Here is a 144,179-nt window from a genome sequence, read left to right on the forward strand (position 1 = left end):
TTGATATTATCTTCTTTGCCATAGGCACATGATGAGAATGCAACCAAAGGGAAGTCGTCTTGACGTTTTCTTTGGCATCTGTGACTGAGATGGAATATTGTAAAGTCGGTTGAATCGGATCGTGAGCTGAATCGGGTCATTTTTAGAAACTTCTTCCTGAGCGTTACATACAAATCGGTAAGGGAAGCGTTACCATATGACGATTTCCGTTGGAAGTGCATGTTTACTTTGAAAAGTAGAAGACATTCACAGGTGTGTTCTTTGCTGTGTGAATGTTTGCGGACGATAGTGCTGTTTGACCTAAGTTCTAAAAATATTTTTCTCTGTAATACAGTTAAGTACTGGCATAAATACCAGCAGTTGTGGAACGCTATGTGTTGCTTTGAATAGACTGCAGTGCTTTTCATTATTTGCGAATAGTGTCTGTTTAATACTATTTTTAAAAATATCGTGCTTCTTTAGTTTTCATTCGTTGTGTGCCTTCCGTGATTTGAAGTTAACGTACAGTGGATTGTGTGTACTGCTTATGTTCTTGTGTTTTTATGTCCGTCTGTCACCAAGAATTTAGCTGCACGACACGGCGAAAAATAAATTTTCATTAATTATTACTCTGTTACAGTTCAGTAGTGTACTAGAACTTTTTAGTTTATTGTAAGTGTAGCCTGATAGAAGACAAATCTTGATGTTGTTATAAAGCAACTAGTATGGTAAACTGAGTAATACAAGCCTTAAGTAATAGAATTTCGTCAGTTGGAGGTTTTGTGGTTTTCCCACGGCATTTTTTTTTATGTAGATCATGTTCCACTCCTGGAAAACTCAGGTTTTAAAGAATCGATGGCCCTATGCACAACCGGTTTGGATCATGCTTAAGAAACACAACGCAAAAGTTGTGGTGAATAATTCAGACAACGTTGAAAGGGTAAAATAGTTTACTTACTTTGGATAAACTACGAAGGGGGCCCAATAGAGTTCAATTTTGAGTCCACTCCTATTCCTTATATATGTGAATGATTTTCTAATTTAACACTCAACAAGCGGAATCACTACTTTTTGCTGATGATACTACTGTTATAATAAATTCCATTAGAGAAAAGCTACAGAAGAGACTGAAAGTGCTGTTATTGAAAGTATTATTAAATGTATATCTGAAAATTAATTTTCCTTAAATTTTATCAAAACACACTATATTGAGACCTGCATAACAAATATTCATCCGAGCAGTTGATGAACCACACGAATAGGAGACAATAAATAGGATCTAAAGCTCCAAATTTTTGCGTGTACATACTGACGAAATCTTGAGTTGGAAGAAGCATATTACTGAACTTCTCATACAATTAAGTGCGGCTGCTTTTGGCTTTTGCTCTTCGTACGATTGCGAGTCTTAGAAACAAACCAATCAACCTCCTCACATGTTCTGCACATTTCCACTCAATGTCTAATGGAACAATTTTTGTGAGATAACTCACTACTTACGACAGTATTGACTGTAGAAAAGTTAGCAGTAATAATAATATGTTGTGTTCACCTGCAGTAGCCATGTATGTACCTCTTCCAAGGGTTAGAGTTTTTCACTGCACCTCCAAAGCATAGGAAGTCGCTGATGAAATTCGCATGACTAATCCATTACGATTTGCGAGTAATGACAGTGTACATAACTACAACGCCAGAGGGAAAAAATGACACTTATTATTCCGATGTCAGTGGCTCCGATAGGATTTTAATATGCAGCAACAAAAATTCTTAATCCTTTGTCCAATAGCATAAAATGTCTGAGAATTGCAGATCAAGTTTCAAATCCAACCTAAAATCTTTTCTCATGGAGAACTCATTCTATTTCATGAACAAATTTGTGTTTAACAACTGTTAACCTGAAGCAAAATAAACTTTATTTCGAAGACCTGCTTGAGTAGGACCAAAAACTAATGTGTTCATGAGCATTAACACCAACGATGTAAACATATCCTGTAAACTGAATCGTTCCGTATCATCTTGGTAAAGGGATCGTTCAAATGATTCGTGGAACATGTCACTCACTAATTAAAATCAGTGGAGGAAGTGGCAGCTTCACTTTGCTGTGTAGAATGTATGAAGCTCGCGATATACTATTAGACATTCGGAAGAACATCATATACAAAATTCAGGAGATCGCAAGAGCCGACAAATGCGAGAATTATCACACAATAAACTTAAAACCCAAGCATCCAGATTGCTGACAAGAATAACATACAGATGAATGGAAAAGAAAACTATTAGATGACAACCAGTTTGGCTTTAGGAAAGGTAAAGGCACTAGAGAGGCTCTTCTGACGCTGTGGTTGATAATGGAAGCAAAATTGAAGAAAAATCAAGACAAATTCATAAGATTCGTGCGGCGCGTGATTAGCCGAGCGGTCTAAGGCGCTGCAGTCGTGGACTGTGCGGCCGGTCCCGTCGGAGGTTCGAGTCCTCCCTCGGGCATAGGTGGTGTTTGTCTTTAGGATAATTTAGGTTATGTAGTGTGTAAGCTTAGGGACTGATGACTTTAGCAGTTAAGTCCCATAAGATTTCACACACATTTTTTTCATAAGATTTGTCGACCTGAAAAAAGGGTTCGACAATGTAAAATAGTGAAGATGTTCGAAATTTTGAGAAAAATAGTGGTAAGGTATAGAAATAGAAGGGTAATATACAATATGTACTAGACGACGAGTGAATAATAAGACTGGATGACCAAGAACGATGTGCACTGATAAAAAAGGGTGTAAGACAGGAATGTACCCTTTCACCCGTACATTTCAATCCATACATGGAAGAAGCAGTGGCAGAAATAAAAGTTCAGCAGTGGAATTAAAATTGAAGGAGTTAAGATATTAATGTTAAGATTCCCTGATGATATTACTACCCTCACAGAAAGCGAAGTGATAAAGGATCTGTTGAATGGAATAAACTGTCTACTGAGTACAGAATATGGCTAGAGTAAATCGAAGAAAGAAGAAAAAAGTAATGGGAAGTGTCAGTATGAGAACTGAGAGCAACTTAGCATCGGATTCGGGGATCACGAGGTAGATGAAGCTAAGTAATTCTGCTACCGTGTCAGTAAAATAGCCTATGATGGATGGAGCAAGAGATAGAAAGCAGAGTAGCATTGGATAAAAGGGAAACTCCTTGTCAAGTGAAGAGAACTAGTGTCAAACATAGGAACCAGAACAGAACAGAATTGCTGCATTTGAGGTGTGCTGCCGCAGAAGGATGTTGAAAAATAGGTGGACTGATAAGTTAAGGAATGAGGAGGTCTCCAGAGAATCAGAAAGGAATATATGGAAAACACTGAGAAGAAGGGACAGGATCATAGGTCATCTGCTAAGACATCAGGAAATAACTTTCATGGTAGCAGAGGGAGCTATATATGATTGAAAGTGTAAAGAAAGACATCCAGCAAATAATTCAGGATATAGCTTGCAATTGTCACTCTGAGAAGGAAAGTTTTGCACAGGGGAGAAATTCATGCGGCCGGAACAAACCACTCAGAAGGCTGACGATACAAAAAAAAAAGTTATGGTATGGTTTCACCGTTGCTTCGTAGTTTGCACGGGGCTTCCAACACTTTTGGCGATTTGGTTCAGTGGAATTCGAGTGAAAAAGGAAAATATTTTTATGCCAATTATGTGAAATTATTATTTTATTTGGCTTTGTCTTGCAGGTGGCAGAATATAAAAGAGAACTTCTTCTTTATGAACCATAAATGTTATGCAATTGCGGCTTACCGTGAGGGCAAATCTCAATTGCGCAGGGGAGAAATGTATGAAGTGTAGCGTTCCTGTCTTCATAGATGACTGCAAATTGGAAGAGATTCTTCAGCAGAGTTAAAAGGTTGTCATAATAAGGAACAAGAGACGCGAAGGGACAAGGAGGTCAACAAATATTAGAAACATCAGAAGCATCTGCGGAATTACATGGGGGATGGTGACAAAACCAGCGACTGCAGACAATGGACTGTGTTCAACAGACGTTTTCTCATTTAATGAAAACGCAGTAGCTGAGAATGAGTATGCAGCTGTTTTGCTGTATTTTCACAGAATATATTTTTCCTCAGCGTTATCAAAAATGTCTCAATAGTTTTGGAGGATACTTCGAGTGTTTTACACAGCAAACGAAGATGTAGAGGGCCTAGTGTCACTAAGACCAGACAAGAATACTGTGATACGTGGAAAAAGTGAGAGATGAATTCAAATACAAATTTTTTAAGCTCTAAAATATGTAAAGTATAATACTTAATGTTTATTGCTAAATAGGATTAAATGTTCCATTTTATGCAAAGAAAATGAACACTAAATTTTATACTATTTGAACGATTCAAGGATTTAAAGTGTTAACGTAAAGAAGTAGCTTGTAAAGTTATGAACGAGAGCATTGTTTGGTTGGAGTAGCGAGTGGTGGAAGGGAAGGGAGAGAGGGCCCTTCGTGGAACAGAAGCAGGCAGGAGGTTGCCGCAGCAGATTCTGGGTACAGTTTGTGGGCTTAACACGGGACGGCCATTGCAGCCAATGATATCGGGAAGCAAAGCTTGCGTTGCTGTTTTGGAAACTCCATCCAGAACTACGGACTACCTCACCGCATAACGCCTAGGCTACCTGGATTAGATAGGTTCTAGTCTCGAAAGTACAGATTACTGTCATTTGCTGAGCAAAATAAAGGTAGGGACTGCCACCATTCTGTGAAACGACACCTGTAACTTCAAACACTTGCTAGGAGAACATTTAATTGATCTCAAAGTTGCAGCGATAGTCTAGAACTGCTTTTGCACAAAGTACTAAGTTTTCTGGGAATACGCCATTCAAAATAGATGTTTAAAGCTCTGTATTTTTTATATCCCTAAGTCAATGTAAAGTACTGTCTCTGATTATTAAGAACTTTGTTCCGCAATATTTTGTGAGGAATAATATCAGAGTATGTAAGTGGTCGCGTGGCGTCATCTCTCTAAATCAGTGCTCTGAAGACGTCGCATATAAGTGAACTTTCGATTACCTAGAACCGTGACTAATAAACTGCAAACAACAGAATTATCAGCCTCGTGTACCTTTTACTTGAACATTGTGCCACTGTTACGGCTTGGTGCTTGAACAGTAATTAATAATTTATTTCTACATCTACATCAATACTCCACAAGCCGGCTGACGCAGAGTGACGGAACATACTTCTGGTACCACTAACTGATCCTACCCTCCCTGTTCCATTCACAACTGACGCGTGGGAAAAATGATTGTCGGAAAACCGTATCTGCTCGAAGTTCTTGAATTTTCTCGTTGTGGTCATTTAGCGAGCAAGTAATAGGCTGTCTGATTCTTCCCGAAACGTTGTTGTTGTCTTCAGTCCTGAGACTGGTTTGATGCAGCTCTCCATGCTACTCTATCCTGTGCAAGCTTCTTCATCTCCCAGTACTTACTGCAACCTACATCCATCTGAATCTGTTCAGTGTATTCATCTCTTGGTCTCCCTCTACGATTTTTACCCTCCACCCTGCCCTCCAATACTAAATTGGTGATCCCTTAATGCCTCTTAACATGTCCTACCAACCGATCCCTTCTTCTAGTTAAGTTGTACCACAAACTTCTCTTCTCCCCAATCCTATTCAATACCTCCTCATTAGTTATATCATCTACCCATCTAATTCTCTTGTAGCACCACATTTCGAAAGCTTCTATTCTCTTCTTGTCCAAACTAGTTATCGCCCATGTTTCACTTCCATACATGGCTACACTCCATACAAATTCTTTCAGAATCGACTTCCTGACACCTAAATCTATACTCGATGTTAACAAATTTCTCTTGTTCAGAAACGCTTTCCTTCCCATTGCCAGTCTACATTTTATATCATCTCTACTTCGAGCATCATCAGTTATTTTGCTCCCCAAATAGCAAAACTCCTTGACTACTTTAAGTGTCTCATTTCCTAATCTAATTCACTCAGCATCACCCAACTTAATTTGAATACATTCCATTATCCTCGTTTTGCTTTTGTTGATGTTCATCTTACATCCTCCTTTCAACACACTGTCCATTCCGTTCAACAGCTCTTCCAAGTCCTTTGCTGTCTCTGATAGAATTACAATGTCATCGGCGAACCTCAACGTTTTTACTTCGTCTCCATGGACTTTAATACCTACTCAGAATTTTTCTTTTGTTTCCTTTACTGCTTGTTCAATGTACAGATTGAATAACATCGGAGACAGGCTACAACCCTGTCTCACTCCCTTCCCAACCGCTGCTTCCCTTTCATGCCCCTCGACTCTTATAACTGCCATCTGGTTTCTGTACAAATTGTAAATAGCCTGTCGCTCCCTGTATTTTACCCCTGCCACCTTTAGAATTTGAAAGAGAGTGTTCCAGTTAACATTGCCAAAAGCGTTCTCTAAGTCTAGAACTGCTAGATATGTAGGTTTGCCTTTTCTTAATCTATTTTCTAAGATAAGTCGTAGGGTCAGTATTGCCTCACGTGTTCCATTATTTCTATTGAATCCAAACTGATCTTCCCCGAGGTAGGCTTCTACCAGTTTTTCCATTCGTCTGTAAAGAATTCACGTTAGTATTTTGCAGCTGTGACTTATTAAACTGATAGTTCAGTAATTTTCACATCTGTCAACACCTGCTTTCTTTGGGATTGGAATTATTATATTCTTCTTGAAGTCTGTGGGTATTTCGCCTGTCTCATACATCTTGCTCACCAGATGGTAGAGTTTTGTCAGGACTAGCTCTCCGAAGGCTGTCAGTAGTTCTAATGGAATGTTGTCTACTCCCAGGACCTTATTTCGACTCAGGTCTTTCAGTGCTCTGTCGAACTCTTCACGCAGTATCATATCCCCCATTTCATCTTCATCTACATCTTCTTCCATTTCCATAATATTGTCCTCAAGTACATCGCCCTTGTATAGACCCCTCTATATACTCCTTCCACCTTTCTGCTTTCCCTTCTTTGCTTAGAACTGGGTTTCCATCTGAGCTCTTGATATTCATACAAGTGGCTTTCTTTTCTCCAAAGGTCTACATCCTTACATTTGTCCTCTAGCCATCCCTGCTTAGTCATTTTGCACTTCCTGTCGATCTCATTTTTGAGACGTTTTTATTTCTTTTTGCCTACTTCATTTACTGCGTTTTTATATTTTCTCCTTACATCAATTAAATTCAATATTTCTTCTGTTACCCAAGGATTTCCACTAGCCTTCGTCTTTTTACCTACTTAATCCTCTGCTGCCTTCACTACTTCATCCCTCAGAGCTACCCATTCGTCTTCTACTGTATTTCTTTCCCCCATTCCTGTCAATTGTTCCCTTATGCTCTCCCTGAAACTCTGTACAACGTCTAGTTCTTTCAGTTTATCCAGAGCTAGTTGGCATATACTTGTAATACTGTAGTAGGCATGGGCTTCGTGTCTCTCTTGGCCACAATCTTGCGTTCACTATGCTGTTGGTAGTAGCTTACCCGCACTCCTATTTTTTATTCATTATTAAACCTACTCCTGCATTACCCCTATTTGATTTTGTATTCACCTGACCAAAGTCATGTTCCTCCTGCCACCGAACTTCTCTAATTCCCACTATATCTAACTTCAACCTATCCATTTCCCTTTTTAAATTTTCTAACCTACCTGCCCGATTAAGGGATCTGACATTCCACGCTCGCGAAACGTACTTTCTTCAAATTTCAGTAGGAAAAATCTCGGTCACGCACAACGCTTCTCACCAGGCGACTGCCACTGGCGTTTTCTGAGTATCTGTGTAAAGCTCTCGTGCGGAATAAAGGACCCTGTTAGTAAAAATCAACATATTATTAACGAACTGTTTTTCGATTTTAAAGTAAATCAGAATGCAAATAACTTAATTACAGATCACTGACGATGCTTTACCTCAATAAAGCGAAACGTTTCAGGTTAAAAAACCACGCAGTTTTTTAATTGCAACGACAGAGCAAAAACACCCTCAAGAAAAATAAGTGACGATGCGCATCCTTCTTCGTTGGATCTTCCCTATCGCATTTATTAGTGCTACCTGGTAATGGTCCCGGAGCGATGAGCAATACTGGAACATCGGATGAACAAGCATTTTGTAAGCAACTTATTTCGTGAATCTCTGGCGTCAGCTTTCCCTGCTATTTCTTTTATGTGGTCATCCTACTTAAGGTCACCCCGGATGGTTAGTACAGTAGTTTACGGTAGGTACTGTTTCCACAAATTTTTCATCAATGATGTAATTGTAGAGCAGTGGATTTCTTCTCTTATGTATGCGAAGAACGTTACATTTATTTACGTACACGGTCAACCGCCAGTTCATGCACTATTCATCAGTCCTCTGCAGATCATTTTGCAAATCGTTACACTCGTCTGCCGTTGTCACTTTCTGTAACGGTCCTATCACACTTCCTTGGGGTACTCCTAAAATTACCTATACATCTCATGGAGGAGCCGAGCAAGCTGACTGTATCACTATCTCTGTTTGTGAAATCCATGTTGATATTTATATAAGAGATTTTCTTCTCCATCAACCTATGATAAGTTACCGCTAGGAGCGGAACAAGTTCTTTCGCATAATTTCTGTCTCTTTACAGGTATCTGATCTGGTCCTGATATCTTTCTACTTCTAAGCTATTTTAATTGCTTTGCTAATCCGCGATCACTTGTCTCAAAATCTGTCATCTATACTTTCGTACGATGGTTGAAAGAAAGGAACGTACTACGACCTTTCGCAGTGAAACAATTTTTTAAGACCGAATGCAGTATTTCAGCCTTCTCGCTATCATCCTGCTGTTTCGATTCCAGTATGTTCATCGAGTGACAGAGTACATTATTCGCTTCCGCTTACCGACTTTACACAAGACCAAACCTCTTAGGGTTTTTAGTCAGATCGATTCGCACAATTTTAATTACAAAATCATTGAACGTTTCTCTCATTCCTCTCCTTACGCTTATTTTCGATTCGTTCACCTTTTGACTTCTCTTGAATATTTGATGAAGTTCTCTTTGCTTACGTGGCAGATTTTTAATACGAATATTATACCCTGGCGGATCTCTCCCATGGCATAAGACGTTGCCCATGACATGTCTAAGGCATATTCTGCGATGCTTTGGAATTTTTTCCATTTGTGCTCCACATGATCGTGCTTAGAACTAAATATTTGACGTCCACTACTTATACACTCAGCAATTTGTGCCTTGTAACTCGTGCTAAGGGAAAACATTTTCCTACTTTTCTTAAGCATTCCTTGTTGTACCCGTGCTCATAAACGCTGTCATAGCCTTATAATCACCGACAGCTTTCTCTAACTTCACTGATTCGAGAAGTTCGGGTCTGTTTGTTGCTGGCAGGTCTAAGACGATACCTTTATGAGTTGGTTCACTGTCTGCTCTAAGTAATTTTCGAAGAAAACATTCAGCATAATTTTATGCGAATTCCTGTCTCTCGAACTGGCTTTTTTCGCATGACTCTCCCATTCTGTACCTCGTTTGCTGATGTAGCCCTCTGTCACAACAGCATAATGAGGAAACTCATTCGTGTAATTCCACAAGTTCCTTCATAAATGCTCTGCCGTTATATCTCTGAAGGCCGTCTATATCATTTTTTACCTATCTTAGATGCTTTACCTCATCCAGATAAATTCACATTTGTAATCGGCGATTACATCATTAGATACTATCGATTTAACTGCAGTAAATACGAGGGTTGGAACTTAAATATTTGTAACCATTTATTCACAACCGATACGAAAGAGTTCCATGTTTGCACCTATTACTGTCCTTCAAAGTAGTCGCCAGCGTTGTGTAGAACCCGTTGCCAGCGATGTGTAAGGCTGTCTTCGATTTCGGAAGGTAATTCATCTCTGACCCCTTCCTAAAATATCCTCAAGAAACAATGCCACACTCACACATGTGCACGTCACTAGTACTCCACTAGCCGCCAGTAGCTGCTTCCTGCGTGTACCGCGAACCTGACCTATGTGGATGAATCCAGGTGCTAGTGGCGTACGAGAAATACGCATCCGATGCCACTGATGAATCGTCTCAGCTACTGGTTTAGGCCTCCCTATCTGATCAAAACCTGTGGAAAGCGATCGACTCTGGTTACGGTGCTACAGAAAGCAGTCAAGTTTGAGAAAGACCTGACCCTTTGCCGTTGCGTACTTGCAACAGATATATTTCCCTCCAGTATTCAGCCATTCATGCAGAGGTGCACAGAATATGTGCATCTGGTGGAACTGTTAAATATAAAAGCAGACGCAAAACCAGAAATATTTATACGATTAAATTATACGGGAAAGCTTGTGGAAGATACTCTTCAGTTTTGAAATTTAATATCTCGTCTGAGCTGAATAGCAGACCAAACAGCATTGCAAATTTCATTATTGAGCTACTCAACGAATAACAGAAAGGAAGCAGCTCATACCAGACAACAAAGTGACGTAATGGAAAGAGTGAATACCTTGAAATGGCGGGGGGCTGGTCATGTTCGAAGAGAAGAAGGCAGGTGGTCAAAACAAGTACTGGACTCGAACCCAGTTTCCCAAAAACGACCAAGGGGGAGACCACCGGACAGATGGAATGGATACTTAAGAAAGACAGCCGGACTGAAGTGAAAATGGGAAGTCGAAGATCGGCAGAGGTGAAAGAGCCTGCAGCGGTCCCATTTTTGCACTCCGACGCTAAGAGGTCACGTCACCAAGTGATCGAATTGGCTGATAAGGATGGTGAGTGAAAAGAGATGTATGAACATTTATGAAATCCCTTGGCTAGGAGGACAGGGAGGATGAGGTTATATTTGCGGAAAGGGGCAGAAATAAGTTACTGTCAGTTGCATTCAACATATAAACTTTCTATCTTAAAACAGACAGTCACACAAGCAAGAATCAAAAGTATCAAAGTTTTAACGAAAGACCTCCTTTGATTAAATTTTGATCGGCTGAAAGCCACATCGAAAATCCAAGGCACAAGGCTAAGCAAGGAACTGAGGTACAAGAATTAATCTGGAGGTTTCAATTCCTTAGAAAAATTGTTTTATCTTCAATATAAATAGGCTGAAAGGCTTAGCTTAAATTATTTGCATACAACTCGGCTAAAGGTCTCACATTAATCAAGAAAATACGAAACCCAAACAATCTCACGGCTTAAAGCAGAGACAAAGATATTTCAAATTTTTAATTTAAGCGGGAAAACTGGGCTGAAGGCATCATACAAACTAGAAAATATTTCTTACGGCTTATGGCCTAGACAAAATTTTTCAACTTTTGATTTGAAAAGGCTGAAAACTCGGGTGAATGCAACATACCAACTTGAAACAAATTTATGGCTGAAGGCCGAAACACAAGGAATTTTCAGTTTTAATTTTGAAAGGCTGAAACTCTACTGAAGGCCACATACCAAACAAGAAACAATTTCTTTACAGCTTAAGACCTAAGATGAAAAGCCTTGGAATTTTAATAAGCTAAAACTCGCCTGAAGGCCACACAGAGTACTTAAGCTAAAAAGGAAATAGCTATGTAAAACATAGGGAGCGGCGCTCAGAAGGTTCCAAGGATCGGCCTGGGTAGGTAACACCTAACGCACGTTTAGGTGAGACAGGCAGCCAGACCGACAACCTCTTAATCAGAAAGTAACCCAACCGGAAGCCAGCCGACGAACCAACCAACAAGATCAGTTCTGCTCCACCTGACCAGCAAAACGACTACAAGATGTCAATAGCACAACGTTCTCGATACTGGTGCCCAATCCAGCCAACTCAGAATAAACGCCCAAAACTACCAACAATACCTCAGCTGTCCAACTACACGCCGTGCTGGATTGCATCAACAGGACAAGGAAAATGCACTGCTGAAAATTACGTCAACGACCAGGGCAGATAACCGGAATATCAACGGCCACAGGGCAGACGATACCGCTGGTAAACTTCATTAATGAAGGAATGAATTAAATTAAATTAAACACCACACACCGACTTCAATGCACACACATTGGTGCTTGCAGGAATCTCCCAGAAAGCGACAACCGGGATCAAACAGAGAGATGTGATAGCAGTTAAGGCTTGATAGTAGTTTAAGTGAGCACTCAACTTTAGTGTCCAGGATAGCTGGGCGACGAACTTCGTAACCCTCGCAACAAGCGCCTCACAACTCAAACCGCATGTGCACGCCGCCAGTGGCTCCAGCCTGACTACGCGCCACGGAGACTTCCTCCCTGCTATGCCGCAACCGACCAACTGCAACACACAGCACACCCGGAAAATATATCCGCCACACCGAAGATAGTACAGCAGTACAGCAGTACTAGTACCGATACACACTTCTGCTGCCGCTCACGAAGAGAAGACAGCAACGTTGTGGCAGTAACCTAAGAAGAAATAGGACACCATTGGACTGCAACCAATGACAAAAAAAAAAAAAAAAAAAAAAAAAAAAAAAAAAAAAAAAAAAGTATGACGCGAGCCAGCAACGGCTCTATTTACTTTCTACTAGAAGCTCTGCTCATACCGTAGGTTGTTGTTGTTGTTGTGGTCTTCAGTCCTGAGACTGGTTTGATGCAGCTCTCCATGCTACTCTATCCTGTGCAAGCTTCATCTCCCAGTACCTACCGCAACCTACATCCTTCTGAATCTGCTTAGTTTTTTCATCTCTTCGTCTCGCTCTACGATTTTTACCCTCCACGCTGCCCTCCAATACTAAATTGGTGATCCCTTGATGCCTCAGAACATGTCCTACCAACCGATCCCTTCTTCTAGTCAAGTTGTGCCACAAACTTCTCTTCTCCCCAATCCTATTCAATACCTCCTCATTAGTTACGTGATCTACCCACCTTATCTTCAGCATTCTTCTGTAGCACCACATTTCGAAAGCTTCTATTCTCTTCTTGTCCAAACTAGTTATCGTCCATGTTTCACTTCCATACATGGCTACACTCCATACAAATACTTTCAGAAACGACTTCCTGACACTTAAATCTATACTAGATGTTAACAAACTTCTCTTCTTCAGAAACGATTTCCTTGCCATTGCCAGTCTACATTTTATATCCTCTCTACTTCGACCATCATCAGTTATTTTACTCCCTAAATAACAAAACTCCTTTACTACTTTAAGTGTCTCATTTCCTGATCTAATTCCCTCAGCATCACCCGATTTAATTTGACTACATTCAATTATCCTCGTTTTGCTTTTGTTGATGTTCATCTTATATCCTCCTTTCATGACACTGTCCATTACCGTAGGTAATGCAAGAAATAAATACGCAAGCTCTAAAGGTAAACAAACACTAGACAATGAGTTAAAAACACAGACATATTTCAGTGTTCGTCAGATGCTCGTGAAAAAATTTACTGAGGTGAAAATAAACGATGTGTACTAACACCAAATTACTGCCACTGCCACTATTGAACGTCCCTCCTACTTGGGTAGTTGGGGCTAGATGGATTTCAGTAATGTTTAAGTAGTAAAATTAATAATTTGATGTATACGTGGACTCGCGTTCTTCCATGAAGTCAAGAGACGCTTTACAGCGCTGTTGGCCTATGCGTTGTATTCAGAGCTCAGGTTGTTGTGGAGTAATGGCTCTAATGTATCAAGTCCACTGTGATGAATCTGACGAGATCAAACGCGACGAAAAGCGGCACAGGCTGGAGAGACGGAAAGTCGATGAGGTTGCAGCCACGCCTGCTGGCCTGCTGTCTGAGGCAGTGAGGCTTTTGTGCGGATTTTACAACCCCATTGTAGTGAAACACGTCTCCAGCTCATTCTACAAAAATATATCTTTGTAGTGAAGCCGGCCGGGGTGACCGAGCGGTTCTAGGCTCTACAATTTGGAACCGCGCGACCGCTACGGTCGCAGGTTCGAATCCTGCCTCGGGCATGGATGTGTGTGATGTCCGTAGGTTAGTTAGGTTTAAGTAGTTCTAAGTTCTAGGGGACTGATGACCTTAGAAGTTAAGTCCCATAGTGCTCAGAGCCATTTGAACCATTCTTTTTTTGTATTCAATAAATTTTTGCTTTAAATCACCTGAAATCGTCGCACGAAGCTAACAATGACAGATATCGAAGTAAGTTAGTTCAAATGGCTCTGAGCACTATGGGACTTAACATCTGAGGTCATCCGTCCCCTAGAACTTAGAACTACTTAAAACTAACTGACCTAAGGACATCAGACACATCCGTGACCGAGGCAGGATTCGAACCTGCGACCGAAGCGGTCGCGCTTTTCCGGGCTGAAGCGCCTAGAACCTCTCGGTCACTCCAGCCGGCTTGCTTTAAATACTCGATGTTATAATACAGAATTAGAATGAATACTGTAACTTAAACCATGTCCGATAGCTGAAAAATTGTTGCGACCTGAAGGTAGTTCTTGCGACAACTAGGGCTTCGTATTTTATAGGTAGCGGTTTAAATATCCCTAGTATTATCGAACATTACAAGTTCTTGCTGATATTGTCGAATCATCGGAACACACCAACGGAAAACGAGCTTGGGCTTGTGCCATCCCATCTAGTGCATGTAATGTAACAAGGACATGTCAAAATATTGTGTTCCATTCAAAGACTTGCCGTCCTCTAGGAAGTGTACACTAAAATCTTCAAACGGCAAACCGAAAGCACTGGTTATTGTATCTCCATGAAATAAAAAAAAGAAAATAATTGGGGAACGGACGAGTAAAAGTGTCATCTCAGACAGCCTGTTCGAAGAAACTTCAGGATGAATCACCGGATCCAGGTACATCAGAATCCTCTGAAGAAACAGATGAAGTTAATGACACATCCAGAGAACTCTGCAAGTTCAAAACGTCGATCCAATATCACCGTAAAAACTTGATGACTGAGTGAGTGACACGACAACGGCAGGAAATGGTACCACCAGAAATGTGTGGTTTCAGTGGGAAGGAAGAGTTCTGTTGCTGGAAAACGGGTTGTTATTTTAATGTGAGGCATATACGTATTTGTACTGACCCTATTCACGGGACTTAGTATCCGATCGGCATACTTGAAGTAACTGAATAGGATCATATAGCGCATTCCTCAGATTTTGTGGAACTAAGTACAACATTTATGTTGTGTTCTGTATTAGAATTTGTGGACAAAAGGACATTGTTCCCAAGTTTTGAGATATCTTGTCCCATGGTACACTCTAAGAGAAAGCGAGAGAGAAAAAAAGAAAGGAACGACGCACCACGAAACATTCAGAACGAGACGGAAATCGGTAGATGTGATTTACATGTAAAACAAACAAATGATTAAAATTTCAGAAAAAACGCCTGATTTATTCAAGAGAGAGAGCTCTATAAATTGAAAAAGTTAATAGCTTGTTGGTACACCTCTGGCCCCTAAGCATGTCCGTCATTGAACTTGTCACAGATTGATAAATTGCTGGATGTCCTCCTAAGGGATAATGTGCCACTTTCTGTCCAATTGATCGTCCACTTAGATAGTCAAAATCCTGATCTGCTAGGAGAGCCCTGCCTATGATGTTCCAAACGTTGCAACTAGAGAGAGATCCGCCCAGCTCGCTGGCCAAGGTAGGGTTTAAAAAGCCATATGGGGGCGCGCATTCTCTTTCTTTAATGGTAGCCTTGGATGGCACACCATGAAGGGCAACGAAACGGCTCGTAGAATGCAGCCGACGTACCGTTGTGATGTAAGGGTGCCACGAGGGAAAACCAAATGGGCCTTGTTACGGAAAGAAATGGCATCACATCCTGGTTACCGTGCCGTAGGGTGGGTGACAGTTACGCTCGTATCCCGCCGCTGTGTTTGGCGTCTCCAGACACGTCTTCGACCTCGACTGGGATAGAATGGTCTTCAGTGACGAGTCCCGCTTCGAACTGAACCGCGATCACCTGAGATGACGTGTCTGGAGATGATATGCCTCAGACAGCAATGACCTTCAGGGCAAGACATCCTTCGCTTACAAATCCAAATCTACAAGCTAATTGCCCCCCCACCAGCGTAGGGCGATAATTACTACTGCGTGTCTTTGTGCTTGCCAAATCCTACCTTAGTCAAGAAGCACGCTGATTCTCTCCCCAATTGCTAACGTTTGGAGCATTATGGGCAGGGTCCTTCAAGTAGCTCCGGATTTTGACGATCTAACGCATGAATTGGACAGAACGTGGCTCGATATCCTTCAGGAGGACATCCAACAACTCAATCAATAATTTCCAAGCCGAACAGCTGCTTCCATAAGGGCCAGAGGTGGACCAATGCGTTATTTACTTTCTCAATTTGTGAACTGCTTTCTCTTCAATAAGTCATACAATTTTTCTGAAATAGTATTCATTTGTTTGTCTGTACATGTACGGTACATCTACTAATTACCGTCAAATTCGGGTAAGTCTTGCGTTTGTTTTAAGTGCATTTGGGAGACTCTTGAAATTTTCTGTCTCACATATATATGTTTTCATCTGTTGCTGCTGCACCGCCGGTCGAAGTGGCCGTGCGGTTAAAGGCGCTGCAGTCTGGAACCGCAAGACCGCTACGGTCGCAGGTTCGAATCCTGCCTCGGGCATGGATGTTTGTGATGTCCTTAGGTTAGTTAGGTTTAACTAGTTCTAAGTTCTAGGGGACTAATGACCTCAGCAGTTGAGTCCCATAGTGCTCAGAGCCATTTGAACCATTTTTTTTGCTGCTGCACCTTCCTTTAAACCGGCTAAATAGGTACACTCGCTAGGTTGTCAGCTGTTTCGTTTGTATGAATACTGTAGTCGCCTTTCATCCGTCACAAGGACTCGTCCGTGTTTCCTAGCTGAGATAATTAATAACAAGTTTATGATGTCGTATTCTACTGGTAACTGATTTGACAACTATAGAGATATCTCAGCAGTTTAAGCTGATCTGAAATCAGAGAGAACGGTATGACCTTGCAGGTGCTTCTTGGCGCATAAAATGCACATTGTGTAGCCATAATCTCGTCGATCATTATAGTTACACAGTTAGCCAGCAGGTAATCCTCGCTGTTACTGCTACTACAGCGTTAAGCGCCACCACATTCATCTTCATTACATGAAGTGCTGATGGGTATGAACTTTACATTTCTGTGGTTGTTGCGATACTCACTCAAAACACAGTCGTTAGAATATCCGCTGCCGAGGATTGTGTGCAATACAATTTCTGGTTCCAGTATTCTGCTGCAGTAATCAGAATCATAGTGGAGTGGTATTTGGGCAGATATAATTTTGATAAACTGATTAGTTTCCATACGTTTCACAGCCAAGGGGCCAGGGCATTTGTTGAGCCAGAATCCGGACGAGGCGGTGTTTTGGGACGTAGGTGCACTGGCGTTTCATTCCCCACAGTTCAGAGCGTGTAAGTTGGTGTAGATTTCATTACCTCTAAAAACCTTCTAAAAATTTATACTGGCCAGTGTCTAGTAAGCTTACTTGTGTCCGCAGATGCTCCGGAACAAAGACTTGGATACTCAGTTAAGACAAGGTACAACCTTAGTCTCTTCTCTCAAATTGTTCGCCGGCTCCGACCCATGACAGCCCGAAATACATTCTTGGTACATATGCAGTGTGTAACACCTGTTCTATGCTCCTTCTGCGATAGATGTTTTAATGGGTAGTTTGCAGGGCCCGGACTTCAACCTCTTCTCCAAGTAGACCGTATACAGCATAACGGAAGAACTTCTACGTGATGCACCGAAACACTTTGAAGAAGCCTATTTATATGTTTGTATGTTGACAGCGCATTAGACTGCACTAATATCACTGACAGCTCTAAGCGCCCTCTGCAAGAGACTCTGTGGCTGGTCGGACTCGCAGTAGGAAGTTAATAGTTACTCAGCTGTGATGGAGGTTAGAGGTCGGAAGTGTTAGCTCGAGCGGACGGCCTGCACGTGTGTCCATCATGGAGATTTAATATTGGTTGGACATGGATTGTAAAATTTGGGTAATGGAATTATTGACGATTATATAATATTTTGAACAGGATGTCACATGATTAAGGTAAAATCTACTAAATACATTGGCTACGAAGTCTTTCGCGATGTATTTCCTGAGTAAAAATTTCTCGGTGTACATGCCGCGTCAAATCAGGATAAATCTCCAAGCTTTCGACCACTACCTCCATGGTCGTCGTCAGGGCTAAGACTGACTGTCGTGAGCTAGCGAGGTTCACACTTTTATATGCATAGGTCGGCTTCTCATTGGCTGGAATACGTCAGCGATATGGCGCGTAGCGAAGTGGTGCCCTCTACTTCCATAGATGTAGTTGCTATCCCGCGTTGCTTGCAGCGCCATCCCTTAAATCAGGAGGTAAAGTGCGAGAAGTTTTTCTCTGCGATTTTTCTTTATCCAGTGCACTCTTCCAAGTGTGATCCGGGAAGCAGTCGAAATTAGACTTAGCGATAATAACTTCAATAGAGACAACGGCTATGCACTTAGCAACACTCTTCCAAGTGTGATCCGGGAAGCAGTCGAAATTAGACTTAGCGATAATAACTTCAATAGAGACAACGGCTATGCACTTAGCAACACTTGGAAGAGTGCACTGGATAAAGAAAAATCGCAGAGAAAAACTTCTCGCACTTTACCTCCTGATTTAAGGGATGGTGCTGCAAGCAACGCGGGATAGCAACTACATCTATGGAAGTAGAGGGCACCACTTCGCTACGCGCCATATCGCTGACGTATTCCAGCCAATAAGAAGCCGACCTTTGCATATAAAAGTGTGAACCTCACTAGCTCACGACAGTCAGTTTTAGCCCTGACGACGACCATGGAGATAGTGGTCGAAAGCTTGGAGATTTATCCTGATTTGACGCGGCATGTACACCGAGAAATTTTTACTCTGCTAAATACATTGTTTGCTCTGCAGCAAAATATTTCCTTTGCTGAGCACATGCCTATTAGTAGTTAGAGCCTACAGTAGTTAGAATCCTTTGATTTAGCTGGCTGTATAGCTGCTGTATTTACAATAGTTCGTGTCATGAAATTTTTCTGTTAGGTTGAAAGGGAACAGTACCGCCCGACATTGAAAACAGGTACAACATTCTTTGTTATTCTTATCATAACAACATATTTTTTGTAATAATAACTCAATATCAATTAATACAGCGAAGCCGAATACCAGTGTAGCAGAGAATGACAATTTATTTATTTCATTGATTACATGTGCACTCCCACAAAATAAATCCCTACATCCAATTTGGTGAGATCGGCGAAATGAATTAATGTATGGTCGTCTGCTAACCACAGATAGTAAATGTGCAATATATGATCATCTTTGAAACAGTCCTTTGGTCACCTTTGGTGGAACCAAAGAGATGAAATTTACCTGAGCTTTGAGCGCCTGAAATGTGGCTGACCAACGGGTAGCATGGTCTTCCCCCACCTCGACAGAGGTGCGAGATGACCTGAAGAACGGCCATGTTTTCAGCACTCTGGTGCTGGATCTTGTGTTGGTAAGACCTGTCTTAGGTGTGCTCCGTAAAGACAAAAAAGTGGATTGAATGGTATGCAAGTGGAATACTTAAGAGTAGTTGGGGATAATAATTTCTCTATTTGAGGAACTTTTGTGGGGAGAATTAAATGTCAGGCAGGTAATATTAATGGGATCGTAGTAATCTTCGGAAGTGACCAACAGTGACAATGAAACCACGTGTAGCAATAAGTTGAAATACTTCCGAGTGCTAAAGTTAAGCTGGCGTGTGTACTATAAGTTGGAAATATTTAAGAAATGGCGTGTGGAGGACTTGAAATTAGAGACGAGTACTTCCACGAGGTGAGTACTGTGTGAGTCTCAAACTGTGTGTGAGACTAAGGATAAAGAGAAGAACTCGTCCATGGTATCAGTTGAAGACTCGCGTGTGTGACGAATATGTTCTTAATATTACTTTGCGTGTTATGTTTCCGTGTGACGCTTGATTCAAACTATAAAACTCTGAGAGTGAAGGAAGGTGAGTCAACTGTCTATCCAACAACGCCACTTGGCTTGCATTGCACAGGAAGACGTGCATATATCCTCCAGAGTTCATAGTAGGAATGAAAAGCTACGAAGTGGGGCAGTGTCGTGTGAAACTGGGATGAATACTAATTGAAGTGGGAAAGCTGAAAGTGATGTAATTATAACGTTGTGACTATTCCTTGTGTTGTATTCCATGTTGCCAGTGTGGTGTATTTCATGTAATTCAAGTATGTGTGGTTTGCATTGGAGAGTAGCAAGATAGGTTCAGAGGTAGTGGGTTATGCATGTTCCTTTTGTACCGCTCAGTCCGAGGGAAATTTTGTGATGATGGGTGTGAGAGTCGAAGTGTGAGATATAGCAAAAGATCCACCAACCTATTCAGAAAGTGCACTGTAGTGTTAGATAATTACGAGACGATAAGATAGAGAATCACCAATGTAAAGCCATGCCCTCTGGGCGGAGTTTCTCATGTGCAATTGTTGTAGAAAATGTAATCGTGTGTTTAGGTTACAGAACTTATCGGAATAAAAAAGGTAGTGTAAAGAAAAAGATTGGTGGGCTTTTCCTTCGAATTGTATGTTGTCATGATATCCAGAATTTATAATGTGTGCGCCATTCATATGCAGTGCGATGGCCACGTGTTGATCAAAGCCGTTAAATAACAAAGAAAATGTGGTATTGCCAGTGTGTAGTGAACAGTCAGAGTTGTGTAAATTACTAATAGTCAGAGTTGCGTTTCCGTATCCGTTGCGTAACATTCAAACAGGAGAATAATTTGTAACTTAATTGTGAGTACTAGAGCTCATGTTACTTGATATATAAGAATGAAGCCACTCGCTTGGCAGACCACTCATCTTGCAGGCCTGACTGCTTGAAGCCACAGTATGAGCAAGGCATGTGGGTGCCTCTCGAGGTAAGTTAGTTATGAAATGTGTGGGTTATTGTTAGGATTTCTTCTAATTCAGGGACTTTCTCTTGTGTTAATTAAGAGTCAGACTGCGTTGCGTTTGTATATCGAGGGTCACAAATGAGTATAATAAGTTTGAGGTGTATTTATCAGAAAAATTCTGTAGGTCAGTGTTGAAACGTTAAAGACAAGCAAAGCGACAGTACGTCAGTTTCACTCAGCAGTTTAAGAAGGTTCACTTACGTTCAATCTCACTCAGCAGTTTCAGAAATAAATGAAGAAGTTTCACATTACCTCATATGGTGCAGAGTTCATTTGGGTGATTGTTTGATGGTACATTAGGCCCTCGACGCCACACACTGCGCACGTTTCCTCTGCTGGACATTCTCGTAGTCTGGACACTCTGTATAATTAGACGGATGCCCTTGTGTGCAGTGAACGCAAACAGGCCGGTCTGTTTGTCATATTAGTTAATGAGCTGTAGACGGCAACGTGTACCCAGGGTTTCTGGCGACGGCATGACCTACTAGGACGACTGTATCGTGCGAAATTGCAACACAACAGAAAAATGGTCTCACAGAACAGTACACACCCTAAATGCAAACAACGCCATTCTGCGTCTTAATTGGACGCTGCATTTCTGTTAGCGGTAAGTTTTCTTCCCGTTTTGTAACAAACCACATGTCTTACACCCTCGATCTTCACACTACATGAGAGTCTTGATGTCTTTTTTACGTTAATTCTGTCATTAAATATTTTGACATTCAATAATTGAAACTTCTTGGTAGTCAGGGGAAGGCAGGGTGGGAAGGCAGGATTCGGTTGGTTGCATTTTACAATTACACACAATTTATTTTAAACCGGTAATTCCAGACTCAACAAGAAATAAAAAATACCACACGTTATTAATGAAGGAATAAACAACAGTGTAAATAATAGCGTTTTCAGCGAGTTAAAACTTAGCAAATCACCATTAAATACAGATACAACAGATAATGTATTAAAAGCAAGCGACTGTGATCTGGACAGAATGCCTTACACGCCAGAAATAGCAAAAATATAAAAGATTTTGATACCTGCTGTGGGGTGGCGGGTGGAATTAATTGGTATAAAATGTTTTCCATTTATGCTGTTGTTTGCCGTTCTCAACACTGGTTCTCTAACTACAATACTGGCAACCAGAAAGTGATTAGCAAAACGTGAAGCATGTAATTAGAATTCCTAGTGCCCACTTCATCTGAGAAATACATTTATAACTACAGCTTATAGCTCTGAGGAATTAGGAGATTGTCTGGGATTCATAATCAAAAACCGTTTTCTCTAAATTGTTCACTATATTCTGAAAGTCACATACCAAAAAGAATCCATACAATCCAACTACCACAGCAATTCAGAGTCTAATGCACTGATGCAACTATAACTGTTCAAATTAAATGTTTAAGTGAATGCTTGCAATAATTTGATGATAATGTTCATCAAACGCCATACTAAATAATGGTAGAATGTCTGTCCCACGGCGGCACGTGAAAATACGACGTACGCAAACTGAAGATAGATCTTTAAAGTCATCCCAGAATCAACACTTCACTCGAAAACGATTTCATGGTTACGCGTATCCCGAGTAACTTATTACGGCATCTGAGGCTGTTTGTAGCAACGATACCGACGCGACGCGACTCCCAGCAGAGGGGTGCGCTAATCAGCGTCTGGAGAGAACTGGGGCCTTCCTCTCTCACGCAGCGTGCTTATATATAAAGCCGCGGTGCGGACGGCTAAGGGAACGCTTGATCAAATCCGCTCTCCCGACTAGCCGCTGGGCTAGTAATGCACCACTTTCAGTTATTGAATAAACCATTGCTTCCTTTGCTGATAGCCAATGAAGCTCTCAATTTAAATGTGCAATCAGCACACAGGTAAGTAATCATAATAAAAGTCTGACGTGGGTAAGTCAAATATTTTGGGCGAGAGAATTAATTTAATTACACTACACGCAGTAGACGAGCTCTGAACTTGCCCTTTGGAGATACGCTATCGCTATAGTTTTATAATTATTCAGTTGAAACTTCTCACATCTTTATGATCATAGCGGATCTCCCTTCTACTTAAATTTATACATACTAGCTTTATTTATTCGCCTACTTAATCTATCTTGCTTCCTTCATTTCTAAGACAAAAACCAGAAAATCATGAATTTCAACTAAAATTTTAATTTGTGAGATCCAGAATACTGTTTCTACTAAATTATTATGAAAAAGGAATCTAAATACAAATTTTTAAGTTTATAGCTCTTTTCTGTAGCGCCAATGATTTTTACAGAAAAACATCCAAATTTAGAAAATGGTTAAAGTTATTGAACTGATATTCAACACATATTGATTTAGCATTACTCCTGACATGCTAGAAACGTTTCAGGTTATTTACTTGATTATTAAAGTATTGTGCAACATTTATGACGTCAGAGCTAGTTACAGCGGACTGGCTGGCACACAATGGAAAGGCTGATGTGAATTTTATAGGGCAGGGGTAGGCTGCTTCCCTACATCACCCTCTACTTATTTTTTTTAATGTAAATGGAGAAAAAAATTAATTACAAAAAGGGAAGCAAGAGTACAGCTTAACTCCGTATGAAAATTAAGATTTAAATGTAAACATATAGAAATACAAAAAGAAAACTTATTGGCTACTTCAATTGTTTAAATTGCTGGCATGTTCACTGCCTCTTAAGCAACACTATCACTCAAAATTTAAGCAAAATCAATGAAACACTTTGGCATACATATTGCCTTAGACAGACAAACATATAAAACATGTAAAATTATGAAAATCTTAAATCCATTAAATACATTTTTACATACACAAATTCAAAGAAAATAACACAGTTTTTCATGATACATAAACAGATAATTATATCTTAGCAGTCTTATCTAAACCTGAAAGAGAATTTCACAAATCTTTACAATTTCCATTTTGTACACGTGGTTGTTGCCGCTTCGGCTGGCGTTCTACACTTCCATACACAAGGGTAGAGTAGGGGAAGTTGCTATGGTGTGCGTCCTTCACGTTCACTCTAAATTACATGGGGAAAGGGGGGGGGTCACTTGAGCTGTGTCCAAGTCACTCCAAGCTTTCATGCAGCCACCAGGCTGCCATTACCTGGTTTGTCCTGTAGAACAAACATAAAGAGTGCCCCAGACTCTGTTCACTTAATATCTAAGGGTGGATCACAATGAAATTGGGATATATACATATTATCTTTCAATATGTTACTGGGACAAAGTTAACAGAACTTTTTCAATTTTACTCTCGCGGTTACTTAACTGTCATAAAATCGGTAAACAAATGGCTCAAAACGCCGTTAGTCACTTACTAGAGAAAATTTATGCTCAAGGCATACAATCATAAATCCTATTTAATCTCAATTTATTATTTCTGGGCCAGAACACTGAACCAATGCTCGGTACATTCCTGACAAATCTGTATTTTATGTGCTTAGCTGACTCATCTTCAATTACTTTATTCTTAGAGATAGTATGAGTATATTTGATTAGTAGTTCTCAGCTTCTTTGTACATATGAGTAACTTGTGGTAACAGTACAGTTCTGAGTGTTCAAAATACACTACGTTTAGTTGAATACTAAATCCACTTATTGGTCCTCTGCTGCTGTGTCAGTTCCACATCTGCAGTTATGTACTTACCTCATCGAAGTGTATTTATCCTGAACTATAAATAACGTTTCACGTCTGCCATTATGTTACTCAATTATGTTGCTAGTGTATGTACTTATTTAACACTCACTCTGTTAACATTTAACGCATAGGATAGCACATTTATTTCATATCTATAGTGTATTGCAGCTGATCAGTTTTCTCACGTGGCAATCCATTTCCACTCAATCGGACGCTGAAACCACAGTTGGTCTCTCTCAACCTACCACTAAAGTGCATTAAGTAATTATGGACGAGCGTAATGCTAAATTCCTCAAACCTATAGGACACCATGAGCTGCTCTATCTCATCTAGCGTAAGGGTACCTATGGTCGCATTGACGGCTCCAACTCATAACCTCAATAACAGTAGGTGTGTCCTGTCACACACTACACCAAATAACGGCCAGCTCCAACCTTATAAATATTTCAAGGACGAGTCCCTCACGTCTCAACCACAAACACTGTTCAATTCTATTAAACTGCCATTCCTTGCTACACAAGGTGAGTTCATTGTTACAACTTATCTGTCTATTTTTCATAACACTAAGCAATCTCTTTTACTATTAATTAGTTAGCTCTACCGCATACAATAGGTTTCACTGCCACTTCAGATCCTGCTTGTACACGAATTTGTATATCTTTTTTAAAAATTATTGTGGGACCATTTCCAATAAAACAACTCTTTGTACTTACAATATTACCAGGGTTCTATATATACTTGTTACTCAAATACATTTGTATCTTAATTACGTCATACTTCTCTATTGTTTATGTCACTGTTAGGTTTGTCACATTAGGTATTTTCTTCACTAATCGGTGGATAGAATGGTTACAGAACTCATGGCTTGATAGCCATGACGGAAAATTTTTGTATTGCAAGGAAGGAGTCGAAACTTTGGTGGATAGGAAAGATGAAGAATGAGTGAGACCTGAAAAGGAAAGAAGATCTCACACAGCTGGGACTGCACAGCTGCCACACTGTGTAGAGGTTACAGAACAACCTCCTCCCTACAGAAATCATTAGCTTAATGCTGGCTTGATAGTCATACCGGAAGATTTTTGTATTTGAGAGTAAGAGCCAAAATTTTGGCGGATAGGAAAGGTGAAGAATGAGTGAGACCTGAAGAGGAAAGGAGATCTTACACAGCTGGGACTGCACAGCTGCCACACTGTGTAGAGGTTACAGAACAACCTCCTCCCTACAGAATTCATTCACTACCTATGAACTTCTTTAGGTCCATCACGATCCTGAGACCCAACAGCTTTTTAACCTTAGGGTACTCTAGCCTACATGCATTGACATGTGGTTTTCCTATGATCCTGAAAGGTCCTTGGTATTTACCTTCGTCCGAATATCTCCTATTTTTCAGAACTCGTATAGGCAGCTCCCAAGTTTCATCATTAGCTACTACATGTTTATCAATAAAAGGTACTGTAATTACTCCGGTTATTGGCAAGACCATTTTTAACTGGCTTCTTTCAAAGTCAACAACACTCTGATATTTTGACAAGAAATCTATGCCAATTAAAACCTCAATACTGAGATTGTTTACAATTAAGCATGGATGATAAATTAAATTACCATTAATATCAAAGGGCAGCAAAGCTTCTTGCTTAACTGTTTTTGACACCTTGCCAGTAGCACCAATTATTCTTAGTCCTGATACCCTGATTACTGTAAGCTTGTCTTTACCAGGTAATGCACCAAGGAAGGACTGAGATATCGCACTCACCTCACTTCCACTGTCTAAGAGACAACGTACATTGATACCCAACATATTCACTATTATTATAGGGTGGCTTATTCTAGGTTGTGCAGGTGGTTCCTCAAACTCATCCAATAGTTCCTTTTGGATTTGTCTCCAACTAAAGCGATCGACATCTGTCTTCATTACATTTAAGTCAAAGTGTGTAGGAGTTTCCTGAATTACATTTTCAGCTGCCTTTTTCCGTCGGTCTATTAATTTCAAATCGAAACACTGCACGACTTCATTACATTTAGTTTGCTGAACATGACCCAAATTACTGTAGTCAGAGTGATTCTGCGCCTCCAGACCAGGCGTAACACCAGTTACAGCTAAACCACTTTCACTATTATGGTCGGGTTCCTTCTCAAGTGACAACTGGTCACAACTACTGGGTTCATCGACCCCCAACAGGCTATCCTCTACATTCTCACTTACCTCCTGTCCTAAATCTATTAGTACAATATCAACATCCTGCACAGGCACTTTAGATAAGAGCACATCATCCTCAACGTAAATATAAGCATGAATTTCTTCTGCTTCTTCACCTGACAATTCAGTATTTTGTAGTTCTTCCCTACCGTTACACTGCTGCGCCTTCTCTTTCTCTTCCCACTTAGAAAGCGTCTCTAACACGGTATCTATCAAATACTGTGAGTGATCTAACATTTCTGCTGTATCCTTAGATGCTACCGACTCCTCATCCACGTGTTCAGTCTGAGTATTCTGATCCATCTTACCAATTACTGTAATTACTGGCTTAGGAAATGTAACCGCCTGGCGAGCGCCAGTATCCTCATAGACGGGAACTAGTTTTCCTGCGTCGGCCTACTACTGTTTCCTTTATTTCCATTATAGTTAACTGGCACAGCATTGCTTTCCGCACTGTTGTTTACCTGCATAATTTTGTTCAGAACAAAATTACTATCATTTGGATGCCATTGTTGGTTCTGATAATTATTTCTCCAATTCCTACCTCTCTTAGGATGGCGAACACCTACTGTTCTGATGTTTACATTGCCATTCTGCTCGTTCTTCAAATTGCTACTAGTGTTATCAGCGTTTCTGTTGTTACGTGCTTGCTCCTCATTGGCAGCAACACGTTCTACACGTTCCAAATACTCAATGAAACGATCCAGATTGTCTCTAGGGGCAGATATAATTCTAGTTTGCCAATACCATGGCAGTTTGGCTTCAAGACCTAGTATTATCATTTCAGGTTTTAGCTTTTCGGCCAAATGTGACAAACGTGAGATCCATGACCTAACAAACTCTTTAATACACTCCTGGAAATGGAAAAAAGAACACATTGACACCGGTGTGTCAGACCCACCATACTTGCTCAGGACACTGCGAGAGGGCTGTACAAGCAATGATCACACGCACGGCACAGCGGACACACCAGGAACCGCGGTGTTGGCCGTCGAATGGCGCTAGCTGCGCAGCATTTGTGCACCGCCGCCGTCAGTGTCAGCCAGTTTGCCGTGGCATACGGAGCTCCATCGCAGTCTTTAACACTGGTAGCATGCCGCGACAGCGTGGACGTGTACCGTATGTGCAGTTGACAGACTTTGAGCGAGGGCGTATAGTGGGCATGCGGGAGGCCGGGTGGACGTACCGCCGAATTGCTCAACACGTGGGGCGTGAGGTCTCCACAGTACATCGATGTTGTCGCCAGTGGTCGCCGGAAGGTGCACGTGCCCGTCGATCTGGGACCGGACCGCAGCGACGCACGGATGCACGCCAAGACCGTAGGATCCTACGCAGTGCCGTAGGGGATCGCACCGCCACTTCCCAGCAAATTAGGGACACTGTTGCTCCTGGGGTATCGGCGAGGACCATTCGCAACCGTCTCCATGAAGCTGGGCTACGGTCCCGCACACCGTTAGGCCGTCTCCCGCTCACGCCCCAACATCGTGCAGCCCGCCTCCAGTGGTGTCGCGACAGGCGTGAATGGAGGGACGAATGGAGACGTGTCGTCTTCAGCGATGAGAGTCGCTTCTGCCTTGGAACCAATGATGGTCGTATGCGTGTTTGGCGCCGTGCAGGTGAGCGCCACAATCAGGACTGCATACGACCGAGGCACACAGGGCCAACACCCGGCATCATGGTGTGGGGAGCGATCTCCTACACTGGCCGTACACCACTGGTGATCGTCGAGGGGACACTGAATAGTGCACGGTACATCCAAACCGTCATCGAACCCATCGTTCTACCATTCCTAGACCGGCAAGGGAACTTGCTGTTCCAACAGGACAATGCACGTCCGCATGTATCCCGTGCCACCCAACGTGCTCTAGAAGGTGTAAGTCAACTACCCTGGCCAGCAAGATCTCCGGATCTGTCCCCCATTGAGCATGTTTGGGACTGGATGAAGCGTCGTCTCACGCGGTCTGCACGTCCAGCACGAACGCTGGTCCAACTGAGGCGCCAGGTGGAAATGGCATGGCAAGCCGTTCCACAGGACTACATCCAGCATCTCTACGATCGTCTCCATGGGAGAATACCAGCCTGCATTGCTGCGAAAGGTGGATATACACTGTACTAGTGCCGACATTGTGCATGCTCTGTTGCCTGTGTCTATGTGCCTGTGGTTCTGTCAGTGTGATCATGTGATGTATCTGACCCCAGGAATGTGTCAATAAAGTTTCCCCTTCCTGGGACAATAAATTCACGGTGTTCTTATTTCAATTTCCAGGAGTGTAGATTCCTTGCCTGCATTAAAGCGTTTTTCACTCCAAAATTCTCTCAACACTTCATTTTGCTTATTGCTAGACCAATACTCATTAATGAAATCTGTTTTAAATTCCGCTAATGTTTTACACTTCAGCAAACATCAGCTGACCAACGCATGGCGTCATCTGCTAAATGGCTTCTAATAAATGAGATTTTCTCTCGTTCAGACCAAGTTGGTGGAATCACATCTTCAAAATCGTTCCAGAAATCTAGGGGGTGGATATTTTTATCTGGATCGAACCGCAAGAACTGCTGACACCCGATAAAAGCGGCGATTGCAGCTACAACTTGTTGCATACTACCATTACCAGAAGTTACTGAAGCTACTTTACTCTCAATGTTAGCAATGTTAGTACTAATATTTTCTACTCTCATTTCAACATTATCTACTCTTTGCACAATATGAGTAGTATCAGTTTTGATTGCATCTACTTCTGCTTGACATATGTTTACATTTATATTAACATCTTTAAACCTATCAGAGCACAGTTCAGATTCCGCCTCGATCTTTTCTGTTAACTTGTACTCCAGCTTCGCATCTTCTATTTGGAAGTCTTTTCGAACTTCAGCAACTTCGGATTTTACTGTTTTATACATTTCAGAAAATTGTTGAGCAACCTTTTTCTTGATATCCTCATGATTGTAATCAACATTATAATTTAAACTGTCCAGATCCTCTTTCAACTTATTGCAGCCAGTCTAGAAGTAAGTTTCTAATTCAGATTTTTTGGATTCTAATTTATTGTCCACTGCCTACTCTCATTTCAACATTATCTACTCTTTGCACAATATGCGTAGTATCAGATTTGATTGCATCTACTTCTGCTTGACATATGTTTACTTCTGTATTAACATCTTTAAACCTATCAGAGCACAGTTCAGATTCCGCCTCGATCTTTTCTGTTAACTTGTACTCCAGCTTCGCATCTTCTATTTGGAAGCCTTTTCGAACTTCAGCAACTTCGGATTTTACTGCTTTATACATTTCGGAAAATTGTTGAGCAACCTTTTTCTTAATATCCTCATGATTGTAATCAACTTTATAATTTAAACTGTCCAGATCCTCTTTCAACTTATTGCACCCAGTCTAGAAGTAATTTTCTAATTCAGATTTATTGGATTCTAATTTATTGTCCATTGCCACAAACCGTTTATTAAAATTGGTTTGGCTGGCCACAATCATGTTATTTACTTCAATTATATCAGATTTTAACTCAGCTGTCATTCTAGCATTACTGCCTGTCATTTTTGCATTTCTGCTTTTGACCTCAGTTATTTAAGACTTTAATTCAGCATTACTGGTAGCTATTGCTTCTAATATAACATTTACATCAATAGCCCCAGTATCTTTGGGTTGCTCACTAGCTGGTTTTTTATCACACTCTGGTGACGAAAAACTAGCTCCAACACCAGAATCATCAAAATAAATGAAACATCTGATTGATCAGTCTTATCTAACTTATCCATTTTAAACTCTACCACCTCTGATGACTGTTTCGTTTTTAACTCATCAGATAAACTATCATCCAATAAACTAACAATTTCTGATTTCTGCTTTACTGCTGGGGTCTCTATTATTGAATCATTGCCCCTTTTCACACTACTGTCAGGAGATAATACTTCATATTTCACTTTAACATTACAATTTTCATGCATATTTACACTTGAACTGTTGTCTGGATTTACAGTTCCCTCAACAGACATAGGTTCTGATTTAAGTTTAACCTTAGTTTCTTCTGGCAGATCCATCGCCGACAGTATTTTAGTGCAGGTTAGTAAAAATTTTAACAGCTTTTCACTTAACTTAGTTCCTTCTGCACGACGTATGGCGTTGCCGGCGCGGCGTACCAGGATTACTGATGCGACGTGGCGCATTGAACTGCAGACGGCACTTTGATGGCTGCTGTGTGTTTGCGTGGCCCGCAACTGCAGGCGCAGCTCCGGTTGCTCCGGCGGACGACTGCAGTGAGGCGAAACTGGCTTCTCGCGATGCCGTAAGCGCCGCTAGACCCAGTGCCAGCTCCGTCAATCCAGATGCGTTGTTAATCCAATTGCGTCGTCCACATGCACACGTAACACTATCACTGTTCTATTACTCAGTTGCATGTCGTATTTCACTCCCGAATCCGAATATTTAAAAATCACTTTCACTTTTACTCAGTTTTTTTCCCGGCCAATGCACCATATGTGGGGCGACAGGTGGAATTAATTGGTATAAAATGTTTTGCATTTATGCTGTTGTTTGCCGTTCTCAACATTGGCTCTCTAATTACAATATTGGCAACCAGAAAGTGATTAGCAAAACGTGAAGCCTGCAATTAGAATTCCTAGTGCCCACTTCATCTTAGAAATATATTTATAGCTACAGCTTACAGCTCTGAGGAATTAGGAGATTGTCTGGGATTCATAATCAAAAACCATTTTCTCTAAAATGTTCACTATATTCTGAAAGTCACAGACCAAAAAGAATCCATACAATCCAACTACCAGAGAAGTTCAGAGTCTCCTGTGCACCACGACCAGATAATGGATATACTTGGAAGGTGAAATAGCATTGGTCGTATTTTTTTTTATTTTATTATCCGTAAAATCGATTTTCGGTCACTTAGTGACCATCCTCAGAGCTGTAATATACAAGTTAAATTGGTAGGCACTGGTGTCAACAAGCTTAGAGCGATCACATAAACTCATGTGATCGCTGTAAGCTTGTTGACACCAGTGCCTACCAATTTAAATTGTATATTACAGCACTGAGGATGGTCGCTAAGTGACCAAAAATCGATTTTACGGATCACACTCGCGCAGTGATACATGAACGCGCGAGGTATTATAACGAGTGTACAGACATCCGATTAGTCAGTCTGCATTAGTCTGTAGTCAAGTTTCAGTCTCTGCCTCATAAGATTAACATATTTCCGTACATAGCCATGATGATAAATGATTACACACTTTGTCAAGTATCAGAGATATGTGAGAACAAGGTTAACGTATCAAGACCAAAGGAACTTCAGATTGTCAATTGTAAACAGCATCCAGAAGTAAGTTACGTAATGTCTGATTTTTATTATTTTAATAAATGTGTGAAAATTAATCAAGTTCTGTTTAAAGTTGGTCACCGTCAATCTGCTACTCTCAGCGTGCAAGTGGCATTTCTATCGTCTGACCTAATCGCAGAAGATAAACACGCCACGATAAGACCACGAGACATATTGCTGACACTCGCCTACGTCGTTAGACCGACAAGTCAAATAATCTGACGGTGTGTGTACCGAAGGTCTTACAGTACGCACACCACAACTACTTTTCTACATAGCTTCTGAAATTTTTTAGGCTCTTGTCATAGATTGACACAAGTTTTTATATGCCTTCTTCATAGAAGGTTGCCGCCTGTGTATTCAACCATGTGGTAACATGTTCCTTCAGCTCGTAGCTATCGTTGAAGTGTTGACCACCAAGGACAGATTTTAGGTGTAAGATGAGATGAAAGTCGCGACGAGTGACGTCCGGGTTGTACGGAAGATATTTGTGTGAACCAGTTCATCAGCAACCACAGACGGCCGTCCACTTCGTTCTTCATCGTGATCACGTCCTTCATTGAACAGTCTGACCCATCTTCTAACCATTGAATCACTGTAATGTAGTAAAATAAAAATTATTTGTGACTCTTTTTCTTTGCTATTAGTGTAATGTAATAGAATGAATATGAGCCGCGAATTGTATAAAAAAGAAACACGCATTCCCAACACTACAGATATTATTCCAGGCTCGTGAGAAGTCGTGTGCTTATTGCACCAGAGAATATTTGCCAAGTCTGTTCGATGTACACTACTGTAGTACGTAACTTATCGTGGTTTCGTCTCGATTCCCCAATATAAGATAACAAGAGTAGCATCTACAAATAAAATCCTATAATGGAACTGGAATCCTGTGATCAGACCTTTTCTAACTGGGATGTTATCTCGCTATATAAAGGAAATCTGTACGTAAAATTGTTAAATTATTGGTAGGTGCCTCCGGTCTCGTGGGATCTGAAATAAGGTTAATTGTCCTAAGAGACGGCACGTCTCGTAGATGAGCTAAAAGAAAAAAGTTAAAGATTTTTCTATGATGGCGCCTAACAAGGAAATTTCTTTGTTAAAGCCCATATCTACTCAAGACAATCCAGCTGTCAGACTACCAATTGATTGACCACATACACAAATTATTTTGGCAAAATAACCATTACATTTTTGGGGTTTCAAGTACAACTTACATTATCAGCAGGTACAGCAAGGTGAGCTTTACACAGGAACGTCCTCTTAGGTCCGAATCCAAGCACATAAGATAAGTGAAAGTCAAAGGAAAGATAGTTCATGCATATAAATGCAAGAGTCCATGGAATAGCGTGTCCATTGTAGTTCTATCTCTTCTTCTTTGGCGTACTTGTCGATTATTTACAAAACTTATTGTAATATTTAGTTTACATTTTCAAAATTCAAGTCCACCCAGGAGAAACAGTACATCACTCATAGCATTTTGTCCGTAAACTTCGCAGATTTGCCGAAGAATTTCCTTTGGTTTAACTTTCTCAGCATTTAGAAAACGAATCACAGATCTGATTTCACACGCGACGGCATTTTCAGTTACGGCTGAAATTATAAAGAAGCACTACAAAGCACACGTCGGCAGCAGCGATCTGAAAATGTCGTACATGTCTTCTCCTTGAGTCAGAGTAACTGCCGCGCATGCTCGGAACTGCGATCGTAGCGCGGCTGCGGATATAAATAGAAACGGAACTTACCTTGTGGACGACCCTCGTATTTCAATACTTGAAACTGTATATAGTCATCAAACATAAAATTCATATTAATGTATTCGATCACGACGGACAGCAAAGTATTCACTTCATTGCGCTCCCATGCTGGCCACAAGTTTGGTAGTGAATTCTTGTGGTAGGGCGTTACCCACCTCGTCTCTGCGGTTAATAACTGTTGGATGGTCGTTGGTGCATGTGGACATGTTGCAGTACGTCCCAACAACGCGGTCCACACGTGTCACTTGGGAATTAAGATGGGAGACGACCAGGTCAGTACATTCGGCGGATACCCTCTCATTCCAACAGCTCCTCCACCTGTGGTTGCGCAATATCATCCATAAAAATAAAGTCAGAGTCAAATCCACCCTTGAAAAGACGCACATAGGGAAGGAGTACAATGTCACAATAGCATTGACCATTGAGTCATACTGATTGCGGAGTTAGTGTGTCCACGTAACATTATGCCTCACCACACCATAACACCTGGACCACCAAAACGATAATCTTCAATAATAGCCCTGATTGCACTACGTGTTCGCACCTGTCGGCCACGTTTCTTCATTACTCACGCACAGCAGTGTTGGAACCGACATAATTATATACTGTTTAAAGTAAGTTTCTGAACCTGCTTCATTTTAGAGAGATCTTCTAATGATACCGTCTTTTTGGCCTAGATCTCCTGTGTAAGTTAGCGTAGTTCCTAAACATTTAAATCTATTTTCTTCCTCCTTGACATTCTTACCTGTTACAGTTTTTGTCTGTAGTGTTTTTTTTCCCCTGAAAGGTAAGAATTTTTATTTATATTGATGTTGTTGTTGTGGTCTTCAGTCCTGAGACTGGTTTGATGCAGCTCTCCATGCTACTCTATCCTGTGCAAGCTTTTTCATCTCCCAGTACCTACTGCAACCTACATCCTTCTGAATCTGCTTAGTGTATTCATCTCTTGGTCTCCCTCTACGATTTTTACCCTCCACGCTGCCCTCCAATACTAAATTGGTCATCCCTTGATGCCTCAGAACATGTCCTACCAACCGATCCCTTCTTCTGGTCAAGTTGTGCCACAAACTTCTCTTCTCCCCAATCCTATTCAATACTTCCTCATTAGTTATGTGATCTACCCATCTAATCTTCAGCATTCTTCTGTAGCACCACATTTCGAAAGCTTCTATTCTCTTCTTGTCCAAACTATTTATCGTCTATGTTTCACTTCCATACATGGCTACACTCCATACAAATACTTTCAGAAATGACTTCCTGACACTTAAATCAATACTGGATGTTAACAAATTTCTCTTCTTCAGAAACGCTTTCCTTGCCATTGCCAGCCTACATTTTATATCCTCTCTACTTCGACCATCATCAGTTATTTTGCTCCCCAAATAGCAAAACTCCTTTACTACTTTAAGTGCCTCATTTCCTAATCTAATTCCCTCAGCATCACCCGACTTAATTAGACTACATTCCATTATCCTCGTTTTGCTTTTGTTGATGTTCATCTTATATCCTCCTTTCAAGACACTGTCCATTCCATTCAACTGCTCTTCCAAGTCCTTTGCTGTCTCTGACAGAATTACAATGTCATCGGCGAACCTCAAAGTTTTTATTTCTTCTCCATGAATTTTGATACCTACTCCGAATTTTTCTTTTGTTTCCTTTACTGCTTGCTCAATATACAGATTGAACAACATAGGGGAGAGGCTACAACCCTGTCTCACTCCTTTCCCAACCACTGCTTCCCTTTCATGCCCCTCGACTCTTATAACTGCCATCCGATTTCTGTACAAATTGTAAATAGCCTTTCGCTCCCTGTATTTTACCCCTGCCACCTTTAGAATTTGAAAGAGAGTATTGCAGTCAACATTGTCAAAAGCTTTCTCTAAGTCTACAAATGCTAGAAACGTAGGTTTGCCTTTCCTTAATCTTTCTTCTAAGATAAGTCGTAAGGTCAGTATTGCCTCACGCGTTCCAGTGTTTCTACGGAATCCAAACTGATCTTCCCCGAGCTTGGCTTCTACTACTTTTTCCATTCGTCTGTAAAGAATTCGTGTTAGTATTTTGCAGCTGTGACTTATTAAGCTGATAGTTCGGTAATTTTCACATCTGTCAACACCTGCTTTCTTTGGGATTGGAATTATTATATTCTTCTTGAAGTCTGAGGGTATTTCGCCTGTTTCATACATCTTGCTCACCAGATGGTAGAGTTTTGTCAGGACTGGCTCTCCCACGGCCGTCAGTAGTTCCAGTGGAATATTGTCTACCCCGGGGGCCTTGTTTCGACTCAGGTCTTTCAGTGCTCTGTCAAACTCTTCACGCAGTATCATATCTCCCATTTCATCTTCATCTACATCCTCTTCCATTTCCATAATATTGTCCTCAAGTACATCGCCCTTGTATAGACCCTCTATATACTCCTTCCACCTTTCTGCTTTCCCTTCTTTGCTTAGAACTGGGTTTCCATCTGAGCTCTTGATATTCATACAAGTTGTTCTCTTATCTCCAAAGGTCTCTTTAATTTTCCTGTAGGCGGTATCTATCTTACCACTAGTGAGATAGGCCTTTACATCCTTACATTTGTCCTCTAGCCATCCCTGCTTAGCCATTTTGCACTTCCTGTCGATCTCATTTTTGAGACGTTTGTATTCCTTTTTGCCTGTTTCACTTACTGCATTTTTATATTTTCTCCTTTAATCAATTAAATTCAATATTCCTTCTGTTACCCAAGGATTTCTACTAGCCCTCTTCTTTTTACCTACTTGATCCTCTGCTGCCTTCACTACTTCATCCCTCAAAGCTACCCATTCTTCTTCTACTGTATTTATTTCCCCCATTCCTGTCAATTGCTCCCTTATGCTCTCCCTGAATCTCTGTACAACCTCTGGTTCTTTTAGTTTATCCAGGTCCCATCTCCTTAAATTCCCACCTTTTTGCAGTTTCTTCAGTTTTAATCTACAGGTCATAACCAATAGATTGTGGTCAGAGTCCACATCTGCCCCTGGAAATGTCTTACAATTTAAAACCTGGTTCCTAAATCTCTGTCTTATATAATCTATCTGATACCTTTTAGTATCTCCAGGGTTCTTCCATGTATACAACCTTCTTTCATGATTCTTAAACCAAGTGTTAGTTATGATTATGTTGTGCTCTGTGCAAAATTCGACCAGGCGGCTTCCTCTTTCATTTCTGTCCCCCAATCCATATTCACCTACTATGTTTCCTTCTCTCCCTTTTCCTACACTCGAATTCCAGTCACCCATGACTATTAAATTTTCGTCTCCCTTCACAATCTGAATAATTTCTTTTATTTCATCATACATTTCTTCAATTTCTTCGTCGTCTGCAGAGCTAGTTGGCATATAAACTTGTACTACTGTAGTAGGTGTGGGCTTCGTATCTATCTTGGCCACAATAATGCGTTCACTATGCTGTTTGTAGTAGCTTACCCGCATTCCTATTTTCCTATTCATTATTAAACCTACTCCTGCATTACCCCTATTTGATTTTGTGTTTATAACCCTGTAGTCACCTGACCAGAAGTCTTGTTCCTCCTGCCACCGAACTTCACTAATTCCCACTATATCTAACTTCAACCTATCCATTTCCCTTTTTAAATTTTCTAACCTACCTGCCCGATTAAGGGATCGGACATTCCACGCTCCGATCCGTAGAACGCCAGTTTTCTTTCTCCTGATAACGACATCCTCTTGAGTAGTCCCCGCCCGGAGATCCGAATGGGGGACTATTTTACCTCCGGAATATTTTACCCAAGAGGACGCCATCATCATGTAATCATACAGTAAAGCTGCATGCCCTCGGGAAAAATTACGGCTGTAGTTTCCCCTTGCTTTCAGCCGTTCGCAGTACCAGCACAGCAAGGCCGTTTTGGTTATTGTTACAAATCCAGATCAGTCAATCATCCAGACTGTTGCCCTTGCAACTACTGAAAAGGCTGCTGCCCCTCTTCAGGAACCACACGTTTGTCTGGCCTCTCAACAGATACCCCTCCGTTGTGGTTGCACCTACGGTACGGCTATCTGTATCGCTGAGGCACGCAAGCCTCCCCACCAACGGCAAGGTCCATGGTTCATGGGGGGGATTCATATTGATATGTAACGTATTTTAGATACTTTGTGTAGTTCAGTCAGTTCTTTATAGACCATCTTCACTGTTCGAGATAAAAACTTAAATCATCTGTTAATAGCGTCGCGATTATATAATTTTCTTGGTTGAAATCGTGTGTCTAATTCCGTAATCATATTCCAGTGCCGTATAATTTCATCAGTGTATATATTAAGGAGAGGTGGCGAAGAGCTGCATCCTTCTTGAACTTCTAACATAATATCCTCTTTTCTCACTATCCCCAGTTATTTGGATTCTTACCTTAATGTAACCCTTGTGAATTACCCGTTCAAGATATACTGAAATGTCTCTTTTTTTTCAGATTCTCCCGTAATAATAGTCTGTGTACTTTATATTATCCTTGAAAACGATAGGTGTTTCTTTTTTTATTCTTTGTGTTTCTCTATAGCTTATCGTTATACAAATATATTGGCTGAAACTATTTTATTCCTTTGATTAATGCACCCCATTCCGGGCTTCAGTTTTCATGTAATTATTCAAACACACATTTTATGCACCGAATCTGGTTACGCCGGCTGGTGTGGCCAAGCGGTTCTAGGCGCTTCAGTCTGGAACCGCGTGACCGCCACGGTCGCTGGTTCGAATCCTGCCTCGGGCATGGATGTGTCTGATGTCCTTAGGTTAGTTAGGTTTAAGTAGCTCTAAGTTCAAGGGGACTCATGACCTCAGATGTTAAGTCCCATAGTGCTCAGAGCCATTTGAACCTTTTTTTTTAATCTGGTTACAATAACCTCCTCCATCCCCCTCCAACCCCCAATGATTTTTGGGATATGATGTGCCCCTTCTTGAATAAAATTTTTATAAATGATGTCTTTCATCCTTTCCTTGTGTATACAGCAAAAGTTTAGAAATCGTAACGAAGAGTATCCCTCTTAGTTCCTGGTGTATATGAGGGCATACTCTAATTCAAGGTATTCAGTGTTTTCTTTCTTATGTCGTATGGTTAGCGTGGAATGTTGCACATAGACAACGAGGCCCTCGTATGACAATATAACGTTTTTAACTAGACGTTACTAACGTATTTATTTTTGGTTTCCGATCAGAAGGTGTACTTCGTGTTATCTAGATAGTGAGATGCTGACTACTCTCTCACACCGTGAGAGAGATGAGGCAGGCTACACCCATCATTTCCAGAATTAATTACAGTGGAAAACGTTGTAATTTTCTGACGCACGCAAAAGTTTATAAAATTCATAGCTGCCAAATTATGACACCGATCTTTTATTTTAAATAGAGCTATGTACTTTTTATGTGGCGTTGGAAAGAGCTTTCGAAGAGGACTTTACAGATATAACACGTGTGAAATTTGGTCATATTAAGGATCACTATCCGGCAGTCATTGTAAGTTGTCTAAGAATTTGGACCTGCTGAATCAGATGTAATTTAAGTGCAGGTTGTACGTTTACCTGAGAGACTGAATTCCACTAGTGAGTATCTTGCTACTGTAGTCATCAGAAAATATGCTGCTGAACCTTTTCAGTTTCATAACATGGACGAGAGTCGAAAAATAGAATTTGAGTTTTGTTTACGGCGAAGTTCTCTAAATTGTTAAAGCACCGGTACAGCTGTAGGCTGAAAGGCATCCTGTTCGTACCAAGTCCTCACGATGTGTCTTTGCAAATATGAAAAAAAAAAGAAAAACAGAAACCTGTGGGTGCAGTTAAAGCCTGTGGTGCAGATTTTGTATGAAAGCGTCGGGATAAAATCAGTCAGTGGTGAGTAATAATATATATGATGTGTTGCTAGAGGAGGCCGAAATGCACGCGTTTAATTACACGCAGACAGGCGTGAGGTCTGGAACATTACAAGGAAATGAGAACATAGAAAAACGGGCGTAACTGGTAGAATACTTAACTTTAATCCACAATTGGTGAACATAGCTCTTGACAGTACATGCTTCAAGATAACTATCAAATGCTATGGCGCCTTCCTAGGTCGTAGCAAATGACGTAGCTGAAGGCTATGCTAACTATCGTCTCGGCAAATGAGAGCGTATTTGTCAGGGTTGCATTGCTAGCAAAGTCGGCTGTACAACTGGGGCGAGTGCTAGTAAGTCTCCCTATACCTGCTGTGTGGTGGCGCTCGGTCTGCAATCACTGACAGTGGCGACACGCGGGTCCGACGTATACTAACGGACCGCGGCCGATTTAAAGGCTACCACCTAGCAAGTGTGGTGTCTGGCGGTGACACCACAATATAATTTAAGGCAACGGCCTTAGCGCAGGGGCTACAACGGTTTCCGTTAGATTACCGAAGTTAAGCGTTCTCGAGCGTGGCCGGCACTTAGATGGGTGCCCATGCGCTGTTGCCATTTTGCTGTGTGCAATAAGCCTCGTGATGCCAATGGAGGAGCTACTCGACCGAAAAGTAGCGGCTCCGGTCAAAGAAACCCATCATAACGACCGGGAGAGCGGTGTGCTAACCACACGCCCCTCCTATTCGCATCTTCAGCTGAGGATGACACGGTGGTCGGATGGTCCCGGTTGGCCACATGTGTCCTGATGACGGAATGCTTTTATTAATACGTAATGTAATTATAAATCTCTTTAATATAATTCAAATGGTTCAGACCATTATGCGACTCAACTGCTGAGGTCATCAGTCGCCTAGAACTTAGAACTAATTAAACCTAACTAACCTAAGGACAGCACACAACACCCAGCCATCACGAGGCAGAGAAAATCCCTGACCCCGCCGGGAATCGAACCCGGGAACCCGGGCGTGGGAAGCGAGAACGCTACCGCACGACCACGAGATGCGGGCTTTAATATAATTGTTTCATGTTATTTTTAGTTCTTTTTCGGCGCTGCCATTGCTTTCGCATTCACTTGTCACTGAACTTCTTAGATTTTCGGACTTCTTTCGTCGAGAGCCTTCCTCTGCGTTGTATTGTGTGTATTTAAGATCTTATTTACGAGTGGTACGAGACAACGTGTTTCATATTTTGTAATTCTTAGTTTGATACCGATTTTCCCATATGTTTCGGCGAATGTTTTTATTATCTCACTTTGGGTCCCGGTAGTCATCCGAAATGTGCTCAAAATGACACCCGAATCAATGTCCTAGCTGAGCGTGTTTCCACGTTACAGCAATTTGTAACTTTACGCAAGGCTAATTCCTGGCCATCACGCGCAAACGACTACTCTGGTATGATGATGTGGCAGGAAAAACATACACGTACAGCCCGCATCTCGTGGTCGTGCGGTAGCGTTCTCGCTTCCCACGCCCGGGTTCCCGGGTTCGATTCCCGGCGGGGTCAGGGGTTTTCTCTGCCTCGTGATGGCTGGGTGTTGTGTGCTGTCCTTAGGTTAGTTAGGTTTAAGTAGTTCTAAGTTTTAGGGGACTGATGACCATAGATGTTAAGTCCCATAGTGCTCAGAGCCATTTTGAAATACGTACAGACATGATCTATTCACTGCTTACGCGTTGTTAATCTCGTATTTATTAGCGACAAATTATTGTCACAGAAGAAAGCTCGACGGAAGAACTAATAGATTTTTTCACGTGAAAAAGAAAGAAAGAAAATATCACACATCCTGAAGTGTGAAAAATAAAGTATGCAAACGAAACAGAACTACAACTTATGAAAGAAATGCAAATAACATTTTAGGACCGCTAAAACACTATCCACATGTCACTACGAGCCAGCTTGAATGTGGGAACGGGCTCAACCAAAGGCGTCTTCCGATATTCTGCATTTCACTCCATCGACTGTTACAGTGACTTGCAGTTTCCCTGCAAGATAGTTTTGGCGCATGAACTGTCGTTTACAATCAACGGGCTACTTAATATTTGCAATAGGTACTAATGGTCGGCTGAAAGTCCACGCTGCCCAAGGAACGCATAAACAACTATCTTACGATAAACAATGATCTTGGTCTCTTAATGAGTGGTGCACGCGATTTTCACGATTCGCTTCACTGTCCTCTCTGTTAACGAGACTATAAATAGTTAAAAGTATCTAGTTTTCCTAACAGTTATGCTGCCATTACTGGCAGACGTTCCACAGGCCATAAGAAGATCCACTTGATAACAACACTGCGAATGTCCCACCCATTCCGCACAGATAACTACAGTTCGTGGTAATAAAACATCTGTAAATCGTTAAATCGGTAGTTCTGGAAACGCAAAATGGTCTGCACGCTCGACAAATGCCTGTGGTCGTTTACCTTCGGGGAAGAACAAAACGAGATAGCTGCAAGAAAACGCCGACGACTCCCGAGTAAATGAAATAACTCAGACCGATGCTGCGACAAGTCTAGATGAAATTCACCGTTCAGCATTAACTGTCCGGAATAAGTGTATAACGCGTACAACTGCTCAATGTGAATATTTCGACCTGTTTATGTAATAACCTCTCGGACCACACCTAAGTTACGTGTTTGCTTAGAAATGGCACAGATGGGCATAAGAATGTAGGATAGTGGGAGACTGGTTTGCGGTATTACCATCTTATCAGTATATGATTGAGTTCCACATACGCGAAGTCGTTGAAGCCCACTCGAAGGCTTCTTCCAAAGTCACACAGTTATGTGAAAAAGAGTCTTTCATAATTCGACAGCCATAAACGTAAAGTATGTGTACATCAAAGAATACATAACTTAGTCAAAACTTCAACTGCGCTGATTCTGCTAGCACATGTCGAGTTCGTGTGTTCATTTCGGAAAGCGGAAACCACAATACATAGAAAACGAAAACAACATATCTTTAGTGCATACCGTAGAAGCCATCACAAGAGCCTGAAATGTTGGGTTTGGTATTTTAATACCTTAAGTGATTTAAGCTAAGATACATCAGTATACACAGAAGGATTATAGTGAAAACCAATAAAGATGGCGACTGTAATGTTGAAATTAATCAACATATTAGTACTACCATCGTATTTGTTTCACAGGAACCTCTCAAATCAAAATAAGGCAGTGATAGGCGCTATATTCTCCTAGTAACTCATCCAGATTAAATATATAAGACCTCTAAAATTATCAAATATAAGCTGAAATGATTTTTTGTCCTCAGTGTTCTGATTGCTTTGATGTGGTCCTCCAAGAATATTCAGACACTCCGAAGGGATATTATCTATAGCCATTCGTTTTATTTCAATATCAGATATTGGCAAGTCTTGCAACACTGACTCCAATAATGGGCCGATCGACTTCCATTTCTTTGTCAGTCAATTCATCAACCAAGCCCTCCACCTCGTAGAGGCCTTCAGTGTAATCTTTCCCTCTATCCACTCTCTCGTCTTCGTTTAGCAGTGGAATTACCAATGCACTCTAAAATGTCGACCCCTTTGCTTTCTACCGCAAGCTGTTCTACGTTTCCTTATGATGATTCAGTTCTTCCAACGACAGTTTCTTCCTCGATTTCTTCACCTTTCTGCAGAACTTCATATTTATTTCTGAGCCGTGCTGCGGCTCGCATTGGTGCTGTTTGTAGGTTTCCGCCCTCTGTTGGGGGCCAGACGCTATCGTTTAGTAGGCATGGTTGCGGTTGTTTGTCTTCTCGTGTTAACTGGCGCCACTCGGTTTCGCAAGCGTTTCCTGTCCGCTAGTGGCAGCAGCGGCGTAGTAACTGTTGCCCTATCTTTGGGGCGACGTCATTGTTTTTCCAGGTCGTGTCAGTGGGCAGTTCGGTTGGGGACTCAGGAGGAGCCAGGTCCGCGCAGTGCCAGAATAAGCCGGGACCGCTGGCGGCACACATGCACTGCCGGATGGAAGGGCTGTGCTCACGAGGGTGCACGACCTCGTCGTAAACCGGATCCAGCGAGCTTTAAGATGAGTGCATTTCAGTCCAAGTAGTGAAACCTCCACCACTGGGATATCTCGCAGTTCTCCAGTGATTTTTGTTCGTGTTGCTGCTCGTAATGTCGCCGAGGCGAAGAGCAGCCAGTGTTTGGGGAAGTCGGGTCTGATTAGCTTTCCTCGACTTCTTATTACTATTTACTGCGTTCAGCTTGTTACAATTTAAGTTCTACCAGTGGTAATTTTTTCTTGTCTGGTAGCTGCTAACGCCCCAGTTACCTGCCCTGCGGCCGGTTGGTGATTCTTCTACCCTGATGGTAGTGATTCCTTTCTCGTTCCGGGCGCTCGAAACACAGTATTCTGGGGACATAGTGCAGACTGCCGGTTCCGGCTTGGCGTATTGTTCCATCGTTGCATTTGGTCTATCGGACATCAAGTGGCTTCACCAAGATTATCAGTAGTCATTCGTTAGACTGCTACTACGCTCCTGGAAATGGAAAAAAGAACACAGTGACACCGGTGTGTCAGACCCACCATACCTGCTCCGGACACTGCGAGAGGGCTGTACAAGCAATGATCACACGCACGGCACAGCGGACACACCAGGAACCGCGGTGTTGGCCGTCGAATGGCGCTAGCTGCGCAGCATTTGTGCACCGCCGCCGTCAGTGTCAGCCAGTTTGCCGTGGCATACGGAGCTCCATCGCAGTCTTTAACACTGGTAGCATGCCGCGACAGCGTGGACGTGTACCGTATGTGCAGTTGACGGACTTTGAGCGAGGGCGTATAGTGGGCATGCGGGAGGCCGGGTGGACGTACCGCCGAATTGCTCAACACGTGGGGCGTGAGGTCTCCACAGTACATCGATGTTGTCGCCAGTGGTCGGCGGAAGGTGCACGTGCCCGTCGACCTGGGACCGGACCGCAGCGACGCACGGATGCACGCCAAGACCGTAGGATCCTACGCAGTGCCGTACGGGACCGCACCGCCACTTCCCAGCAAATTAGGGACACTGTTGCTCCTGGGGTATCGGCGAGGACCATTCGCAACCGTCTCCATGAAGCTGGGCTACGGTCCCGCACACCGTTAGGCCGTCTTCCGCTCACGCCCCAACATCGTGCAGCCCGCCTCCAGTGGTGTCGCGACAGGCGTAAATGGAGGAACGAATGGAGACGTGTCGTCTTCAGCGATGAGAGTCGCTTCTGCCTTGGTGCCAATGATGGTCGTATGCGTGTTTGGCGCCGTGCAGGTGAGCGCCACAATCAGGACTGCATACGACCGAGGCACACAGGGCCAACACCCGGCATCATGGTGTGGGGAGCGATCTCCTACACTGGCCGTACACCACTGGTGATCGTCGAGGGGACACTGAATAGTGCACGGTACATCCAAACCGTCATCGAACCCATCGTTCTACCATTCCTAGACCGGCAAGGGAACTTGCTGTTCCAACAGGACAATGCATGTCCGCATGTATCCCGTGCCACCCAACGTGCTCTAGAAGGTGTAAGTCAACTACCCTGGCCAGCAAGATCTCCGGATCTGTCCCCCATTGAGCATGTTTGGGACAGGATGAAGCGTCGTCTCACGCGGTCTGCACGTCCAGTACGAACGCTGGTCCAACTGAGGCGCCAGGTGGAAATGGCATGGCAAGCCGTTCCACAGGACTACATCCAGCCTCTCTATTATCGTCTCCATGGGAGAATAGCAGCCTGCATTGCTGCGAAAGGTGGATATACACTGTACTAGTGCCGACATTGTGCATGCTCTGTTGCCTGTGTCTATGTGCCTGTGGTTCTGTCAGTGTGATCATGTGATGTATCTGACCCCAGGAATGTGTCAATAAAGTTTCCCCTTCCTGGGACAATGAATTCACGGTGTTCTTATTTCAATTTCCAGGAGTGTAATCTGGGTTACCATCTTGTGAAGTGAATTCCACTCTTGGCTGCCTCTCTCAACGCTCGCGAAAGTGTTTGTTGTCGGACCTTTTCAGAGTAGGATTCCTGGAGCAACGTCTGTGGCCCCTTCTTTCTTTTAAGACACATGTGTTCTAAAAGGAGGTCTGATGGCTAGTAGTTCAATGTAACGCTCCTTCAGTCCACGGCTTCTGCGGGTATAATCTGCCTCAGTACCCTTTAAGGAACTTATGTACTGATCCTTGCGTTTTATTGTTATATTACTTATTACAATACCCTGTAATGCCTACATTAAAGGTTATATATGTCTAGTTAATAGTTCTGGTCGCCTTCTGTAATAAATCTAGCAGTTTCGTGTCCAGTGGATGTTAAGAGCTGTGTCACAAAGTTTACCACATCTTATTTCACCCGTTTGGTGATCAGTTGCTTGTTTTTCTAATTGACCTTTGCTATTGTATTTGCTGTTTTACAGCAGGTTTCAATTTCTTTTTATATTATTACGGTTCCTGGTATGAAAGGCCTTCAGCCGTGATTGTGGTCATTTGCCTTAAAATTCTAATTTGGTGTTTGTATTTTAGCAGTAAGCCTTAAAACCTTATTTACTGCCATTCCTGGCGTCTGATGCCTTCTGCTGTATTTATGGCGACTTACATTTAACATTTCAATACCTGTAATCTATATGTTGCAGCGAGTCTTAAAGAATTCTTATTGCCATTCCTGGAATGTAACGCCTTCTGCCCAAATCACAGTGGCTTGCGTTTAATACATTATCTACTGTATCAGTATTTAATGATGATTTGCTGAACTGTAACTCACTGAAAACACTATTATTTACACTGTTGTTTATTCGTTCATTAATAACATGTGGTTTATTTATTTATTGTTAAGTCTGGAATTACTGGTTTAAAATAAATTGTGTGTAACTGTAAAACGAAACCAATAGTAACTGACTACGCCCCCGTCCACAATCGTAACCGAACCCTGCCTTACCTTCACTACCAGGTTTCAATGTCGTTGCTGAATCGTTTGCATTCCGTATTCCTAAATTTCCATGAATGTTTTTGTACTTTCGATTTTCGTCCATGAACTGAAGTATTTCTTTTGTTACTCAGTATTTCTTTACAGTTACCATTTCTTAACCTATGTTTGTCTAAAAAAACTTTCGTGACTGCTCTTTTGAGAAATGTTCATTTCTCTTAAGCTAAACGGCCTATTGTGGAATTCACTATTGCAATATCCACAGTGTCATAGAACTCTAAATACGTCTCATCATTCTACAGTGTTTCCCTACCGACTTCAATGCACATTGATTCTTTCGGACGGTGCTCGTAAACTTCAGCCTGTTCTTCATCGTCATTAAATTAAACTCCGAGTCTATCTGCTCCTGAGTACGCCATGCAATGCACTGTCTGATGTTGGAATCTGTCTCCAACCATGATGTAATCGAGCTGGTATCTTTCCGGACGTCTAGGCCCTTTAGAAGTATATCTGCTCCCCATGTGATTCCTGAACAGTGTATTCTCTATTACCACTTGAGCTTTGTTGCGAAACTCAGTCTTTCTCCCCTCTCATTCCTACAACAAAGTTCATATTACCCCGTACCTCTGTCTTCTTTGCTTTGCTCACTACCACGTTACATTCATCCAGGATTATTAGATTATCATCTCGATTATTAGATTATCATCTTCCTTTACATACTGAGTTACAATTTTAATATCCTCATCTACTTTCTCCAACTCTTCATTTTCTACTTGTGACGTCGGCATGTATACTTGCTTTATTGTTATATCTGTTGGATAATTCATTAATGCGTTAGACTCCATTGCCTTCTTTCACGGGAAAGACAAGAGCTGGCCGTGAAACTGTCTGCTATTCCACCCCATCGTAAAGCCGTTATTACAACGAGGGAGACTCCTTGCACCGGGAATCTTCGACCGCAATTACAGATGATTTTTATTCAAAATTGAAGCAGTACCTGGGTTCGGACCCAGGACAGAACCTTTTGATTACTAGTTATAAGCGTAACCCCAAGAAGCTTTATGATTTTTCTTTCTTTTTCCTTTTTTTTTTTTTTTAACCAGTGGTCCTTCACTCTGAAACAAAAGTTTTAAAATAAGTCAGTTTAATTTTCATGGACCCATTGTTTGTAATAAATTATGTTATGACTGTAAATCGTATCTACGACTTCAGTTTTTCAATTACGTCATTGTTAATTGGAAGATACTTTAAAAACAGTTTTACCTCAGTCGACACCATTTTTCCAACGTCTCTTCAACGTTTTTCCTGTATTATTGTGTGTAGTTTAATCGTGTTTCGATACAGCACTCACGGAATCTTGATGAGTTAGCAAGCCTTCACAAATTCTGAAATTCACAGATACAGTAATTTTGCAAGAGTATATAATTTAGTGAATATTACTGTACATATCAATTTATTCAAATCGTTACGACAGATGAAAATTTAACTATGGTGACTGAAATTCGTAGTAGGAAAAGTGCTACAAGGAAGAGTAGTGGGAGAACGTGGAGTGGGGAAGAGGAATGAGATGGGACGTCACCTGGTAGAATTCTGAACTAAACTCAATATAATTATCGTTAAGATTCGGTTTAAAAATCATGAAGAACGGTTATATACATGGAAGACATGTAGAGGGATGGGAAGGTTGAAATATGTTTCGAAATCGGATTACAAAATTTTTGCAGGGGCAGATTTGGACTCTTGCATTAATGTACTGGCTAGTAACTGCACAGTGAAACTGAGTAAATAGGAAAAAGATGGAAATTGACCCTGTATGAGGGCATTACGTACACTCCAGGAAATTGAAATAAGAACACCGTGAATTCATTGTCCCAGGAAGGGGAAACTTTATTGACACATTTCTGGGGTCAGATACATCACATGATCACACTGACAGAACCACAGGCACATAGACACAGGCAACAGAGCATGCACAATGTCGGCACTAGTACAGTGTATATCCACCCTTCGCAGCAATGCAGGCTGCTATTCTCCCATGGAGACGATCGTAGAGTTGCTGGATGTAGTCCTGTGGAACGGCTTGCCATGCCATTTCCACCTGGCGCCTCAGTTGGACCAGCGTTCGTACTGGACGTGCAGACCGCGTGAGACGACGCTTCATCCTGTCCCAAACATGCTCAATGGGGGACAGATCCGGAGATCTTGCTGGCCAGGGTAGTTGACTTACACCTTCTAGAGCACGTTGGGTGGCACGGGATACATGCGGACGTGCATTGCCCTGTTGGAACAGCAAGTTCCCTTGCCGGTCTAGGAATGGTAGAACGATGGGTTCGATGACGGTTTGGATGTACCGTGCACTATTCAGTGTCCCCTCGACGATCACCAGTGGTGTACGGCCAGTGTAGGAGATCGCTCCCCACACCATGATGCCGGGTGTTGGCCCTGTGTGCCTCGGTCGTATGCAGTCCTGATTGTGGCGCTCACCTGCACGGCGCCAAACACGCATACGACCATCATTGGCACCAAGGCAGAAGCGACTCTCATCGCTGAAGACGACACGTCTCCATTCGTCCCTCCATTCGCGCCTGTCGCGACACCACTGGAGGCGGGCTGCACGATGTTGGGGCGTGAGCGGAAGACGGCCTAACGGTGTGCGGGACCGTAGCCCAGCTTCATGGAGACGGTTGCGAATGGTCCTCGCCGATACCCCAGGAGCAACAGTGTCCCTAATTTGCTGGGAAGTGGCGGTGCGGTCCCGTACGGCACTGCGTAGGATCCTACGGTCTTGGCGTGCATCCGTGCGTCGCTGCGGTCCGGTCCCAGGTCGACGGGCACGTGCACCTTCCGCCGACCACTGGCGACAACATCGATGTACTGTGGAGACCTCACGCCCCACGTGTTGAGCAATTCGGCGGTACGTCCACCCGGCCTCCCGCATGCCCACTATACGCCCTCGCTCAAAGTCCGTCAACTGCACATACGGTTCACGTCCACGCTGTCGCGGCATGCTACCAGTGTTAAAGACTGCGATGGAGCTCCGTATGCCACGGCAAACTGGCTGACACTGACGGCGGCGGTGCACAAATGCTGCGCAGCTAGCGCCATTCGACGGCCAACACCGCGGTTCCTGGTGTGTCTGCTGTGCCGTGCGTGTGATCATTGCTTGTACAGCCCTCTCGCAGTGTCCGGAGCAAGTATGGTGGGTCTGACACACCGGTGTCACTGTGTTCTTTTTTCCATTTCCAGGAGTGTATTTATCCATGTGTTGCCCGCTCCTTCTCCTTGAGTCCACAAATCACAGTTTGCAGGCCGGCAGCTGTATTTATACTGTAAAGTAATGCTTTGTCCACTAGATGGTGCCTCTCGTCAGTCAAGGCAATGTATTATCGGCCAATTACAATATACAACGTTTATCATTGTGTGTAATGGTTGGGAGACAAAGCTCCAATTATCTTGAAGGTTGCCTATGACTGTCTCTGAAAGGGGTGTGCCATTCACCTCGAGAACTGATACAATAGTACAGATTTGATTAATGAGTAAGAACGCAGAAGCTGTCTGCACAGTTTGGTGAAACAGAGAGGAGTTGACAGAGTTAATGAGAAACGGGTAGCTGAATAAAGGCCAATACGTAGCGACATACAGAAACAAGCAAACGCTGGCGAAATGTAAGAACAAAAGTGACGTCTTGATGGTCAGCACGCGCTATAGTGACACATTTCAAGATGCAGATTAAAAGAACGGCAACGAGTGATATTCAGCTTTTCCTCGTAATTACAACAATAATATTGGAGGGATAAGAGCTCTCACTGCAACGAAGCGCCACCTACCAACTCACTGTTCTTTAACTTTGCACATTAATGAGTGTTCATCATTTGAGCTATCCGAGGAATTATCAGATATAACACTGGCTGGGGAACGAGTTCCACTCCTTACTTTCCGGAGCAACAAGGCAAAAGAGATTTAATGCTCACTTATGGATACTGCATGTCCTAGAAACTCCCATCGGATGGGCACTACAAAAAAGGAGGGTGCTCGTAATTATTCGTTTTACCAAATTAAGAAGACACGAAATGTCCAGGAGGAGAACGAAAAAATCTTATTATATTATTACAGTATTTTTAAGCATGCCGCGCGGCATTAGCCGAGCGGTCTCAGGCGCTGCAGTCATGGACTATGCGGCAGGTCCCGGCGGAGGTTCGAGTCCTCCCTCGGGCATGGGTGTGTGTGTTTGTCCTTAGCATAATTTAGGTTAAGTAGTGTGTAAGCCTAGGGACTGATGACCCCGTGCGGTTCTAGGCGCTTCCGTCTGGAACCGCGTGACCGCTACGGTCGCAGGTTCGTATCCTGCCTCGGGCATGGATGTGTGTGATGTCCTTAGGTTAGTTAGGTTTAAGTAGTTCTAAGTTCTAGGGGACTGATGACCACAGATGTTAAGTTCCATAGTGCTCAGAGCCATATGAACTAATCTGACTGAAGACCTTAGCAGTTAAGTCCCATAAGATTTAACACACATTTGAACAATTTTTTTAAAGCATGTACTGGACGTCACTGCTTAAATGCCAAAGCAGTGCATAAAAAACAGGGTTGGAAAAAATAAAGCAGAACAATAATTAGTCTCGGGGAACACTTGACTGTATCTTCCCCACAACAAAGGTCATTAGTTATACGCCCACCTCGAACACGAAAATTGACGTGATGTATAGTCAAGAATGATCCAGAATTTTTGCCATGAAACACAAAGAAAAGATCAACAAGGAATTGTTGAGTGTACGCGAGACGTCTAAAATTGATATTGATAGGCAAAGTGGTAAAGAATGAATGGTTGGAGGAGAAACGCAAGGCTGTAAAATCATACATAACTAGGAGAAAGACAGATGCAGTGTAAAAGAAAAGTAAATAAAGCTTTGGGGGAAGGAGAAGCTTCTGTATAAATATCAATAGTTCTGACGGCAAGCCCGTGCTAAGCAGAGAATGGAAGACTGAAAGATGGAAAGAATGTATAATGAATAATAGCAGACAATATTGCAGAAAAATAACACGATGTAAATAAAGAAGGGAAGGGAGAAGTATTTGTCAGAGCTCTAAAAGACATAAATCGTAACAAGTCTCTAGGAGTAGGCGGCATTCCTTCAGAATTACTGAGATTCTTGGGAAAGCGTGGTATGATAAAACTATTCTCCCTTGCACGAAAGCGAAATACTCTCAGACTTCAAGCAGAATGTAATAATTAGTATACCAATGACGGCAGGTGCTGGCTGGTGTGAATGTTACAAACCATCAGTTTAATAAATCACGGTTGTAGAATACCGGGAGAAATTACTTATAACAGAATGAAAAAAATAAAATTGTAACTGCCAACCTCGGGGAAGATCATTTGGGGCTCAGAAGAAATTTCGGAACATGGTAACCAGTACTAAGCTTAAGACTCATGATTCAGAAAGGTACACATATATTTACATGATTTTTATATTTAGAGACAACTTTTGACTGATTGAAAACACTCATAGAAATTATGAAGGTAGCAGATACGGTTCAGGGCACGAAAAGTTTTCTACAACTTGTGCAAAAACTAGACTGCAGTTACAGATATCGAAAAGCCTGAAACGGGTAGCTGTAGCTGAGAAGAGAGTGAAACAGGGTTGTAGCCTATCCCCGAAGACGTTATTCAGTCTTTACTTCGAGCAGACGGTAATGGAGACCAAGGAGAACTTAGGAAAGGGAATTAAAATTCAGTGTGAAGAAGCAAATTCGTTGACAAAATTACAATGGTATCGGCAAACCCCAGAGACGGAAACAGAGTTCCACCCGGAATTTATAGAGCCCTGGAAACCGATTCGATGAATATCAAAAAAAGTAAAACGAAGGCAATGGAATGTATCAAATCAGGGTAGGATGACAGAATTAGGTTACGAAAAGAGACACTAAAAGTAGTAGATGGGTTTTGCTATTCGCCAGAAAAGTAGGTGATAGAGGAAGTAGACATAAAATGTAGTCTGGCATGTGTAAGAAAAGCATTTCTGAAAATTACAAATTTGTAAACGTCGAATATAAGTGTAAGAGTTGGTAAGTCTTTTCTCACAGTGTTTTTCTTAAGTGTAACCTTGCATGGAAGTGAAATCTGTACGATCAGCAGTTCAGGCAAGAAGAGGAAGGAAACTTTTGAAATATTTTGCTTCTAAAGCATGGTGAGAGTTAGGTGTGTAAATCGAATAACCAATGAATCGAATTGGAGAAAAAGAAATAAGTGGCACATCTTAGTTATAGGAATGTATTCAGTGGTAGAACACATCCATTTGGTGATGGAAGGAAAAGCAGGGAGGGGAGAGAAGGGTTTAAAGTTATAGAGACACCGAGAGTTGTATAAGGTAGCCATTTTCAAACGGGTGTAGATGGTAATAGTTAGGCAGAGGTGGAAAAGTGTAGGATAGAATAGCGTAGACAACTGCATAAAACGACTCATTACAATGAAGATCACAACAACAACTGTTTGGAGAGTTGGGAAAATTAAATGATTATTTAACTTAATTACATCCTTTTAGTTATTTTCATATTGTGCAGTATAGTCATGCTATAGTGATACGCACATATGCAAATGGCGCTAGTATTGCGTACACAAAATATAAATGTCCGGAACACTCGCGGAGCTATTATTTGTAATCAGGTGATACATGTGAAAATGTTTCCGACGTGATTATTGCCGCCCGACGGCAATTAAAAGACATTGAATGTGGGATGGTAGTTGGAGCTAGACGCATGGAACATTCCACTTTGTAAATCGTTAATGAATTCAATATTCTGATATCCACAGTGTCAAGAGTATGGAAGAGTACCAAATTTCAGGCATTACCTCTCACCATGGGTAACGTAATGGCGGAAGGCTTTCACTTAACGACCGAGCGCAGCGGCGTTTGCTTACAGTTGCCAGTGCCAACAGATAAACACCACTGCGTGGAAAAAGGGCAGAGATCAATGTGAGACGTACGACGAACGTATCCGTTAGGACACTGGTGCAAAATATTGTGTTAGTGGCTGGTAAGAGCACAGCCTCGCCTACAGCGCTTCTCCTGGTCTGGTAAACCATGTCGGTTGGGCCCTAGAAGACTGGAAAACCTTAACCCAGGTAGATGAGTGTCAATTTCAGTTGGTAAGAGGTGATGATAGCGTTGGAGTGTGTCGCAGACCCCACGAAGCTATGGACCCAAGTTGTCAACAAGGCACTATACAAGCTGTTGGTGGCTCCGGAATGGTGTGGACTTCTGTATACATGGCATGGATAGGCTCTTCTGGCCAACTGAACCGATAATTGACCGGAAATGGTGAAGTTCGGCTATTTGCTGCCCATCTGCAGCCATTCATAGGCTCATGTTCACAAACAACGATTGACTTTTTATGGATGACACTGCACCGTTTCATCCGACCACAGTTGTTCGAGATTCATTTGAAGAACGTTGTGAACAGTTCGAGACAATGGTTTGGCCACCCGGATCATCTGGCATGAATTCCATCGAACTTTTGTGGGACATAATCGTGAGGTCATTTCGTGCAAAAAATTGTGCACTGGCTACACTTTCGCAATTACGGATGGCTGTGGAGGTTGCATGGTTCAGTATTTCTACAGAGGTCTGTCAACTACATGTTGAGTCCTTGCCAAGTCGAGCTGCTGCTCTACTCTGGGAAAAAGGAGATCCGACACCTGATTAGGACTTATCGCATGACTTTCGTCGCCTCAGTGTACAGTCATGAAATTTAATTTGGAAATTTGTAGTAAGGTCTTATGGGACCAAACTTCTGAGGTCATCGGTCCCTAAGCTTACCCACTATTTAATGTAACTTAAACTAACTTACGCTATGGACGAGACACACAACCATGCCCGAAGGAGGACTCGAACCTCCGCCGGGGAGAGCCGCGCGGAACGTGACGAGACGCCCTAGACCACGTGACTACCCCGCTCTGCTTGAAATTTAAGTTACACTTTGATCTGACGTAGAAGGTCGAACGCGTAATAGCAAACTATATGAAAATCATAGAAAAGCCTCAGAAGGCCCACAGTTCTTGGTGCCTCATTTAGATGATTCGAAAATGCTTCAATCAATTAAATTATTGATAATGGCTCAATGCGAAAGACAAGAAGGTTATCATAGTTATTATTAGTAATGACTAATAGTCTATTTTACAGTTAAATCATAGACACTATTGTTACAGAAAGCATTATTTTATTCACATATTAACTGCGTGATAGTAAAACGGCCCGTGTGGCTACTCTGCGGTTTAGTGAAGGTGACTGTAAGTATAGTTCGATGTAGCATCATGTTTGGTTGTTGATGATGACAGAGTGTACATAAGTGCTGGCATGTAATCTACTCAAGTCGTAAAGAATACAGGAGTCAGTCACAAATGATGTATATTGCTGATCTAGATATCTGTCACTGTGTGGCAGTCTTCACTACAGTAAATGTAAGTTAAAACATTAAAAACAGTTATATATGACAGAATCGATTAGGACTATGTGCGTATACATATGTTTTTAATGTTTTAACTTCTTTACTGCACTGAAGATCTGGATCAGGAATAAACATCATTTGTGACTAATTGCTGTACCATTTACTACTTGAAATGAAGACTGTCGCTGGGCACAACTGTTCCCGTATGGAAATAAATCTGGTAATGCGTTGTCCGCTTCTCTCGAACATTCCCAAGGGTTCACCGAATTCAATGCTTACGTGATGCGGATGGCTCACCATTGTCGCGTTCCCTCTCTCTAAGTTGGACCGTGCTGAGAGATTTCCAGTTTAATACTGTTGTGAATAGACTTGTGGTCGTTGCCTTTACCATGATCTGTTGTCACCGTACCAACGAAATACCGCATTTTTGACCAATCTTTTTTTTTCTGCGTTCAGATTTCAATGTATACATTTAGGTCGAGTAGCATCAGCGCCATAAGCTCTATTAGGAAAAAATTTTTTGTGGTCAACTTTGCAAGACACCTATTCTCCACAGAACGAAATCACATGGTTAGCATTAAAATAAAACGAAAGATAACCCTGGCGAGCATTAAGGGACGATCGAATCTCTACCGAATAACGTCAGCGCAACTAGCTGAAAATTCAAACCCAGCGAATCAAGTTTAGTAAGTCAGCGAACCTACCAAGTCTGAGGACAAATGAAGGCTGTTCGAAGGGTCAAAGAACTGTAACATGAACGAAAACATTGTTTATTTATTTGAAATAACATACTTAAGAGTTCAATCCGTTGCTCCAACTACTGTCGCTTTGTTTTCATGAAGTTTATTTTTCGTCAAGAACTTTTCCCCCTTCTTGCAGCGGTGTACTGTGGGTCTCTAGAAGAGCGTAGCGTTCCATGAGATTGGAAAGGGGCTCAGGTCATGCCCTTTTTCAAGAAGGGACGTCGAACAGTTGTAGAATTTAGGAACACGTATTACGTTCGACTATGACTTTTCTGGAGACTAGAAATCTACTCTTTAGGAATCAGCATGGGTTTCGAAAAAGACGATGCTGTGAAACCCAGCTCGTGCTATTCGTCCACGAGACTCAGAGGGCCACGGATTCCCAGGTAGATGCCGTGTTTCTTGACTTCCGCAAGGCGTTTGATACAGTTCCCCACAGTCGTTTAATGAACGAAGTATGAGCATATGGACTATCAGACCAATTGTGTGACTGGATTGCAGAGTTCCTAGATAACAGAACGCAGGATGTCATTCTCAATGGAGAGAAGTTTTCCGAGGTAAGAGTGATTTCAGGTGTGCCACAGGGGAGTGTCGTTGGACCGTTGCTATTCACAATATATATAAATGACATTGTGGATAACATCGGAAGTTCACTGAAAATCTTTGCGGATGATGTTGTAGTATATCGACAGCTTGTAACAACGGAAAATTGTACTGAAACGCAGGAGGATCTGCAGCGAATTGACGCGTGGTGCAGGAAATGGCAATTGAATCTCGATGTAGACAAGGGTAGTGTGCTGCGAATACATAGAAAGAAAGATCCTTTATCATTTAGCTACAATATAGCAGGTCAGCAACTGGAAGCAGTTAATTCCATAAATTATCTGGGAGTAGGCATTAGAAGTGATTTAAAAGAAATGACCATAAAAAGTAATCGTCAGTAAAGCAGATGCCAGACAGATTCATTGGAAGAATCCTAAGGAAATGCAGCCCGAAAACAAAGGAAGTAGGTTACAGTACACGTGTTCGCCCACTGCTTGAATACTGCTCACAGGTGTGGGATCCGTACCAGATAGGGTTTGATAGTAGAGATAGAGAAGATCCAACGGGGAGCAGCGCGCTTCTTTACAGGATCATTTAGTAATCGCGAAAGCATTACGTAGATGATAGATAAACTCCAGTGGAAGACTCTGCAAGAGAGACGCTCAGTAGCTCGGTACTGGCTTTTGTTGAAGTTTCGAGAACATACCTTCACCGAAGAGTCAAGCAGTATATTGCTCCCTCCTACGTATCTCTCGCGAAGAGACCATCAGGATAAATTCAGAGAGATTAGAGCCCACACAGAGGCATACCCACAATCTTTCTTTCCACGAACAATACGAGACTGTAGTAGAAGGGAGAAACGGTAGAGGTACTCAAAGTACCCTCCGCCACACACTGTCAGGTGGATAGCGGAGTATGGATGCAGATGTAGATGTAGAAGGAACGATGAAAGCTGTCACAATGTAGCTCCACCTGTAGGAGCAAAATTTTTAGCGTTTTTTCCCTAAATATCACTTTGATTATAAACGGTTTGACTCTGTTCAATAAATAACCGTATGGTACACCGACACATCAATATCTTGCAACAGGTATACCCTTTGGTTTAGACCTGTCAGTTCAGTAACAAAAAAGCCATAAAATCAGCGACAAGGTAACCTTATCTTACGATACTTGGGTGTGTGGAACTACAGATGCTGCTGTGCAGAAGAACGTGGGGGAAGTATTTTTCTTGGAATGGGTGAATAACTACTGATGAAACAGCTGGTGTTGATAAAACCTTGCGCCACCAACATTTGTGGAAGCCTGAACAAAAATAAGTACCTCCATCATGAAAACTGGAATCAACTACAAGAAAATAAGTTGAATACCTAAGTTTAGCCTTGTTTGTAAAGGAATACGTCTACCGTGCATGCACACATATGGTGTTCAGCTGTAGTCGGTGACAAGAGTCAGCACTAGGGAGGGAGTCTAGTGTGCGCATGCGCAGAGCCTTCACAGCACTCCGGGCGACAACCGAGCGGAGCCCTTGCGCCTGTCGCGGCAATTATGCCGTAATTGGATTCCACGTGGTTCCTGCTGCCACAGGGACGTAAATTTTGTTACATCACTGGCAATTACTGCGGCAGGAAGCGTGCTCGGAGCAGACGGATTAATTTATGCACGTCGTAGAGGCTGCATTGACAGCCACAGAGCGCTCCTAACCGCCCCGGGGCCGTAGCTCAAGTCGGAAACGTGGCCAAAGGTAAGCTTCGACGACTGACGTCGAGACTAAATACCGACGATTCTGACACACTATGTGTTACATCTTTTTTTTTCCATCAATCCTTTATCAGTAATTGGTGTCTTCCTCCAGATCTGTCTTACTTTCGTTCTGCCGGTTTTATACATATAATTTGCTCTCGAAATCACACTCCACCAAGCCTCCATCCCTATTTCCATAGATGTGTCATTAACCGTATCAGGATTTCTGAGATTATCGATGAACAGCCTGCTCCTTCTTTCTACAAGGTTGCTAAGAGATAGGAACCTCTGCTTTTAACTTCTAGTATCTTTTCCAATTTCTTTCAATTTTTAACATTCCTGTGTAGTATGGTATTTCAAATCCCTCAGATTCTCATTTTTTCTCTGTATTTTACATGCACACATTGGTCTGCAGCTAACGTAGTTTAAGAAGCTTCGTCGACAGTTCTAGAAAATATCATATTCATAAACAGAAATTGTAATTCTGTCAGAGACAGCAAAGGACCTGGAAGAGCAGCTGAATGTAATGGACAGTGTCTTGAGAGAAGGATATAAGATGAACATCAACAAAAGCAAAACGATGAAAATGGAATGCAGTCGAATTAAATCGGGTGATGCTGCGAGAATTAGATTAGGAAATGAGACGCAAGTTGTAAATGAGTTTTGCTGTTTGGGGAACAAAATAACTGATGTTGGTGGAAGTAGAGAGGATATAAAATGTAGACTGGCAATGGCAAGGAAAGCGTTTCTGAAGAAGAGAAATTTCGAGTATAGATTTAAGTGTCAGGAAGTCGTTTCTGAAAGTATTTGTGTGGAGTGTAGCCATGTATGGAAGTGAAATGTGGACGATAAGAAGAGAATAAAAGCTTTCGAAATGTGGTGCTACAGAAGAATGCTGAAGATTAGATGGGTAGATCACATAACTAATGAGGAGGTATTGAATAGAAGTGGAGAGATGAGAAATTTGTGGAACAAGTAGGGATCGGTTGGTAGAGCATATTCTGAGGCATCAAGGGATCACCAATTTAGAACTGGAGGGCAGCGTGGAGGGTAAGAACCGTAGAGGGAGACCTAGAGATGAATACACTAAACAGATTCAGAAGGAGTAGGTTACAGTAAGTACCGGGAGATGAAGAAACTTGCACAGGATAGAGTAACATGGAGAGCTGCATCAAACCAGTCCCTGGACTGAAGACCACAACAACAACAACAACAACAACAAACAAAAATGTTGTCATAATATTTTCAGTGCGCTGCTTGTGTCTTCCTTACTTTCGCCTTCTACTGTCATTTTGCTTCATAGATCTCAGAACCCTGTCAGTTCTTCTGAACCGACAATTTCGGTTTTTATGTTCAGTACGTCGACAGTCCTCCGCCGTAAGTGGGGCTAGGTACACCTATCAGTTCATTTTATGACGAGTTACTGTCTCTTAAAAGATTTTCTCAAGAATATGTTAACCTAAACATCGACGTGTCTTACCACTGCACTTTAAATCCGCACGTGGAATTATATTCAATTTTTCTCATGTGGATATTGGAGCAAAAGTGCGAACCATTTTCGAGCTGTCTGTTGCTTCTTATAGCCATGTTAAAAAAAAGAGAGAAACGAATCGAATCTTGGAGCATCTTCCATCACCAAGTGTTGACAGATTTGCGTACTCCTAAGAAGTGAGATCCATGGGTTCCACAATACAAACACGGAAAATTATCTCTACACCAAGAAGAAGCTGCGCGACGTCAGCGAAAGTTGATAGTCGTGTTTCTACGTCTGTACGATGATGATGCCCATTCAGATTTCGCGCCAATCGCATGAGTGACCCCAGTAGCGCCGCTCTGGGGATACAAATCAGATTTGCTTTAAATACACGCTGCAACGTTTCGGATTAATCGTGGTGAACTGATATTAGTTAAGAATGCCACTTAGGCGACAAAGACGTCATTATCACTGAGTTTGAACGAGATCGTGTAATAGGGCTACGAGAAGTTGGATGTTCCATCAGAGATACTGCAGAAAAGCTTGGCAGGACTCTATCCTCCGTATATGACTGCTGGCAACTGTGATCACGAGAATGTACGGTCGCAAGAAGACCGAGCTGCGATCAGCCACGTGGCACTGACGAGAGGGAGGACCACCGCGTCTGGTGTATGGTTCTGGTGCATCGCACTTCGTCTGCAGCACCAGTTGGAGGAGCAGTTTGCACCACAGTGACACAACGAACTGTTACAGATCGGTTACTTCGAGTACAGCTCCCAGCCAGATGCATTGTAGCGTGGATTACACGGACCTCAAACCACCGCCATTTGAGACTTAAATTGCGCCAAACGAGAGATCACTGGAGGTATCTTGTGTTTTCTGATGAAAGCCGGTTCTGCCTCGGTGTCAGTGATGGCCGTGTGTTGGTTATAAGGTGGCTATTGAGATTTTGCAACCAACCAGCTGCATGCTAGACACACTGGACCGAATCCTGGAGTTATGGTCTAGGGTGCGATTTCGTATATATTTATTTATGCATTTATTTTACTTGGCAATATTAGGGCCTTCAGACCCTCTCTTACACCTAACCAGGCATACTCAGATTCAACAAATTTCAGTTTCTACAGAAAATTGAGGACATGTAACATGTTATGCAGTATTAATGTTAAAGAAAAAAAATAGAGATTATAAAAGTAGTACAATGATAATTATAACAATCAAAAATAATTATACCAATAAAGAATAATAATAATAATAATGACTATGTATATGAAACTAAACATAGTTTTCTTTTATGATTGGCAGTCGTATTGCTAGTTGGGAATTTTCTCGTTATATTCTTGCAGCTTGTGAGTTATTCTCATCAAGCAGAGACATAAGACGATAGAATGGGGTAAAAGAGATATAGAAGAGGTAGATCGGTTTTGAGGAAGAGAAATAGAATGGTAAAATTCGAAGCTGTTATGGAGAGGAGAAAGAAAAAGATGAGAGGAGCACAACAATGGTGGATATACCGTCCCTAATATGTAAGTCTTGAGTTCCCTCTTGAATGTTGAGTGGTTCTGGATAAGACGCAGATCACCCAGTTTAGGTGTTCATCCAAGATTATTCCAAGGTCTTTTATTGTTTTTTGGTATGGTAGTTGGGTACAATTGAGGAGTATTTGAGGGACTGTTTCGCGAAAGTACCGACTGATTAACTTTGGATGAGATATAAGTATGACCCGGGATTTCTTGGGGTTTAGTTTCAGACCTAAGGTTCTGTGCCCATCGAGAAACAGAGCAAAGATCTGCGTTCATACTCGCTACTGCGTCAGCAATGTTCTTGGGGCTTGCACTTATGTACAGTTAGCAAGAGCACTGTCGTGGTTGTCCCACCAAGCCTGACTGCAAATATGTACGTCAATCCGGTGATTCGGCCTGTTGTGCTGCCATTCGTGTACAGCATTCCATAGGGGTTTTTGAACAGGATAACGCTTGTCCACATACCGCTATTGTAACGCAACGTGCTCTATATGGTGTCGACATGTTGCGTTGGCCAGCGCGATCACCAGACTTGTGTCCAATCTCGCACATGTGTGACATCATTGCACGACAACTGCAGCATCATCCACAAACAGCTTTAACCGTCCCACTATTGACCGACCAAGTGCAATAGGCATTGAGCGTCATCCTACAATCTGACCTTCGGTACCTGTACAGCAGAACGCATGCACGGATGCATGCTTGCATTAGCAGTCTGGCAGTTACACCGGTTATTAATCTACTGGCATTTCACATTTACACTGGCTTATCTAACGTGTACCTTGAATTGTGATCCTGCAATGTTAATCAGTTAAATATGTTGCGTAGACAAATGTATTCGCAATATTTAATTAGTCTACCTTAACTATTTTTTGGTGTTGTGATTTTTTTTTTTCCTTTAGTGGATAATGGGCCATTGCCATCGACCGTTTAACATGGCGGACTTTCATTTGAAGTTTCTCTTTTACAGTGATCCAGGACCCAATAAATGTAATCAAAAAATAACGGTCCATTAATTTTTTACAACTTAAAATTTTCTGTAGTGGTGTCCACTTATCCAATTATCAAGTCCTCTATGATGTATACGCATTCCAAGAGTTGTTGCGGAATCCATCGCTCCTCCCCTGGTCAGGCTTCCTTCCAGCGATACTCCATATCTTCCAAGCCAAAATGTTAGCATCAGGAAATGCTTAAAGGCCACCATAATCTGCTTGATTGCCCCATACAACAGCAAGTGTCAGCCAGGTACTACCTCCAAACACTGCTTGTACATCACAAGTAAAGTTCAGATGGAGTCCACGAAAAACATTAGGACCTCCAATAAATTGCTGTTTATTAAACTGACAAGCCAAGTCAATACCAATCGCCTTCAAACTGCGATAAACAGGCACACTGCGCCGCCAGCGACGACGGTAACCACGTCGCAGAGGCATTGCTGTGGCACGTTATGTACGTTTCGCATCTTAATGCGGGTGACCTTGAACGGGACTTAGTCTCTGGCGAATCTGCTGCAACACACCATCTCTAGTTGTACTTAGATCGCGTTGCAGAATAATTTATTTCCGGTTGCGCAATAGGCGCTGATAAGGGACTTCCTGTCTTGCAATAGGCGCTCATAAGGTACTCTTCTATGGCTTGATTCGGAACCACATTCCTCTTCACTGTCCCAGATCCCTTCTACAAACATCCATGCACATAAACACCCTCCTACACACTACCTCAAATGCTCTGTTAACATGATATCCACATTCCTGGCAGTCTACATCCACTCATTACTTCACTAACTTGTTTAATCAATCAGCACATCGACATTTTATCTTTCAACTTATGCAACCGACTATCTGTCTTCTCTATTTCAAACATTTATTTTTTGTTGTTACTCTATCCTAAAACTTATGTAGCTGACCACCTGTCTTCTATTACGTAAGTCCGCAGCTCGTGGTCGTGCAGTAGCGTTCTCACTTCCCACGCCCGGGTTCCCGGGTTCGATTCCCGGCGGGGTCAGGGATTTTCTCTGCCTCGTGATGACTGGGTGTTGTGTGCTGTCCTTAGTTATGTTTAAGTAGTTCTAGGGGACTCACCATAGATGTTAAGTCCCATAGTACTCAGAGTCATTTGAACCATTTTTCTATTGCGTAAAATATTTCTTTCCTTCTACCAGAATATTCAATTTTATGATCTATCTTAAAATTATTACTATCATTTGCCTGAAGAGTGGCGAATTATTTGCGCCCATGTGCGTTTTAATATGTCTAAAACACACGTCAAAACTTTAGGGAACGGAACCTGACACCCTTAAACTGTGGATGGAAAATTATAACGTTTCGTTTAAGCGTTCATTTATCATTATATTAGATTTGATAATTGACAACTTGATATTTCGTAGGAACAAGCCATACTCGTACAAAAGCATTCCTAATAGCAAAAGAATCTGAATGTCATGAATGTAAAGTATTGGGGTAAGTTGAGGATTAGGCACGACATCTCTTTTTGAAACGTGTTCGCCAAGTCAGGCTTTCTTGAAGAGACGTTGTGTAGTTACCGAATCATGAATGGTTACAGAAAAAAAGAAAATATGATCCAAGTATGGACATTAGTTTTAAGCCTTGTAAATTATGCAGCGGTGCACAGCGCAAGCCGCTGAGTCCATCGGCATTGATCGCGAATTGGAGGTAAAATCGCCGTAAATAGAGTCCGTAAAAGCCAATCAAGGCAGATTTCAGCAGAGTTGGAGAGTTCCAGCGAACAGAAGAGATGCAGCGACTACCCCCACCGATGAACGAACCCACAGCGGATCCTATGTAAGTGAGCAGTCAGGCTCACTTAACTTTTTGCACTGAGGAGTACTTGCAAAGCTTGCCTGTACACATATCTGGGCTAGTGTTATTTGTTTCCATCGTACATTTGTCTAAACGTGCCTATCTCTGTACGTCACTTACGTAGTGAAGAGTACTTGAACCTAAGCGCCGGCCGAAGTGGCCGTGCGGTTAAAGGCGCTGCAGTCTGGAACCGCAAGACCGCTACGGTCGCAGGTTCGAATCCTGCCTCGGGCATGGATGTTTGTGATGTCCTTAGGTTAGTTAGGTTTAACTAGTTCTAAGTTCTAGGGGACTAATGACCTCAGCAGTTGAGTCCCATAGTGCTCAGAGCCATTTTTTTTTGAACCTAAGGGTTGAATAAGAACAACAGAACCTGCCACCTTCACAGTTCGTGGTCTGTAGTATACATTATTGTGTATACCTGAATCCTAACATGGATATTGGCCAGGGTGGCCCTTGTTCTGGTAATTGGTTGTCAGCTTCATCTATGTTACACATTTACTGAAGTTTTAAACTAGTTTCTGAGTTCTTCCGCATATTCGTTGCGAACGCGTGAAGAAACAAATATAAAGCAGACCAGTAAGCCAATCCAGAGTCTCATTTTCCCTATCACCATCTCTATCCTTAGCATAACATTCGAGTCATTCTGTAGTTTCTCCAGCTAAAGAGAGTTGAAAAATGTCAGCTTGACTCCGTCACTGTTTCACTTCCTCACGCAGCTGCTCGCCTACCAAGTGAAAGATCTCACAGTGAGATTATGAAGTATATTGCTACCCAACTGGGTATTTGCGTCAGGGGAGGAAAAGAAGGTGCCAGTAGTTTTCGAAGGTTATGGAGAAACAACAATATTTATCTGTGACGAGACTGCGTATTTCATTGGAGCTCTACATGGCAATACAATACACTTAAACCGTGCTCCGGGAGGAAAATTACGAAAGAAAAACTTATCTCCCACTACGCCCCATATGACTGGTGATCTGAAAAATTTTGTCGTTAGCCCTAGTCATGGGAGTTTTATGTGGGCTTCTGATAAAATTGAACGTGAAGTGTTGTTGAAGCCGAATGCCTGGATAAATCGGCCAATAACAACTGGGTGGTTGTTGCCGATAGATTGAGAAATGAAAAGGAAAAACATTAAAGTGATTTTATTCTTAGACATTGCATTGTTAAGCCACAACGTCACTCTAACGAATGTGAAACTGCTCTTCTTGCCGCCGAACACTAGTTTAAACTGCCAGCCGATAGGTCTGATAATTATTAATAATTTTAATATTTTGTATTGGTGATAAATAAATAGAAAATTCATTGAAGCCAAAGTGAAATGGCTGCAGGAAAAATGTGAAAAACTGTCTTTGGACGACTGATATAGTGTACATAAACCTTTCGTGAACTAATAGCAAGGGCGGCCACATTAGAAGGCTAATGGTAAATCCAGTGTTAAGAATAGGGGAGAGAGCGGATATGTGGAAAGAGTACATTGAAAGCCAGAGGGGTATGTTTTGTCCGACGATGTGACTGAGGGGAGTCAATATGAAAGACATTGGGCGTACGTTATTGGAATCAGAATTTAACAAAGATTTGGAAGATGTGCGCCCACATACAGTAAGGCAGAAGGGATAGATAACAGTTCACAGAAGTATTTGAAAATAGGAGGGAAAGTTGCAACCAAACTACTACTCAAATTGGTATGGTAGAAGCTGTTAGTCTGGAGACATATCATCTGATTTTAGGTAAAATGTCATCCACACATTCCCGACGATAGCAAGGGCATAGTAGTGCGAGAAATAATCAACACAACAGCTTATCCATCCAGCTGCTGGCAAGAATAATACCCAGAAGGATGGAAGAATATAATCTCTTAGATGCAGTTATGTTTAGTTTTCTGCACGGCTTAAGAAAAGTGAAGATACGTTCTAAGGCTTTACCGCAGCAGAAAAAGCGTATGAGAAAATAAAATGATTGAAGTTGTTGGAAATTCTCAGGAAAATGGGTGTAAAGTATAGGGAACGGCTGGAAATATGTAATGTGTGCAAAAAACGGGAAAAATAGGAATGGAAGACAAAGAATGGAGTGCTAGGAATGAAAAACGTGCAAGACAGGAACGTAGTCTTTCATCCCTACTGTTAAATCGATACATAGAAGAGGCAGTGACGTAAATAGACGAAAATTTCAAGCGTGGGATTAAAATTCAGGATGAAAATATATCGATGATAAAATGCGCTGACAACATTCGTAACCTCAATCAAAGTGAAGCATTACAGGAAGGTTGAATGAAATAAACAGTCTAATTTATTCAGAATACGTATTGAGAGTAAACCGAAGAGAGAGATATATCTAATAACGAATAGCAGAAATGAGGATATAACATTAATATTAGGAATCACGAGCAGACGAAGGAATTTTGCTACCTTTGAAGCAAAACAACACATAACGGAGAAAGCAAGGAGGATATTAAAATACAGATTTTTTGAGTTTGATGCGGCCCACCACGAATTCCTCTCCCGTGCCGACCTCTTCATCCCAGAGAAGCACTTGCAACCCACGTCCTCAAATTTTTGCTAGATGTATTCCAGTCTCTGTCTTCCTGTACAATCTTTCCCTCTACAGCTCCCTCTAGTACCATGGAAGTCATCCCCTGATGTCGTAACAGATGTTCTACATGATGTCGTTTCTTTTTGTCAGTATTTCCCATATATCCCTGTTCCTCGCCGATTCTACGGGAGGACCTCCTTATTTCTTACCTTATCAGTCTACCTCATTTTTATATCTTGTCTGTAGCACCATGTCTCAGATGCTTCGGTTCTTTTCTTGTCTGGTTGTCCCACAGTCCATGTTTCACTACCAAACAATGCTGCACTCCAAAAGTATATTTTCTGAAATTTCTTCCTCAAATTAAGGCCTACGCTTTATATCAGTTAACTTCCCTTCGCCAGGAATGCCCTTTTTGCCAGTGCTAGTCTACTTTTCATGTCCTCCTTGCTTCGTCCGCCATGGGTTATTTTGCTGCCTAGGTAGAACAGTTCCTGAAGTGCATCTACTTCGAAACCATCGATCTTGATGTTACGTTTCTCGCTGTTCTCATTTCTGGTACTACTCGTTACTTTCGTTTTTCTTCGATTTACTCTCAAACCATATTCTGTACTCTTTGGCCTATTTATTCCACTCAGCAGATCCTGCAACTCTTCTTGACTTTCACTCACGGTAGCAATGTAATCTGAGAATCTTCTCATTGCTCTCCTTTCACCTTGAAGTGTAATCTCACTCTTTAATCTTCCTTTTATTTCCTCCATTGCTTATTCGATACATATCTTGAACAGGATCAGGAAAAGATATCCCTGTCCTACATTCTTTTTTAATACTGGCTCTTCGTCCTTGGTCTTCCACTTCTATTGTTCCATCTTGGCTCCTGGCTTTATCCAGGTCAACAAATCGTGTGAACGTTTGCGGATTTTTCTTTGGTCTACCTTCCGTTGTCAACCGCAACGTCAGGTTTCTCCGTTGCCTTTATTCTGCTAAAGACAGATTGTTCGTCATTTAAGAAATCCTCAGTTTCCTTTTGCATTCTTCCGTATATTATGCTTCTCAGTAACTAGGATGCATGCTACTTATTTCATTCCTCTGTGATTTGCATTTCTGTATTCCTAAATTCCCCTGAACATTTTTTTACTTCCTTCTTTCACCGATCGACTGAAGTATTTCTTCTGTTACCCACGGTTACCTTCTTTGTACCTATGTTTTTCTGTCCAACTTCGGCAACTGCCCTTCTTAGAGATGTCCGTTCCTCTTAAGGTGAATTCCCTACTGAGCTATTCCTTATCACATTATCTATAACCTCAGACAACTTCAAGGGTATCTCTTAATTCATTAGTAGTTCTGTATCTCACTTTTGTGTACTGATTCTTTGAGCCTAATCTCTCAAACTTGAGCCCACTCTTCAGCACTATTAAATTGTGATCTGAGTTTTTATGTGCTCCTGGTTACGGCTTACAATCCAGTATCTGATTTCGGAATGTCTGCATGACTGTTATGTAATTTAACTGAAGTCTTCCCTTATCACCTGGCATTCTCCAAGTATACTTCCTCCTCTTGCGAATTTTTAAGAGAGTATCTGCTATTACAAGCGGAACTTTATGGGGCAGAACTCAATTTCTCTTTTTCTCCTCCCATTCCTGGTACCAAGCCTATATTCTCCCGTAAACCTTTTTTTCTGCTCCTTCAGCTAAAAGCGCATTTCCATTTCCCCCAGAACTACTAGATTTTCATCTGCCTTTAAGTAATGAATTACCCTTTCAGTATCCTCATATTTTTTAGCTATCTCTTCATCTTCGGCCTGCGACGTCTGCATGTACGTATACCTGAACTATCTCTGTCGGTGTTCTTCTGCTGTCGATTCTGACGAGAACAAACCTATCATTGAATTGTTCATAGTAACTCACGCTTCGCCCTACCTTCTTATTCATAAGGAATTCAATTCTCGTTATATCATTTTCTCCTGATGTTAACGTTATCCTACAGTCGTCTGACCAGAAATTCTTGTCGTCTTTCTTCATTGACACCCATTATACCTAGACAGCCATAGCGTTTCCCTTTTCAGACTTTATAGTTTGAGTACCACGTTCCAACTTCTGACATTCCACATTTCGACCCGTAGAACGTTATCTCTCCGTTGGTTATTCAATATTTTTTCATGGTCACCTTCCACGTGGCAGTTTCCTCTCGGAGATCCTAATGGGGGACTAGTCCGGAATCTTCTACCAATGGAGATCAGCACAAGCAAAAAAGAATGATAAGAGTGTTCCTGGACAAGAGAAGTCTACTCGTATGAAACAACTGCCTAAATCTGAGGAAAAATTTTTTGAGAATGTATGTTTGGAATACAGCATTTTATGGTAGCGAATCATGAACTGCGGGAAACTTGTAAATGTAGAGAGCTGAAGTGTTTGCTGTCGGGTGCTATAAAAGGATGTGGAAATTTAAGAAGTCTGACAGTGAATGAGGAGGATGTCTACAGAATTCGAGAATAAAATAACAACTGGAAAACACTGACAAATTTCCGTTATATTAGTGTCAGATGATAAAAACTGTAGAGGAAGAGAGAGATTGGAATACATCCAACAAATAATTAAGGGTGTTGGGTACATGTACTCCTCTGAGACGAAGACGTTGGCGGGAGAAAGTAATTCGTGGCAGGAAACAACGAACCAATCAATAGATTTTATATATATATATATATATATAATTTTATCATGTATAGACAATCGTAATTCTAAAAATGAAGTGGTATGATTTGTTAATGAGTTTGATAATTGATAATTCTGTGGATATCTCCTGCCATGAGATAAGAACCTTTCATTACAGTCAGAAACCACTTCGAAACCACGGGAAAAAAACTGATTTAACTGTATTAAAGATCTACCTACAGCTATCAAAACTAGCATCCGGGATCATGGAAGAAAAGAAGGTGTGTGGGTCTTAGGAGTAAGTCACTATTGACGGCGCAGAGTACACTGAAGATGTGTCAACAGATGTCAGTGACTTTTATCTACTTCCGGAAGACTGCAGTGATGAAGACCGCGGTAGCCATCGTGAGGATGACGATGGTAGCACTCAACACAATTATGGTTCAGTTACAAGTAAAGATACCTCTAAAGGCGTGAGATTCCTAGTTTAGTGTGTGAACATGAAAGCCATATTCAAAAGACGTTTGTAAAGGACCTTCAGGTTTACTAATGGCTAAATGAATATTATGGACAATCGGGATCTGTCCCCAGATATTCAGAACCTACTAAAAATACTGGTACACCTTGAATGCGGTAACGTAACAAAAACTCCACTACTGCATGGATACTCCATGAAATCTTGCATATTGTTGCATATACTTTAGTTCTCCAATTTTTGTCCCTGAATCTCGAAATTAAAATTCTGTAGACTACTCCGATGTAATGAATCGCTTTCGTCGCAAACAACTACAATTGTTTCCGAGTAACGGACTTGTAAATATCAGACATCTTTTTCCGCTGGGTAGTGCATTACCGAAAATATGCTGTAGAAATATCTTTACACTGGTACTTTGCCTGTGTACACTATATGATCAAAAGTATCCGAACACCTGGCTGAAAATGACTTACAAGTTCGTGGTACCCTCCATCAGTAATGCACGAATTCAATATGGTGTTGACGCTCCCTTAGCCTTCATGACAGCTTCCACTCTCGCAGGCATACGGTCAATTAGTTGTTGGAAGGTTTCTTGGCAAATGGCTGCCCATTCATCACAAAGTGCTGCATTGAGAAGAGATATCGATGTCGGTCGATGAGGCCTGGCACGAAGGCGTTCCAAAACATCCCAAAGGTCTTCTATAGGATTCAGATCAGGACTCTGTGCAGGCCAGTCTATTACAGGGATGTTATTGTCGTGTAACCACTCTGCCACAGACAGTACATTACGAACAGGTGCTCGATCGTGTTAACGATACAATCGCCATCCACGAATCGCTCTTCAACCGTGGGAAGCAAGGAGGTGCTTAAACATCAATGTAGACCTGTGCTGTGATAGTGTCACGAAAAACAATAAGTAGTGTTAGCCCCCTCCATGAAAAAACAGAACCACACCACAACACCATCGCCTCCGAATTTTACTGTTGACACTACACACGTTGGCAGATGACATTCACCTGGAATTCACCATACCCATACCGTGCCATCGGATCGCCACATTCTGTACCGTGATTCGTCACTCTACACAACGTTTTTCCACTGTTCAATAGGCCAATGTTTACCCTCCTTACACCAAGCGAGGCGTCGTTTGGCATGTACCGGTGTGATGTCTGACTTATGAGCAGCCGCTCGACCTTGAAATCCAAGTTTTCTCACCTCCCGTCTAACTGTCTAGTACCTTTAGGGGATGCTGATGCAGTTTGTAATTCATCTCTCGGCCGTCTGTCACTCAACAGACGAGGTCGGCCTGTACGCTTTTGTGCTTTACGTGTCCCTTCACGTTTACACTTCAGTATCACAGCGGAAACAGTGGACCTGGGTATGTTTAGGAGTGTGGAAATCTCGCGTACAGACGTATGACACCAGTGACACCCTATCACCTTACCACTTTCGAGGTCCGTGAGTTCCGCGAAGCGCCCCATTCTGCTCGTCTCACGATGACTAGTGAGGTCGCTGATATGGGGTGTCTGGCAGTAGGTGGCAGCACAGTGCACCTATTATGCGGAACGTATTTTTTGGGTGTGTCCGGATACTTTTCATCACATGTTGTATGTGAGATTTGGCAATATTTGGGACCACGTTGGAATACGAACGAGAAGTATTGATACTTTCTTTATGAGTATCATAGTCATAAAAGTATCGAAAGAAACAAATAGCTACCTAGAGGTATAGATATTTAATTTTGATAAAAATATTAGGGTAAATCTACTCAACATAAGTCTGTCTCCGTATATCTGTTTTTAAAATCTAACTATAATGGAGAGACATAGTTGATTTCCACAAGTTTTAAAAAGCATAATTAAGGCGCTATCAAACTGATTGTTCGAAGGCCAGAATCGGTATGCCAGTCAGGCAAAACCGCGGACTGGCAAGATGGCAGTCATCCCATTGAGACAACAGGTTGAAGATACCAGTTTGGAAAAACACTGTGCCCCACTGCAGTGTAACGAATTTTGTAACTTCCTGATGCACTCCTCATCCAACTGGAATCGTTGAACCTTCAAGGCTGCCGTGCACAACAGGTTCGTTGTGCGAGAGTAGTATCGACATGTCTTACCGACCTGCTTAGCAGGACAGCCTGCATCTCAGGGCCCAGAAACAGTTTTCCACTCTCCAGTGTGTAGGCTCCCCTTAGGCTATTTACCGACTTTCCTCACAGGGGCTACATGTGTGCTCGGGCATGCCTAGGGGAAAGTTGTATATAGGAGGAAATGGAGAGAGAAAGAGAGAGAGAGGGGGGGGGGGAGAGAGATAGAGAGTAGGAGAAGATACATAGGGAGAGAGGGGACAGGAGGGGATGTGTAGGGGGAGAGAGGGGTTGAGAAGTTCGATAAAAAAAGGGAGGCAATTGGCTGTGACATGGGGGTAGGAGATGGGCAGATAGTGAGATGAGGAGGTAATGGGGAGAGAGGTGTGAAGAAGAGATGAATCAAGAGATATGCACATTATATGTGACATACACGTACCCACGAGCAGCTGCAGGAAGAAGGCTACTATACGACTAAACGGCTAACCAGGGCCAGAGAGTCACTTGCTGGTTGCCTTTCTGATGACTCTTAGAGTCAACAAGAATTTGTTTTCGATGTCCACTACAGTTATTGGCCGACTTCAAAAACATCAAATGCTATCATGATCCACTCATTAAGATCTAAAACCTTGTATAAAAGGTTTAACAAAATAAGAGAAAAATTAGAGTTAGAAACAGTGTAGATGCCTTGAGGCAACATAATTCATGGCGCACAAGTTACCCAAACTAAATTCATCCAGTAATTGTGTAATATTCCTGGCTTTACGCCATCATACTCATCTACAAGGAGCTCTTCTTAGAGCAGTTGAGATGGCAGCAGTGGGTAGATTAGATAATGTGGTGTAAGGTTCCGATGAAGGATGGTTTGCTAAGTACAGGTGTCGTGAGAAGACCTCCTAAATTGCGGTTATGTTATTAATACTAGAATAACTAAATAATTAATTTAATTACATTTCTTCTTGAAGCATTTCTCATAGCAGGTTATCATTTAATTATTTCAAAAGTGTTAATTACCAATAGATTAATAAACAATTGCGAAGCCAAAAGGCAGACGAAGCACTTCGGAAATGTTCAGATCGCACCTAACTTGGATGGTGGGCGAAGTGGTTCGGCTGTAAAATTAGATATAAGAGGAAAGACACGTTGTCTGCCTTGGTCGGTATTGGTTAATAACTTAATTAGAAACGTCTGATTATTTGGACATGTAATTGAGAACAGTTTGATATGAATTACGCAAATACGCAGTTCATTATACTGTCTACTTTCTATGAAAGTATGAAGAATGGAAATTACTTGTGATTCATAAAGTGGACTACATTTGTGCAGTTTCTCGTATTCTGCTAATACACTCCTGGAAATTGAAATAAGAACACTGTGAATTCATTGTCCCAGGAAGGGGAAACTTTATTGACACATTCCTGGGGTCAGACACATCACATGATCACACTGACAGAACCACAGGCACATAGACACAGGCAACAGAGCATGCACAATGTCGGCACTAGTACAGTGTATATCCACCTTTCGCAGCAATGCAGGCTGCTATTCTCCCATGGAGACGATCGTAGAGATGCTGGATGTAGTCCTGTGGAACGGCTTGCCATGCCATTTCCACCTGGCGCCTCAGTTGGACCAGCGTTCGTGCTGGACGTGCAGACCGCGTGAGACGACGCTTCATCCAGTCCCAAACATGCTCAATGGGGGACAAATCCGGAGATCTTGCTGGCCAGGGTAGTTGACTTACACCTTCTAGAGCACGTTGGGTGGCACGGGATACATGCGGACGTGCATTGTCCTGTTGGAACAGCAAGTTCCCTTGCCGGTCTAGGAATGGTAGAACGATGGGTTCGATGACGGTTTGGATGTACCGTGCACTATTCAGTGTCCCCTCGACGATCACCAGTGGTGTACGGCCAGTGTAGGAGATCGCTCCCCACACCATGATGCCGGGTGTTGGCCCTGTGTGCCTCGGTCGTATGCAGTCCTGATTGTGGCGCTCACCTGCACGGCGCCAAACACGCTTACGACAATCATTGGCACCAAGGCAGAAGCGACTCTCATCGCTGAAGACGACACGTCTCCATTCGTCCCTCCATTCACGCCTGTCGCGACACCACTGGAGGCGGGCTGCACGATGTTGGGACGTGAGCGGAAGACGGCCTAACGGTGTGCGGGACCGTAGCCCAGCTTCATGGAGACGGTTGCGAATGGTCCTCGCCGATACCCCAGGAGCAACAGTGTCCCTAATTTGCTGGGATGTGGCGGTGCGGTCCCCTACGGCACTGCGTAGGATCCTACGGTCTTGGCGTGCATCCGTGCGTCGCTGCGTTGCGGTCCCAGGTCGACGGGCACGTGCACCTTCCGCCGACCACTGGCGACAACATCGATGTACTGTGGAGACCTCACGCCCCACGTGTTGAGCAATTCGGCGGTACGTCCACCCGGCCTCCCGCATGCCCACTATACGCCCTCGCTCAAAGTCCGTCAACTGCACATACGGTTCACGTCCACGCTGTCGCGGCATGCTACCAGTGTTAAAGACTGCGATGGAGCTCCGTATGCCACGGCAAACTGGCTGACACTGACGGCGGCGGTGCACAAATGCTGCGTAGCTAGCGCCATTCGACGGCCAACACCGCGGTTCCTGGTGTGTCCGCTGTGCCGTGCGTGTGATCATTGCTTGTACAGCCCTCTCGCAGTGTCCGGAGCAAGTATGGTGGGTCTGACACACCGGTGTCAATGTGTTCTTTTTTCCATTTCCAGGAGTGTATAAAGCTGTTGGTACCCCGTTCAGACATAACAATTCAAAATTAAATTATTTATAGAGTACAGATTCTTCGCTAACAATTGATTGAGGCCTCAAAATAATTGACTCACGACCTACGAGTTGTTTTCTTCGCAGGGGACAACAATTATAGACGACGGCAGGTTTTTGATCAATATTCTGAACTTACGCAATACTATCGGGGCGGCGGAGGCAGCTAGGCATCTTACGTGTACTGCAATCTTAGTACAAATGAGATCACTTACACGTCATCAGTGGTAACATAGAGGAAGCATGAAGAAGGGAAATTTTCGGGGTAAGGTATTTATCATACACACGTAATTCCCTCTCAATATCTCTTTCCCTTGGCATAGTTGAGAGTGATACTACCTAAGGACTCGTAACAAAGTTGCCACTCACTTTCAAACATTACCTAACCTTACCTCTCAATCACGGTGAGGACCCCATAAAATGTTTAAAGGAATAAGCTTACTACTTCTTCGCTGTTAATGTAATGAAACTACAGCACCATGCACAACGTTTAATTTATTACTTCTTTGCTGCTAACGATATTCACACACATTTTGCAGACAGTATTCACGTAGGCTGCGGAATGTACTTATAGAATTACGTCGCAGTAAGTAACCTAGGTAGGCAGATAAGACCTGTTACACGTGTAACTTCGATTTTGTGAAGAATCGTGGATGTGAGTTTACTGGTTAGATTCTATACTCTACAATCACATTACCCTACCTCACAGGGACATGACAGCCACATTTTGCGAAGGAAAGATTGTCCTGGAAATTGTGACAAGCTGGCTGAAGAGACAGCCTGTCGTCGGCTGCTGCTAACAATGCGACACGAATTTTTTTCAGTGGGACACAACTGAAACCAGTTAGCACACAGAAATACCTGGACGTAACAACTTGTGGGGATACATAATTGAACGACCACAAATCATTAATTCTACATAAAGCAGATACACTACTGGCCATTTAAATTGCTATACCAAGAAAAAATGCAGATGACAAACGGGTATTCATTGGACAAATATATTCTACTAGAACTGACATATGATTACATTTTCACGCAATTTGGGTGCATAGATCCTGAGAAACCAGTACCCAGAACAACCACCTCTGGCCGTAATAACGGCGTTGATACGCCTGGGCATTGAATCAGAGCTTGGATGGCGTGTACAGGTACAGCTGCCCATGCAGCTTCAACACGGTACCACAATTCATCAAGAATAGTGACTGCCGTTTTGTAACGAGCCAGTTGCACGGCGACCATTGAACAGACGTTTTCAATTGGTGAGAAATCTGGAGAATGTGCTGACCAGGGCAGCAGTCGAACATTTACTGTATCCAGAAAGGCCCGTACAGGACCTGCAACTTGCGGCAGTGCATTATCCTGGTGAAAGGTAGGGTTTCGCGGGGATCGAATGAAGGGTAGAGCCACGGGTCGTAACACATCTGAAATCTAACGTCCAGTGTTCAAAGTGCCGTCAGTGAGAACAAGAGGTGACCGAGATGTGTAACCAGTGGCACCCCATATCATCACGCCGGGTGATACGCAAGTATGGCGATGACGAATACACGCTTCCAATGTGCGTTGACCGTGATGTCGCTAAACACGGATGCAACCGTCATGATGCTGTAAACAGAAGCTGGATTCATCCGAAAAAATGACGTTTTTCCATTTGTGCACCCAGGTTCGTCCTTGAGTACACCATCGCAGGCGCTCCTGTCTGTGACGCAGCGTCAAGGGTAACCGCAGCCATGGTCTCCAGGCTGATGGTCCATGCTGCTGAAAACGTCGTCGAACTGTTGGTCCAGATGGTTGTTGTCTTGAAAACGTCCCCACCTGTTGACTCAGGGATCGAGACGTGGCTGCACGATGTGTTACAGCCATGTGGGTAAGACGCCTGCCATCTCGACTGCTAGTGATACGAGGTCGTTGGGGTCCAGCACGGCGTTCCGTATTACTCTCTTGAACCCACCGATTCCATATTCTCCTAACAGTCATTGGATCTCGACCAACGCGAGCAGCAATGTCGCGATACGATAAACCGCAATAGCGAGAGGCTACAATCCGACCTTTATCAAAGTCGGTAGACATTTCTCCTCCTTACACGAGACATCACAACAACGTTTCACCTGGCAACGCCGGTGAACTGCTGTTTGTGTATGAGAAATCGGCTGGAAACTTTCCTCATGTCAGCATGTTGTAGGTGTCGCCAACGGTGCCAACCTTGTGTAAATGCTCTGAAAAGCTAATCATTTGCATATCACAGTATCTTCTTGCTGTCGTTTAAATTTCGCGTCTGTAGCACGTTATCGTCGTGGTGTAGCAATTTTAATGGCCAGTAGTGTGTTAGAATTCAGTTGACCGGTGAGATACTGAGAAAATGCCATCTACAGAAGAGAATGCTGACAAATCACTCATGTGACCTATCTTAGAATGATGCTAAGCGCGTCAGGCCATAACAAATAGGACTAAGAATTGTAAAGACGAACTAGTCCCAAGTGGACGTATTGCTGACGAAACGTTGCCAAGGTTTTCTAGGTGTCACAAACGATTTCGCAAATTTACTTTGTCACCCGTACGCTCACCAATATGTGAATTGTTAGCTAACAGGTATTCACGTATTCAGAACTTGAAAGTGTTCGAGCACAGTCGTATAGTTAAAATGTTAGGCAAGTAATGAATGTGTAGTAACACATTATTAAGGTCATTCGATAGGATTCCTCCCGTAAATTACTGATACAGATACGATGGTGAGTCAATAACTAAGTTGTAATCTTCAGTATACGGCACATAGTTTAAAATTTCGCTTCTATACATGGGTAATAGGTGGCAGCACATGCTTCGTGAAAGGTAGCCAGTACACATTATTTTGCAGCCAGTGATTAACGATCGGCAGTGAGACCATGATGGCAGGTGTGGTATGAGTAAGAGCTGTAAAACTACCGTAGCCTACTGTAGTCTAACCACAAATAAGTAAAAAAAAGAATGGAAATGATCGTATGGAGTCAGTGGCCGGGAGTTCCCAGGCGGGAAGTTCGGCCGCCTTATTGAGTGTGACGCCACCTTGGGCGACTTGCGCGTCGACAATGGGGATGAAATGATGATGAGGGCCGCACAACACCCAGTCGCTGAGGGGAGAAAATTTCCAACCCCAGTCGGGTATTGGACCCGGGCCCCCGTTCGTACCACAAGTAAGTGTAGGCTAGGTTTCGTTTTGGTTTTGGTCAATTAAGATCGTACCTGAATTACTTGTAAGTTAAAGGTGTTGCTTACCTGTCAGGCGCTACAACTATCGCTTTCCTTATCTATGCCATCAGTCTTTCTAGATTCCCGTAAAAACTGGAAGCAGTGAATCGGCTGGAGACTGAGCGAGGATATATGAATGGCCGGGCTACCCACGGAACTTTTATCCTCCTGTTATAAACAGTATTGACAGAAAAACTGAGCTGTCAATATTTAAATGAGGCTTTTTTTTTTGAAAATTGATGATTTGTTACCCCAAATGGAGGGATGAAGTACTAAAAATAAAGGAAACAATAAGATTTATTATGTAGTGCTAGAAGCCGGTCGATGCGGCTGAGCGGTTCTAGGCGCTTCAGTCTGGAACCGCATGACCGCTACGGTCGCGGGTTCGGATCCTGCCTCGGGCATGGATATGTGTGATGTCCTTGGGTTAGTTAGGTTTAAGTAGTTCTACGTTCTAGAAGACTGATGACCTCAGATGTTAAGTCCCATAGTGCTCAGAGTCATTTGAACCATGTAGTGCTAGGAAAGTCTATTTATTCAACAAAAAAGTAAAATAAAAGAAAACGCAAAACAAAAATATATCAAACATAGCTTCAATACTTCATAGACCTTGTATAAAACATATTTCTGTTACTAACAAATAGCTTTTCAATTTATCATTAATAATAGGAAAACTTCGTTGTGTACCAAGACTACAGAATCAGAGTTTTGATAGAGTGCAACTACTACTATGAGTATGAATCTGACTAGAACAATACGATTTGTATGGGACAAGGGACTGTCTGCAGAGTGCGTCAATAACGAATTTCGTTCCGTATATGGTTAGAAGTGTGTCTCACGAACTGTTTTTTCGATTGGATGAAGGAGTACAGAAAGGGATGACAAAAAAGTGTCAGACAGATGTCGTCCTCGCTGTCCTGTTTATCCAGTGGTGGCACGTTGCTTCCCGGTCTTTGGGCATTTCGTTAACCCCAGAACACATCGGTATTGTTGGCTGTGGCAATTAAAGCAACCAAATAAAATTATTACGTGCTCGGCCGCGCAGGAGTCGGCCGATCGATGACCGGCAGAGCTTGCCCCTCCGCCGGCCTCATCGGCTGCTCCATATACGACGACCCTGGCAACCGAGGGCGGACAACGACTCGTGACTAACAAGGCAACGCACGCGGTACACGACGGAGCAGCATGTGCATAGGACAATGGAGCGCCAGGGCCTCCCTTTAGGGTGGTCAGATCTCGCCCACCAAGACACAGGTGACGGTGCGGAACCCGGCAAGCGAAATCAAGCAGGATAGTTACGCTAGATCAACACACCCCTACCTCCCAGACAATTCAACAGTTGCTGACAGCACCTGACCACCTTACGACCTCCCAGGACAGAAGACTCCGGGATGAAAGTTCTAAAGGTCTCGCCGCTACAAGTGAAATAATGCCACATACCATTGCTTTGCGGAGGGAACATCGCACCTAATGCATCGGAATCACCAGAGATACCAAGTTCGTACAACGACGATGCTCAAACACAAAAAAAAACGAGAACCAAGAGTTTCAACTAGTTGTCCATCAACGATCGGGAAGATAAAACAAAATAACTCATGAAGCGGAGAACATTGCAAAACGACAACACCCTGTGCCCACCTCAGATAAATTCACATGACGATGATCAGATAGAGGTGTCAACAGAACACTTTGCAGGCACAGTGCTTAGAGCCATTTGAATCATTTTTTTTTCAAACTCAGAAACCATCTCACACTGCACAACATCACACTCTATTGGTCAAATCAGGTTGAATACCTGGGAGTGATATTGGACAGGAAACTACTCTTCGAGGACCATGTTGAGGGAATACGCAACAGTACCATGCAACTGTTTCACCAATTATACCAACTGCTGTAGAGTCAACATCTGAATGTGAGGGCCAAACTACACATCGGTTGAGCAATGATCCTGTAGTCAACCTTACGTGGATGCTCCTCTGTGGGTATCATCTATAATAGCAATCTCAAACCACTGCAAATGCTACAAAACCGATGCCTTTGGTTAATTCTTGGAGCACCTAGGTGAACAAGGATGAGAGATCTCTTTCAGGAACTGCACATGGAGACCATCAGGGAAGTAATAGTATCATCCACGCAAAAACAGTTCGCTACCATTGCAGCACTAAGGCCCTCTATAAGACATATTGATTACGTGGTACCAGTCGCTCGTGAGAGGTGGCATCGCATCAGAGTTCCTCACGTCGTTGTAGAGGTGCCCTAATGTCATAAAAAGTAATGTATGTTTATAAACAAAAACAGGAGGAAAAGTAACGTAACATTGTGTGACAGAAATGAAAAGTCACCTGGAACAATACATAACATTGAAGGAAATGTAATAAAGTAACGAACACATTATCATTCTCAAGTAGAAATAGAGGGAAAACTACACCTTCTACTTCTACATCTAGGAAATCCAGCCACGAGGTGGTAGTTCATCTGTGACAGGAAAACAATGCGAACCCTGCCGCAAGAATTCTGTGCTGGAGGCTTTTAACGCTTTGTCGAGCGATGAGACATGTCTTAAAGTAGAGTATGTTGAAAAGTAAAATAAATTTCAGACTGGTACCCGCGTGTCTGATTTCTCCATCCCGGTTTGTGACTTGTTTCTTGACTCACTCTCAAGAAAGTATGTATTGGAAAGTGTCCAGAAGAAAGTAATCGATGCGAGGAAGTTGCGATGGTTTCTCTGTGTCGCTAACAGTATGGGATCTGTCTTTCTCTTGCAGCCCATCCTTCACTCAGGAAACACAGTGGTATGAACTATAGTAACATCCAGGTGCGAGGGTGATGGTGCTCAATCCTGTTGAAAAATAAAGGTTTCGGCATGTTCGTTTAATTTTGCGGAAAAGCCAGGTCTTCACTGTACCCTGGCACATGATTTCTGTAACGAAGAGCGCGAGCCACTAGCACCAGCGAGACATCGTCAGGAACCACATGAAATGGAAACTCACGAGCAGTAGTGTAGCTGGGTGATTTGGTACCTGGTGTCGAGTTTTAACTTGTCACCCTCGCAACCCCAACACCCGCCAGCCCAACGAAATTTTCAAATAATTTTTTTAAGGAAAGCGATGTTTTTTATGCAAGTGATGAATAAGCTAAGTATAATGTTAAGTATTTTGCTAAGATAAAATATATTTAAATTTTTTTTAAAAATAACTGTTAATATCTTCTAAATGACCTTTTGATAGCCACATCAGCTGTTAGTGGTTCCTTTATTACAGGATCATACACAACGGGTTTCGCGATTGTTTAATCCCATCCTCACATAACTAATGTAACATTCCAGAATGAGATTTTCACTCTGCAGCGGAGTGTGCGCTGATACGAAATTTCCTGGCAGATTAAAATTGTGAGTCGGACCGAGATTCGAACTCGGGACCTTTGCCTTTCGCGGGTAAGTACTCTACCAACCTTTTTTTTCCTTTCTTTTTTTCCAAGTAGTAAACAGAAAATTTTATGGTCCACGAAAGACTATCACTTCATTGTTGAAGGAAAGTTACTCCGCTGCTCTGAGGGAGAAGGAAAATGTTAAAACGGAAATGGGAAAGAAAAAATGCCTTCTGCATTGGTGAGCGTCTGGATAGTATCTTAAAATTCCGACAAAGTCCCAGGAAGCAAATAGGATTCATACATACAGATCACTGGCAACCTCTGCTATCCGAAATATTGTATTTGAAGCATTTAATCGTTAATTATGATTTTCAGCATATTTCCAAATATACTCCTGTAGTCACAATGTTAGCTCATTTTAAAGTGTTCAATTTCTGTGTAAGAATAATAGTCTAGGAAAGTAGTATGCCTATTCTGCATAATAAACGAGGCTGTGTGGCCCATGATCCACGTTGCAGCGTTGTTTTTTGCTCGTGGATATCACAATTTCTGTGGCTGAATGATCTCTAAAAGGTCTACACCACTGGGCGACATACTATCACCGACAACCGTTGACGAGGAAATGTTGTAATTTCTTCTGCATGTCCGTACGTGAACCTATGAATAAGCGTATCGACTCTTCCGCATGCGTCACAGTTGGGCGTTGGATGATGGCCTATTTTATGTAGCTTTCCATTCGTTGCTACTTTATCGTTGACTGTTAGATACCATTCGGCTATGACGCGTGATGGTAACATATCGCTGCGCACATTCCGCCATGCTATACTCCAATGGGTATGTGGATGTTTTTCTTCGAGACGATTCCAGTGGTTTGTTGTCATGAGAAGGTCATAGAGTTTCCTGTTAGTCAGGTTTCCGTTATCGACGATGTTGTGTCGAATGTAGCTCATTTCCATGCGGTACAGTCGCACATGTCGGCAAGAAAATGGAATGGCGGCGATATTAACGGGTGGGTCAAGGCTATGAGGCTTCCACCGCTGAATGAGGTTTGTGGTGATACTGGTCCTCCGGGTACGAAACTCCTTCCTGATACGATTTAGGAGCAGGGTGAAACATTTTTTGTGTACCTTAATGAGGTTAAGGCCACCTTTGGACAAAGGTAAGGTTAAGGTATCGAATTGAACTTTGAAAATGTGCCCCCTAAAAAGAAACCAACATAACGCTGGTTGTATACTCTTGGCTAGATGGTCGCAGATTGGAAGAATTTGCGCCAAATAACTCATCTTGCTCGTAATGGCGATCTCGATGGTCTTAACTTTCTGTAGTATGTTCATGTCGGAGTAAAGTATCAAAGCAGCACGTAATTTATTAAGCATGTGTGACCAGTTTTTAGTCAGGAATTTGTCTGGTTTGGCCTCAAAGGTAACACCGAGGGTTGTGTGATAATCCTTGACCTTGAACCAGGTAACATGGGATATGTCTCCGATACCGCCTCCGATCTGCAAAACTGTGGTTTTAGTTCTATTTAGTATTGCTCCTGAAAGAAACTTGAATGTTTGTAAAAGAGTTTCCACTGACAGAAGTTGTTGCGATGATGACACAGTTACGCATATATCGTAAGCATACGCAATGCATGGGATAGTGACAGACTCGACGCTAAGCCCGATCCCTCTATGCGCTAAGTTGTTCAGTAGCGCCTCTACTACAATGGCGTACAAAATCATTGACAGAGGACATCCTTGGCCTGTGGATTGCCCAATGGAAACTTCTTTTGTAAAATGGCCATTAATGAGAATCCGTGAAGAGGCGTTTTTAGTATGTTTGCGAATTGAGTCGATGAGATGAGGTCCAAATCCTAATTTCTTCATGCTTTTAAAGAGGAAGTCATGACGTACACGGTCATAAGCCTTCTTAAAATCTAGAAAGATCAGAGCGCCCTGTCCTTTAGTTTCAGCATATGAACAGATGATGTCCCTCAAATCGCAGGCAGCTGAGGTTGCACTTCTGCCTTGAACTGCACTGTACTGGTGACTGCCTAAAACCTTGTACATAACGGTTTACATGTGTAGCTTAATCGATCTGGTGATGATTTTGAAATCGGCATTCAGGAGTGTGATGGGTCGCATGTTTTCCACCTTCTTGCTGTTCCCCTTTTTCGGTAAGGGCAAGATGATACCTTCCGTAAATGCCTTGGGTATTACTTCCAGGTGCCGGAGCTCATTCGCTACCTCGAGGAGTGTCGGACCGCTGAGGTTCCAGTATCGCTGGTAAAACTCACCGCTGAGACCGTCGGGTCCTGGTGATTTCCCTTTCTTTGCACTGTGGACCACCAGTCGGATTTCGTCCTCTGTGAAAACAGATTCCAGATTTGCATTATCCTGTTGTGTCAAGCGACAGCTCAAGGTCCTAAGAAAATCGTCGCACGAGTGTTCATCAATGGATTGCTTCTTGTAAAGTTAACTATAATAGTAGTAGACGTGCGAGATGATGTCACGTTGCTTCGTTATGGCACTCTCAGCGTCATAAACGACGGCTTCAATCAACATGGCTTTACACCGTTTCGCCGTTCTCAGGATGTGGTACATAGAGGCCCGTTCTTCGGCGGCAACGTCCTTGGGGTGGGCTCGCACGATGATGCCTTGCATTCGTTGGCGTTGTATCGCCGTGATTTTCGCTTTATATCGTTTGATCTTTACATCGATATCGCGAGAAGGATTGGTAGTGTGACTGTACAGTTCTCTCAAACAGCGATAATAAAATTCAATAGTCTGTTATTGCCAAAAGCTTTTTTGTCGGGCGTAGGTCAAGAGGGTGAGGCGTAATCTAGGCTTAGCACACTGAATCCACCACTGTAGAACGCAAGCGTAACAACGTCGGTGTCGCTGGAGCTGTTGCCACGTTATGTTCACCTCCTCTTCAACTTGGGCATCCTGCAGAAGGCTGACATTCAATTTCCAGTAGCCTTTCCCGCTGTAAATTTGCTGGCATTGTAGGTTAAGGTAACACTGATATGCACAATGGTCGGAGATGTTGACGGGAGCTATGTCACAGTTCACAGTGTGTCGCTGGAGGGCATCGGACACATAGATCTTATCCAGCCGACTGGCAGAATGACCGGTTACGAAGGTGGACGCTACTCGTTCACCGTGAAGTTGTTCCCATGTATCGTGAAGACGCATGCCATGAATTAAATGTTCAAGTTCGATACATCTATTCGTGTTAGGAGTTTGGTCTCCGTCGTTACGGCTGGGTGTTGTGTGCTGTCCTTAGGTTAGTTAGGTTTAAGTAGTTCTAAGTTCTAGAGGACTGATGACCATAGATGTAAAGTCCCATAGTGCTCAGAGCCATTTGAACCATTTTCTCTGTCGTTAAGCACACAATTGAAGTCACCACCAAGGAAGAGATGTGAACGATAAGTGCTAAGAAGAATGGGAACATCGTTTTTATAAAAATTTGAACGATCTCTCTTGTGAGTGCTCCTCGAGGGGACGTACCCGGTAACAATCTGCACACTATTCACTCGAAGAGAAATGCCACGACCACTAGGCAGCCGCTGCACATCCGTAAAGGGTATACGGACGCGCAGAAGTATGGCAGTGCCTACATCATCCTGGAGATTGATGTTATCAATAAGAACGTAACCGGGCACTTCTAAGACTGTGACTACCTCCTGTAGGAGGGCAATGTCAAAGCTGGTACCATGCAGGAAATCAGTTAGCGAACGGAGTTTCACCGCACTTTGAATCCTACCGACGTTAAGTGTGGTAATGTTGTAGGTTTGGCTGTCGCACATGATGGCTGAGAGGACAATGAGCTCTGAGAGCAGCTACTGCTGCAGCTCCTCGTTCTGCTGCCACCACGGCCCACTGCTGTTGGGGTGCTGCGCGGTGCGCGCGCCGCCCTGCCCGCCACCGCCGACTGCGTCTGTCATCGTGGACGCATCCGCCCGGCCACCACATGGGGCTGCGACTGACGTCATAGAGTTCCTGCGGGAGCGCTGCTGCAGCTGCTCGCTGCTCTGCTCTGCTCGCTCTTCCTCTTAGCCGTTACGCTGCTCTGTTCCCCCTCAGCGATCAATAGTGCCTTCAGGTGTTTGGTTTGTTCACGAATGCGTTCGGAGCAAGAAGATTGAGGTTCAGTCCCGCTGCCACTTTCTGACACGTGTACGGGTCTCAAATCATCCGACTTTTCCTCTTTGCTACTATTCCCTTTGCTTTGCCTTCGGCGGCATTTCTTCGTTTCTGCTGCAGTCTCTACCGATAGAGGTGGTTCAGGCAAACTGATCTGCACTCGCTCCTGTATCTCACACGGCTTAGTTTCAGAGGTGGCTGGCACATCGTTGGTATCCAGCAGTAACTGTCGCGGCGAGGACGACGGGGCCGAATCGACGTCCGTCCTACCGCGAATGTCTTTGGCACTGCATTCCACCTGAACTGGCATCTCCGCCTCGCTAACATGTTCCGGCTGCCGGGGTGGTGTTACAATCCCCGCGACTACCTCACTCAATAGCGGAACAAACATTTCACTAACATCTGCAGGACGTTCCCGCAAAAAATTGAAATGGACGTCGACGTGTTCAGTTCATCCGCAGATGTTCTGTTGAATGGCAGATCGAACAGGTAGGGGGTTGTCCAATGTAAGTTACCTGTGCACGAGAGCCGCCAGTGACAACATACGAAGGTATATGCTTTTTTTAAGTCTACACGTACACTTCGCACCCCGCTGTTAGCGATATGCACTCGACCATTTTTCGTTTGTAACTGACAAAACAGCGCCGCACAGTGAGAGAGAACGTGCAATCAGGTCATTAGGGCACTCAGGTGGCACATTAAATACCCTGACGGTTCTCACTCCGTATCCCGAAGGCACGATTTGGAAATTACTAATACTGCCATCATTATGACGAAATGGCCTCACGCCAGCATACTCCTCAACGAATTTCTGATAAATGTCACTCGAAATAAATTTGCAAATAACGAGTACTGCACAAAGTCCAACTGAACTAGCACTCCTGAAAGAAAGGATATTGCGGAGACATGGCTTAGCCACAGCCTGGGGGATGTTTCCAGAATAAGATTTTCACTCTGCAGCGGATATGAAACTTCCTGGCAGATTAAAACTGTGTGCCGGACCGAGACTCGAACTCGGGACCAGATTAAAACTGTTTGGGTAGCTCAGTTGGTAGGGCACCTGCCCGCGAAAGGCAAAGGTACCGAGTTCGAGTCTCGGTCCGGCACACAGTTTTAATCTGCAAGGAAGTTTGATATCAGCGCACACTCCGCTGCAGAGTGAAAATCTCATTCTGGAAACACCCCCCAGTTTGTGGCTAAGCCATGTTTCCGCAATATCCTTTCTTTCAGGAGCGCTAGTTCTGCTAGGTTCGCAGGGAAGCTTCTGTAAAGTTTGGAAGGTAGGAGGCGATGTACTGGCAGAAGTAAAGCTGTGAGGACGGGGCGTGAGTCGTGCTTGGGTAGCTCAGTTGGTAGGGCACTTGCCCGCGAAAAGCAAAGGTCCCGAGTTCGAGTGTCGGTCCGGCACACAGTTTTAATCTGCCAGGAATTTTCAATGTAACAGTGTTTCTTTAAAAATACTAGATCTCCAATGTTAGAAATCGCTCGATTTGACAGAATTACCTAAATTAGCTCATTACAAAAAGAAATAACAGATATTCTAATCGATAGCAACCACGGCCGTGTACGTGAGTAGTGCGAGCCAGTGATGAACAACAAAAATCCACAAGAGCCACTTGGCGGAGACGTGACTATTGCTGAAGTAGGGAGGTAAGGTCACCTAATTGCCCAGTTGACAAATATTTTATCATGTATCTAATCTGTGAATTTCCAAACCTGTAAAACCATGTATTTTGAAAGAGATTTTGTAAGTGAAAACAAACAAATAATATTTTCCTTCTATATTTTTCTATAGCAAATGTTGTAAACGCATCATCAAAATCGACACCTATGTTTTATATTGACAAAATCTCCAGACTAGTCATCATTGACTCACAGCGGCCCCAAGGTGATCGTTAATTAATTTGAAATTTGAGAAACGCCTCACACTTGATGCTATCGACACACAGAATGTTTAAAAAATCTTTAAGCCGAAATGATGTTGTTAACAGATTCGAAAAATTCATATTGAACAAAAAGCTGGAAGGGTCTTAAGTATTTACAAGCAAGGGCTTTGGTAGCTTGCAGAAATTTTACTTGTGGACTTTCTGTGAGGATACTATTGTGACCAGGTGAAAATTCTTTCGTCCGACCACAACTGTAGGTTCCTTACTCTAGGAGAAGGCTCATCAAACTAGAAAACATGAAATATTAGCTCACTTTATTACAGTAGTGGATGAAAGATTTACGTCTTTTTCACAGGAGTACTGGATAATTAATAACTGTCATGGGCTAGCAAAGCGTCACTTGATGTACTAATTAAAAAGCTGTTCTTTCGAGGTACCATGTTCAACCTCGACAAAACTGTACGTCTATCTGTAACTTTAACGACCATTTGGTTCTGTACTATGACGACGGCTGTGCAAGCTAAGCTCTCAAACTGGGGTGAGCAAGGCATGCTCAGTGTGATGGCCCTGTTGACACTGACAGGGAAGCACGATATTCTGAAGTGCCTCCCATACCTCGTTGCTGACTGCATCCACACTTCACTAATGTCTGGTATCGATTGGCGTTGCCATTTTTACTGTGGCAAAGCAATATCTGTACGATACTCCAGGTACTATATTCATAAATCTCATAAAAATTGTCGCCTAAATATTCACAGCCAGGTGTTGCTACGTTTCTGAGGTTTAAAACGGGTTGCTGGGTTCTAATGAAGCAAAATGATCTCATATACCTCCACGACTTTGCAGTGTGTATCGATTTCCTGTAATAAGCTGCATATCCGCTCTAGCACTCACTGATCGTCTCAGTTCCATGTGCAAAGTCAGCTTCTTGCCTGCATCCTTCTCTCCCGGCGTTATTTTCTTCTTTCTGATAGTTCCAATTTTTTCCACAGGATTCACCATCTCGTGATATATGTCCTCCACAAATCGAAGTGCTCTCTCAACATGATAATTTCTGTTTCTTTCAAACAGAGATGTAAGCTTCGTTACAATTAACGTTATTGAAGCTGACTCCAAGAACCTGTAAATACTTTTGAGTGTGGTTGGCTTCTAAGACAGCACTTAGTAAACACAAAGGTGCTTCACACAAAGCAGGCAATAGCTCGTCTTATTTCTGTAGTTTCCGAACAACCAGATAGCTCCAGTGGGAGAATAATTTTTGTTTATTCGCCATTTTAATGGCAAGATGCGCGTACACATGAGAAATGGTCATGATTCATCCATAAGCGATTCCCGGCAGGGTCAGGGATTTTCTCTGCCTCGTGATGACTGGGTGTTGTGTGAAGTCCTTAGGTTAGTTAGGTTTAAGTAGTTCTAAGTTCTAGGGGACTGATGACCATAGCTGTTAAGTCCCATAGTGCTCAAAGCCATTTGAACCATTTGAGCCATCATCCATAAGCTCTCTAGCTGCCCCTCCGCTCAGTAAGTGTCTCAAATAAAACGACGAAAAAAAAAAAAAAAAAGATTACGATCCGTGCCACACAACAGAGCAAATTTTGTCACTGCTGCGGAGCTGGTATACGGTGCACATCGCATCTCCTGTATCCTACTACCTTACAAGAGCTTAAGTTGAAACTCGTATTAAATTTTTATCTCGATTTACATAGACGGTATCTCTTTTGAAATCGGAAGAATCTTTCTGAAACACTTAGGATTTGTATGAACTCGAGGGTGGAGAAAGGCGAGCTTACTTTTAAAAGTGCTTTACGCTTCGTTGTTGTTTATAGTATCAGAAGATGCGTTTAATTGGATTCTTTCAGTTAGAAGTAACAAACTGTGGGATGAGAAATTTTTCATCGCCCCTCAAAACTCCCGCAGCAGCAGACAGCCACTGTCGGCTGTTTGCTGCGACGGGGCGACCCGCCTTTTCATGCATGCAAATTAATGAGGCGTCGCGAGCCTTGAGCGGCTTGTGTATAAACGAACGCCTGTCTGCCAGGCATCCGACTCCCGCCAACTTTTTCGTCCCGAGGCCGCGTCTCCAATACTTCCACTTCACCACTCCGCCGGCGACTCTCGACGCAAGCGGCAGAACTCGTGCCGTGCCTGAGGATTCGCAGTTTAATTATGATTTAAAAAGTGGTGCTTCATTTTGAATAAATTGGAAAAATGTCAGATAAATTCAGTTTTAAATGCTGTGCAGATGAAACGCAATAAGTTGGACTCATGAATAAGCTGATACAGAAGTGTAAAAATAGCGCCTCTCCCACTGAGATTCTGTTCCATACTCGAATTTAAAAGTTTCCAGGACTTCTTCAGCACATTCAAACACAAGAATCTCCCACAAAAAGTTGATTTCGTCTTTTTTTCATTTTAGTACAATCCTAATTTTTCATCTTGTTGAATTTTATCTCTGAAATTGCTAAGTAATATTCTGATGCTACAGCATATCATAATCGCAAATAACATCGTATCTTTTACTATCGCATCTACGTTCCAGATACTCATTTGAAAGAGCCACACGAGATGAAAGGCTGGCAGGCAGTACTGTGAATGTAGTAAGTCGGTTGAAAGCCATCATCCATGTTATAAGATCTGTACAAGGGCAAATAGTAATCCATGAGAAGGAGAAACTAGAAATTTTGAAGGGAATTTAAAGTGCGAAGAAAAAAAGTAAAAATTCAGAGGTTTGCCGTCAGAGACGGTAAAGGTCTTCCTAGCACTGTATGGATTGCATCTTGAACAGATGTTCTAAGATAAACATCAACAAAACTATAACAAAGGGGATAGAATGTCATCGAATAAATTCAGGCAATGCTGAGACAACTGCGTTGCGAAATGGGGGACAAAATTTAATAAATGAATTTTGTTATTTAGCTAGCAACATAAGTGAATATGGAAGAAGTAGAGGCCAGTGAATGGAGATTGGCAACATAAAGAAAAACATTGCTGAAACACAAATCTCTTAACACCGAATATATATAATTGAAAATATTTACTAGAGTGTCGCCTTACACGTAAATGAAACGTGGATGTAAAATAAGACACTCAAGAGAAGACCTAAAGCATTTTAAATATGCTACAGACGAAAGTTCTGCAATAAGAGGGTAAATCGAATGAGTAACGAACAGGTACCTGACTATTAGGATGTAAAATGCTATTATGCTCTAATTTCTCTGAAAGAATGGACAGATTGATAACATACCGGCTAAAGCGTCAACGAATATTTAATTTGGTAATGGAGGTAGGTGTGAGATGTCAGCATTTTTCATTTATTCCTTTCCTCATCGATCACACCAAGAACCTCCAGATTTCTGGTATCAGTCCACATGAATCCCAGCATCCTTATATAGCATCACGTATCTAATGTTTTGATTTTCATAATTTCCACTACCGTTGATTTATTTATTATCCCCGTAAGGAAAGAGGATGCACGAACAATCCTGCTGTTTGTGCAACAGGTCTACATAAGTCTGACCTCGTTATTTTTAGGACTGCATGTCATATTCTGCAATATTCATCTTATTATAGTAAAAATATCTCTAGCGCACTGTAGCTGCTGTGGAACACCTTGTCTTCAGTCTTAGTCACTGCTAAGGAACTGAATACTTATCACTAGTACTGTTTGGTTACATTTCTTGCTCTATAGCGGATGAGCTACCGAGTTTATGTATAAATGAATTACTAAGCACAGTGGCGCTGGTGGCTATTGAAGTGAAATTGCTCTTTAGATATTACACTGTCTATTAACGATGAAACATACCTCAGTGTGCCCCCATCTAAGCACCCTGGCTGCTGAGTGGACGAGAGTTATCGTTTAACACAAAACGTTCAATTCACAAATGCTAGACGCTCTGTTATAAGGCTCTACACAACTAATTCTTACTGTCTGAACTGACAGCTGGTCACCTCTTCAACTGGTTGCTTGAATTTGATATCTTGAGAGATGCATGTTAAGCTTCACTTTCAATTTACGCACAGTTTGGTTTTCTTTAGACCACGAAGCAGTCTTTGCAGACATTTTGCAAAGATATCCTGTAATCGATGATCAATAGTTAGAGCAAGCTTTTAGAGTTACCTCACTGTGAGGTGCCGCTGAAATAATGTGTTTCACCTCTGGCAAACTCTACTCGCTTTCTGCCAAAGAGAGCAGCGTGCAGTCAAGTATACTATATAAATACAGTTGGTGCTGGAGTGTTGATTGCCGTTGGAAATAGTTTACCATGTAGTGAAATTGAAGTAGATGATTCCTGTAAGTATAGACAGCGGTTACACTTGACAACAGGAATAATTTATTGGTTGGTTCCTTTTACCGATCCCCCTTTGTGATGTTACAGCTGCTGAAGAGTACAAAGAAAACTTGAGTATCAAATAGGAACTTATACAGATATAGTTGGTGGTGACGTTAACCTACCCTCGCTTTCTTGGCGAAGTACACGTTTAATTTCGGTGGCAGACATAAAACATCATCCGAAATCGTACTGAATGCTTTTCCCGAAAATTATTTTGAACATTTAGTTCAGGAGCCGTATAGAAGTGTAAATGGTTGCGAAACAATGCTTGATCTACAAACAGCAAATAATCCTGAGGAAAAAGTGAACATCATGACGGATACAGTCATTTGTGGCCACAAGGGCTTTTTAGCAAGACTGAATGCCTTAACATAAACAATACACCAGAAATAAACGCAAAATACATCTATTTAAAAATAATGGGTAAATCAAAGTGGGACACAAGCGTCAAGGGTTCCACACAAACTTAATTATGAGTACTGTACGTTCACCCATTTTAACCTGTTATCTATATAGATACTAGCAAGATCTCACAATATGTGACAAAAAAGGCAGTATCTCTTGAATGGGTCGACTTAGAAGCTTAAATGTATCTCACCGCAAAGGAATCGTAGCTCTTAGTACTTGACATAAATTTCAAGTTCCTGAGAAAAAGGGGTGTTTACCCAAGGGCAAGTAGACAGTCAGATAACAAATGACAATATAATTCTTTTTCTACTGAAATAATTACAAACTAATAATATTCGGATTTTTTCATTTAGTTCTTCCGTGATTAATTGCTCCTCGCAACCATCACAATTATAGGCCGAAGGGAATAACCCTACAGGGTTAGATGAAAGAGTTTGCCAGTAACAAAATATGTGACATAAATGACTGTATTTTTAAACTGGATTGATCTTTTTGCAGCACTTGCACCCTATGTCCTCATATATTTGCTGGACGTAACCCAACCTCCATTTTCCTCTACAGTTTTTACCCTCTACAGCTCAATACAGTAACATGGAGGTTATTCTGGGCTGTTTTAACAGATGACCTACCATCCTGTCCCTTCTTCTTTCCAGTGTTTTCAATATACTCTTTTCCTCGCCGATTCTCCGGAAAACGTCCTCATTCCGTTTCTTAATAGTCACACAGTTTTCCACACATTCTTTGTAGCACTACATCTCAATTGCTTAGATTGTTTTCTTTTCCGGTTATACTTCGGACCATGTTTCAGTAACATACAATGCTGGGCTCCAAACGCACATTCTCAGAAATTTCTTTCCCTAACTAAGTTCTATGTTTGTTACTAGTATAATTCCCTTAATCAAGAATGCTCTTTGTCACAGCGCTAATCTGATTTTTATGTCACCCTTGCTCCGTCCATCACGGGTTATTTTGCTGAATTATTTGAGGCAGTATTCTCGAACTTCATCTACTTTGTGATCATCAACACTGATGTTAAGTTTTTCACTGTTCTCATTTCTACTACTTCTAATTATTTTCGTCTTTCTTTGATTTACTCGCAGTCCATTTTCTGTACTCATTAGACTGTTTATCCTCTTCGGAAGATCCTATAATTCTTCTTCACTTCCACTCAAGATAGTAATGTCACCAGCGAATCTTCTCATTCGTATAGTACCACCCTTCGTTTTAATTTTATGCTAGCACCTAGCATTTGAATTACACTTTTGAAACTTTCTTGGTCGTCTACTCTTATTATTCTCTCTTAGCTTTTGTGCATATTGTGTATTACCCGTCTCTGCCTATAGATTACCAACAGTTGTCTCAGTTTCGAACCTCTGGCACCGTTTTACATTGTCGAAGGCTTTTTGCAGTTCGACAAATCCTATGAACGTGTCTTGATTTTTCTTCACTTTAGCTTTCATTATCAATCTAACGCCAGAATTGCCTCTCTGATGCCTTAACCTTTCCTAAAGCCAGACTGATCGTCATCCAACACATCCTCAATTTTCTTTTGTATTATCGAGCATATCATTAATGTCAGCAACTTGGATACGTGAGCTGTTAAGCTCATTGCGCGATAGTTCTCGCACTTAGCGGTTCTTGCAGTGTACAGAATAGTGTCGATGATACTCTTCCGAAAGTCAAATGGTATCTCGCCAGACTCACGCATTCTACACATCAACGTGGAGAGTCGTTTTGTTGACACTTCCACCAATGATTCTAGAAATTCTGATGGAATATTATCAATTCCTTCTGCTTTATTTGATCTTACGTCCTCCAAAACTATCTTAAATTGATTGTAATATGTGATTCCCCATCTCTTCTAAACCCATACCTGATTCTTCTTCTATCACATCAGACAAATCTTCCCCATCAGAAAGGCCTTCGATATACTCTTTCCACCTATCTTCTCTCTCCTCTGCATTTAACACTGGAATTCCAGTTGCACTCGTAATGTTACCACCATTGCTTTTAATTTGACAGAGGGCTGTTTTCACTTTCCTATGCAGGGTGTTGCAAAAAGGTACGGCCAAACTTTCAGGAAACATTCCTCACACACAAAGAAAGAAAATATGTTATGTGGACATGTGTCCGGAAACGCTTACTTTCCATGTTAGAGCTCATTTTATTACTTCTCTTCAAATCACATTAATCATGGGATGGAAACACACAGCAACAGAACGTACCAGCGTGACTTCAAACACTTTGTTACAGGAAATGTTCAAAATGTCCTCCGTTAGCGAGGGTACATGCATCCACCCTCCGTCGCATGGAATCCCTGATGCGCTGATGCAGTCCTTGAGAATGGCGTATTGTATCACAGCCGTCCACAATACGAGCACGAAGAGTCTCTACATTTGGTACCGGGGTTGCGTAGACCAGAGCTTTCAAATGCCTCCATAAATGAAAGTCAAGAGGGCTGAGGTCAGGAGTGCGTGGAGGCCATGGAATTGGTCCGCCTCTACCAATCCATCGGTCACCGAATCTGTTGTATAGAAGCGTACGAATACTTCGACTGAAAGGTGCAGGAGCTCCATCGTGCATGAACCACATGTTGTGTCGTACTTGCAAAGGCACATGTTCTAGCAGCACAGGTAGAGTATCCCGTATGAAATCATGATAACGTGCTCCATTAAGCGTAGGTGGAATAACGTGGGGCCCAATCAAGACATCACCAACAATGCCTGCCCAAACATTCACAGAAAATCTGTGTTGATGACATGATTGCACAATTGCGTGCGGATTCTCGTCAGCCCACTCATGTTGATTGTGAAAATTAAAAATTCGATCACGTTGGAGTGAAGCCTCATCCGCAAAGAGAACATTTGCACTGAAATGAGGATTGACACACTGGTTCTCTCGTAGCACTCTCCATACAGTGACGTGGTCAACGTTACCTTGTACAGCAGCAACTTCTCTGACGCTGACATTAGGGTTATCGTCAACTGCACGAAGAATTGCGTCCATTGCAGGTGTCCTCGTCGTTCTAGGTCTTCGCCAGTCGCGAGTGCAATTCTCCGTGCTCCCTAAGACAGCGATCAATTGCTTCGAACGTCTTCCTGTCGGGGCACCCCCGTTATGGAAATTTGTCTCGATACAAACGTACCGCGACACGGCTATTGCCCCATGCTAATCCATACATCAAATGGGCATCTGCCAACTCCGCATTTGTAAACATTGCACTGACTGCAAAACCACGTTCGTGATGAACACTAACCTGTTGATGCTACGTACTGATGTGCTTTATGCTAGTACTGTAGAGCAATGAGTCGCATGTCAACACAAACACCGAAGTCAACATTACCTTCCTTCAATTGGGCCAACTAGTGGTGAATTGAGGAAGTACAGTACATACTGACGAAACTAAAATGAGCTCTAACATGGAAATTAAGCGTTTCCGGACACATGTCCACATGACATTTTTTCTTTATTTGTGTGTGAGAAATGTTTCCTGAAAGTTTGGCCGCACCTTTTTGTAACAGCCCGTATGTTGAGTCAGTCCTTCTGACAATCATATCTTTATCGATGTCTTCACATTTTTCATTCAGCCATTTTGTCTTAGGTTCCCTGCCCTTGCTATTTATTTCTTTCTTCAGCGACTTGTATTTCTGTATTCCTGAGTTTCCCTGGACATTTTTGTACTTCCTTCTTCCCTCTATCAACTGAAGTATTTCTGCTGTTCGCAGTTACCTTGTTTGCACCAACGTTTTTCTTTTCAACTTCTGTGGTCATCCTTTTCAGAGACGTCCACTCCTCTTCATTTGAACTGCCAACTGAACTACTCCTTATCGCTGTATCTACAGCGTCAGAAAACTTCTAGCGCATCTTTTCGTTCCTTAGTAGTTTCGTATCCCGTGTCTTTGGGCACTGACGCTTCCTGACTAGTTTCTTAATCTTCAGCATATTATTCATCATAACTAAATTGTGATCTGAATCTACGTGCTCCTGGGTACGCCTTAGAATTCAATATCTAATTTCGGTATCTCTGCCTGATCATGATGCAATATAACTGAAATCTTATCTCCCAGCTTTTTCCAAGTATACCTCGTCCTCTTTTGATCTTTGAACGGAGTATTAGATGTTACTAAATGATATTTACTGCAGGATTCAATTAGTCTTCCTGCTCACTCAGTTGTAGTACCAATTCCATATTCTCTAGAAACTCTCAATTCTACTTCTTACCGTAAACCGCATTCCAATACCCTATGACTATTAGAATTTCATCTCACTTTACATACTGAATGACTCTTCATATGATTTCTCTCTCTCTTGATCTTCGGCTTGCACTGTATACCTGGACCATTGTTATCGGTGCTGCTTTGCTGTCGACTCTGATAAGAGTAACCATATCACTGAACTGTTCATAGTAGCACATTTTCTGCCCATCCTTCCTATTCATAATGAATCCTGCTTCCGTTATACAATTTTATGCCGCTGTTGATATTACCCTATACTCAACTGACCAGAAGACTTTGTCTTCTTTCCATTCCACTTCACAGAGCCCCACTGTATCTAGATTGAGCTTTAGCATTTCCCTTATCGTATTTTCTAGTTTCCCTTCCATACTCAGACTTCTGACATTCAACGCCCCGAACTTATATGTACTATACTGCCAACAGACTATATACCTTAGAATCTTACATAAATTTGATCTTGATACGTACAGACAGCCAGTCAAGTAGCAAATGATATTTTTTTTTCGTGTGAAATAATTATAAATTGATAGTTTTCGGAATTTTTCCCTTAGTTCTACCGTGAAACCTTACATGTTGCCAAATATGCAAATATGATTCTAGACCAAAGGGAAGTACCCTATAGGTCCTCATGAGTGAAACTGCTTGTATCAAAATATGGGACAGAAATGTTTGTATGTTTTGAATTACCGGGACTCAGAAGCTTACGTTTGATACACTGCCAAGAGAGAGTATAGTATGCGACACAAGTCTGACCACGATACGTTAAGCCATTGCTGGAAAAAGGGATGTTAACAGACGGTTGGACAGACAAACAATCGGATAAAAAAATGACAAGAAATTTTTTTCGGGTGACATAATTACAAATTAGCGGCTTTCTAATTTTTTAATTTATACTGTGAAACCTTGCTTCTTGTAAATTTCATGATTTCAAGTCAATGGGGATTACCCTACAAGATTTGATGAGTGAGATAGTGATTATCAAAATATGTAACATAAAAAGCCATAAATCTTGACTGCAATTACTTTGAAGCTTCAGTTTTTTGTACAGCCGAGGAACTGTAGTCACTACTCTGTGGCACGAATTTCAACTTATTGCGTCTATTGTTCTTGAGGAACAGCGTTTTTAAGAATCGGACGACAGACAGACATAAAAGTGATGCTGTAAGGGTTCCGTTATCTATCGATGTAGGAACGGAACACTAAAAGCAGATAAAAATTCATTTAAGGCCTTTCTAAGAGACAGTGCCCAATTCTTCCACACTATGTAAGCGTAGACCATATGTGGCTTAAATTCACAGAAATACTGTCGAACATAATTGGTAGATGCAGGCCTATACCAAATGAATGACGGTAGTTGTCCCCCTTGGTACACAAAACAGATTAGAACCCTGTTACAGAAACAATGAAAGAAGAATGCCAAATTTAAAAGGCTGCAAAATCTCCAAGATTGGCCATGTTTTACTGAAACTCAAAATTAGCGCAGACTTGAATGATGAAAATTCTGTCTCGAATTCTGGCAGAAAGCGCAGAGAGATTCTGGTAGTATGTGCGTTACACGAGCGGCAAGATACAATCAATACCTTTGCTGCTCGACTGTCACAAAAGCAGAGTTATTAAACATTGTGTTCTTAAACAGCCACACGATTTGTCGGCTGACCTTACAGATGACTGGAAAACTGAAACAATTTTTTCAAGAGTTTTTGGGAGTTGGATCGAACTACTTCTGCTGATTCATATTTGTATTATGAACTTCACGTACTATAGCTATAAATTTTTTTTAAAAAATGCAAAAATGCGATTGCCGTGTGGTCCCGATGTCGGGCGTGAAGCATTACAGGGGTTGAGAAACAGTTTGTTTTTCCTAAGTTGGGACCTGTTTAAAGGATTGCGTAGTAGTTACTGAATGCATTGCATTATGCACTCAGTTTTCTCATTCTCACCTGCATTTTTGAGTGTTCGATGCCGTACTGGAAGACGCGGTCATAAAACTTGCATTTCTGGGATTGCTAGAAATTCGAATCATATTCACGTGTATTGTCATTCCTACGTGGTATATACTCTTATTTGATTACTCTGAAGTTAATATAGAGAATCAGTTCCATATTATTCTCTTTCATTTCTGCTCCATCAGATCATTTATTTAATTTTCGAACGTAATTTTGATGCACACTTTTTGTGATGCCATACTGAGTACACTTGATGGCAACATCCATATTGTCTCCACAACGTACAGACAAACAAGTAGCTCAACCGTACATCGTTCTCCAAAGTTGTTAATGACAGATATCCCGTTGTAATGGATACTAATTTTCAGGTTGTGAAAGATAAGTGTAGGTGCTCTTTCTTGAATGCAGACTGTTATGACAGATTTGGCTTAAGAGTGTTTATGTGACAAATATATAATTTCCAAAGGACAGGGGAGTCATGTCTTCAGCTTATGCAGTAGTATACGCAGATTTTGTCTTTGAATCACAGTACATCATTATTGAACTGCTTCGGTGAGAAATTTTCAGTGATAGGCAATTTTCAGATTAAGCCACAGTGATGACATACGTAAGGAATCATCCCACAGCATTGTGTTGGTTGCAAGTCAACCACATCCACATTTTGTAACTGAAATAGGATTTTCGGGATGATTTTCTCAGTGTGTGATGTTCAATCATGTACGTCAGTGCCACATTGTGCAGTTTACTGTACGTAGCTTCTGTTGGAATGCAATTTCTCTCACTATTTAACGGCTGATTGCGTTATGAAATTGATTACTGGGCCATATACAAGGCGCAGTTTCAATAAACGAGGACTTATTCCATCAGCTCATGTTAGTTTCATCAGTTCTTAATTCAATAGGCAACCTACAACTTCACTTTGACAATGTAGTGCAGCTGTTAAGTCAATTTTCACATTTCTGCCCAAAAAATGATTCGGAGGGATAAAAAAATCCTTAGTTTTAATCACATTCTGAGGTTTCCGCACAATACAGAGGTTCTTTCGTCCGGTAAGTATTACTACTCTATGACTCCAGAACGCCAAACTTTGACATTTCGACATCAAAATCGTTTATATTTTACTAAAGTATTATTTGGCTTGAATGACCTTGTAATATGTGCTTGTCACTACCTTTTTCTGGATAAATCAAGAATGTGAATCTAGTTTTGTCAACTTTGTCTGAGTACTTCTTGAAGGTTTCTCCCATCACCCTGTTACCACAATGTACTCTATGAGTGCCTCACACTTCGAATATCATGTTAGTAATGCTGGGGAAAACACAATAGTTGAGCTCAGATGGTGAACTACGTGACACTTTACAACCTGAATTAAGAATACTCCAAAATACTTGTGAGCTTATTAGTATTCGAGTTCTCATGTCAGAAATGCATATAATTCTGCAGCATTTGTCAATATGTACAAAGTAAAATATGAGTTCTCCCAGTCGGCCTTTAGGTTGTTGACAATCGATTTCTTACAATTGTGGAGTCATAGATCGATATACACCTCGATCGATAGCATGCTATTTAGTTCGAAGGGCAGAAGAATTTAAGTAATGCCTGTCTGACATAAGCCATTTATATCAGAGATGCACACACCGCCGCTCCTTCTCTGATGGGGCCCGTCCCCTCAAGTTAGGTTTTTGTGAAGTTTTTGCTGACTTTTCATTCATTTCCGGAAAGAAGACCGGGGAGGGGGGGAGGGGTAATTGAACTGAGTCCTATTGAGATGATTCTATTGAGATGACATTGTTGTAACTGTATTTATTGAATAAAGTAAATATTTTTGAAACAAACGGTGCGAAGTAATCATAAAATTCTTTTTCTTTCCTCTTTGCACCCCTAACGCAATCACTGAGGGGTATTGGCGGTACTAGCAACTCTGCACACCCTTGATTTATATAATAATATTTACCCATCCACATAATTATTGAGAGTCCCGCCATCGTTCTTTAATTTTTTATAATTTTCATGTTTATATACTTTTTCTTTTATCCGATTCTTTTTAGTCCTACAGTTGTTAACAACAAAAAAAGAGATTTACATGTGGAAAATCGTTAGAATATTGTTTGGTATAATATTTTTCGCATTCTGATGGTTGAGTCTGCGGTTATGGACAGACAGTTAGGTTTTTCTTGATGCAATAATTTACCCACAGCCGCATGTATTCTAGAAGTTTATTTTATTTTATGAACTTCTATGTGCTTCCAGTTTCGGCATTACATTGATGCCATCATCAAGCCCCACTCGTCATAGTCGTAAAATCGCTATACATGGAAGGAGCCATATAACTGGATCTGTGAATCAATCGTCCTGCAACAGCTCTTGGTGGCCAGGCGACACAGGCTCTGTGTTGATACACGGATCCAGTTATGTGGCACCTTCCGTGTATAGCGATTTTACGACTATGACGAGTGGGGCCTGATCATGGCATCAATGTAATGCCGAAACTGGTAGCACATAGAAGTTCATAAAATAAAATAAATTTCTACAATACATACGGCTGTGGGTAAATTATTGCATCAAGAAGTTTATGCCAGCCGTCGTCTCACGATCCATAGTGGATCAACGAAAATAGTTAGGTGTCTCATTCTTGCTGCTACATATGACGCTTTAATTTGTAATTTTTCAATTAACTTATTTATGCTGTATCCGGATGTTCTTTTATTGCTACTTTCGTTAAGTAGAAAGACTGTGAGTGTTGGCAGTGCCTCGAATTTGGTTACACCGATTTTTTACAAGATTTTATCATGTATGGATTTTCAATTCTAGAATTATGTGTTCTTTTACTTGTTCATATATTTACCGTGACGATCTTTTGTTGTTACCGTTATTAAGGAGGAAGACAAGAGGTTGCATTTTGGCTGGTCTTAAAATATTGCAGAATGTTGTGGAAAACTAAAATTACTACGAAAATAGTATATTTAGTTATTATTGTACTTCGTTTTATCCAGATGTCTTTTCATTGATGTTGTTGTTGACAAGGAAGACAGGAAACTAGCACAGGCTTAAATGTTAACACCTTATCTTGGGTAGAACAAAGTTGTAACAAAATTATGACATTTGAACTAAATGGTTGTGGCTTCGTCATAAGTTGCACTGAGAAGCTTTTTTTTTCGTGATGGTGACTAGTTTACCGTAAGCGTGACAAATACAGGCGACAGCCCGGCAATAATGGTCAAAGTGGCACTATGGTCGACTCAGCGACAGTAAAGACACCCCACAGGACGGAAATTAGAGGTTCTCTAATGTCCATAGTGCCGTTTGATCATTACTGCCTTGGCAGCTTTGTAGAGAGGCTATCTCCTGTATTTGTCATATTTACGATAGGGAAGGTTTCAAAATGGTAATAGGTGTCCGAAACTAGTCACCATCAAGAAGTAAATAAAAGATGCTTCTCAATGCAACTTATGACGAAGCAGCAACTATTTTGTTGACTGATAAGAGAAGTTGCGTACCTGTTTTCCACCTGCATCACGCTGCAAGTTCGTTATCTCTTTCCATTATAGCTCTAATAACTTGTAAAACGGATACTATAAGTTACTAATATGTCAATGGAAATGTAGATGCCAGCTATCTATGAAACTTGTGCACGTAATAAAGACACGGTAATGCTCCTTTCGGTTTCTGCCATTCACAACCAGCGCTACGTTACTTTCCTAAGTTAACGATTATCGATATGGTATAACTCAATAATAGGAAGAGCATATCTCGGTGCTAAGGTTTATCCCTGTCCAGTTGCCCACGAAGTGTTGATGTACGTAATCGGAAGCACTCTTACACTCCTAAATGGTACGCTACATTAAGAAACACTTTTCTCGTATTTTAGGTTGTTAAGTGCAGTAGTGTGGCAAAACGTTTTATTGTATGATGTTACCGTCTTTTCCATTCAACTTAAGTGGTGTTGAGCACTACTGCCTACTAGGCCAAGTATAAACGTTTTTACCGTTTTGTAACCTGAATACTTCGAGTTTAACTCAAATAAATGAACTTGATGTGTATACGATTTACGTCCTCGTCAATATCTTACGACTAACGAATAAATGATTTCGTTATTTGCATTTTAACTATGTTGCGCTCGAAATGTGTTAGAGACAGTCACATGAAAATGACTACTTAACCACATTTCTGCAGCAGTGATAAACCCAAATTAAAACGTTATTGTAATCTAGCCACTGATGTCCAGTGTTGTAGACTGTTAGCATTTACAAATCGTGGACAACGTAATCGGCAGAGCATGGCGAGTATTTCGCTTGGGCTGCTCCGAAACGCCAAACCAACCGCAGCGCCGGTTGGCAGCCACAAAGCATATCTCACGACTGAACGTATTAACCGCTACTGCCAAGTCCTTTCCCTATGCCTGCGCTGGAATTTGTGGAGTAGGTATTCTGCGAGGAACGGGCGTTTGGCAGCCGTTCCGCTGCTGTCGGAAACCTTGTTTGTGCGGTCGCAAACACAGTTCGCTTCGCCCGCGCTCGAACCCTACTTGAAGTGAATTTCGCTCTCTATGCTCAGAGGCGCGCATTGACAACGGCCTCGCTTAGAATCTGTCGGAATTCCGCTTGCTTGCTGGTTCCGTTGGCGCTCCACGCACGGCCTGTGCGATTCTGTGGTGCAGCACACTCGCTATTGGAGTATGGATATGTTCTGTTATCCTCCAGAGCGGCTATAAGCACCACCGTAGATATACTGTAATGCATACACTTGTACTTAGGCATTTTATAGTTAGCTGCAGGGTGACCATTATTAAACTACATCAAATAAAATGCCGTAATTTCTCAACGGTTTGCGTTAGGACTTTCAGACTGCACGATTGGTCCCGGGACATGATGACAATTAGTATGCGCAGTATGATTTCGTTTAGGGACGATCAGCTGTTGGCATGAGTGACATGAAGGTAGATACCTTGGGTGTTGCGAAACAACTCAAATAACTTAAGAAAGGCAAGTCTTTTCGGTCCAGATGGTATACCAATCACGTTCCTCTCAGAGTACGCAGACACAATAGCGCCTTTCTTACCAATCGTATACAACCGCGCACTTGACGTAAGGTCTACTCCTAAATACTGGAAAGTAGCACAAGTCACACCAATATTCAAGAAGGGAAATAGGTGGAACCCATTGAATTACAGACCCATATCACTGACCTCAATTTGCACTAGGATTTTGGGGCATATACTGTACTCGAACATTATGAATCACCTTGAAGAAAATGACTTTTTGATAAATAACCAACACGGATTCAGAAAATATCGTTCTTGCGCAACAAAACTAGCTCTTTATTCACATGAGGTAATGAATGCTGTCGATAAGGCATCTCAGATCGATTCCATATTCGTAGATTTCCAGAAGGCTTTTGATACCGTTCCTCACAAACGACTATTAATCATATTCCGTGCATATGGAGTATCGTCTCAGTTGTGTGACTGGATTCGTGATTTTCTCTCATAGAGGTCACACTTCGTAGTGATAGACGGTAAATCATCGAGTAGAACAAAGTGATATCTGGTGTTCCGCAACGTAGTATCATAGGCCATCTGTTGTTCCTGATTTATATAAATAATCTAGGTGATAATCTGAGCAGCCCCCTTAGATTGTTTTCAGATGACACTGTAATTTACGGTCTAGTAAAATAATCAGACGATCAATTCCAATTACAAAATGATCTGGAGAGAATTTCTGTATGGTGCGAAAAGTGGTAACTAGCACTAAAAAAAGAAAAGTGCGAGTCCATCCACATGGGTACTAAAAGAAATCCGACAAATTTTGGGTATACGATAAATCGCACAAATATAAGGGCTGTCAATTCGACTAAATACCTAGGAATTACAAGTAAGAGCAACTTAAATTGGAAAGACCACATAGATAATATTGTGGGGAATGCGAAACAAAGACTGCGCTTTGTTGGCAGAACACTTAGAAGATGCGACAAACGCACTAAAGAGACGGCCTACATTAGACTTGTCGGTCCTCTGCTGGACTATTCCTTACCAGGTAGGATTCGCGGAAGACATCGAAAAAGTGCAAAGAAGGGCAGCTGGTTTCGTGTTATCGCGCAATAGGGGTGAGAGTGTCACTGATAAGCGAGTTGTGATGGCAGTCACTGAAACAAAGGCGATTTTCTTTGCGGCGAGATCTATTTACGAAATTTCAATCACCAGCTTTCTCTTCGAATACGTAAATATTTTGTTGACACCCACCTACGTAGGGAGAAATGATCATCATCATAAAATAAGAGAAATCAGAGCTCGAGCGGAAAGATTTAGGTGTTCCTTTTTCACACGCGCCATTCGAGAGTGGAATGGTAGAGAAGTAGTATGAAAATTGTTTGATGAATCCTCTGCCAGGGACTTGAGCGTGAATTGCAGATGTAGAAAGCCCCTCGCATTTAGATTGGTTCGTCAATAAGCAAAATTGGCGCATTTGGGGGACTGACAACCCGTATTTCGCGATCGAGAAGTCTCTTCACCCCTCAACGGGTGACTGTGGTGTGCAGTGTCCAGGCACAGAATAATCGATGCGATAATCCTTGATGGCACGGTGACTACCGTTCGTTACCTGAAGGTTCTGGAAGATGATATTATCAAAGCAGCCCAGATTTCGACAAGATGTGGTTCATGCAAGGCGGAGCTCGACTCCATAGAAGCAGGAGAGTGATGTCCTGGAGGAGCACTTTGGCTGTGTGGTACCCAGAGGCTGCCGGCATGGACCTCGATTCACCGCAATATTCTCCAAATCTGGAAACATGCAACTCCTTTTTGTCGGGCTATATTAAAGAGAAGGTGTACAGCAATAACCCCAAAGCCATTGCTGAACTGAAAACAGCCATTCATAAGATCGTCGACAGCATGCATGACCCAACACTTCGGCGGGTCATGTGAAATTTAGGTATTCGACTGCGCCACATCATAGCCAATGATGGCAGGCACTTTGATCATGTCATAACCGAAATTCGAATATCTGGAGTAACGTTTACACATTGACTAAAGTGTGTTTGCACGTCGTAATGTATAACTTATTTACGTTGCTTTTTATGTAGTTCAATAATTGTCACCGTGTGTTAAGGGTATGTATGCTTTACTATCATCAATCACGCACTTGTCATTTTCTTAAAAGTCAGTGATAAGGAGGGAAGCCGCATTATAATATACTCTGATGAGCCGAAACTGTATAATATCCTGGTCGGTCTATCTTTTTTACATTCCCTTCAAGAGTAGATCGTTGGTCTGTCGCGAAATGTTGACTTATTCATATTCTCTTGCGCCTACCAACGTTCCTGCTTTCTTTATGGCTATAGTGTAACAGCTGTTATGGCGTAGGTTCATCGTGCATTCTTTCTATATGTCATTAACATTTTTTTCTTACGTCTTGATCTTTTCATTTACGTTATAAGTTCCTACAGTAGGCTAGATGGTCTCATATTTTAATCTGTCTGTTGCTTCTCAGATCATTCTACAAAATATCGTCTTGGCTGCTTGGAATATTTTGTGTGTTCTAGATTTCACATTCAATTTTTTGCTCCTATATTCCGTAGAGAACTGAGATAACTTTCAACCTTTGGTGTACTTTTTCAGTAAGCAGTCTTTTGATGGTGTCAGACAATGTATTGAGTCTTTCAACTTTTTTTCAGTAATGACTCCTCCGACATACTTCATAGCCTTTGAATATGAAGATGTCAATTTGTGCAATATTTTTGTTTCATTATACAAATTCACGCATTACAGATTGTGAGCCTTGGAATGCCAAGAGCTGGATTTTATTTGTGGAAGTATCACAGGAAAAGTTCTGTGAAGTTTGGAAGGTAGGAGATGAGGAACTGAAGAAACTAGAGCAGTGAGCAGGAGACGTGAATTTTGCTTGGGTATTTCAGTTGGTAAAGTACTTGCATGCGAAAGGCAAAGACGCTGATTTCGAGTCGCAGTTTTAATCTGCAGGATGTTTCAAGTGTATTAATATTTTAAATGGCTGTATACGGCAAGGTGGCCAAGATTTTGGATCTCGGGCCATACCTGGGCCCGAGTGCCAAAGAACTCAGCATCGCTTCACGTTTCCCCCAATCACCACACTGCGCCGTTTGAGCGCGAGGAGCGGGAAGAGGGAAAGCAGCGAACACGCCGCATTTAAATGGCAGTGCAGTCGTACTACATATGACTTAGTTTTATGTTTCACATTTCACGAACAAAACAACATTTTAGTATCAATTATTTTTGGTGTGCTAAAGATAAATTTCATCTGGCACAAAATGTCAACTTACGGACAGATTCAGACAATTTCACAGAGACTCACTCTCAAGTGGCCTCCTAATCGTGACTTATTTAGGTTCATAACATAAAGAAAGTCTTTCACACAAATATGTAATGAAAAATATTGTAGCACTTTTGCAACCTTATTATGGAGCCTTGGAATATCTATTTGACAGAAACAATGTAGACGTCCTGGACAGTTTTAACATAAAAAGATTTGTCATTAAAACTGGAATTACCTTGCAGGTCAGTCAGTTACATCTGCACATGCCCAGGGTCACTTTCAACAGAAAGGGGTCGGAAGCAGCTCGAAAACAAATATAAGACTGACAGCGTCGTCAAAGCATTGATAAAAGTATCGTAATTCTTCCTAGGTCAAAACGAATTCTACATACCTTGCGCTTTCTTTAACACCAGTGATATTAGGAAATTGGATGTCTTTGTCACAATTTTTTTTTTAAGTCGTCCCAATCAGATCAGAAAGAAGTTATTTCTCACCCTGCCTGGTCTTACTGTGGGCAGTGAAGCCCACATAAAATTCGATGTCCGCAATCCAGTCAGGATGTTCTAATTTTCGTTCCTGCAGTGGTTTTTTCCTTCGTAAATACAACAATAGCGTGATTTAAACCTAAAAGTCGTCCGGCCATACCCCTTGACTAAATCAACGCACTGTGAAGTAATATATGAAGTCTACACTCTCTTCGTTCATTTCCACTGAAAATTGTTACAGATGAAAATGGAATAATGGGTGCGACTTCAGAAATTATGCTGTTCGTGCCGCCAGTTTCTCCAAGTACTCCATGACTACTAGCACAAATCGTTTCTTGATGAACGGAATAATGAAGCTATCTGTCGATCGCTGTAATTTTTTGCTCTTTCATTGTTATCTAAAAGCTTAAATTCGTTCTGCGTGGTACTATAATTTCGTTTCACAGCAAATAAGCAACATACGTCGCTTATGCGAATTGAGAATTGTCATCCCACTCTTTTGTCATTCCCGGTCACTTTGAAGGATTGTGACGATGGATCGCTAGACTGCCTATTTTTGCACAAATTGTAGCCACTGGGCCTGTGGACGCCTTTCACACCATGAACAAGTAGCGAAGGGTAAACAGCGCTAACACCACGATTTTGCCAAACTCAGAGAGTTGAGCCGTGCCGCAAAGCGGAATGAAATGTCGCGCTCTTTCGGGTACCTCCGAGAAGGACCGACCAAAGCCGAGTGACAGGGCACTGCTTGGACCGCCTGTGGCCAGCACACTTCGCACGTGTGAAGTTTGGCACCTCATGGCCGGCCCTGGTACAAGACAACGTCTCGGATCAACATTTATCCACGATGTATCTACTGTGTGGTAGTAGTTTCGGTGGGTTACACGTCCGCCTCTATCAGCTATGATCCCCAGCTGGTCTAAGCCTTTCTTACGCCCTTTTTCCGCCCTGTAATGTTTGCGCTTTCAGTATTTCCTAAAATATTTATCATAAGTCCATAAAGAATCAATCATACAGAGACCATAGCGATTTCCGTTGCATGTCTTAACGTTTCGTTGTCATCTTCTCTGAAATTTTCCACGGTTTCGTATAGCACCGCATATAAAGTGACTGACACCTAAAAGAAAAGAGACGTAGAGAAAAAGAGGCAAATTGATTATCGTCCCTATCGACATCTACATGGCTACTCTGCAAATTACACTTAACTACCTGGCAGTGGGTTCACTGGACCACTTTCACAGCAATTCTCTATTATTCCACTGTTGAACCGCGCGCGAGAAGAACGAACACCTATATCTTCACGTGCGAGCTCTGATTTCCCTTATTTTGCTATGATGAACGTTTCTCCCTTTGTAGGTAAGCGACAACAAAAGATTTTCGCATCCGGAGGAGAAAGTCGGTGATCGAATTTCGTGAGAAGATCACGCCGCAACGAAAAACTCCTTTGTTTTAATGACGACTACCCTAAATCCTGTATCATGTTAGTGACACTCTCTCTCCTCTTTTTAGATAATACTAAAAGTGCTGATGTTCTTTGAACGTTTTCGGTGCATTCCGTTAATCCTATCTGGAAAGGATCCCATACCGCAAAGCATTACTCCAAAAGAGGATGGACAATCGTAGTGCTCAAATGTTCAGATGTGTGTGAATTTCTAAGGGACCAAACTGCTGAGGTCATCGGTCCCTAGATTTACACACTATTTAAACTAACTTATGCTAAGAACAACACACACACTCATGCCCGAGGGAGGACTCGAACCTCCGGCGGGAGGGGACGCGCCAAGCGTAGGCAGCATCTATAGTAAGTGTTTTGCCAATAAAACACAGTCTTTGGTTCGTCTTCCCCACAACATTTTCTGTTTTCTTTCCACATTAAGTTATCCGTAATTGTAATGATAGGTAGTTAGTCGAATTAACGGCCTTTAGATTTGACTAATTTATCGTGTAACCGAAGTTTAAGGCATTCTTTTTAGCACTCATGTGGATGACCTCACACTTTTCGTTATTTAGGGTCAATTTCCAATTTTCACACCTTACATATACCTTATATAAATTGTTTTACAATTGGTGTTGATCTTCTGGTGACTTTACTGGAAGATAAACGACAGCATCATCTGCAAAAAACCTAAGACGGCTGCTCAGAGTGTCTCCTAAATCGTTTATATAGCAAGGGGACAGCATAGGGGCTACAAAACTACCTTGAGGAACATCAGAAACCACTTTTTCTTTTTTTTTTTTTTCCTCTATGACTTTCTGTCAATTTCTCCGAACTGTGACCTGACAAGAAATCACGAATCTAGACGCGTAACTGAGACGATATTCCATACGCAAGCGATGTGATTGCAAGTCACTTGTGAGGTACAGTGTCAAAAGACTACTGCAAATCAAGAAATACGTAATCAATTTATAATCCCTTGTCGATATCACTCTAAAATTTGTAAAAAGTAAAGAGCTCTAGCTGTGTTGAACAATAACGATGTTTTCCAAATCCGTGTTGACTATGTGTCAATTGACCGTTCTCTTCAAGGTAATTCTTAATGTTCAAACACAGTATATGTTCCAAATCCTGCTGCATTTCGACATGAACGCTATGGTCCCGTATTTAGTGGATTACTCCTACTGCCTTTCTTGAATATTGGTGTAGCCTGTGCAACTTTCCAGTCTTAGCGTACGGAACTTTCGTCGAGCTAGCGGCTATTTATGATTGGTAAATATGGAGATATTGCATCAGCATACTCGAAACTAATTCGTATACAGTCTGGAGCGGAAGAGTTGATTGCATTAAGTGATTTAAGTAGCTTCACTACTCGGAGGGTATCTACTTCTACGTTACTTATGTTGGCAGCTGTTCTTGATTCGAGTTCTGGAATATTTACTTAGTGTTCTTTGGTGAAGGAATTACAGAAAGCTGTGTTTGGTAAATCAGCTGTAGCAGCGCTGTCATCGACGGCATATTTCCGTTGCTAACGCGCAGGGAAGAGATTAATTATTTCTTGCCTCCAGCATACTTTACATGCGACCAGTATCTCTTTGAATTTTCGAGACAAAGTTCCGTTGTGGAGCTCGCCTTGAAGTCCGCTTTAAATGTCGAGCTTCTGTAAAACATCGCCAGACTTTGGAATTTAGCGTTCGTTTCAAATTAGCATGTATTTTTCGTGGTTTCTGTAACAGCGTTCTGACCTATTTTGTTTACCATGGGGTATCGGCTCCGTCGTTAGTTAATTTATGGGATATAAATCTCTCAGTTGCTGTCGATACCGTTTCATTGAATACAAGCCTCACCTCCTCTACGGATACATTTTTATTTTACGAGGACTGGAGATTGCCTCTCATGGAGGCGTCAAGCGAATTTTTGTCAGCTTTCTTGAATAAATGTATTGTTCTTTATTTTTGGCGGTTTCTGGAGCTACGGTATTCAGTCTCGGTGTGACAACCCTGTGTTCACTAATGTCTGTTTATGTTGTGATGCTCGTTATAAGCTCAGGGTTATTTGTTGCTAAGAATGGCTCTGAGCACTATGGGACTTAACTAATGTGGTCATGAGTCCCCTAGAACTTAGAACTACTTAAACCTAACTAACCTAAGGACATCACACACACCCATGCCCGAGACAGGACTCGAACCTGCGACCGTAGCAGTTGCGCGGTTCCGGACTGAGCGCCTAGAACCGCTAGACCACCGCGGCCGGCTGTTGCTAAGAGATCAACTTTACTGTTTGAGTGGCCTCATAAACAAGAAATAATTTTCAGAGAATGCTTTTAGCACAGTTGCCAATAATTTTTACTCGTATCTTCGGAGTTAAAGGCGTATTTTTGCCAAAATATTGAGTGTACATTGAACTCATCAGCAAATATAATTGCAAGAGTCGGGTATATGTGTCAAACTGGACTCAAGTTTTCTTTGAACACTTCAGCAATTGTATCATCTGAGTTGGCAGGTTGGTAAGAAGAGCACATTGTTATTTTATTCCAGTTACCAAAAACTATCTCTACCCCTACTAACTCACAGGAGCTATATACTTCAGTTTTCCTACAAGATAAATTACTTCTAATAGCATGAAACACATCACTGCCAACTGTTATTTAACCTATCCCTGCTGAACACGGTTAGATTTTTCGCAAAAATTTCTGCTGGACATCTCCAGCTTTAGCCAGCTTTCAGTGCCTGTAACGGTTAGATCATCAGTGCTCTTTATTGGCGCCTGGAGATCTGCTACTTTCCCAACACGGCTACGACAGTTTGCAACTGTTATATTGATGGCTCCTAGATGTGTGTTCTTCCGGTGTTCGACTTGGACCCTTTGAGACTGAAGCCCTCTTTGTGTTACAAAGAGATTTTCTAACGAAAAAAAAAAACTCCCAGTCCACGCTACACAGTCCCCGCTATCCATGCAGTAGCCTCTGCGTGTAATGGACTCCTGACCTATTTAGCGGAACCCGAAGTCCCACCACCCTATGGCGCATGTCAATGAATCCGCAGCCTACACGGTCGCAGAACCGTCTGAGCCTCTGATTCAGACCCTCCACTCGGCCCTGTACTAGAGGTTTACGATCGGTTTTCTCGCGTATGCCTCAAATGATGAGCTCTGCATCCATCTAGCAAGTAACACTGACGGCCTTTACCACTTCTCTTAGCCGCTCGAAACCAAAGAGAATCTCTCACGATTCAAAGCGACACACATCTTTGGTACCGACGTGAGCAACCGCCTGCAGTTGTCTGCATCCTGTACTCTTCATGGCATCCGGAAGGATCCGCTCACGTCAATAACTCCACCCGGTATGCACACAGAGTGCATACTGGATTTCTTCTCCTCCTTAGAAACACCATAACGCGCTTAACTTTGGAGCTCCCATTTACCAATAACACAACTCTCTGTGACTCCCCGGATCTGGCAGGCCGAGAGGTTTCCACTGGCATCTGGAACCTATCAGATTAACCACGGAGGTCTTCAGTTCAGTCCCCTGTGGAGTCTTTTACCAAGGCGACCTTCAACCCGACCCAGATGAGGGGTCAATCTCAGTGCGAGCAGTAACTGGGCTGGCCAATGGTTCGGACCGATTGGCGGACTCAGGAGTCGTGGTCTACGTCCATTCGACCCCTACGGCCAGTCCACAATAGCGACGTCCATCCGCTGCCGCCTCAGGCTGTGTAACCGAAGCCAACACACCCTGGAGATGAGAGCAAAGTGTCACCAACTCAGTTCGCAGCTGCACACAGCAGTCACATTCCCTATCCATACTAGTGATCGTGAAAAACTACAATACACAGACAAATAAACAACTATCGACATGCGCTGTAGACACTGACGTAAAAACGAGAACTGTGTCTAGTAAATTAGACTAAGACGCAGAGCTTCAAAAACTAAACTACCAGAGGACACAATCGAGACAAAATAATTCGTTCCTGGTTACCAACTTGTAAAATGTCCCAAATTAGTTACTTTCCAAAGCAGACGAAAACGTGGGAACTGTATCTAGTAAAGATTAAATTAACACGCAGATATGCAAAAACTAAACTACCTAAGCACTCAGATGAAACTATATATTGCTCCTGGTTAGGAACTCGTAAAATGTCACAAAATCTATTACTTCCCTGTCGCTGCTGTTTCTCGGCTGGCAGCTGCTGCCTGACTAACTACTGCCAACGAGCGACGACTAGCTCTTAAAACAAACGTTGAAGATGGAGTGCCACTAGGAATGGATACAGTCAACACCCATCTTAACGGTCTCCTGTTTAAGCAGTTATCTGAATGAGGGCAGGGCCCACTTCCATTCGCTGACGCCTATTAATACCGAGCTTCTTAAAATGATGTACCTCTTTTAAGGGGGAACACACGACGTCACAAGTGCCCCCCGCCACCTATCATTGATGAAATCAACACGTACGAAACACACCCCCATTTCTGGCCTTTCCATTCGCTGTCCCTCTCCAGACAATCATTGTCTAATATTTTAACAAGCATTAAAATGAAGCAACAAATCAACTCAGTACTTTAAACACCATTAAAACGAAGCAGTCAATCACAACGTAAGCCCAGTGCAGCCATCTTGCCTGTGCTGAAAACTATCCCAACTATCGTTTCTTTTTTAGGCTCCTATTTAAATGTTATTATTCAAAAAATTACATACACACACACACACACACACACACACACACACACACACACACACACAGACACAGACGCATATGGGTCATGGTTGTAGCCCAGAACATGACTGTGAAGTCTCCAGTTTCAATGCCTAAATAGTTACAAAACACATATGTTTAAAAATAACATGCTAAGTTGACATTTAGTTTTAGAGCTAAATGGGGTAATATAACAAAAATAACTTGGCCAAGCATATAACTGCAGAAAACATTGTTGTTTAGAATATTACGCTAAGCAGGCAAGCACACAAACAAATAGGCACTATGAATTACTAATAGCAATTGGAATGATGTAATTAATTCCATTTTCTAGGGCTGTGCGTGGTATAAGGCGCAACGGACTCCGAGATTAAAAATTTACACACCTAAACTTTTCTCCGATGTTTATCAGGTGTTACAATGGTATCTCCACTTCTCAGATAGTAGCAGTGTTGGCATTCCGATCTAACGCTATGTTGTTGATGAGTCATAGAAATAACTGTCGTCAGATGAGGTAAAAAAGGCAAAAAAATGACCAACAACCATTATAGGAAGAAAGGTGTTTTAAAAAGATTTTTATTGATCTGTAACACCACATGATTGTCAGACAGAGATCTCGAAATCACGTATCGAATTGTAAGGTGTATCTACGTACAGAAATAGACTCGCATCATATTGTAGTAATGAGGAAGAGTAGACATATATTGAAGAGAATCGTCCAATTTAATCAGTGCAGGAGAAAGTACGATACTGAAGTGCTGAGGAATGCTGACATTCGTTTGAAGTCTGCTAAGGTTGTGAATACTGCGATAAGAAACACCAGAGCAGGGAGTTAATTTGTAGAGGACATGGCTAAAAGGGGCACTTACAGAGGCTGGAGCGACAAACACAGAAGGAAGATAACTGGTAAGAAATCTTGGGTAGCAGATGAAATACCTGAGTTCATCGACGGAAGAAGGAAGTACAAAAATCCTCGAGGAAAGACAGGAATAAAGCGATAAAAATCTTTCAGGAATGAAATAAAGAAGCGCAGGGCATCGAAGGCGAAATGGATGTGGAAAATTTTGAAGAATTGGAAAAAGATACGGTCGTAGAAAGGAATGACACAGCATATAGAACATTGTAAACTACATTCGCTTAAATTAAAAGCAAGGATGGTACAATTAAGAGCGTAATCAAAGTTCCACTGATAAACGCAGAAGAGAGAGTGGGTAGGTGGAAAGAGCACATTGAAGGAATTTATGAGGGTGAGAACCTGTCAGATGATGTTATAGAAGATGAAATTGTAGTCGATGTAGATGACTTACGGTAACCAGTATTTGAGTCAGATTTTAAAAGACTTCTTGTATCCTTGAGATCAAATAAGATAGAAGGGTACCCAACATTCGACCGGAATTTCTAAAATTGTTGTGGGATGCGGCGACCAAACTATTATTCAAATTGTTGTGTATAATCTATGAGCATGGCGACATACCATAACCCTTTTTGAAAAATATAATACACAGAATTATGGAGATATCAAGGGCAAATAAGTGCGAAAACTGACCACGATCAGCCAAATAGCTCATTCAATCAAGATTCTGACAAGAATAATATGCAGAAGAATCTAAAGTAAAACTGAAGATCATGAAGATCAGTTTTGATATTTGAAAGGTAAGGCGTCAGAGAGTCAGACATTGCGTGGCGACTGAAAATACAAGCAAAGCCCAAGAAAAATCAATTGTGCAACATGTTCTAAATTCCGAGGAAAGTTGGAGTAAGCTGTAGGAAAATGCAGGCGGTATACAATATGTAGAAGAAGCAAGAGGGAACAATAGCAATGGAAGATGAAGAAAGAACAAAGTGCTCGGATTAAAAAGGGTATAAAGCGGGGAGGGTTTATACATTGAAGAATCAATGACGGAAAAAAGATAAATTAAAGGGGGGAATAATGAATTGAACAGTGTACTGAGAACATAATAGGAATTATGAGTGAATCGACGAAAGTCGAAAGTAATGAGAAATAGCAGAAATGAGAACAGTGGAACATTAAACATCAGGACTGGTGAACACGAAGTAGACAAAGATAACTAATGATGGACGAAGCAAAAGGGACATAAAAGGCAGACCAGTACAGGAAACTGTTGGCCAAAAGAAGTCCACTGATATCAAATACAGGCTTTAATTTGAGGAACAAATTTCTGGGAACGTACGTTCGGAGCACAACATTGTATGGTAGTCAGTCGTGGACTGTGGGAGAAACCAGAGCAGAAGAAAATAAAAGCGTTTGAGGTGTGTTCCTACAGATGAACGTTGAAAATAAAATGAACTGATAAGATAAAGAGTAAGGAGGTTCTCTGTAGATTTTGTGAAGAAAGGAATTTATGAGAAACACTGATGAGATAAAGGATAGGATGATAGGACCTATTTTATGACATGAAATAATCTCTATGCTACTAGACGGAAGTGTAGAGGGTAAAAGCTATAGGGGACAACAGAGACTGAAATACATTCAGAAATAACAAAGGATGCATGGAGCAAATGCTACTCTTAGATGAAGAAGTTATTGCGGTAGAGGAATTTGAGGCAGACCGCATTAAACCAGTATTGAGTATAATGTCCAACAAAAAATTATAAAAAGAAAAAAATTAAACAGCATGTTTTCGCAACACACACTTACAACCACATAAAATGAAATGTTAACATATTATACAACATGACTTCTGACAGTGATGAAAGGTCTGTATTTATAAAATACAGTCTTTGCAGCCTAATAGTATTACTGATCATCATAATTAACAATTTAGATTATAAAATGCACACACGACGCATACACGCAATCAAGCACGCACGCACACACACACACACACACACACACACACACACAGGTATAAATATAGATATGTGATGAAAATGAAAATTCAAAAGTTATAATTTAAACAAAGTTGTACTATTTCTCAACACTATTATTTCTAACACTAAACGCACATGGCACTATGGCTGCAATATCACTGTCCCACAAGGTTAAAAAGATAAATGTAAATGTCGTGTGACAGGGCCTCACGTCGGGTAGACCGTTCCTTGGGTTCAAGTCTTTCTATTTGACGCCACTTCGGCGACTTGCGCGTCGATGGGGATGAAATGATGATGATTAGGACAACACAACAGCCAGTCCCTGGGTGGAGAAAATCTCCGACCCGACCCAGGAACCAAACCCAGGCCCTTAGGACTGACATTCTGCCGCGCTGATCACTCAGCTACCGGGGCGGACATTAAAAACATGACGCATGGATAGGATTTGACACTACTGATAATTCTAATATGTTAAGAAGCATTTATTTAAAACCCAGTTTCATAGTTGTACCACACTCAGCGAGCACAACGGACATTCATATCAAAAAGTTGCACATAAAGATTGTCTGTATTATCGATTAAAATTCATGCAGCACCGTTATTGGCACTACTGAAGTAGATTATATGTTAGGAGACAACTATACTTCGACATTTATACCAAGCATTAACACCTCGCATTAAATTCATAAAAATTCTTAGAAGTCAGTTCTATAGCACATCAAAATACATATTAGCACTACTGTTGATCGAACTTACAGCTTACAGTGCACTTACGGACAAAATGTGCCAAAGTAAACAACGTTATTCCCACATTTAAGTTCGTAAAAAACTCGTCTCTAAAATCGATATTGACGTCTGACTGACATTACACGTAACCACAACTGAGCTTTAGTATTTTGTACAGCTCCAGCAATTGTAGTATCATATATTGATATAATAAGCAACCAGTTGTGTATAAGATATTTAATTTCTTGGCCAGTTTCGGTCTCTTAGTGCCCTTCTTCAGAGTGTTCTGCCTATCGCTTTACTTGCGAGTATCAGTAACAAACTGTATATCCCACACTGCCATCTATGCTGTACGCACATTATTGTTGACACTCGAAAGTAATACGATAGGCATAACCTTCTGAAGAAGGGGGCCGGCCGAAGTGGCCGTGCGGTTAAAGGCGCTGCAGTCTGGAACCGCAAGACCGCTACGGTCGCAGGTTCGAATCCTGCCTCGGGCATGGATGTTTGTGATGTCCTTAGGTTAGTTAACTAGTTCTAACTAGTTCTAAGTTCTAGGGGACTAATGACCTCAGCAGTTGAGTCCCATAGTGCTCAGAGCCATTTGAACCATTTTTTTTTTCTGAAGAAGGGCACTACGTGCCAGAAATCGGCCAAGAAATTAAATTTTTTATGTACCGCTGTTCGTTTATTATTTCATTATACAGTACTGGGGTATTAATTTCATCTTGAAGTTCAAAACATTGTCATCTTCTGCTATCATACCGTGGAAACTACAAGATACTCTCACAAAATAGCATACTGAAGAGTAATAATACACATCTAAATAAGTGGGTTATTATATTTTCAAAGTAAGCAAAACGTTACAGCAAATACCCATTAGATATTAGGTTTACGTTGCAGTACAAAATGTTTGCTATCTACTGTTGATAATGCCAAATATTATAGTAAACGTCATGTAAGAGTATTAACTTTATACTGCAGTAAAAACATTTGTCATCTTCTTGTGATAATGGTAACATGTGCAGTCACCCATGGGAAGACTACATTTCATTTCGATGACATAGAACACGGCACAGCAGTAATATACATTCGTGTAGTTATGAAATTAGGGATGTTATATTTCGAATAACCCGTTTTGAAAAACACCAAAAATTATACTGACTCCATGCTAGAGCATTAATTTTCAATAGCAGTAATAAAGTTTATTTTTTTGCTAATAATGCTAAGGAGAAAAATCTGCGATGGGTGACATAAAGAGACAGCCATTCAGAAATGAAATTGTATTCTAAGACCAGAAGCTGACATGAAACTGCCTGGCAGATTAAAACTGTGTGCCCAAACTTTACAGAAGCTCTCCTGCGAATCTTGCTGAACTAGCACTCCTGAAAGAAAGGATACTGCGGAGACATGGCTTAGCCACAGCCTGGGGGATGTTTCCAGAATGATGGTAGAGCACTTGCCCGCGAAAGGCAAAGATCCCGAGTTCGAGGCTCGGTCGGGCACTCAGTTTTAATCTGCCAGGAATTTTCATATCAGCCCACACTCCGCTGCAGAGTGAAAATCTCATTCTGGAAACATCCCCCCGGCTGTGGCTAAGCCATGTCTCCGCAGTATCCTTTCTTTCAGAAGTGCTAGTTCAGCAAGTTTCGCAGGAGAGCGTCTGTAAAGTTTGGAAGGTAGGAGACGAGATACTGACATAAGTAAAGCTGTGAGTACGGGGCGTGAGTCGTGCTTCGGCAGGGCAACAGAGCGGACGCGTACGTGTTGACTTCGTGCGGCGCGCGAGCTCGCCTTGTTTACTTTCCGACGGCCGTTGCTTAAGTGCCGGCTTACCTTGTACGATCCATGGCGAACCGTTACCGTAAATCAACACTCCGATTTACTTTCTGCAACGATTATGCCCGACCCAAAGCACTTGAGGTGGAGCGTTTTCTGCGAGAGGAAGTGAAGATCCCGGCGACCGATATTATAGGCATACATTTGTTCATCGTGAGCAGCACGGTCTATGTGAAAATCATTAACGACGCGGCGTGCGAACGCATACTACGTGAGACCAAACAGGGGCTCCGCTTCTGTCACGCTGATGGCAATGTGGGAGAGGTAACCGTCGACCACGCAGGCTTAGGTATGCGAACGATACGCATTTTCGAATTGCCATTCGAACTTCCAGCTGAGGAAGTCGTCGCGGCACTACGCCCATACGGCACAGTCCACGGCCACACTGCGGAGAAGTGGACACAGTTTCGGACTTATCCTGTCCTAAACGGGGTCCGACAGGTCACCATAGATCTCCGAAGCCACGTCCCGTCCTACTTACAGATCGGCGGATGCCGTGCCATGATTATATACGATGGCCAGCCTCGGACCTGTTCCGGGTGCGGCAAAGAAGGCCACCTTAGATCCGAATGCCTACAACGGCGTATTACGCAACTTCCAGCTGCCGAAAAACCACCCACGTCGCAACCTACAGTGCTACCGGTGACCTATGCCGCTGCTCTGGCTTCTCCTACCACATTGCAACGTCGCCCGGTCACCACAAACGACGCCACCAACGAGCCCGACCAGACACTGACGGAGAGCGCCTCGGACGACCTGCCGCCTCGGCCGGCCATTGACGCCGCTCCGAAGATGCCGACGCAACCAGACGCTGACCCTGATCTCGGAAACACGATGGAGATCGACTCGCTCATCGTTCCTACAGCGGCCTTTCTGCCAGAACGACGTGACTCCCTTCCGTCGTCGGACACGGAGGGTCGCACAAGGAAACAACGTTCCCCGAAACGTCGCAAGCGAAGACGTCGCACCGTTTCCGGCCAAGAGGAGACGTTACAAGTCGAGGAGGACGTACCCGTCGACCAGCACGAAGCCTCAGAACCCGCTACTGCTGACGAAGACGTCATGAGCGCGGAGACATCTATCGGTGTGCCTGCGCCCCGTGCTGACGCTGAACTAAATCATGAACGTCTCACAGGCGACACGACACAACGCACAATTACAACATCTTCTGAAGACAAAATGGACGATACACCAGTTTCCGCTTCCACGGCGTGGCACGAGGAGGAGGTCACGGAGCAGGAACCGTTACGGGACCCTGCGCCGTCACGGCCGCACCACTAATCATACTCTCCCCAGACTCCCCTGCGGCCCAGCGGGATAACGTTCCGCTGCGACGCCCACACCCTTGCGCGGACGGCGGAGTGGACCAGCCACCAGCAATCCGACACCAGGCCTACCGGATAGCAACCATCAACACCAACAACATCCGTTCCAGGGTGAAAATCCGCCTTATGCAGGAGATGTTCTGGGCTTCGGATATTGATTTCGCCCTTCTGCAGAAAGTTCACTTGGCTAGTCTCCCGGATATTAATGGCTATACCGCCCACGCCTCCGCGAGTGATCCTATGGGCCGCGGGGTGGCCATCTACGTCCGCCACGGGATTTCTGTGACCGATGTCGCCTTCCTTCCATCAGCTCGGGGCATGGCACTCACTGCCATGGGGACACGCATCATTAATGTCTACGCTCCCTCAGGCACCGAACGACGGCATGAAAGAGCCCAGTTTTATTCCGAGGAAATCGCTCCCCTGTTTTTAGGGCGTTATGACCATTGCCTACTAGGAGGTGACTTTAACAGCGTTCTGCATCCTAAAGATCAGATCCCCCACTATACTACATGCCAGGAGCTACGTATAGTGGTGCGAGACCTCCTGCTTCACGATACCTGGGAAGTTCAACACGGTGACCGTTCTGGCCATAACTTTCTTACTAGTCATTCCGCAAGCCGACTAGACAGGATATATGTCTCACAAACTCTTAGATCTGCGATACGGGGCGCCGAACGCTGGCCGCTGGCCTTTTCCGACCATTGCGCTTACATCTGTACGGTCCTCCTTCCGCCGCAATCAGTATGGCGCAGCCGTGCGCCATGGAAACTCAATACCTCACACTTGCATGACCAGGCGTGTCGCCAACAAGTCACTGACACGTGGACAGCCTGCGAACGACGCCTTTCCCGCTACCGCTCGACATTGACATGGTGGTTGGACTGCGCCAAGCCGGCGATCCGGAGGACACTGATGAGATACGGGAAGGACGTGGCCGACTGGCATCGCACCACTGTTGACTTCTATTACGCGATTCTCCGAGATCTGGATGCTCAACCGCCAACCCCGGACAACCAGTTGGAACGGCAAAGAGCTAAGGCGAAGATAATTGCGCTGGCACGCCGGAAATTGCAAGGGGTCGTGATACGGACGCGGCGCCACGATCACGCGGATTTAGAAATTCCATCCATGCATGATATAGTGTCCGACAACCGAAGGCGTCGTCGGCAGATCATCAGCACTTTGACAACGCCTCATGGAACGCAGGTGACCACTCAGAATGACATCGTCCGCGCATTCGTCGAGCACTACCGTCGTACTTATAGTGATGAAGACTCTGAAACTGCAGCAGACGACTCCATTTTGAATTACGTCACGCGCACCCTCCCCCACACGGAGGCGGATGCTTTGACAGTGGCGGTCACGCTAGACGAAGTCAACAACGCAATCGCCAAAGGTGCAGTCAACAGATCGCCCGGCATTGACGGCTTACCGATTGAGTTTTACCGTACCTTTCGGGACCTCATGGCCCATGGTGGACGACTATGTATCAAGAACTGGTAACATCTGACCAAGCAATCCCACCCGCCTTTGCTGAGGGCATCATTATACCAGTCCACAAACCAGCCCGTGGTTCGATGGTCACGAGTTACAGACCGCTCACCCTCCTCAATGCCGATTACAAGATTTTCGCGCGCTTACTGGCAATGCGGCTCCGAACTACACTCCCTCATATCCTCTCGCCAGAACAAACGACGCCTGGCGGACAGATTAACATACAGACTGCCACAGGGGAATGCCGCGACTTAATTGCGATAGCGGCGGCATGCAGGCTCCGGGCAACGGTCGTCGCTATAGACTTCGACAGCGCCTTCGATAAAGTGCGTCATCGTTTCCTGTTTTCGGTGGCAGCCCGAATGGGCATCCCCCCTCCGTTTCTCGACGTCATCCGGCGTCTTTACGACAGTGCCAGTTCACGTGTCCAAGTCAATGGACGTATAGCAGGGCCGGTACCTATCTGCCGTTCGATACGGCAGGGGTGCCCCCTCTCTACCCTCCTGTATGCTATTGCCCTTGAGCCCCTTATTGGGGGCTTGACGACCAAGCTTTCTGGCCTCACCCTACGCCAACACACTTTTCGCTGTCGGGCATATGCTGATGACCTCCTCCTCCTCATTCGCTCCGGCTCTGAGATTCGGGATGTCCTCGACTTGATTACCCGTTATGGGGCTGCCGCTGGCAGTGCCATGAATGTCGCCAAATCTTCTGCAATGCACATTGGACGAGGCCTCCAGGAGGGTGAAGTGGCACCACTGCCGCTTGTGCGGACTTTCCGGTACCTGGGCATTACCTTTACCCCCACGGTCACACGCACGGCGGCAACGAATTTCCGTCGCCTGTTACACGTCATCCGCAACGACGTCCGCCAGAACCTCTTGCGCCGCCAGGACACACTTCAAAGGGTTGCGTTTATTAATCTTTATGTGGCATCAAAATTGGTTCACATCGCGCAAGTTCTCCCTCTGCCAACTGCAATTGGGCGCAACCTTCAGGCGGCTTTTGGCTATTACCTCACGGCTGGTTCAATGTTTAAAGTCCGTTATGAGACACTTACCCTGCCCACACGGTATGGTGGCGTTGGGCTCGTCAATGTCCGTATGCGATCTGCAGCCTTGTACATGAGTACCATGAGAAAACAGTGGATGGGCCAGGGTACATCTCTAACACGCAGCTTGCTTGAGGTCCTCCTACCAGCTTCCACCTCACCACCAGTGTCTGTCGGCCATATCGTGCCTCATTTGTCCCATCTTTCGACCTTTTTCGTCGACTACAGTTATATACATACCAGTCTCCCAGATACACGCCCACCTAGGACTAAGGATTTTTACAGCCTGTTGCTGCGCTGTGTTCCCCGGAATGTGATGGAGACCAAACACCCCTCCATCCAGTGGCCCATAGTGTGGACTACCGTCCACCAGCCCTTCCTCCCTACGAACGTCCGGGCGCTGTGGTATCACATAGTCAACAGGAAATTTGCCACGAAGCAGCGCCTGCACAACATTGGCTTGTCAGAATCCCCTCTTTGTCTCCTTTGCCAGCAACTGGACACTGATGAACACCGTCTGACATGCGCCTCATCGCAAGATGTATGGCGCTTCGTGCAGCAAATCATTGCCTGCTATCTCCGGGTGCTACCAGACACAGTCGAGCCTCGAATGTTTCTATACCCGGAGGACCGACATTTTCCCGCCGCCAAATGTCATGCTATTACGTGGGTCAAAGGGTGGGCGGTCGCTTATCTCTTTAATGAGGGACCTAAATCCCGCCTCGACTTCTGGACCTATTTACGAACAGCCCATGCAGCTCTCGAAAACACGCCACGTTACCGAACATTATTTGCTAACTATCTTCGAGCGGTCCTTGTTAGACCTCCACTGAGTTGGGGGGTGCCTGGCACAGAGGGCACCCACCCCTCCTCCCCCGGCGGTGTCTGAGTTTCAACCGCCTACGATCTATTCTACTTCTGACCTCCGCGGATGGGAGAGCGCGTCGCAGATTGCGCGGATTTTATTTCTTTTTGCTTTTTCTTTTTCCTTTCTTTTTCTTTACCTAGAATTTATAATTCTTTTGTCTTTCGCATATGTGTTCCCATAATTTCATGCTATTAGTGAATATTACAAAAACACATGCAAATAAATAAATAACAACGCCTTCCACTACTGTTGATTCCTGTTTCTCCCACTTCCCTAAGCACCACAGGCTCGGTGGTGGTGCGGGGGACACTGTGGCCAGGCCTCAGGTTTCGACCCCTGCCCACTTTGCCCCCCGAGCCCCCACCGGTCCCCCCCCCAAAAAAAAAAAAAAGCGATCTAGGGGCGCTGCAGTCATGGACTGTGCGGCTGGTATTTAAAAAAAAAAAAAAAAAAAAAAAGATGGTAGAGCACTTGCCCGCAAAGGCAAAGGTCCTGAGTTCGAGTCTCGGTCAGGCACACAGTTTTAATCTGCCAGGAAGTTTCATTTCAGCGCACACTCCGCTGCAGAGTGAAAATCTCATTCCAGAAGCTGACAGTTTACGTTCAGTAGCTTGACAGTGGTTGTCAGCTCCTGGATATTCAAACAATAGTTTGACAGCCGCAGCAGGAAGTCTAATCATGATGTTGACTAAGGAGGTTGACATTGTTCTGGCAAGTTATGACTTGTTTCAAAACGTAAAACGGTTAGTCATGAAGTTGAGGCTTATTAATAGTATTAATATTTCAGGAGTAGCCTACAGCATGTATGAGCTGTCGGTGTCAGCTACTGATGTGGAGGGGGGTGCCAAGTACTGTAGAGGAATAGGAGGTGAGCCTCAGTTACTAGGAAGTGTCACGTAACTGAGGTGTCAGTTACTTGGGCTTTCAGCTTCTGGTGATATAATACAATTTTGTAATCGAGTAGTTGAGAAATACTTCAGTTGATCAATGAAACCAGGAAGTAAAGAAAGGTTCCCAGAAACTGAGGAATACAGAAATAAAAGTCGCTGAGGAAAGAAATAAATACGAGCTGCAGGGAAGCTAAGACGAAATGGCTGCACGAAAAGTGTGAAGAGATCTAAAAAGAAATCATTGTTGGAAGGACACTCAGCGTACAGGAAAGCCAGAACAACATTCGGTGACATCAAAAGCAAGGATGGTAACATTAAGAGTGCAATGGGAATTCCACTGTTAAATGCAGAGGAGACAGTGGATAGGTAGGAAGAATGCCTGTATGAGAAGGAAGATTATTCTGATGTTACAGACGAACAAACAGGAGTCGATTTAGAAGGGACAGGGGATCCAGTATTAGAACCAGAATTTAAAAGAGCTTTGGAGGACATAAGACCAAATACGGCGAAGGGCTAGATAACAATCCATCAGAATTCCTAAAATCATTTGAGGAAGTGGGAACAAAACTATACACGTTGATGCGTAGAATGTGTAAGTTTGGCCACATACCATGAGGCTTTCGGGAAATATCACCCACAAATTCCGAAGACTGCAATAGCTGACAAGTGCGAAAATTATCGCACAATCAGCTTAACAGCTCATGTAATCAAGTTGCTGACAAGAATAATTACACAGAAGAATGGAAAAGAAAGTGGTATGTGATAGATGACGATCAGTTTGACTTTAGAAAAGGTAAAGGCATCCGAGAGGCAATTCTGACGTGATTCATAATGGAAGCAAGACTAAAGAAAAAGAGTGGCATAGTCATAGGATTTGTCGACCTGGAAAAAGCGTTCGGCAACGTAAAATGGTGCATGATATTCAAAATTCATACAAAAATTGCTCAGGTTAAATAGGATGTAAGACAGGGATGTAGGCTTTCTCCCCTACTGTTCAATCAGTATACAGAAGAAGCAGTGATGGAAATAAATGAAAGGTTCAGCAGTGGATTTAAAATGCAAGGTGAAAGGATATTAATAATAGGATTCACTGTCCTGAGAGAAAGTGAAGAAGAATTACATGAAATGCTGAATGGAATGAACAATCTAATGAGTACAGAATAGGGAGTGTGAGTAAAGCGAAGAAAGATGAAAGTAATGAGAAGTAGCAGAAACGAGAACTGCGAGAAATTTATCAGGATTGATGGTCACGAGTAGATGAAGTTAAGGAATTCTACTTCCTAGGTAGCAAAGTAACTAACGACAGATGGAGCAAGGAGGATATCAAAGGCACATCAGAACTGGAAAAAAGGACATTTCTGGCCAAGAGAAGTCTAACATGAGCTTAATGTGAGCAAAACATTTCTGGGAATGTGTGTCTGGAGCACAGCATTGTACAGTATTGTAACATTGGCTGTGGGAAAACCAGTACAGAAGAGAATCTAAGCATTTGGGATTTGGTGCTGTAGACAAATGTTGAAAATTAGGTTGACTGATAAGGTATGTAATGTGGAGGTTCTGTGCAGAACCATAGAGGAAAGACATATGTGGAAAACATTTACAAAGATGAGGAGCAGAATGCTAGGACAGTTACTAAGACATCAGGGAATGACTTACATGGCACTAGAGGGAGCTACAGAGATTAAAAATTGTAGAGGAAGGAATTGGAAGTCACCCTGCAAATAATTGAGGATGTAGGTTGCAAGTGCTAGTGTGGCATGAAGAGGTGGGCACAAGAGAGGAATTCATGGTGGGTCGCATCAAACCAGTCAGAAGACTGATGTCCCAAAAGAGAGATAAAAGTTGAGATTACCATTAACTGACACCCCCAGTAGCTGATTCCCCTGTCTCCCACAGTAGCTGACGCACACAGCACATTCACTCTGTCAATTTCTGGTTATAGAATTTCAGTTTTACATGTTCAAATGTGCTCCAGTTGGCCAGAATATGTATAAGCTTATGTATTAGATAGACGTCCTGACATTTGCACATGCACACTGATACAAACGATAAGGGTGTGTTATTTCACCAAGTCGACATAAAATCACATGTGAGCTATTGACAGTTACCATGTCAACAGAGCATCATTGCCCACACAATGGTATCTGAGGGGTAATGGGAGACATCTTATTGTACTTGGAACGCAATGTCAATCATCATGTTAGCTAACCATCACTGCCCTAGCCTTTAATGTCTGCAAGAGATGGTGGTCATCATACTGTACATATGTGGCAACGATATTCAACATGTCAAATAACCACCATTGCACCACGCCACAGTATGTAAAATGGTTACACTTGAAAATAGTTAAACTGTATGATGATTGCACTGGAAAACAATTACACAGGGAAATGTGGTAACATGTGATAACTTGTTACAGTTTTGCAATAACATGTAGGGCAACTTGGCATAGTTTCTCTCTAACATGATACCACATATTACAATTTTGCAGTAACATGGCGAATAACTCCATTAGCTGGTACACTCCAGTAGTTTACTGACACTGTACTTGACACAATCAACAGACTGTCAGTTGCTGGTGTTACAATACAGGTTATTTTAAAACAGTGGCAACTAGAGCTAATTACTCATAGTTATGCATAACTGCTTCACCATTGATATTTTTTCTTAAATACATTTGTCAGAACTTTTCAAATGAAACTACGTGACATGTCCAATGGTCTGCTGTGACTGTACCTGTTCAGATCACTTAATTGTAAGCGACCTGGACAAATACAACCACAGCGGACCATTGAACATTTCATGTAGTTTCATTTAATAGTTTTAACACCTGTATTTTCAAAAACTGTTCACTATAAGAAGTGTCAAGCAACCACATGTTACATAAACGTTTTAAGACCCAGTAGTTCACACCTGTTATAGAGTTATGGCACATACTGTCAAATTGTTGCACACACTTTGTTAGCTTCCGGTGTTAGAAAGCTATCTCATTTCTGCATCAAATGTCACTGCCTTTCCTGCTCAGCATTGTCATCAGAAGATGACAAACTGTTGTACTGCAACGTACAGTTAATACCTAGCAAGGAGTCGCTACAGTGTTTTGCATGAGTTTGAAAGTTGGAAAGGACAGAAAACTTTTCTTACCTATTCATATTGTATTACTACTGTTCAGTATACTATTTCATTGAAGTTCGATGCAGTTTCCGCAGTGTGACAGTAGAAGACGATAGCATTTTGAACTGCAGGATGAAGTAAATACTCTAGCATACTGATAACGTTTTACTGACTTTGGTACAGGTGTTGGGGAGCAGTTCTTTGATGAATCTTGACGTGGCAGTAACGCTGCTAACTTTGGTAATACTTGTTGACAGGTTTAGGCTGTAAGCTACATAAGCAGCAACTTTCCAGAACAAGAGTTTATGTGTTTTCATGAATTCAATGCATGGTTGTGGTATAAAGATTGCACTGTGCTTATTCAACAATCTGTAATTTACTTCAGCAATTTCAGCAAGTGAGCTGCTAATATATTAATAAACAAAACAGACGATTTAAATGTGAAAATATTTAATTTGAATCTCCATTGTGCTTGTAGAGTGTGGCAAATCTATCGAACTTGGTCATAGGCAAGTACTACCTAACCCGTCAGGTTTATCAGTGTGTCAGTGCGCAATCCATGTGTATTATTTATAAGTCTTGCACAATTAGCAAGTTCTGACAGCAGTGCCTCAGGCATTATGTGCTCGTGATCTTATGTAGTTTGAGAAATACGAAATTTGATGATTAAGTTTGAGTTTCATTTGTGATCAGAGATCTGTACTTACGCTTGCACATCACTGTAAGCAAGAAGTGCATTTGTGTCTTTGTGCTCATTCTCGATCCTTTTTGTGGTAGATTATTTATTTTGCAGGCAGAGGTTGTATTTTCAAGATATAGACCTTTCAGCTACACCTGGTTCCATCAGTAACTTTGAGCATGTTTAATGTGTGTCTTTTTCCACCATTCTCTGTGGTCATCTTATGTAGTACATAAACTTTTCGTATTGAGTAGCTGGCACATCTGTTATAATTGGTAAGTACTGCAGCATATCTCAGTGGATATGTTTTGAGAGTTCTGCATCAGCGGCTCCTGATCACATCTATCCATCAAAAATCAATGCATCCACCCTATAAGACCAGCACCACTTAACTAAAGGAACAAGGGCACAAAAAAACTAAAACCTAAATCAAAAAGAAATATGCACAATGAACCACGACCAATAACAAGTGTACGATAATGAAATGAATATAACTACCACAAACATGTAATAATATTACATGTTGACAAAGAACAATTAGGACCTGCCAAAACAGTGGGTTAGAAAAAAATTAAATTTTGAGTTGAAAATACGAAAGTTTTGAAAATTTGAAAAAAACCATAGGGTATACCCTTAGACCCTAAAAAATGGCCGAAAATGATCAATTTATTTTTGGTGAAGATGAAAATTGAAAGACCAAAAATAAGTTTTCTTATATAATAAATACAATGTCAAATAATATAACTGAAGAAAATAGTAATGGTATTAATGAGAGAATGAATGAAATTGTGAATAGAACAGCATTTGAAAACATGTCTGTAAATAGACTACAACAATTATCTAAAGCCAACAACATCCACAGTTACAGTTCTCGAGACAAGGAAAAATTAATTTCAAGACTAATTGACTACTATAACAGACCATATGACTCTAGAAATCTATATAATATGACCCTTATACAAGTCAAATCATTCTGCAAATCCCACAAAATCTAAGGCTTCTCTAAATTTAGCAGAAACAATCTTATTCAACATATGATTACATCTGATATTAAACCATATCTACTTACTCAACTACCATTTTATCATGAGGGAGACGAAAATATATTAAACAACCCTTCAACAAGAGACAAATTAAAAGTGGGCAGGTTAAACACATCTTTTGCAAGCAGACTTTGCAAACATAATTCACTGAAGGTTAATGTTCAGATTTTATGTGACTGTATTAAAGGACAAGAAATACAAGAGTTTATCTTCGAAACAGAGAATGAAATCATAATGCTGTCCACAAATTTAAATTGCTACATGAGTCGTGCAAAAGACAAAATATTTAGAGAGATGAGTGAATTTTTAGGTAGAGGCTCTGGTTGGTCACCTCACAGAATTAAACAATTCGAACTTAGACTTCAGAAGTACATTCCTCTTAGAGGTAATGGTTATTTTGATTTACCATGTGCAATAAAAAGCAAGAAAGCAGTACTCAACATCAAAAATGAACATGACAAGTGCTTCTTATATTGTTTAAAAGCTTACTTGCATCCAGTTCCATCCAATGAAAATCCTAATGAAGTATATAAATGCATTAATATTAAAGACGAATTATTAGATAAAGCATTCATAGAACGTTAAATTCCCTGTAGAACTCAAAGACATCCCAAAAACTGAACAACACACAGGTTTACACATAAACGAGTTCAGCTGTGATGGTAAATTCAACATTTATCCTCTATATCCTAACAAAGGAAGGTTACCAGCTGAAAAAGAAGTTGTTCTCCTATTAGCAACCAATGACAAGAAAGAAAAGCACTATTGTCTGTTTTGAAACATGTCACGACTTATATCAACACAATTAAGCAAGGACAATGGTAAAAAATACATATGCAGAGGTTCTTTATTATATTTCAACACAGAACAACAATTAAAAGATCACCAACAAGACTGCAGCATAAATGAACGAGTTCAGATAATTATGCAAGAACAAGGAAAATCAGTATCATTTGAAAAAATACAACACACACAATAAGTTCCATATGTTATTTATGCTGACTTCGAATGTTTAAACTGTAAACTCGATACTTGTCACACAAACAAATGTTAGAAGCATGAATCATGTGGCTACTCATACTGAATTGTGATATATGGAGCTGTTCAAACATTGAGATGCTATAGAGGTACTAATGCAAATAAACGATTTATTGAATGTATAATGAAAGAAGCTCAAATGATTTCGAATGTATGTGATAATGATGTCCCAATTCATTATAAAGATGTGGACATGGAAAAGTTTAACGAAGCTAAAACATGTTTGTATTGTAAAGGTCATATCACCAATAATAATTATAAAGTCGCTCATCACGATCACATTACAGCTTTCTTTATTGCTCCTGCTTGTAACAATTGTAACCTCAAAATGAAACTTCCAACGTCTGTACCTGTCTTTTTGCGTAGCCTTTCTGGATACGATTCGCACTTATTTGTTAAGGAATTAGGTTGCACAAAAGATGACATTGAACTAATCCCAAACAATGAAGAATAGTACATATCATTCTCAAAACAGGTTGGTAAAATCAAATTGAGATTCGTTGATTCATTTAGGTTTATGCCATCATTGTTAGCTTCTTTAGTTGACAACTTAACAACTGACCAGATAAAACACATGAAAGAATACTTTGAAGATAAAGAACGAGAATTAGTAGCTCGAAAAGGTGTATACCCATACGATTACATGGACTCACCAAACAAGTTTAAAGAAACAGAACTACCACTAAAGGAAAACTTTTTCAAAACCATCTTGAACAAACTCACATTTCAGGTGAAGATTACAATCATGCAACGAACGTTTGGAATCATTTCAAGCTAGACAACATGGGTGAATATCACGATTTGTAACAAAAAACTGATGTGTTATTACCCGCAGATGTTTTTGAAAACTTTAGAATCACATGTATGAAAGCTTATGATCTCGATTCTGCAAGGTACTATAGAAGTCCTGGCATAGCTTGGGATGGGATGCTGAAGATGACAGACATTCACCTTGACTTACTAACAGATTATGATTGAAAAAGGTACAAGAGGTAGGATTTCACAATGCCGCGAAAGATACTCGAAAGCAAACAGCAAGTACATGAAAGATTATAATGATCAAAAACCAAACACTTATCTTGATGCTAACAATCTTTATGGTTGGGTTTTGAGTCAGTACTTATCTTTTTGAGACTTTAAATGGTTAACTAAAAAGTAAATGAAAGAACACGATATTAAAAACATACCTAAAGAAAGCAAAACGGGTTCCATTCTTGAAGTTGACATAGAACATCCTCAACCCTTACATGACAGTCACAAAGATTTTCCATTAGCTTCTGAAAACAAGTGTCCATCAGACTCACGACATGAAAAACCATTAACAACGCTCAATAACAACGAAAAGTATGTTATTCATTACAGAAACCTACAACAGTGCTTAAAACTTGGTTTGAAACTGACGAAGATCCACAGAGCAGTTCAGTTTAAACAATCTGATTTGCTAAAGAAGTATATTGATCTTAATACACAAATGAGAACCAAAGCTAATAACGATTTTGAAAAGGACGTTTACAAACTCGTAAACAATAGTGTATTTGGAAAAATCCATGGAAAACATTCGTAATAGAGTTGACATAAGACTAGTGTCAGATCCAAAGATGGGTGATAAACTCGTATCAAAACCAAACTTTAAAGATAGAACCCTATACACCGAACAACTAGCAGGTATACACATGAAAAAAAACAAAATCAAATTCAACAAACTAATTTACGTTGGTATGAGCATTCTTGAATTATATAAAGAGCTAATGTATGACTTTCACTACAACATCATAAAACCTAAGTACAAGGCTAACGTTTCTATTTGCTATATGGACACTGATTCACTAACATATGAGATCAAGATGAATGACTACTACAAAGATATGAAAGAAATAATTAACCACTTTGAGACAAGTGATTATTCAAATGACAATCCATAGAACATCCCACAAATCAACAAGAAAGTTCCTGGAAAAATGAAAGACGAACTTGCAGGTAAAGTAATGACTGACTTTGTAGGTTTCAGATCAGAAATGTATGCTTTAAAGTATGACAACAAGGAAACCAAGAAAGCAAAAGGTATCAAGATATGTGTTGTTAAGAACGAGTTGAAATTCGAAGAAGAGTGCTTGAACAATAAAACAAGTATTTACAAAAGTATGAAACTCATACGAAGTAATAAACACGAACTCCACACAACTGAAGTAAACAAATTAGCACTTAGTAACAAGGATGACCAACGATATATACTACCTGATGGAATAAATACACTACCCTGGGGCCATTACAAAATCAAATAGACTCAGAAACAAAAACTGGAATTATTTACATTAACTAGTGTTTCTATAAAATAAATGGGTTGGTGTTGTATGATCGATTCACGTATTGATAAAATTTTTGTATTGGTGATGTATATGTTATCACTAGCATTCATTATAACTATATTTCATATCATCAACGAAATCCATCATAAAGAAATAAAAGTAGTAAATGAAACTAGCATATTGTTAACAAAATTAAATGACTTGAAATCACAAGCTGGTTTTTAAGTGTGTGTGTGTGTGTGTGTGTGTATTTTAGTATTAATGCTTTTATAGGCGGTGCTTATAAAAAGCCATGTGGTACCCCCTTAGACCCTCAAAAATGGCCAAAAATGATTAATTTATTTTTGGTGAGGATAAAAATTGAAAGACTAAAAATAAGTTTTCTTATATAATAAACAATATATGATGGAAAATAAAATTATAACTGAGCTTAAACAGTACTGTAGGGATAATGGTATTTGTGGTTACTGTAAGTTAAAGAAAGTAGACCAAATAAGCTTAATTAACTCATGTGAAACAAGATCAATGATAACCTAGCAAAAGGAAGAGTTTGTAACAGAAAGCAAAACGATAAACCAACTGAAACAATATTGTAGGGAGAAAGGTATTAGTGGTTAATCAAAGCTAAGGAAAGTTAATCTTATAACCTTGACTAACTGTTATCAACAAAGAAACAATCATGATGAAACAACAACCAACCGAGACGAAACAACAACAGAGATCAACCAAGAAGAAACAACCAATGAAGATGAAACAATGGAGGACAACCAAGAAGATACGATTTCAATTAAAGTCAACCTCATCAAAGAATTGATCTGTCAACTGAACTCTGAACATGTTGTAAACTACTTTCAAAATCCTATGCTTAGTACAGTAATCGATGTCTGCAACAACCTATCAAGAAAAAAATGGACACAGATATCACAATTAAACAACCTGTCTGAAGATTTTGTTTATTTGTTTAGGAAACAATTATGTTGGAATCACATTACATCTAGTTATGCACTATCGCTTTCATTTATCAAACGTTTCAAGAAATACATCGACTGGATCTCCTTATGACGCATACAAACTTTAACCAATCATGAAGATATTGTTGACAAGTATTCTGATAAACTACATTGGGACATAGTGTGTCGAAGAACAGAATTTTTTGTAGACAATATCATCGTCTCAACCAAGATTTCGTTTTAAAACATAAAGAACGTGTAAGACAATATATTAGCTGGTCAACTTACATGTGGGAACATGCAGGAAAGATGTTTGAAAACTTCCTAAAAGAATTTAAAGAAAATATTGATTGGAAATCCTATAGTGATGCATACAATTGGAAAAAGCATTCAACAAGAAGTGCTACTGAATTCTGTCGAAAGTTCAGGGGCTACTTATATTGGAACACTCTCTTCTAAAAAGGATTTACTAACAGAAGCTTTTGTAAATGAATTTGAACATCTTATGAACTGGACAAAAGCATCACCCTTTTTGAAGGAATCATTAGTAAGAAAATATCAAGATAGCGTCCATTGGCGAGATGTACTTTCACATGACAAGAGTGAAAGTTTTATTTTTGAATTTGAAAACAGTGACTTAAACTTAGATGATCTTCTATGGAGCTGCAAGGATAGGAAGTTCTCTGAAAAATTCCTAATGAATATCGGAAACAAAATCGTTATGGTTCTATTCTTAAGATGTAACAAACATGTCAGCCCATCCCTCAAGAACAAACTGTTTTTACTATCAACTGCTTTAAATACGGCAAAGAACACAGAACAATGTCTGTATGTAAGGAAACAAAACGTCAAGTGTGTAAAACTACATGTAACCATGTGTTTTGTACTGAGTTAAGAAACTGGTTAAGAAACAATAACACATGTCCTTTGTGTAGGACTATTGTAAGATGATCCTACAATAACAATGACACAACTACTGATGATGAATTTGATTTTGATAATCCTACTATTTCTGATGATGAATATGATACTCATAAAGAAGAACAAGTTCCTCCTTGAACATCAAAAAATAAAATTTTTATATAATAGATAGGATCATGGAATCCATTATCATTAAACTCAATTAAATAGGTAAACCTAATATCCCATTCAAGAGCCTAAAAGAACTTCCACTAAACGAAACACTATTAATCAAAAAGACTGAACTACCCAAAACTTAAGTTGGTACTAAGGTTGTTGTTTATATAGACGACTACAAGGTAATTTTACCTGATTGTTACACTGAAACATTTGATAAAATTACCAGAAAAGTAATTAACGATGGTAAAGAACAATTATATCTTGTCTATGGAGGTAAAATCAATTTGAGTGACAGTCGAAGTTTTCACAAGATTGAATTTACAAGCAAACAATCAGAACCAGAAATCAGTAGTAGTGAAGATGAGTAACTGTTTTTATTTTTATGTTTGTTCTTTTATGGCATTTTTAACCAAAAAAGCTGTTAACAATCTTTGTTATCTATTTGCATCTTTGGTATCTGATTTTCACATTTGAGCTTTTCTATTGTTCTATCCATTTTAAGTTTGGTTATAATTGTGTTCTTCTGTTTAAGCTGTGCTTTACGTTTTCTCTTTCATTGATTAACCTCTGAATGTCAAACTCATACCTTCTGTTCAACTCTTCATAGTACTGGATTGTTATTTTGTATTGTCTTTCGTTTAGGATGACTAGCTCTTTGAACTTTTGGTATTCTATCTTTACATCTAGCAAACCGAAGTAGCTTGATATTGAGCATTCTGCGTTACTAAGTTGATCAGGGTCTATGATTGAAAAACACTTGAGAGATAAGAAAACACGATCAATATTTGAAAAAGTTGCTTCATGATCCTTGAAGCATTCTTCTAGATTCTTTGTTCTACCATACTTATACACAATACGTTCATCATCAAAGTCTTCATCAATTTTAAGTGAGTTTTGTAGATCAAATACAGTACCTAATGAAAACAGATACACACAAGAGATGTGATTAGATAATACTTTTGAAACTGATGTAATGTTCTTTGGTATGGCTTCCTTCGATTTTAGTTGTTTTGTTAAAGGTTTGATGTTATCTTCATTTGTTACCTATCTTTTAAATTCTTTAGCTTTTTGTTGTTTAGATGAAAACATCAAAGAGTATAAACCCGATTCCTTAATAAATATAATATTTTTTCATTTCGTTTTAAACCTGTCGTTTTAACAGGTTTGAATTGTTCTTGTGTTTTCTTATCTTCTATGTCTACATGTTTCCTAATTGCTTGATCTGTGCCCGTGTATTCAAGTTTATTAGCCATATCTTTACCTTTAAACCATATCTTAACATCGTTATCCTCAACAACAGTAATGAAATACACGTTTTTCGATTTGTAAGAGAAGAAATTACTTTGTAAGTCAATGAAACTATGCATTTATTATATAATGAACTAAAAAATTGTTTGTGCCTTTATGGTATTAACCATCAAAGCTGTTTAAACAACACCATTTGCTTTATTAATCCTAGAGATACGAGAACTATCGAAACCTAACCACTTAACAAACACTTTGTCGCCTTCGTTTCTCAACACCTTCTCAACGGAATACACATCTGGATATTTTGTCTTAAGCAGTTCAGGTTCATAAAACAAGCCTTCTACACGTTCTCCACTTAAATCCATTATCCTGTAAGTTGGTGGGTTTGATGGTATGGTTTTGTAAATCTCAAAACTTATGTTGACCAGTTAGGAGTGTAACATTTTTCGAACAAATCTTTAGACTTACTTATATAATAAACACCTTATCACCGACTTTAAACCTCAAGTTAACTGTTCAGTACTCATGCATATACACTCTCTCCAACAGCATTTGTTCATTTTTCTTATTTACGTCCTTAGGTTTCATACCAAATGCTGAATGAACTGTGTTATTTTATTCACTTACAAGTTTTGGTAATAAGTCAACCCATTTGTATGTACCTTGCATAGAGAACAGTTCGAACATTTTTTTTTCTTTTTATGTTCTGTTAAAACTCTCAACTACTGCAGCCTTAACGCCTCTATGTGTTGAATACTGAATAATGTTGTTTAACTTCATCAGTTGTTTGAAATCCTTGTTATAGAATTCTCTTATTTCATCATATGTAAGTGTTTTGGTACTCGTTCTTTAATAACGGTTTCAAAAGCATTCACTATGTTTGAACAAGATTTATCCTTTACAGGTACAGCCCAAGCAAACTTACTGAATACATCAATTATGGTTAACAAGTATTTAAAATCATTGTTGACTTTCAAAATTCGCTTAAATTTACCACTGCCGATTTCAACTAAATCTGCTTGCCACAGATTTTCGATTCCTTTTGTAATAATGTTTCTACGTTTAAAGTTGCGTCTTGTTGGTTTATGGAATTCTTTAACAATTTCTTCTTTAGTGTTAATTCCTTTACCAAACTGACATTTTGTTGAACCTCAGTCATTACAAGTGCTTTTCTGAATAAGTCTGCCATTGGTTGTTAACTCCTTTCTTAGAGAACCTTTCAACAAATTAATTTGTTTCTTACACTTTACACAATACATTTTATTAAATAAAAAATCTATATAATAAATGAGTTGGCTAACATTACTCTTAAACGACATGTTAAGAAAGGATAACTACATTCTTGAAAAACGATTGAGCTACCCTATTAGACATATTGATGCTTCAGTTTCAATAGTCAGTTTCTATTCGACATACTTAACCCCAAATGTTACTAAACAAAACAACATTTACATTGCGATGACGACAAACACATTGAAATTGAAACTGGACAAATCAAGAAATAAGAAGATCTGGAGAAACACATTCAATCAAAGGGACCATTTAACTCAACAAACATTAAGATAAAAACCAACATGATTAAGAATAGAGTGACAGTAACATCTGATTTTAAATTACGATTTGTTCAACCTAACTCAGTTGGAAAGATTTTAGGTTTTGCAGACGTTATAAAGCTAAAAAAAAAAAACATCAGAAAATGAGTACCAAAGATATTACCTTTCAACACAATTAATGTTCACTGTTATTTGGCAGATTGTATGATATGTAAATACGATGGGTATAGACATTCAACACCAAACATAATTTCAACTTTCAACATTTCAAATGTTCCATTGGGTTGCTTAATATCATTTGAGCCAAAGCATCTTTTATACTCTCCTCTCAACCATAGAATAGAGAGAATGGGTGTTTGGTTCACTGATGAAAATAACCAACCTATTGATTTTGATGGAGCAAATGTCACTGTTGTTTTGAATGTTTGGTTTTAATATAAAAGGAAAGAGAAGAGGGAGAACGAAACAGTGATTGTAAATATTGTTTCTTTTCTTTTATACACTTGATATGTGAGTTTCTGCATGAGCTTGTAGTAAGAAGATTTGACTGATGAAAATTCTTCTATGGTTGGTTTGCCATGAAAGTTCATCTATAATAAATGACTAGAAGAAAGAAAGTTGATTGGAATATTGATGTTCACTTGCCTGAAAAACATAAAACAAAACGTAATGGTAAACTATTACCAGAATCTATTCATTGTTTAATTGTTGGTCCCTCGAATTGTGGTAAATCCACTTTAATGATGGACAATTTTATTCTTTCTCCTGGGTGGTTGTATTGGAAGAACAAACATTCTCAAGAAGTTTAAATCAACCAAATTACTCTTACTTACAAGACTATTACAATTCAGTCGAAAAAATATAGGAGAACCAATTGCAACGTTTTCGAGAGAGAACATTCCTCTTGATGACAGTAAAAATAAATCTGTAGTAGTTTTCAATGATTATATGTTAGTGAATCAAAATAATGTTCGCGATTTCCTTACACATGGAAGGCATAAGAATATTCTTTGTGTATTCCGTCAAGACAACACGAATTTAAAACACATTTATGATGACTTTGTTTGTGGCGATTTTACTATGACAAGCAAATGAAAGGATGGGAAATATTGTAACAAAAGAAAAGACTTTCTTTTCACATAGATGGGTTTCTATTGCATTTATGTTACGTTTATGTTACGTTTATGTTATGTTTACCTTACTTTTACGTTTCTTCATGCTATGTTTACGTTGTGTTTGTTTTTTATTATTTTGTATACAATAAATGGCGAGTAAAATAAAGAATCCAAATGATGTGAATAAAGCATGAGAAGCCATTAAAATGAGAGAACATTTAATGGACATATTTAGAGGTTTTGCAAACAAAAGAGTTGCTGAATATGACAAATACAAGAAACAAGAACAACCGATGATTGACTCAATTGTCAACCTTGGCGAACGACTCGAAAGCAAACTAGGCAAATCTCTTGAAAATAAAAGTAAAGATGTTATTCCATTTCGATTTAATACAAGTGAAGATTTGGGAGTCAACAGAACATTAAATGAATCGGAAATAGGTGGTGTGCTTCGTGATTATGATGAAGAAACTAAGAAAAGAGAAATGAAATACACAGTAAGTCAAATGGCTTATGATTATCAACAAGATGACGAATCACAAGGACTAGCAACTTCAAAACTAAAACCTGCTTTTATTGGACCATGTTTACTGAGATATCTGAACAACTGCAATTATAAAACATATGCTTTAAAATCACTACATGCTGAAAAATACATTGGTGACGAACCTGTGAAATTTTATACATTAACCATTGGTGGAAGACACTATGATTAGCTAAGCATACAAGGAAAAGACTATGGAGCCACTGATCGATTAATGAATCTTCTTAATCAAAAGGATATTACTCTGGTGATCTTGACGATAAATTTGATGAAGCTGAGTTACAAAATTATGCAGATATCTTACTTGAATCAAACGCAATATTTTACAATGGGAAACCAAGATCGAGTAGAGGAGCAAAATACAAATCAATAATTAAACACATCCTAGGAAAGCTCTGTAGAAACGTTAGCAGCAAAATAATGCAAGAAGAATCAAGTTTCGAAACTAGTACATCAAACAAAAAAAACACTGACATCAAACAGTGGTGAAGGTTTTGTAAAAGAATATAATGAGTTACCAGTCGAATACATTTGGATGAACGATGTCAGAGAGTTAATTGATCATCTGGATGTTATCGATGTTGAAGAGAAAGCAGGGAACAATAATCTTCGGAATGAGAAAGTTTCTATGATGAAAATGTTAGCGTCGAAGTTTAATGATTTTGTGATTAATAATCCTAAAGGTACATTGTACATAATAAAATTCATAAACATGTTACCACCATCATTCAGGGAAAATAAGAAATATGGTAAAGGAATAGTTAATTGGGCTTTAAATAATCCTAAAATGCCTGACGTTCACAGTCCTGGTTATAACTATTGTGGACCGTTTACAAAGCTCGAAAAACGAATAGAATGAGGAGATAAGGAAATTAATAAATTGGATGAAGCTTGTAAAGAACATGATATACCTTATCACGAGAACAAAGAATTAAGTAAAAGACATGAAGCAGATAGAGTTCTACAAGATAAAGCATTGGCTAATGTTTTTAGCAAAGATTCTGACTGGAAGGAAAAATTAGCATTGGCTGGTGTTGCTGGTGTTATGTACACAAAAATGAAAATATGTTGGGGATTGTAAATAGTTAGTTGCTAAATTTAGTTAACGCTTTTATGAATAATGGTTCATAAAAAGTTAGTTTTCTTTAAATAAATGTCTGTTATTGGTGCTACATTTAAGTTCAGTGAGCAGGAGTTGAGTGGGTTGAATATTGATCACATTTTAATCAAGAAACAAATAAGAGATAAATAGAAGTGTTTACCAAAGGGTCAGGGTATGACTTTAACTTTAACTGTTGTACAAATGAAAAAATTAGTGAAAGAAAAGAAACATGATGCGCGTTTTATTTTTAAGGTTCCTGTGATTCTTGCTGCTATTGGTGCTGTAGGAAGTCTTGCTGGAGGAGCTGCTGCAATTGCTAAAACGGTTTCATACGTTCACGAAAACAAAGACGAACTCGAAGAAATGAAAAGACACAACTTGGCTATGGAGAAAAAAAAAGGGACAGGGGTTAAGAAGTCAAAATACTTGAAAGAAAATAACTAAATCCGTTGCCAAATTTTGATATTGTAGAAATTGCTAAGAAAATGAAGATAAAGAATTTAAGAGGTGTGTTCAAGTCTGATGAACTTCTTAATAATCCGCTAACAAAGGAGTGTACTGTTGTTAATTTGGACGAATCACCAAATGAAGGAACACACTAGGTATGTTATTGGAAAGAAGGAAACGTTTCATATATATTTGATTCTTATTGCGGATGATCTTCGAAAGAGATAGTTACTTATTTGAAGAGTACAAGAATATATTACAATGACAAAAGGATTCAAGGTTTTAGTACTTTTATTTGCGGTCATTTGTGTTTATTCATTTTCAAGGAGCTTTCTGATGATAAGAGTTTTGAAGAAGTGTTAAATATGTTGATTTGAATAGGATCTTTTATGGTCATACACCATACAAATTTACTAAATAAATGAACATAAGTGTTTCTGGAAAATATCTGAAGAAGGATGTTGTAAGAAAATGGATTTATCAAATGTAGATTCTTTAGTTCATAGGTTGAAGAAAAATGTAGGAAAACTATCAAGTGATTTAACTAAAAAGAGCGATATAATTTCGAAAATGAGTAGGACATTGATCACATATTTAAATTTTCAACCCACAAAAATTAATGAAAAAGCATGCAGATTAACTAACTTAAGTGATGGTACTGATCCATATGATGCTGTTACTAAAAGACAAATGGAAACTGTAATGAATACACACAAAAAAGATATAGAAAGTTTGATAGCATATTGCCTAAAGTTGGATCAGCAGGAAATTATAACTTTGGTAAATTGTAATGGAAAGTAGGAGCAGGTGAATTAAGTGATGATGTGGTTATTAAGATGCAACTAGATGGAGAAATAAATAAATTGAAAGAGATGATAGAGAAGAAACCACCATCGACATAGCTTCCTGAACCAATGGCTTTAAAAGATCCAATTCCTTTAGAATACTTTGAAAAGAACATAAAAAGTATTCTTGCACTTACTGGTACTTTAAAAGACGATGGAAAATTTGAAATCTTTGGGTTACCATTTCTTGAAATAATGTATAACGGTTGGATTACAAGCATATCGGTAAATATTCCTAGAAACGAGTTGTGCATTTATGTAGAAAGACTCCCTGAGACATTGAAAAGACATATTTATCATTTATCGCCTTCTATATTTTATGTCCAGGAAAAAGATCAGTTTATATTGCTGTGAAGGAAGGTAAGGGCTATAAAGTGGGATTCAAGTTAATTGCTCATGCTACTGTTATTTTTAATTCTGAAGAGTGAATGATGAAAAAAAAGACATATAATAAATGGAGAAATCAGAAACTTATGAATACCAGTCATTCCCACCAAATGACCGAACAAAAGGAAATATTGATTCTTACAACCAGAATACTGATTTCGACAAAAATATTGGAGATGGTTTTTGTTATCCACATCACAGTTATTGCTATAAGCGCTTCGAAGTTGTTCACAAAGACGAGGGAACAGATTTTGCTACTTATCTATCAAACATTAGACCTGTTGAAAACATTTTTCCTCACATGTTTTCAGATATAACGATTAGGAAGCACGGTACAATTATTGAAAGAATTTATCACCCTGGAATTGTTTCAGCTGGTATGGTTCGATCCTATTATTCAACAGAGGAGAAAAAAGAGCTAAAATGAGTTTTTCCACTAGTGAGAAAGTTCAAGGAAAGGAAAATGAAATTCTCTTTCTACTTAAATTATTATCTGGTTTCTTTCAGGATTACCAAGAAATAATGTGGAAAGGAGGTTTACAGATTTCCTTTAGACGAAACGCAAATTATGATAATTGTTTATACAGGTGGGGAGATAACACAACAACGCCTAAAGAAGGAAAAATTGTAATTAAAAGCATTTCAGTTAGAATGCCTATTGTTCATCAACCGAAATATGCTGATGAAATAAGAGGAACCTTATTAAATAAACATAAAACATCGATTACGTTTGGAATAAATCAATGTATTGAATTTACAGGATAAGGTGGTAAACAATTTGAACTGGATTTAACTACAAAATTCAACTCCAAAGAATTCGACATGCCTGACTTTGTTTTTGTTGTATTTCAAACCAGTGGAAAGGAAAATCAAAACTCTGATTCTAGTCTATTCGATCACTGTAACCTGGAAAGCTTGTACTTGAAAAACAGAAGAACAAGGTTTTTCCTCTTGAATTTTGGAATCTAGATATTAGTAAGAAAATATATTTAACTGCATATGAAGCCTATACAGCTTTTCAGAAAGGTGCACAACAAAGGATGAAGATGATGTTGGATCCCGAAAGATTTATTCACAAAAGTCCTATTTTTGTGATCATTGCAAGTAAAAGAAAAAGAGTAACAGTTAGCTTCAGAAACAATATCGAACTTTGCAGAACACTGTCGAGTAATATACCTGCTAATACTTTCTGTCACATTAACCTACTCGGCGACAAAACAATGATTTATGACTTGGAGAATGAAAAGGTAACCGAAAATTTTTAGATGTAAGTGGTAATTATGTAATTTGATGTTTTTATGGGCGATTCCTTAAAAGCCGGTTCGTGATCTAATTAAAGGCGTTATATTTATTCAACTTCATTTCATTATCGTGCAGTTGTTCATGCGATCTTTAGTAACTGATAATGTAAATTTGTTATTGGTTGTGGTTCGTTGTGCATGTTTGTTTTTGATATAGGTTTTATTTTTTTGTGCCCTTGTTCCTTCAGTTAAGCGGTGCTGGTCTCATAGGGTCGATGCACTGATTTTTGATGGATGGATGTGATCAGGAACCACTGATACAGAACTCTCAAAACATATCTACTTACCTCGAATGTTGTATTTGTGTATAAACTAGGGTAGACGAGTATTGGGGTAATGGGATGTCCTGCATGTTGATGTCCTCATTGTTATTCATGGTCATATTTGAGGATGTTTGACGGGGCGGCGCGTATGAGGGACCAGGTGGACAGCCAGTATAAAATCGTAGAGGCAGTGAGAAAATAATTCATCTATTCACTGTTTGCTAGGCAGTAGTTAATAAACTGTCTTGCTGCAGTCACCACCCAAGGACGCAGGCATTGCACGTTGATTCATACGTAATTTTGGATCGTTCGAGAGCAGAACATGGTTGAGGTGCAAGTACGCTATTAGTTCCCTTGTCTTGATGATGTATGAGACGGGTTGCTGTGGACACCAGACCTCGTGTGGCCGTTTCTGGCCGAACTGTGGCATTTGAAAACTTTATATCCTTCAATATAAGAGTCTGGCGACTTACTGATGCAGTTGAATTAATGTATGATTTGGACGTAACACCTGAAGATGAGATGTCTTAATTTAAATGCCCTGACTTTGTGGTAGCCCTGCTGCATCTACTGCAACAAGTGATGCATCAGCGTCCTAAGGTAGAATCTGGGCACTGTACACAATGGACGGACCAACACAGCGAAGCACTTGTTCTTAATATACCAGGCTATCTTCATCCTACATAACGAGGAAAACTATAGGACAAGTTAAAGATCTTATAAAGGGAATTCAGATTCGCCTTTACGAAAATTTTTATACTAAAACTGAACACGATGAGTCAAAAGTTAGTTCCCTTTAACATAATTTTTAATTCATTATTTTCAAGGTCTTCTGACTGCTTTGAGACTGCCTGCCAGGAATTCCTCTCCTGTGATAACACCTTCATCTCAGATGATTAGCCAAGTGGTCTGACGCGCTGCAGTCATGGACTATGCGGCTGGTCCCGCCGGAGGTTCGAGTCCTTCCTTGGGCATGGGTGTGTTGTTTGTCCTTAGGACACTTTAGGTTAAGTAGTGTGTAAGCTTAGGGACTGATGACCTCAGCAGTTAAGTCCAATAAGATTTCACACACATTTGAATATTTTTCCAGAATAACGCTTGCAACCTATGTCCTCAATTATTTGCTGGGTGTCTCTGCCTCCCTGTACAGTTTTTGCCCTCTAAACCTCCCTCAAGTACCATGGAAGTCATTCCCTCATGTCTTAAGAGATGTCCTATCATCCTATCCTCTTTATCAGTGTTTTCCACATATTCTTTTTCGCTCCGTTGCTGCGCAGAACCTTCTCATTCGTTTTCTTATCAGTGCA

Source organism: Schistocerca serialis, chromosome 2, assembly GCF_023864345.2.
Source record: "Schistocerca serialis cubense isolate TAMUIC-IGC-003099 chromosome 2, iqSchSeri2.2, whole genome shotgun sequence".
NCBI lineage: Eukaryota > Metazoa > Arthropoda > Insecta > Orthoptera > Acrididae > Schistocerca > Schistocerca serialis.